Source organism: Hibiscus syriacus, unplaced genomic scaffold (assembly GCF_006381635.1).
Source record: "Hibiscus syriacus cultivar Baekdansim isolate YM2019G1 unplaced genomic scaffold, ASM638163v2 tig00111758_pilon, whole genome shotgun sequence".
Lineage (NCBI taxonomy): Eukaryota > Viridiplantae > Streptophyta > Magnoliopsida > Malvales > Malvaceae > Hibiscus > Hibiscus syriacus.
Window position 1 is genome coordinate 107,152 of NW_024063170.1, and position 127,350 is coordinate 234,501.

General features: G+C 35.0%; 3 protein-coding genes and 3 pseudogenes across 3 annotated transcripts; 5 read left to right on the forward strand and 1 right to left on the reverse strand.

Moving 5' to 3' along the window:
* Positions 1–67,989: 67,989 nt before the first annotated feature.
* LOC120169265 (probable 2-oxoglutarate-dependent dioxygenase AOP1) lies at positions 67,990–70,118 on the forward strand. Its single transcript, XM_039177458.1, has 3 exons — positions 67,990–68,424; positions 68,510–68,834; positions 69,645–70,118. The coding sequence occupies exons 1-3, from the start codon at positions 68,036–68,038 to the stop codon at positions 69,915–69,917; spliced, it is 987 nt and encodes a 328-aa protein (XP_039033389.1). The 5' UTR covers positions 67,990–68,035; the 3' UTR covers positions 69,918–70,118.
* Positions 70,119–71,334: 1,216 nt separating this feature from the next.
* LOC120169269 (probable trehalose-phosphate phosphatase J) lies at positions 71,335–71,788 on the forward strand. The gene is made up of 2 exons (XM_039177461.1): positions 71,335–71,563; positions 71,664–71,788. The coding sequence occupies exons 1-2, from the start codon at positions 71,348–71,350 to the stop codon at positions 71,784–71,786; spliced, it is 339 nt and encodes a 112-aa protein (XP_039033392.1). The 5' UTR covers positions 71,335–71,347; the 3' UTR covers positions 71,787–71,788.
* Positions 71,789–73,319: 1,531 nt separating this feature from the next.
* LOC120169266 (probable 2-oxoglutarate-dependent dioxygenase AOP1) lies at positions 73,320–75,155 on the reverse strand. The gene is made up of 3 exons (XM_039177459.1): positions 74,725–75,155; positions 73,700–74,024; positions 73,320–73,559 (listed from the first exon to the last, which is right to left on the reverse strand). The coding sequence occupies exons 1-3, from the start codon at positions 75,105–75,107 to the stop codon at positions 73,320–73,322; spliced, it is 948 nt and encodes a 315-aa protein (XP_039033390.1). The 5' UTR covers positions 75,108–75,155.
* Positions 75,156–94,280: 19,125 nt separating this feature from the next.
* Positions 94,281–95,499, forward strand: LOC120169317 (annotated as a pseudogene).
* Positions 95,500–103,452: 7,953 nt separating this feature from the next.
* On the forward strand, positions 103,453–104,942 carry LOC120169318 (annotated as a pseudogene).
* Positions 104,943–104,950: 8 nt separating this feature from the next.
* Positions 104,951–110,362, forward strand: LOC120169319 (annotated as a pseudogene).
* Positions 110,363–127,350: the final 16,988 nt, after the last annotated feature.

Sequence of the window (127,350 nt, forward strand, 5' to 3'; positions counted from 1 at the left end):
AGAAAGGAACTACTTTCCGATCAAATTTTCAAATCAAGGCTTTTAAACCAAGAAGAAGGCCATGGTTGACTATGATTTAGCAACAAGAAGTCACATTTTGATTCAAATCTCGAACTACAATTTTAACTTCAAAATAAAGGATATCATATTCAAAGACATCTCAAGATTGAATCAAATTTCTCTGCAGTACGGCCCAGAAACAGGGAGCCGTCCTTTTTTCGAATCTTAACTCCACGGCAGAGGGTAGTCGATAAAGATTCAACGGCAACATTAAGTTGGATTTCAAACTCAGAAGTCAACAACTCTCACAGGAGCATGCTTGTTTCCAAGCCCATATGCACCGAACGAAAATTTGTGTCTTTTTGTCTTTGCCTAATTTATGTTGTTCGATAATGGGAAAAAAGGGGCAGCGTAATTATAAAATAGTTAAATTATTTATGCAGTCCCTATACTTTTAATGTGTAATTCATTTTGGTCACCTATCTCAATTTTGCCTATGAATTTTAAATTAATTCAATTTAATCACTATTTATAATTTATGCTTTTTGCAATTTAACCCCTTTAACTCTTATGTTTTTTTTGCAGCAATATTCAGTATTAAATTGGTCCTTCAACTTTAATTTGTTTCAATTTAAACCTTTAATTTTTTTATCTTTTTTTCTATTTATTTTTTAAAACTTTTTTAAAAAACGTTTTTACCATTTTAATTTTGTGAATTATTTATACATTTTATTTCACAGTCTAATAATTTTTTGGGGTAATTCTAATCGATCAAAGGTAAATAGTTCGAATCGAATTTTTAAATTCCAATTTAACTTTTAATTTTCACAATTAAGACAACCAAGAAATTAAATTAGTACTTAAAGGGAAATACAAGGGTGCTAATCCTTCCTTGACTGTAACCGACTCCCGAACCCGACATATTTCTGATAAAACGCAGATCATGTAAGATGGTTAATTGAGGTGTCTGGTTAACCTAGTTATTTTAAAAATATATATATAAATGATCGGTGGCGACTCTTGCATGTTTTATTTAAGTCGAAGCCAAATTCTGGGCCCACCCGAAGGACGGTTACGACAACTTGGTGACTCCGCTAGGGACATGTAAGTGAGTCAGGCTAAAATTAATTTTCGATTGTCTTCTTAAGCGAAAATTGTAAGTATAAATTCCAATTTATTTATTCGATTCTTATTATTTATCTTAGATTTTTTTAAAGTAAATAGTTGTACTACGTTTTTTTCAATGATTTTAGCCTTTTAAAATTCATCTCAGACTCGATACCTGAGCTCCAAACCCTTTTATAAATGGAGGTGAAAGCGACGCCTTTGTGGGAATTTATTCTCCGTATAGGCCTAGCAAGTAACCTTCGGGATTCATATACCTTATGTTTTCGTGTGAATTTATTCTCTGTATAGACATAAGGGAATGTGTCCTCTCGAGTTTAACTTGGTCCACATAATCTTGTAATGGGCTAATGACTGAGGGTCTGACAAACCAAAAGGGGAACCAACAAGGAGAACTCGAGTATCCTTTTTTATATCCTAAACCAGGAGACTACATGGAATTAGAGCCCACCCTGAAACTCTATTTCAAAACCTAGGATGCTTGAGTTATTTCATGCTTTATTTACTGTTCAAAGCAAGCGAACTAGAATATATGCAGTTAGGACTTGCTCAAAATCAAGCCAACATGCGAGATATAAATCATGTATGAGTAAGAATTAAAGCATGTGGATTAGATATCATGTGGGGTAGGATTTTTTTTTTACTTTCAGTATTATTTTGATTATTATCTTATTGACTTGTTTCCCTTTCATTTTTTGTTTTCTTTTATTTTATCATTTGCATCATAAAAAAGAGGTGTTGATCCGCAAAGAGTGTTTGTTAAACACAAATAATTCACATTAATTGACAAATGTGTTGTAATAAAAGAGGTGAAAAATGAAGATGTCCGACTATAGTCAGAGAAGACTCAGAAGGAAAAGGGAGATAGTTAACCGAGAAATTAAATCAGTATCATTTTGAAAAAAAATAAATAAATGATCGGTGGCGACTCTTGCATGTTTTATTTAATTCGAAGCCCAATTATGGGCCCACCCGAAGGACGGTTATGACACAAACATTGATAATAAGAACATGTCAAGCAAAAATATTCCTTTGGGTTGATTATGTCAATTCTTAATCTTCCTTTGGGTCTATCAATACTAACATATCGTAAGTTACATGCACATAACCCTTATATTAAAAAATATATATTTTCCATTATGGAGACCACATTAACGACTTATTGCTTTAATTAAGCCGTCTCAAAATAAATCTTAGTATTCAAATTTAATATTTCTATAACAATCAAAGGTTAAAAACTAAAACTTCAGATTGCACAACATTATCCAAAATAACTCATATTAAGGTTACATAAATGGTGCTATCAAAAATAAAACACACAAGTCTTTGATTGTTTCTGAAGAATTCCTTAAGCATGCATTTAATATATAACTTCATATCTCACCAAAAAATAAACCGAATTCAAATCAATATTTAACCAAAAGTCAAGATCAAAGTACATACTAGTGAATTAGATCTTTCAAAGATTACGAACAGGTATTGGAATATTTCTTATACGAATATAATAATATTGAGAAGTGCACTGACAGGGCCAATTATAAATTTTTTACATTTCAAGTATTTGCTTATTTAATGGCATTGACTTTGACTGAAGAAAAAATTAGTATGTTTCATAATATAAAATTAGGATAAAGCTGAAATACTATTAGAGACTATATTATGGTATATATCATTTAATAAGAAGAAAAATACGTAATTACATTATCTATACCATTGAATGCTTTCAAGTCACCTTCGTGTATTGAGACAAGCTGATGCAATAATTATTTTAACGTTTCATATTAAACCAAAGTTTCTCAAAATAATTATTTTAATTTCTATTTCTTTTTGGAGCATTTTAGCTTTCCAACATTTTATGTTGAGGAAAAAATACATCTTTATAGATGAAAATCGCTCATTAACACACGGTTAACCTCTAAAATGTGAGTTTTTTACTCTAAAATAAAACATTGAAGGCTAAAATGCTTTAAAAAAAGAATATAAGGGACAGAGTGACTATTATGTCAATTGTTAGAATCATTTTTGTCCTAAATTAAAATGTTCGAAACCAAAATGCTTCAAGAAAAATAAAGTCCAAAATAATAATTTGAATAAAATTTAAGGGTTGATTTCTATATTATACTTTATCTTTGAAATTTTTTTAATATTTTAAAAAATAAATAAACATAACATTTATCATATTCCTTTTTTAATAGTGGGATAATTATAAGGTAGAATTTGTTCATATTTTTTCTTAATCATTGACAATACATACATCCTACATACACAGTTATTCAAACTCAGAACCTCAGGGAAAACAACACTCTTTTTAACTACTGAGATCACTTAATAAATTTAACACTTATCATAATCTTAAGATCACTTATAAAACTATTTTTTCATTAATAATATATTAAATAAATCACATATTTTATAAAAGATTGCATTTACTTTAAGCAATAAATAATAATAAAAAATTAAACATGAATATAATGACATTTAAGGGAGTTGCACTGACCAAATAAAAAATGAAATAAAAATTAAAAGTTAGGTATGATTTTACTTTATCCAATGTTTAGTTTTTTCTCCATTTAGTATGCCATTGTTAAAATTTAACATTAAGTTTTTAACAAGACACTGAAATGCATGTGTCGAAATGATTTTTTCTTAAAAGGTGAGATTTTAAAAACCACATTAATTCTTAATCATCCCTTTCAAATGATTTTTAATTTAAAAAAAAATCCAATTTAAAAAACCTCTTGTTTCGAAAAATTTGGGATGCTTTAAAAATAAAAACATATGGTTCGAGGAGTCGCCACCAATCTTTGATTAGGGTGTGATTGGGCACCAAAAAATGTTTTGTCATTTTAAATAAAAATTAATTTTAATTAAAACAACAAATTGAGGTCTGCGTTACCAAAATCGAGTTCGGGAGTCGGTTACGAGTGGGGAAGAATTAGCACCCCACAACGCCTTAAATCGGTACCTAGTCGATTAATTAACGTCTTTGCAATGAACTTTAAAAATTCGAACTTAATTTTATTTTTGATCCCATAAAACAAAGATGTGAATTTAATAATATTCAAAAAACACCCAAATAAATTAAATTTAAATTAACTAGTATTTTAGAAAGATAAAGAATATTCGATTATTTAAAAATATCGAGACCAGATCTTAAAAGCTATAACAACCTTTTCTCGATAAATTTAAATAGCCAAACGTTTCTTTTTCTTCCATTCCCAAATTTTAAAGTGATGGATCAATTTTTAGGCGTCACTAATGGGATACACTTTTATTTTAAAATCATTAAAAGCGGACATCAAATGCGTTATGACAACTCACTTAAAACAATTTTAAATTAAAAGGATATTACCCTTAATCCAATTATGTCATTATAGGTTGATTTATACACGTGAGGTTGTCATACATATTATACAAAACTGATATCATGTGATCAACAATATTAATATACACATATATATCTACAAGTTATATAATACGCACATGTATATAAGATATAGGAAACAATCATTTGTACAACACGCATATAGGAAAAAGATATATATACTAACTCAATGAATCTAAACAATACTTAGTAAGAAGCAAATGACATGCGCAACATATATGTATATTTGTACCTTATGAATACCAAGTTTATTACATATTAAGGGCACTAAGTTTGAAATTCATCAATCAGGTTTCAAAAAGCTCAGAAGACAACATAATATCCAAAATATCGTTAAGTCGGAAGAATAGATCCAATGAAGAATCGTGACCAAAAGATGCACAGGATATTGAATGTAAAACAGTTGAACAACGGATATGATTTCGATTCTAATTTTTGAGCCATCTTATTACTTTACATTAACTAGAGACTGCCACAAAATCATATTTTCTTATATGGTAGCAAAACTGAAATGATTTCAATTTCAAAAAAGTGCAGATAAAATTCCCAACACTGATCATGGATCAAGTTCCACCTTTTGCAATCATCTTTGCATTAAACTTTAACTATGCTACTCAATAACACGGGTCTTCCAGGCTAGAAACAATAGGCTTTTTAACTAAATCCAAATACCCAAAACCAATCACTTCCAAGGTATTTTTATTGATTATAACAATCATCCCACAAATCAAGATATAAAAAATCCAACTTGTTTTGTATCAAACAGAGTCAGCAACAGGTGAATACTCAAAACTAGAAATTTAAACTTAATGTTTCAATCCAAACGATATCAAACAAGTATAAAACAGAATGAAACAAAACACCCATCAAGCAGTTTACCATCAAGACAAGAACAAAACCATCTCTTTACGAAGGAAATGAAAAGGGTAGAGAAAGAGAGAACCTACATGTAATGAGAAATGGGACTTGACCTTAAGAGTGAGAGACGACGTTGAGAAGAGAAAGATAAAAGAGGGAATCGAGGAGAAGCAACCAAAATTGAAGAGAATGCTATTGCTACTGCTAAGGTCATACTCATTTCCAGATTCCTTTGTTTTCCTTTTTTATCCTCCATACATCGTCGATCCCTCGCCTCTTTACTATTCTTTGTGTTTTGTTGCTTTCCTTCTTTTTTTCAATCAGGGAAAACCCCCTTTACAATATGCTTGTAAATACCAAAACTAGGAATGTGGCTCTCGAAAATCTCTCCTTTTTTCGTTTCTCTGTGTTTGTTGTTTTTGCTTATAATCTATTTGATTGGTTATTGATTGGTCATTTTTGAATTAAAAATGCTTGATGCTTGATTTCTGAAAATAAAGGAAAATGAGGAGAAAAACTTTGTATTGTTATCTGTGTAAAAACGAAAAATAGAAGGCCTTTGCTTTTTTTTTTGTATTTCAAATCTCAGGAAGAATAACACTGTTTTTCATCCCTTTATCACGAATCCCCCTTTCAACGAACAGTTTCCTTCAGTTGTTACTTATGGTTGAATGGTATTCTGTAATCCTCTCCTTGTTTGCTGCAGGTATGCTTCCAACGGTTGTGGAGGGACAGCTGGCTCATGAGACACGGCTGGCTTTGGTTCGGGCTTGTTGGGCTTGTTTCTGGTTACTGGGATTAAACCCAAATTGAGTCTTTATAATGACCTAAAACTAATAATAATAATAATAATATTATTATTATTAAATTAATATCTGATATTTAATAATTATAATAATAAAAATAAAATAAAACAATAAAAATCCCAGACAAAACGCGTGTCTACAGCTGCCCCTCTTTGCCCATTCTTGTGCTAACAAGAATAGGACAAAGATAAAAAAAAAGACAGTGCGTTTTTGTCCAGTTCCATCTTCGGGCTTTGAAACTTGATGAGGGATTTGCTCCCTCTTCTTTGAAAAATCTTCGACTAGCAGGTTTGCTCCCTCTTACTTTAGGAAGTAGAACTCGAACCGTCTTCTGCTGAAGGGTTTGCTCCCTATTGTTTCAGGAAGTAGAACTCGAATAATCTTCTGCCTACGGGTTCACTCCCTCTTGCTTTAGGGGGTAAAACTCGAACAATCTGCTGGTGTGATTCTGCTTCACTACTCTTCTGTGAATGCTTAAGATGGTTTGCTTCACTACTCTTCTATGAAGGTATAAGATGGCCCTTGGGGACTTTTCATCTTGCTCGAAAGTATGACAGATGACCCGAATGATTTAATCATCATGCTCGAAAGGCTTACTGATGACTTGCTTCACTACTCTTCCGTGAAGGCTTAAGTTGGTTTGCTTCACTGCTCTTCCGTGAAGGCTTAAGATGGCCCGAAGGACTTAATCTTATGTTGATTGCATCCTCAATTAACTCCCCAGCTATCATAAGATCCTTGAAGTTATTCGTCGACTTTCCCAGCATTAACTCAAAGAAATGAGTTGGAAGAGAATCGTGAAACATTTATGATATTTCTTCTTCTAACAAAGGAGGTTGAACTTGTGCTGCCACTCCTCTCCATCTTAGGGCATATTCTTTAAAGCTCTCAGTAACTTTCATTCTTATCGTTTGAATGTCATGATGTTTTGGGGCTAAGTCTTTAACATATTGATATTTCCCCAGAAAAGCATCAGCTAGGTTGACCCGCGTCTTGATATGTTCTTTGTTCAAACGGTTATACCATACTACAGTTGGCCCAGCAAGGCTATCATGGGAGTAATGAATCAACATATTTTCATTATTTAGGTACCCTTCCATCTTTCTACTAAACATCTTTAGATGAATTAGGGGATAACTAGTGCCATCATATTTCTCAAAATTAGGCACCCTAAATTCATGTGGGATGACCAAATAGGGTACCAATGTGAGTGCTCTAGCTTCTAACTCCTTGTGAGGGGCATTAACAACCTTCATATCTTTAATGGCTTCATTCAACCACCTGAATTTATCTTCAAGTTGCTTATAATTGACGAGGCTCTTCTCTTGGTTTAAATTAGATGCTCCAGGGTAGGATATGATTCTCGACGTATTAGTCTAATGAGATTGATTTCCTTTATCCTCTATTTTCTCTTTAACAGTAGCCTGTGGTACCAGTACCTAGATCATTTGATTCGATACGCCTTGCAGAGAACCCGATGTTTGATTCCTCATATCTTGTTGTAACCCGACCAATTACTCTTGCAACTGATCTTGTGATTCCTTATGAGATTGCTCCATTGTTTCCAATTGTTTGTTCATGATGATGAGGAAGTAGTTTGAATAAATGATCTTGTTATTACTATCACATAACCTTCCATAAGTTATTTCCGTGTTTTTATAATTAATGCATGTAAAATGCTTAAATAAATACATGCAATGCAAATGAAAATGCCAAATTTAAATACAAAAGGCGTCATTCAGAGTGATCATCTTAAAATAATTTTCATTGAACACAAAGGTTTTGTTACATCAAACAAACTTTACATATAATGAACAGCTTTCAATCCAAATTTTTCTATCTCCTTCAAAAGCCAATTTAATTTTCACTCATGCTCGGGGGTCGAGTTGTCAATCTGCTTCAATTCTCTTACAAAGCCAGCTAAATCAACCCATTTGTGAGCCACATCACTTGCTTGGGTTATAACTTCTTTCATAACTTTGTCCCTTTTCTCTATTTTGAGTTTCGATTCTCGGAGCTATAAACACTACTGTTGAATCTTCCTTGCAAGAAAGTCATTGTGGTTATGAAGTTCTTGCATAAGACCACTACAATCATCCATAATCTTCGTCAACTTCTTGTTCTTGGCTCTAACGGCTTCTAGCTCAGCGTCATTCTCCCACATGTGGCGTTGATATGAAATTTCCATATTGGCAATGGGCCTATTCAACATCTAATTTTTGGCCAGATATCTTCCCAAATTATTAACAACTATATTGTGTCTTTTTTCTGCAACTTGTACATCATGAGAAAACTTCTCGGCTCAACCTTCGTGCATCTTGCAATTATTTCTCAATTGTTCAACATCATTTTTAAGTTTAGTAACCCCTATTATCCACTCATCTAGGACATTTCCTATACCAGCAAATTTAAAAGCTTGACTGATCCTTTGAAAATCATCTTGCATGGTTTCCATCTTTCTGCTCAATTTATCATTTTCACTTCTTAAATGACGAATCTGAGCCTCGTACTTTGGCAAACAATCTTCTTCTTGGATGTCCTCACTGATACCCTTACCTTTGGTTACTTTTGGTTCAAACCAAACAGGATAATACGTTTTCAAACTGGGTTGTCCTTCCAATTCAAACTCCAATACTCCATGATCTAGTAGAAGTTAGACTCGACATTTGAAGGTAGAACAATTCTCAATAGAATGTCCTTGAACTCCAGCATGATATTCATAACGAATGTTGATGACATACCAACTTGGATATAGAGGTTGTAAAGGTTTCACATAATGCGGTGCCACTTCTCGGGATCCTAACAGTTCATCATACAACTCCTTATATGATATTGGGATGAAATAACAACGAGAACCACCTCTCAACATGGGTTGAACTGGAGTTTCAAGTTTTACTTCCCCTGACGTTGGGAGTAGACTTTCAAACACCAACGAGTTCTGACTGCATGGCTTCTTTTCATTCTTCTGAACTTTTACAGTTGCCAGTATTTCCTTGGCATTTCCAAACAACTTGTTGATACGAACAATGATTGTGAGTGATTTCTCATTTTGGCTAGAATCAGCAAGTTCTAAAGTAGTCCCTTGCGTATTTGACACCTTAAGATTGTTTTCATCGAGCTCTTTCTTTTCTTTGGTAGAAGTATCTTTTCCTTTGGACAAAGCATCTATTTTATCCATCATTTTAGACATCTTCTCTTTTATCTCGCTTATCTCCTTGTGCTCTTCGTTAGACATATGATCTTTGTGTGCACAAGTCTCCATTATTCTATAAGCTTTCTTATAATGCAATTTTTTGACTGTGTTATAGTCTGTTTGATCGTAAAACCCCTTGTCTGTCATGAAAACCTTTTACTATGATGACCACTCAAAAATCAACACCTTTTGATTATGTTATGATCATGCAATGCAGACAAAGAAAAAACATAAAAAACAGGTTAGTACAAATAAGATAACAAAAGGACAAAAAGAAACAATAACAAAATAAATAAATTGAAGCTAATAAGAATGCAAATGTAAATGCGAATGTGAATACGAATGCAAATGCACAAGGTGTTAATTCCAAAAGTGACCACCATAGAACAACCTTCATTTAGACAACAAGAATTCAGTACACCATGTAGTCAAAATATAAATGTGATTCTTCATTCCTTCATTTCCTTGAGTCGTACTCTTCATGGAATCTAACATTGAACCCAAAGTTGTCGCCGTATTTTATCACCTTTGATGGTGCCAGATATCCTTAAATTGAATCTTGAGGTCTCTATTTTTACTTTTAATACGAAGTGGTCTTCATGTCTTTGTGAAGAGTATTATCGTCCTTGGTATAACTATATCTATGTTCTAAGAAAATATCTTGGCCTTCACTCCTTTAAAGGAAGTCTTCAATCAGCTTTAGATTTCTTCATTCATTGGATGTCATTCTTCATGGATCATTTGAACATCTTTGAACCTCCTGATGTTGACTACATGGTTATGAATTTCTTGTCTCATTATGACATGCATTCTTATTAGTCAATCACTTGCGAATTAATGCCTTTGGATGACATGAAGATGCAAACACAATAAAATTGAAATAAAATAGACATATAACAAAATGGGTTAGTACACATAATATCAGCAACAAAATAATAAGTATCATAACCATTAAATAAAACCTACCCTCGCATGCTGGCTACCCAATCATGCTTTAGTAGATCCTACCCAACATGATATCTACCCCATGCTTTGTTTGAACATTAAAACCCTAACCGCATAATATCTAATTTGCATGCTTGCTTGACAAATAAACCTAACCGCATGATTTCTAGTTCGCATGTATTTATTCGAAAAGTGAAAATAAATGACTCAAAAAGCTTTTCCTTGTGTACACTTCTCACGAGACTCTTAAGGTTCGGGTTAGGCTCGACCTAAGTTCGGGCTCTATGTTCACTATATACTGGGTTCAGTTCTAAAGTAATAGGTTCTCGAATTATTCTTGCCGGTGCCCCCATGGGCTGCAGAACACTCAATCCTGGCCCATCACAGGCTTTAGGGGATCGAGTCCAATTTCGAGGGAACACACCTCCTTATGTCCATACGGAGGTGATTACCATCAAGAGGACCATAAGGCGTGAGCTCCAGGAGCGATCCACTATCCCATGCGGAGGTGAAACCACACTAGGGCATAGTCTCTCACTCCTACTTAAATAGGACAGAGCGGGGTTTTAGCTCATGTCATAAAAATGCAACTGTGCAATGTGTGAGGAAAAGCGAAAAAACACATAATAAAAGCACTCAAAATCAATTCCCAAAACACATAATTAATCTGAAACCATTAGCAAACATATTAGTACAACTATTTATTGGTTAATCGAACTACAAATCAAAATGCAAACAAAACTTATTTAAAACCAAACAAGGGATCAAAAATCAAATTAAAATGAATTTATATCTTTCAATCGCAAAGATGATTAATTAATCGACTATCGGGCCTGACTCTCTAAAAAAGTCCCCAGCGGAGTCACCAAGCTGTCGAAACATTTTTTTCTTGAAAGGTGAGAAAGTGAGATTTAAAAAACCACATTAATTTTTAATTTATCTCTTTCAATTGATTTTTAATTTTAAAACATATGCGATTTAAAAGACCTCTCGTTTCGAAAAATTTTGGATTTCCTTTACGATAGAAAAAATATGGTTCGAAGAGTCGCCACCCATCCTTGATTATGGTGTGATTGGGCACCCAAAAATATTTTGTCATTTTAAATAAAAAATAATTTTAATTAAAACAACAAATTGAGGGTTGCGTTACCAAAAAATGAGTTCGGGAGTCGGTTACGTGTGGGGAAGGATTAGCACTCCCACAACGCCCTAATCGGTACCTAGTCGATTAATTAACGTCTTTGCAATGCACTTTACAAATTCAAACTTAATTTGATTTTTGATCCCATAAAATAAAGATGTAAATTTAATAATATTCAAAAGTACCCAAATAAATTAAATTAAAATTACCAAGTCGTTTTAGAAAGATAAAGAATGTTCGATTATTTACAAATATCGAGACCAGATCTTAAAAGCTATAACAACCTTTTCTCGATAAATTTAAATAGCCGGACATTTCTTTTTCTTCCATTACCAAATTTTAAAGTGATTAATCAATTTTTAGGCGTCGCTAATGGGATACACTTTTATTTTAAAATCATTGAAAGTGAACCTCAAATGTGTTATGACAGCCCACTTAAAACAATTTTAAATTAAAAGTGTATTACCCTTAATCCAATTTATGTAATATGTCGAGTAATGCACATGAGGATATCATACAAATTGTGCAAAAAAGGATGTCATGCCAAAATTAATTAAACAAAATTAAAAAATATCATACGTGACATACAAAAAAAAACTATATACATATATTTTAATTAAAAATCATAAACCATGCATATTAACATATAAAGTAAAAATGTGACTTAAATACAAAAATGAAAACATGACATGCTAAACTATAAATTTTAAATATATATATATACATGTTAAAATAATGACTAAATTTAAATACACATAAAATTAAACATGCAAATCAAAAATTAAAACAATGACTTAAATAAAAAAACGCATGAATATAAGGTATTTAAACATAAATAACCCAAAAAAATTACAACTAAAACTAAAATTAGGAAAACTACGAAATCAGGACAATTACAAAATGGCAGAATACGAAAGCAGTCTTAAATGTGACTAAAGTGTAAATGTCGCTTAAACATGGGGAATTGGAAACTAATTTACCCTTACGCTTCAATGACGAAACAAACCTCACGTAGAAAGCCCATAATATTTAATATAAATCTTAAATAAATTAAACCTAAACTAAATTAAACATAAACAAATTAAACCTCACACAGAAAGCCCATAATATTTAATATAAATCCTAAACAAATAAAACCTAAAACTAAACCTCATTCACGTCACGTGGAACATGTGCACAGTTCCCTCCCCTTCTCTCCACTCTTCATCTCTCCCTCAGCCACGCACAGCGCCGCTCAACCTTGAACCCTCTCCATCTCTCAGCCAGATTTTCTACACACCAAATGACCACCGTTCAACCCCAAACCAATCTATCTCCTTGGTTTTCTCTCTAGACCACAAACCCAAAACTAAGACTCACCAAATCGACCCTTAATTTATACTCCGATGATCTCGACTCCAACGAGAACCCGACGAAGGTAACCAAAAACCCCCTTATTCCTCTAATTTATTTTCTTGTAGGTTGTTTAATTTAGGATTTATTTGACTTAATAATGCTAACCACAGATCCTTAATCCTAACAATTGAATCTCGGATGCCTAAGATGGAATCACCAAGGCTCTACCGTCATTCACAACCAAGGTACTTTTCTAATTCTTCTTTCTTCTTATTTTCTAGGTTTCGAAAGAAAAATAAAGAACTATACATAGCATTACTGTATATTTCGAAAAATAAAAAGAAAAATAACTTACTTACAAATAGCTTGTATTGCTTTCGAAAAAGATAGGGAAGACCCCGATTACACTGTTTGATCTATGAATCCCTGAACGTTGTTTACACTGCTTCTGTTTTTCTATTTGTTCTGGTGTGCAAATAAAAACAAAAAATTTAGCCTCTGCTCTTTTTCTCTACGCTCTCCAGTTCTCTCTGTTAAACCCCTTTTTTTGTTTTCTGCCTGTGCCCTCCCGTTTCTGGTGGTTAATTGCTAATAAAAACCGACCCTTTACGGTTTTCTTGATTTCTCAAATATATCTCTATATTGCTAACGGTTTTCCCCCACGTTTTGGTGCTGCCTTGGTTATTATATTTGTTTGCAGGGGCTCATTTCATTTTCGGATGGCAAACCGTTCATGCAGAGGCCGGGGACCATTTTTGCTGGAAGCTGAACTCGGTTCTTTGTTGTTGGGCTGCTAGTATGGTTTTGAACTCCCACCAATTGAGCACTTTGAGTTGGGCCTACAAAAATAAAATATTTAGTTAGTATTTCGTAAAGCACAATCAATATATGTATATATTCAACATTAATTTATTTCTATTATATATAATTATAATACATATAACATATAAATACCCTAACAATTTATTTAACTAAACAATATTAATTAATAAATCTAACTTGAAGATACTATTTTTTTATCAATTTTTTTTTATTGTTATTATTGTTATTATTATTTTATTTATTATTATTATTATTATTATTAAAAATACTATTACAAACCGGCCCAATCAAAACTGGACCAGCCCAGTTACAAGAAACCCAACCGGCCCAATAGTAAAACCTTAAATTAAATTAGGGTTTTCATCTTCATCCTAGCCGTCGCTCTCCTTGCTAGCTGTTGGATCTGACTTAGATCCAACGGTCCAGATGGTCCCAGTAGAAACCCTAGGGTTATGATACCATAGGAGCCACGCGGCCGCCGCTCCTTGCTGCCATCATCTCACCGTCGCTCCCTCAGCTCCACGTCTCAGCTTGCTGTCGTTCTACGCCCCGCTGTTTCAACATAGATCAAGGGAGACCATCCATGTTATGGCTTTAGGGTGAGTCGCCACTGTAAGTTTGGTGACTCACCGAACGATCCTCCTTTACCCGATCTGAAGCAAGCACCATGGTGGCCTATAAAGCCACCACCGAATCTACAAATAAAAAAAACCAGCAACCAAGAGCCACAAACAACCAAAAACTAACAAATATTAAACTAAAAGAGAGAGAACTTACCGAAGAGAACTCAAAGGCCACTGGACAAACCACAAATATCCAACCATCGCACAAAGGTTCAAAATACCGAAGGTATTTTTTTAGATTTACGCAAATAGGAGCCTTTTAAGAAAAAACTAGGGTCGGATTTGGGAATAGATCACTCGGATCTATCATTTGGGAGGTTTATGTATTTTCCGGCCACCATTTACGGTGGCCGACAGATGACTGCCGGTCGGTGACCAGCTTCCCTCCGGTAAGAGAAGCTAGAGAGAAGACAGAGAGAATTTTTCTCTCTCTGTTTTTAGAAAGAGATAAGGAGAGAAGAAATGATAAATTGGCCTTAAGGCCGTGTAATTTTTGGGTATAAATACCCCTCCCCGAACGACGTCGTTTTGGGGAGGGGCCTGTGTGTAATTAACTAATGGTTAAACCCCGTCCACAGTCCATTAGTTTTGTAAACTTTATATTTTAGTCACTATAATCAAATTTTAGATTCTTTTAATTCGGTGTTCAAATTTTACATATATTTATTTTAGTCTTTTACATAAAATAATATATATTTTAGGTAAATAACAAATTTAGTCCTCTAATTTTAGAAATTAATATTGTAACCCCGAATATCATGTTTTAATTTGTTTTAATTTAATATTCGAATTTGATATAATTTTATTTTAGTCCCCAAGTAAATAAATATGTAAAATAACATGTTTAATCCCTGTAACTTTAAATGATTAATTACTAATTAGGATATTTAAGTTTTATATGTTATACTTTAATCACTACTTTCATTTAATTACTAGTTTTATTATTTTTCTATGTTAATATTATAATTTCATTTAGTTTTCTTATTGTTTTAATTTTATATGTTTATTTTCAGTATATTTTATTATTATTATTATTATTATTTTTATTATTATATATATATATATATATAAAATATTTATTTATTTTTATTTCTATTCAAATCCTATTTATAAATTTAATATATTACTTTTAAATCATTTTAATCATATTTTAATATATATTTTTCAATATTAAAAAAAGGCAGTCTTAAAGCAACTGAATGCTAATTTTCTGATATTTTTTAAATAAATAAATATTTTAAATTATTATTTTTAGATAAATGTTTTAATATTTATTTATTTTTTAATGTTAAGAAAAGAGCTGTCTTAAAGCACCTAGAAGCCATTTTCTGATATTTCTAAATAAATAAATATCTTATTTATATTTATAAATTAATATATTTCTTAAAATTATAAATTTGAAATAACAAGATTATAAATTAAATATATCTTTGATTTTTTTTAAATTCTAATAATAGAGACAAATTTATAATTAATGAGTACAAATTTTGGGCATTATAGGGGTGCTAATCCTTCCCTAAACGTAACCGACCACGAATCCTTTTTTATAAAAAATTTTTGGTTATACGCAGATCAGTTTATATTTTAAATTATATTTTCTTAAAAACTATTTTAAAAGATTGTTTTTAGGTATTTTACTTACCTAACCCAAAAAGGTCATTGGCAACTCCCAAAATATTTTCTAAATCAAAATTATTTATTTATTCACTTTTATTTTTCCCGCCAAGTAAAATTTCGTGCTCGGGCAAAAACCGGTTACGACAGCTTGGTGACTCCGCTGGGGATCGGTCAAACTTTAAAATCAATTACAAATTGTCTCTATTAATTAGAAATTTAAAATTCATATATTTAATTTATAATTCTTTCCTTTCAATTTTTTTATATATATACATATTATTTTCATAATATTTTATATATTCTTTTTTATTAATATCTTTATTTTATTTTCATGCATTAAATTTCATTATTTATTTTGTTTGTCAAAGGTTTGAATATTTCTCCTCACGCACAACACGTGCATTGCATAACATAAGCTTTATAATCAAGCTTGCCCCTTTTAAGTGGGAGTGAAAGCGACATCTTCGTGAGAATTTATTCTCTGTCTCAGACCTAGCATGTAACTTTCGGGGTTCATATGCTTTATATCTTCATGAGAATTTATTCTCTGTGTCAGGCATAGAGAAATGTGTCCCCTCGAATTGAACTCAATCCGCTTAAGTCTGTAATGGACTAGGATTGAGGGTTTAGCAGCCCAAGGGGGCACTAACAAGGATAATTCGGGTACCTTTACTCTTAGATCTGAAACTCTGCATATAATAAACCCTATAAACTCTTCCGATCTGAAGCCATGCCGAAATTTTGTCCAAAATAGGTGTACACGAAGGAGAAATGAATTCTAACTTTTATCTTTTCATTTATTTATTTCCCTGCTAAATAAATTTCATATTTAGATTATTTGAAGTATGTAGAAAGCATGTTTAAATAGAATTATTTGGGTAGATATTAAATTAATTTTTTCCTTATTATTTGAACTAATTCATTTCTTTTTATGTTTTCTTTTATTTTTGTTTGCATATCATCATGAAAGATTAAAGGTATTGATCTTCGAGTTAATCGTCTCATTGGAAAACCTTCATCTATGGATAAAAAATGTTCAAATCAAATAGTTCCAAACTCAGAAGTAAGACAATGGGATGAGGACTTACAGAGACAAGGGGGAGACAGTCTGTAGGATGATTATGTAAATGAATTGGCAAGTTATGCTCCGGTTTCGCTAAAAAGAAATGATATGCAAGATTTGCGAGGCATTTGGGAGAGTTGGGATTCAAATAGAAAGCTGTAGTTCTACTAGTCTTACGGGGAAATCCCATATTTGCTCTATGTTGAAGCTGATGATGACTTGCTTCGAGCCCTGATTCAATTCTGGAATCCAGGGTATAATTGCTTCACTTTCAATAAAGAGGACTTGGTTCATACTATTGAGGAGTATACAACTTTGCTACATATAGAAGGGACTTTGGAGAATCAAATTTATTCAAGGTCAGTTAAAACTTAACCTTTCTGAGTTAAATTAGCAAAGATTGCAGGAGTACGAGAGGAATGGGTAGTAGCCCGTACGAAATAAAAGGGTGAGGGTGAAGGCATGGCTTGGACCAACATCAAAGAAATTATTCAGAGTCATCCAGATGATAAAGTACGATTTTATCTTTTTGCTCTGGGTATATATGGTATGGTCATCTTCCCGAAAGCACTGGGATACATTGAGGCCGCAGTAGTAGATTTGTTCGAACAGCTACCAAAAAGGGTCAATCCTGCTTCTGCAATTCTAGCAGAGACTTTTCGATCGTTAAGTTCTTGTATAAGGCTAGGAGGTGGACGATTTTCGGGATGTGCACTATTGTTATATGTATGGATCCATAGCCATTTTTGGAGGACAGAAAAGGTTTCATACCGTCATTTTAGTATGGACTATTCACCATTGAAAGAGTTTCTGGAGCAAGAATGGTCGAAAGAAATCACAAAAGATATGTGGATCAATGCCCTTCGAAATCTATAAAGTGACGATATCGTTTGGCGTACCCCATGGAAAATTCAAAGGGAATTCGTTTACAAATGTGGTGATTACAATTGGGTGATGTTGCTAGGTTTATGAGGAGGAATTGGATATGCACCACTTCTGGTTATAAGGCAGTACGAGGGTCATCAATTTGTTCCTGTTACTACTGGATTACATTTGTCTGAGTTCGATTTTCATAGCAAAAATTACAAAAGAAACATCATGGATGTCGTTATAGCTTGGAAAACAACTTTCTGTATTCGAGCCAAAGCAGTAAATGTAATGTTAACTCCTGATTATGCTGAATGGAGGTCTATCAGGAAAAATGAAAATATTCCTCTACCAGATTAAAATGAGGATATCTCTATGGAAGACCGCATCTGGGTAGTCCTGTCAGAGATTGAAATCCTAAGAGCTGAGTTTGAAGCAGAAAGAGAATATTGTTCGAAAGAATTAGAGCAAAGGAGACGAGATAAAGCTATGCTGGGTATCGACGTTGACTTTCATTCAGAACAATGTGCAATGCTGAGGGAAAACAAAGAGAAAGTTGATAGCGAGTTCAGAACGTTAAAGAAAAATTACCATGAGCTACACAAATCCCAGAAAGCATCAGGATCAAACAGAGCCATAGTAAAGATGAGCAAAGAGTTGAATATCGAGAAATGTCGAGTTTGAAGATTTGAAAGGAAAGAATAGTCGTTTACTCAAAAACCTTGAGAAAGAAAAACAGAAAATGGATGATCTTGAGGTTGACAAAAGGGATCGAATAATGAAACACAAAGCCGAAAATCGCGAGATTATGAATGAAACGCAGATGGAAAGAGACCGAGCTAAAGAATTAGAAGAGATAAAGAACAGCATGCTTGAGAGATTTGAAGATGAGAAAAACACCATGTTCAAGGGATTTGAATCTGAAATGAACAATCTAATTACCAAACTTGAAGTCAGGGGCCAAACGATTGAAGAGTTCGATGTTGAAAAGGAAAAATGGGAGTTGGAGAGGAAGAATTTCAACACCAAACTTGAATTTGAGCAAGAAGTGGCCAGCACTTGGATACAGCGATGTAGAAACAAGAATGTGCAAATCCAGAAAACCAGTCAAAGAACACAAGAAGCACGAACAAAACTTGAAGAGGATTTGGATCAATCTAGAAACAAAAACTCAGAGTTTAATGCTTACATTTTGCAACTTGAAGAATCCTTATTCCAAGAGATGGTTTGTCAAGGACCTAGTGATCTTAAAGAGAGTTATAAGGAGAATGCTTCACTATGAAGACGAATCCGAGATCTTGAAAAAACTTTGCACAGTTGTCAAGTTAGAATCACTGAGTTAGAGTAGACTCTTGAGGGAACTAATGAACAATGGAAAAAATCTACTAATTTCTTTGTAGAAAGAAGTGAAGAAAGAGGCAGTATGGTATTCGAGGCCATGGTACAAATGAGTGAAGTTGCCAGATATATTGGGGAGTTAGCTGCTGAAGCAAAGATTATTGAGCATCACGTTGATCCAGTTTCTAATTATGGAAAGAAGATGACTTGGTTGATGAACGAAATCATAGAACTTAATAGGAAAGCTATATCGTATCTGTAGTTATGAACTATTATAAAGAAACTTTTATATGCCGATGGAAGTTGTTCTATGACAGTTAACTTTTTGGAATCAATACATTTTTGCATTTCATTCATTTTGCATACATTCATTATTCATTGCACTATTTTCTTTGTAGTTTTTATGTATTAAGATAAACATTCATTAAATAAAATTTGAAAAGATAATATCAAAAGGATTTTTTATCGCAATTATTCTGGCCAAAGGAGAAATTCAACATCACTATGGTACTAGACAAGCTACTAAGAAAATCATGGAGGATAAAATACAACATCTCGAGGAATAGCATAATAAAGAATAGTCAGAAATGAGAATGAAGTTAGAGAAAATTGAAGCTAGCATTGCAAACTCACAAGACAGTATGATGCAGAAAATTGAAGATATGCTCAGGAAGCAAGCTACTATTGGAAAAATTCATGAAAATCTTGTACCTTTCGACAAGGAACCTATGTATCCTTTAGGTGTCACGCAAGAACCGATTTATCATTCTGGCATCACACCTGTACAAATCCATGCTCGTACATCGGCACTTCAAGAGACCAAACCACATGAAAATCAACAAGTGGATCATGCATCTTCAAGCAAAAATCCACTTATATCAGATGTGAAAATAGGGGAAGCTAATGCTGAGCATCTTATTCCAGATTTGAATGAGCTGAATGAGAAAGAAAAAACCAATGAAGAATTGACCAGATAGATCAAGAGCTTAGAAGAACGAATAAAACCCGTGGAAGTAATTGAATCATTCTATGGGTTTGACGCCAACGAATTGAGTTTGGTTCCGGACCTAATCCTCCCGATCAAGTTCAAAATTATGGAATTTGATAGATATGATGGCACTACATGCCCTTCGTCCCATATTACCATGTTTTTCCGCATAATGGCAGGTGATGTGAAAGACGAAAAATTATTAATTCGTTGCTTTCAAGATAGCTTGACAAGACCAGCCTTAAAATGGTATACTCAATTGACCAAAACCAACATTAGATCATGGAATGATCTGACAAAAGCATTCCTAGAGCAGTACCGCCACATTATAGATATGGTCCCTGATAGATGGACTCTCCAAAATCTGGAGAAATAGAACAATGAAACATTCAGACAGTACGCCCAGAGATGGCGTGACACAGCGGCCTAAGTTCAGCCACTTCTATCAGAAAAAAAGAAGCCACAATGATGTTTGTCCACACTTTAAAGGTTCTCTATTTAAGCCATTTAATGGGGAACGCAACCAGAAATTTTGCAGATCTGGTCATTTCTAGAGAACTTATTGAAAATGTCATAAAAAGTGGTAAAATTGAATCAAGTGAGGGGTCTAGTTCCAAAAGATCCATGTACCAAAAAAAGGAGAATGAAGTTAACAATGCGAACGCCTACAACAAGGATACCTCAAAAAGTGTTACGATAACCCAGCCAAGGGTTAAGAAAGAGGAAACAAACACTAATCGAACGGAATCCAGAGGATCTCGCAGGGAAAATGAAAGGCTTTCCTTTACACCCTTACCAGTACCCTATGCAGAGATTTATGATTCGCTGTTAAAGGCAGATGTTATACGGCCCTATCCGTTGATTCCTATACAACCACCATTCCTTCCATGGTACGATGTGAAAGCACACTGTGTTTATCATGACGGAATTACAGGTCACTTTATTGAAATTTGTTTGGCATTCAAAAGGGTGGTCCAAAATTTGATTAATAAAAAAATATCATTCTCTCATTTCTCACTTCCTCACTTCCAATCGAGTTCTCCCCTTCTCTACATTCTCTCCCTCTTTTCCCAATCGGCCGAATAGTCCCAAGCTATAGTATCCATCCTTCGGGTGGGCCCGGAATTGGGGTTTTACTAAAATAAAACATGTAAGAATCGCCACTGATCATTTATATATTTTTTTAAAATAATTACGTTGACCAGACACCTCACAATTAACCATCTTACATGATCTGCGTTTTATCATAAATATGTCAGGTTCGAGAGTCGGTTACAGTCAAGGAAGGATTAGCATCGTTGTACTGCCCTTTCGGTACTAATTTAATTTCTTGGTTGTCTTAATTGAAAAAATTAAAAGTTAAATTAGAATTTAAAAATTCGAATCGAACTACTTACCTTTGATTGATTAGAATTAACCCTAAAAATCAAAAAATTATTAGATTGTGAAATAAAATGTATAAATAATTCACAAAATTAAAATGGTCAAAAAGTTTTAAAAAATATTTTTTTTAAAAAAGAGAAAAAGTGATAAAAAAATTAAAGGATTAAATTGAAACAAATTAAAGTTGAGGGACCAAATTAATACTAAAGGGGTTAAATTGAAAATTACATAAATTATAAATAGTGATTAAAGCGAATTAATTAAAAATTCAGAGGTAAAATTGAGATGGGTGAACAAAATGAATTACACATAAAAAATATAGGGATTGTGGAAATAATATAACTATTTCATAATTACACAATGGCCCTATAAATACCCCCTCAAAACACAAAAAAATATCATTCTATCATTTCCCACTTCCTTTTTTCCAACCGAGCTCTCCTCTTATCTACATTCTCTCCCCTTTTTCCCCAATCAGCTGAACAGTAGACCCCTCACCAACGTAGCTCTACCACCACTCAATCACTCCGGCCACCACCACTGGTGGTCTGAAAAACCCAAATTACCCTAAAGTATTCTCCACACTAACCCTACGTCGAAATCAAACCCTAAATCCCCTAAAAATCTCCTAAACAGTGTAGATCTATGGTTAAAGGTTCGATTTTTACCTATTGACCTTCCATATTCCAGCATTCTCATTCCTTGCGGTGATGCTTTCCTTCGCACCGCCGAATCTCCTCTTCTTGTATCTTGATTTTGCGATGGATGCTTGTTTGTTTTGTTTGTGTAACTTTGGATGGTTTTGGTTTTTTTATTGCAATACTTTGCTTTTTGTTTTTCTTGTGATTTTGGTTATTGGCTGCATTTCGATTGCTCACTTTGTGTATTACTTGGCCTCACCGGAGGCTTTTTATAGCCCCAATTTTGGTCGTTTTGAGTCCTGAATGGGACAATATTTATGGGTTACTAATTTCAATTTTCTCGTGTATGTCATTTGGTAGGGATTTTAGGGATGGTTCAGTCCATATCTCAGTCAGTTGTAGGCCTCCAATCTCCATGCTTCGAGCGTGTCTTCCACGTGCCATATATGTGGCGCCATTGCTTGACTGGAAAACCCTAATCGAGTTACGGTTGGGTCAAGCCCCTTACCCAATTGGGCTCTGATAGACCCAGTTTTAAACCTTTTTTGGGTCGTTAAAGGGGTTAAATTGCATAAAACATAAATTATAAATAGTGATTTAATCGAATTAATTTAAAAATCAGAGGAAAAATTGAGATAGGTGACCAAAATGAAATACACATAAAAAGTATAAGGACTACAAAAATAATTTAACTATTTTTATAATTACACAATAGCCCCCTATAAATACCTCCCAAAACACAAAAAAATAGCATTCTCTCATTTCTCACATCCTCACTCCCAACCAAGCTCTCCCCTTCTCTATATTCTCTCTCCCTTTCCTCAATCGTTCGAACTATCAGCCCCTCACCGATGTAGCTCCGTCGCTTTGGCCACCACCACCAGTGGCTGGAAAAACCCAACTTACCCCAAAATATTCTCCACGCCACCCCAACACAGAAACTGAACCCAAATCCCCTAAAACTCCCCTAAACGATGTAGATCTAAGGTGAAAGGTTCGATTTTTACCTATTCACCTTTCGTATATCGGCGTTCTCGTTCCATGCAGTGATGTTTTCTTTCACACCGTCGAATCTTAATGTTCTCGTTCTCGATGGCCTTTTACGGATAGCTTTGATTCTTAATGTATTACAGGATGTTTTCGTACCAAGGTTTGATATCTTTTACCTCTTCGATTTGATAACAATGAGTACGGTATTCATACGACTGCATGTCAATTAGCATAATATCAGACTCACTGCCAGCCTTGAAGGCTACTGCCAAGGTAGCTAAGGAGTCACCCATTTAATTTTCTTCTCTAGACACGTAATGGAAAGTGACTTCATCAAACTCTTTAAGTATATCCAATATGAGCTTTTTGTATTCTACCAACTTTATATCGTTTGCCCTCCCACTCTCCTCGGAGCTGATAGATCACTAAGGTCAAATCTCGGTATATTCGTAAAGTCTTTATATTCTGTCCAATAGCAGCTCGAATCCCAAAATCACAAGTTTCATAGTCTGCCATGTTGGTGCAATCAAAATTCAATATGCTAGTGAACGGGTAATGATTTCCTTCAGGGGAGACCAATATTACCCTAATGTTGTCTCCTAATGCATTTCTTGCACCATCAAAATGTATTTTCCAGGAATCATATGTGGAAGTACTTGCTTTTTCTAGAGATATGGCCATCAAGTCTTCTTCTAGGAAGTTAAAGTCCAGTGGCTCGTAATTTTCAACAATTCTGCTTCTTAAGAAATCAGATATGGTACTTCCCTTTATAACTTTTTGGCTCATGTATTCAATATCAAATTAAGATAATAGGATCAACCATTGGGGTAATCTTCCAAAACGAGCAGACATACTCATGTATTTTAACGGATATAACCTAGAAATCAACCAGGTGGTGTGGTACAACATGTATTGTATGAGTCTTCGTGTAGCCCATACTAAAGCCTAACAAACATTTTTAATGGGTGAATATATAATTTTGCAATACGTGAACTTCTTGCTTAGGTAGTAAATGGCTTTCTCTTTCCTTTCGGGCTCATCAGGTTGGCCCAGGACACATCCCATTGAATTCTCAAATATGGACAAATACAGGAATAAAGGTTTGCCCAGGATGGGAGATATTAAGACTAGAGTGCGAGATATATACTTTTTTATTTTTTTCGAATGCAGTCTGGCAATCCTTATCACATGTTCCAGGGTTTCTTTTTTGAAGAAGGCAGAAAATTTGGTCACACTTGTTAGTCAACTGAGATATGAACATCAATATATAATTTAATCTGCCCATAAAACCTCAAATTTCTTTTTGTGTTAATAGGAGAGGTAAATTCTGGATGGCTTTGACTTTATCTGGATCAATCTCAATGCTTTTCATGCTAACCACGAAGCTTAGCAACTTTCCAGATGTTACCCCAAAGGTACACTTGTTGGGATTCAACCTCAACTGAAACTTTCTCAATCTCTGGAAAAGTTTTCTCAAATTCTGGACATGCTCATCTTCGGTTTATGCTTTGACAATCATGTCGTCAACATAATCTTTAATCTCCTTATGCATCATGTCATGAAATAAGGTCACCATAACTATTTGGTATGTTACCCCAACATTCTTTAATCTGAAGGGCATCACCTTGTAGTAGAACGTTCCCCACATTGTGACAAATGTGGTTTTTCCATGTCATCAAGATGCATTTTAATCTGGTTATATCCTGAGAATCCGTCTATGAATGAGAATAAAGTATTTCCTGTTGTATTACCCACCAAAGTGTCTATGTGGCAAGGGGAAGTTATCTTTAGGACTTGCTTTGTTAAGGTCTTGGTAGTCGACACACATGTGCACTTTTTCATCCTTCTTTGGAATTGTCACAATGTTAGCCACCCATTTCGGATACTTGGCTACCTGAAGAAAGCCACCATCGAACTGCTTCTTGACTTCTTGTTTTATTTTAAGGAGAATTTCAGGTCTCATTCTCCTTAGCTTTTTTTGTACAGGTTTGTATTATGGCTTGATAAATAGTTTGTGGACTACCATATATGTATCTAGTCCAAGCATGTCTTGATATGACCATGCAAACACATATTTTTATTCTTGAAGTAAATCTATCAAGTTTTGTCTTGCTTCAGTCGAAAGAGTTATGCCAATTTTAACCTTATTCATTTCCTTTTATGTGCCCAAATTCAAAACTTCAACTTCCTCTTCAAATGGCAATATTAGTTTATCCTCTCTTTCCACCATCCTTAATAATTCGAAAGGTAAGTTGCACTCTTCTTCATTGTCACAATCATAAATTTACCCAAGAAAACTGAGCTATTCAAAATCCACCTCCGGGCTAGGATCATCAATGCCTGCATCATTAATATCTTCAGACCTGAAAGGGAAAGGAGGAAAGAAATATGTATATGCGAGAGGTAAATATTCCACACAGAATGAAATAAAATTAAATTCAAAAGGAAATGAAATGAAGTAGGAAGAAACGTTTGCCGAAAAAGAAATTACATCTTTTATTGAATGATAATAAAACCCATTTATTCACCCTTACAAAAGATCACATATTGCCCCATGTATAGGTGAATAGGGAGAGTTTGAGTATTACTCTAAAAGAAATTTAAAAACCATAGGTAGATCTTCAGTCGTCCAGTTGCTAAGCACTGACCCAGGTGGCAATGGGCGGATTCCAGATCTATCCACATTTTTAGCATTTTTTGTAATTATGGCATTGATACTCAAATCTTTCAAAGCAACCTCCAAATTTGGTAAGGTGGTCTTGAACACATAACCACCAGATCTAAATGTGTCATGAAGAGGTAGGAAAACCATTGGCTCCCACTGAAATTCATTCCCGACCAATCTTACCAACCTTCTTTCTCAGTATTTCTAAATTTTCTTCCTCTTCTATTGGTGATTGGGCTGAAAACCAAGCCCGAATTGGTCTAAATTCGTTATAGGAAAAATGGGGTCAATCCTCCCTTGCAAAAGACTTCAAAATCCTCTTTCTAACTTTGTACATCTTCCCAAAGTCTGCTTGATTTCCATTTTGGTGCATTCAGAGAGCTTGGGTTTGGAAATATTTCCTCCTTCAGCCACAAATGTGGCATTCACGAACTCTAAAGAGTGGAACAAACACTCTACAACTTCCTCATTCACTTCTATGTAATGGGCATCAGTGGTCACACTCGTCACTATATCTTCTTCAGCATTAATGATTACAAGAGCCCCATCAATGAAAAACTTGACTTTCTGATGTAGCGTGGATGGTACTGCTCCAGCTTGATGGATCCAAGGCCTTCATAAAAGGTAGTTATACAAAGGCCTAATGTCCATCACCAAGAACTCTATGTTATAAGTGGCGGGTCCAATGATTAAGGGTAGATCAATCTTGTCGATTACCTCCCTCTTTGTCTCGTCAAATGCTCAGAGCACATTCTGGCATGTACGCATATGGGAGTTATCCATTGGTAACCTTTTTAGAGTGACTACTGGCATCACATTCAGATCAGACCCATTGTCGATTAACACACTTGGCAAGGCGTGTCCCTTGTAGTGAGTTGTAATGTGTAATGCCTTAGCCCGACCTCTTCTCTCTGATGGAATCTCATCATCAGAAAATAAGATAAGATTGTCAGACTGAATGTTGTTAACCAGTCTATCCAACTTGTTAATTGGTATGTCATATGGTACCATGGTCTGATTCAAGACCTTCAGTAGTCATTCATATGTGCCTCTGAATTTAATAGTAGTGTCAGCATCAAATTACGTGCTGGAAAATTGTGTAGTTGCTCCACAATATTATACTCACTATGTTTCAGGAATTTTAGGAATTCCACTACTTCTTCTTCTTTAATAGGCTTATTTATCACTAACTTGTCTCCTTTAAATGGCTCCAATAATCTTTGGGATGGATGAATTTCCTGGGAATACCACTTCCTTCTTCCAACGGGTTGCCCCACTTCCTAAGCACCTTCTTTCATAGTGCTTACTAGGCAATCATATTTCTGAGGTACTTGTCGATCATCTTTATAGGGAAAAGGTCTGGGTACTGTGATCAACACCTTTGCTGGTGTCTTTTCTATCGACTGCACCTTAGGGGTGATTAATAACGGATGACTCATGTCGTATCCTCTATCGGATGAATCTCCAATCGTAAAAACATCAACTTCTGGAGTGTCTTGGACGTCCTCGTAGAATTACAGCTCTTTCCTATCCATTATAAGCTGGATTAGAGCTTTAAACTTCGAGAAATCCTGCACGTCATGTCCCTCTTCATTATGGTAGCTACATCTATTACCATCTTCACATTTGGTGTGTCAGGACGTGGTGCAAGAAATCTTGCTTTCACTATCTGTCTCCATACCCAGGCTAGGGAAGTCGTTATTTCAACAACACTTGTTTTGACTCTCTTGTTCCTTTCCTCAATAATTGTATTAACCTCGCTTTCTTGGTGGTTAGGCAAAGGGTTCTATACAACATACGGTGCCCCTGAGTTATTAAATTGGATCCAATTCTTGTTGTGCATTCTCTGCACGATCCTCTTGAATGCGAGGCAGTTTTCAATAGGTTCCACTGGATATGGTGAAACTATATGAGTGTCAAAGAGTTGCTGGTAAAATTCTTTGTAAGTCATGGGAATAGGATCAAAATGTTTCCTTTCTCATTCTTTCCTGGTTTCCATTGAATATTGTCTAGAAGTACCTGACGTTACAGCTACAGTTGATTTTGGGTTGGAGATTGTAACACCTTTGTTGTTGTAGGTGTTGATGTTGTTGACCTCTCCATCCCTCTTCTTAATAGGAGGTTTCTTATTGTCCTCCGCTCCCTCAATCATTCCTTGCTTTATGGCCATTTCTATTATCTCCGCTGCCATAACCAAGTCAGAAAAATTTCCAGATGTGATTGCAACCAGGTGCCCGAAGTAAGGAGCCTTCAGTGTTTGCACAAAAAGCTTCATGTTTCCTTCTCATCCAAATGTGGATGAACTTGCACAGCTAAATCCCTCTATTTCTATACATATTGTCTGAAACTTTTGTTATGCTTATTCTCTACACTTTACAGTATAAATTGATCTGGTCTCATATCGTTTACTTGTTTGTATTGTTCCAAGAATGACTTGGCTATAACTTTCCAAGTGAATCAGGAGTTGGTCGTTTCCTACGTATCCTGTCATCTTTCAACAGTTCAAGGTGATGTGAGCTGACAGGCAGTTGTTCCCATCAAACTTCTTAAACTCAGGGACTTTGAATTTTGGAGGAAGAACCAAATATGGGACTAAACTTAGTTTAAAGGTATCGACTCCATAGTAATCGTGGTTTCCCTTAAGAATCTTCATTTGTCCCTCCAACTGCTTCTTTTATCTTCTATTTTCTTTTCCTTGTCTTCTTCATCAAAATCTGATATATGGTAATCATCCGGATTATTCTTAGGGTTGGATACAAAAGTCTGTCCTTTTACAGCAGACGAGGCTTTTTCTTTTGCAACATATGAGTTACCTTGATGCCCTGGTAATATTCCAGGTGAGATGACCACCTGCGAGGTATATGGCATAGTTACCCCTTTAGATGTCCTTGTCCTAGGTGCACTTTCTTGATTCAATCCAGATAACTTTGCAACAATTTGATCAACCAAAAACTCTTGGCTTTTGGTGATAGATTTTAGATTGCTTTGATTATTCTGACTTATTTTATCCTCCAGCTCCCTTTACAACCTTAGCATGTTCTCTTCAAGTTAAGTTATTTTTGCTTCCATTTTTTTCTTCTTTAAAAGGGTATTATGAGGATGAGGTTTGTCCAATGCTTGGAGTGGTATGTCCAGTGTTTCTTCCTTTTTTTTGATGAGACATTTTCTATTAGTTAATGTGAAAGTAAAGAAATGAAGAAAAAAAAACAAATGCAAAGTATGTAGAAATATATGATGCATGAAATATTCGAGGCATTGATCTAAAAATGTGTATGTTATTATAAATAATATTTTTTGGGACAAAATTATTATTTTTTGAGAGAAAAAAAATCTTAAAGGTACATTCTGAATAAGTCCTCTAGACCCCAAATAGCTTCTAGTAGGTTGACATGTTTTCTTCTTTCAATTGACACCGGTTGATTACGTTAGTAGACCACTCCAGCTTCTCTCGCTAAACCGTGTAAGTGACGAGCTGCTTTTTGTACATGTTCCAGGAAATCTCGAATGATTGTATCTCTAGCTTTCAGTTATTGTTGAGTCTACTCCCAATGAAAACACCATTCAAACCCTCTATCAAAGGGAACTATCTGAAGCTCACTTTCATGCTTTTTAAAACCATCCACAATGGCCTCTAACTCAGCTATGGTTTTGCAATCTTGTTCATGTTGTCTTTGAAGAGATTTCTCCAAGTCAGCTACCTTGGTCTTTAGATGTTTGTTCTTGTGTTTTTTGTCTAAGAAACATCTTTGGAAGGTCTTTAGCTATTATTTCAATGTCTCTTTTTCATCTTGTCCTTCGAACTTCCTTCTCAAGCTGCTGGCTTCACTTTTCCAGTATTCAGAAGATCTATTTAGGCTGGAATTGTTTTGAACTTGTTCTTGATACCCCTTTCTCAAATCTTCTAGCTCAAAACAGACTTTCTTTTATTCTTTTTCTAATATGTCTGCCTGATATTTCCGAGCATCAGCATCTAACTTCCACTTGAATCTTTCAGCCTCGAGCTCCCTTAGCCTTTGTTTTATCTATTCTTTTTCGGCTTCAAATTTTTTCTTTGCTAACTCTAGTTCAAAGGGGACTGGTTTAAGATGCTCTTCCATGGTCCGAGTATCTTCATGTTATGGCATATGAATGGTGTTATTCTTTCTTACCTTCCGTCATTCCAAATAGTTTAGAGTAACTATGTCTTTAACTGCCACAACATCTATAGGAAACATCTTCTTCGATAATTCAGCTACATCTTTGACCCTCTTCTTATAGTTATTCTCATGGTAAGCAAATTTTGACCCACCTATTCCATGTGTAGTTGGGACAAACTAACATGCCCCATACTGCTGAAAGGCCAAAAGTAGAGAATATCCGACTCCTCCCCATAATCCAAGTAACATTATAGTTTTTTAGTCTCCACACTGATAAAGGATGTCACTCTGGGTTAACCAAGGGGTTCTCCAGGTAATGTCCTCATCCTGAAGATGCATGAAAACTTTCAGCCATTTCTCTTTTGGTATACCTTCTTGCCATTTTAGTGTAAGAAATTCCCCCAAATGAGCGTAGGTGGTGATGAATCAGCGGTAAAAAATGTCATCAGTCTTCCAAAGCTGCATACAGATCTAGACCTGAAGAAGTTGTGTTCATCCTATAAATGTCCTCCGTAAGACTTTCTGCATTGGTTGAGTGAACGGAATGTTTCAGATAATATTGTCGATGCCGAGTTCACTCACTTCGAAAGTTGTTCGAACAGTTCCACCACAGCCGCCTCGATGAATCCCAAAGTTTTTGGGAAAATAACTAAAGCCGTATATACCCAAGGCAAAGTGATCAATCACCTTCCATTCATCAGGATGATTCTTCATTAATTGCCTGATGTGGTTCCAAGAAATATCTTCTCATTTACCTTTGTGTTGAGTCCGGTCGATTACCTACTTTTCATCTACCCCTGGAACCTTTGCCAACCCATTCTTGAAAGGCTGACTTTTGATGAACTTGGTGTATACCTGGTCCATTCTGATTCCTTCACAATGCAGCAAAGAAGAATATTTTTCCATGGTGGGTACCATATCTTATTGGTTAAACGTGAAATAACTGTACCCCAAATTCTATAATTGCACTAAGGCTCGAATTAGGGGATCGTCTATCTTGACATAGAGTAGAAGCGTGATATCATCATATCACTGACAGAATTTCTATTTTTGGCACATTTTCAGCTGTCCAAAATGCTCGTAGTTCTTAAATATTGTTCTTCTTAAGGCTGACAGAAGCATAACCAACCAGTCTAACTTTTTAAGAGGTAATTCTAATCAATAAAAGGTATGTAGTTCGAATCAAAGGTAATTAGTTGGTTGTTTCCTACCTATCCTGTCATCTTTTGACAGAACATGGTGATGAGGGATGACAGGAAGCTGTTCCTATAGAACTTCTCAAACTCAGGGACCTTGAATTTTGGAGAAAGAACCAAATATGGGACTAAACTTAGTTCAAAGGTATCGACTGCATAGTAATCGTGATCTCCCTTAACCATATTCATTTTGTCCTCCAACTGCTTATTTTCTCTTCTATTTTCTTTGCCTTGTCTTCTGCATCAAAATCCTATATATGGTAATCATATGGATTATTTTCAGGGTTGGATACAGAAGTTTATACTTTTATAGCAGACGAGGCTTTTTCTTTTACAGCAGATGAGTCACCTTGAAGACTGGTAAGATTCGAGGTGAGATAAGCACCTACGGGGTATGTGGCATAATTACCCCTACAGAAGTCTATGTCCCAGGTGCACTTGCTTGATTCAAGCCAGATAACTTTACAACAATTTGATCAACCAAAGACTCTTGGCTGTTGGTGATAGATTCAAGAGTGCTTTGATTATTCTGACTTATTTTCTCCTCTAGCTCCCTTTGCAACCTTAGCATGTTCTCTTCGAGTTGATTTATCTTTGTTTCCATTTTCTTTTTTCTTTGAAAGGGTATTATGAGGATGAGGTGTGTCCAATGCTTGGGGTGTTATATCCAATGTTTGTTCCTTTTTTTATTAGACATTTTTGGTTAGTTAATGTAAAAGTAAAGAAATAAAGAAAAAATAACAAAGACAAAGTATATAAAAATGTATGATGCATGAAATATTCGAGGAATTGATCCAAAAACGCATGTATCTCTAGCTTTTTGTACATGTTCCAGGAAATCTCGAATGATTGTATCTCTAGCTTTCAGTTCTTATTGAGCCTACTCCCAACGAAAACACCATTAAAACCCTCTATCAAAAGGAACTATCTGAAGCTCATTTTCATGCTTTTTAAAACCATCCAAAATGGCCTCTAACTCAGCTATGGTTTTGCAATCTTGTTGTTGCTGCTGCCTTTTAAGAGACTTCTCCAGGTCAGTTACCTTGGTCTTTAGACCTTTTTTCTGGTCTTTTTTGTCTAACAAACATCTTTGGGAGGTCTTTAGTTGTTCTCTCAATGTCTCTTTTTCATCTTATCCTTCGAACTTCCTTTTCAAGTTGTTGGCTGCACTTTTCCAGTATTCAGAAGATCTTTTTAGGATGGAATTGTGTTGAAATTATTCTTGATACCTCTTTCTCAAATCTTCTAGCTCAAAACAGACTTTCTTTTGTTCTTTTTCTTTTCTGTCTACTCGATCTTTCTGAGCATCAATATCTAACTTCCACTAGAATCTTTCAGCCTCGAGTTCCTTTAGCCTTTGTTTTATCTATTCTTTTTCGGCTTCAAATTCTTTCTTTACTAACTCTAGTTCGGAGGGGACTAGTTTAAGATGTTCTTCCATAGTCCGAGTATCTTTATGCTCTGGCACAGAAATGGTGTCATTCTTTCTTACCTTTCCCCATTTCAAATTGTCTAGAGTAACCATGTTTGTAACATCCAAAACATCTATACGAAACATCTTCTTCCATGATTCAGTTATATCTTTGACCCTCTTCTTGTAGTTATCCTCATGGTAATCAAATTCCGACCCACCTATTCCGTGTGTAGTTGGGACAAATTGGCGTGCCCCATACTGCCGAAGTGACAAAAGTGAAGATTATCCGACTTCTCCCCATAATCCAACTAATTGTTTGGCTTTTTAGTCTCCAAATCGATAAAAGATGTCACTATAGGTTAACAAAGGGGTTCTCCAGGTAATGTCCTCATCCTGAAGATGCATTAAAACTTTCAGCCATTTCTTTTTTGCGATACCTTCTTGCCATTTTAGTGTAAGAAATTCCCCCAAATGAGATAGGTGGTGCTGAATCGGCGATAAAAAATCCCATCAGTCTTTCAAAAGTGACTACAGATCCAGACCCTAAGAAGTTGTGTGCATCCTATAAATCTTCCTCCGCCAGTCTTTCTGCAATGGTTGAGTGAATGGAAAGTTTCGGCAAATATTGTCGGTACCAAGTTCACTCACTTCAAATGTTGTTCGAACAGTTCCTCCACAACCGCGTCGATGTATCCCAAAGTCTTTGGGAAAATAACTAAGCCGTAGATACCTAAGACGAAGAGATCAATCACCTTCCATTCATCAGGATGATTCTTCATTAATTGCTTGATACGGGTCCAAGAAATATCTTCTACTTTACCTTTGTGTTGAGTCCGGTCAATTACCCAATTTTCATCTACCCCTACAACAGTTTCCAACCTATTCTTGAAAGGTTGACTTTTGATGAACTTGGTGTAGACCGGGTCCAATTTTCGTCTATCTTGACATTGAGTAGAAGCGCGATATCACCGTATCGCTGACAATATTTCTGTTTCTGGTAACCTTTCCAACTATCCCAAATGCTCTGTAGTTCTTGAACATTGTTCTGCTTAAGGCTGACAGAAGCATAACCAACCAGTTCTGAAACATAGGTTCCTTGTAAATTGTCTCCCTTTTCCTTCTGAGTATTCTATGACCATAGTCGGACCTTTACATTTTTCACCTTTTACATTACAACCCCTTTCTCCATTAATACAAATTATTTATGTTTAACAAACACTCTTTGCGGATCAACACCTCTTGTTTATGATGCGAATGATAAAAGAAAAGAAAACTAAAAATGAAAGGGAAACAAGTCAGTAAGATAATAATCAAAATAATACTGAAAGTAAAAATAATAATAATCCTACCCCACATGATATCTAACCAACATGCATTAATTCTTACCCATACATGATTTCTATCCCGCGTGTTGGCTTGATTTTGAGCAAGTCCTAACCGCATATTTTCTAGTTCGCATACTTTGAAAAGTAAATAAAGCAGGAAATAACTCAAGCATCCTAGGTTTTGAAATGGAGTTTCAGGGTGGGCTCTAATTCCCTATAGTCTCCTGGTTTAAGTTCTAAAAATATATATAAAATGATCAGTGGTGACTCTTGCATGTTTTATTTAAGTCGAAGCCCAATTCTGGTCCCACCCAAAGGACGGTTATGACAAGTTGGCGACACCACTGGGGACAAATAACTGAGTTAGGCTAAAATTAATTTTCAGTGTTCTTCTTAAGCAAAAATTGTAAGTATAAATTCTAATTTATTTATTCAATCCTTATTATTTACCTTTGATTGTTTTTTTAAATAAATAGTTATACTGAAGTTCATGATTTCATCTTTTTAAATTCATCTCATACTCTGTACCCGAGCTCCAAACCCTTTTATAAGTGGAGGTGAAAGCGATGCCTTCGTGGGAATTTATTCTCCATATAGGCCTAGCAAGTAACCTTCGGGATTCATATACCTTATATCTTCGTGTGAATTTATTCTCCATATAAACATAAGGGAATGTGTCCTCTCAAGTTTAACTTGGTCCATATAAGCTTGTAATGGGCTTAGGATTGAGGGTCTAGCAAGCCCAAAGGGGCACCAACAATGAGAACTCGGGTACCCTTTTTTAGAACCTAAATCGAGAGACTACATGGAATTAGAGCCCACCCCGAAACTCTATTTCAAAACCTAAGATGTTTGAGTTATTTTCTATTTTATTTACTGTTCAAAGCATGTGAACTAAAAAATAAGCGGTTAAGACTTGCTCAAAATCAAGCTAACATGTGGGATAGAAATCATGTATGGGTAAGAATTAAACATGTGGGTTAGATATGATGTCGGGTAGGATTACTTTTTCTACTTTCAGTATTATTTTGATTATTATCTTAATAACTTGTTTCCCTTTCATTTTTTATTTTCTTTTATTTTATCATTTGCATCATAAAAAAAAAAGATGTTGATCCACAAAGAGTGTTTGTTAAACATAAATAATTCGCATTAATAGACAAAAAGGTTGTATTGCAAGAGGTGAAAATACAGAGGCCTGACTATGGTCAGAGAAGACTCTGAAGAAAAAGGGAGATAGTTTGCAAGGTAGCTATGTGTCAGAACTGGTTGGTTATGCTTCTGTTAGCTTTGAGTAGAACTATGATCAAGAAGTACTGAGCATATGGAACAGTTGTAAAGGTGACCAGAAACAGAAATTCTGTCATAGATATGGTTATATTGTGCTTCTACTCTATGTCAAGATAGACGAGACCATAATTCAAGCCTTAGTGGAATTATGGAATCTGAGGTACAGTTGTTTCATGTTTAACCAAGAAGACATGGTACCCATCATTGAAGAATATACCACTTTGCTGCATTATGAAGGAATCAGAGTGTATCGGGTCTACACCAAGTTCATCAAAAGTCAGTCTCTCAAGAATGGGTTGGTAAATCGACTGGACTCAGCACAAAGGTAAAGAATAATGAATTCCTTTAACCCACATCAAGCGATTAATGAAGAATCATCCTAATGAATGGAATGTGATTGATCTCTTTGCCTTGGGTATCTACGGCTTAGTTATTTTCCCAAAAAGGTTGTGATACATCAAGGCGACTGCGGTGGAACTGTTCGAACAACTTCTGAAGTGAGTGAACTCAGCACAGGTAATATTAGCTGAAACTTTCCGTCCACTCAACCATTGTAGAAATACTGGCGGAGGAAGATTTATAGGATGTACACAGCTTCTTCAGGTATGGATTCGTAGTCACTTTTGGAAGACTTATGGGATTTCTTACCACCAATTCAGTACCACCTACTCTTCTTTGGGGGAATTTCTTACAATAAAATGGAAAGAAGGCATCCCAAAAGAGAAATGGCTGAAAGTTTATTATAAATAGTGATTAAATCGAATAAATTGAAAATTCATAGGCAAAATTGAGTTAGGTGACCAAAATGAATTACATATCAAAAGTATAGGGACTGTGAAAATAATTTAACTATTCATAATTAAATAATGGCCCCCTATAAATACCCCCAAAACATAAAAAATATCATTCTCTCATTTCTCACGTCCTCACTTCCAACCGAGCTCTCCCCTTCTCTACATTCTCTCCCCCTTTCCCCAATTGACCAAACAATCGGCCCCTCATCAAATCAATTAGGACACAACATTGGGGCAATATTGGTCTCCCTTAAAAGAAATCATTACTCGTTCACTAGCATATTGAATTTTGATTGCAATAACAACATTACAGATTATGAAGCTTGTGTTTTGGGGATTTGAGCTGATATTGGACATATTATAAAGACTTTACGAATATATGAAGATTTGACCTTAGTGATCTATCAGCTACAATAAGAGTGGGAGATAAAGGATATAAAGCTGGTAGAATACATAAAGCTTATATTGGATCTACTTGAAGAGTTTGATGAAGTCACTTTCCATTACGTGCCCAAATAAGAAAATCAAATGGTTGACGTCTTAGTTACCTTGGTAGCAGTCTTCAAGGCTGGCAGGGAGTGTGACATAATTCCAATTGACATACAGTCGTATGAATACCCGACTCATTGTTACCAAATTGAAGAGGTAAAAGATACCAAAACTTGGTACTACAACTTCCTGCAATACATTAAGAATCAAAGCTATCCGGAAAAGGCCACCGAGACTGACAAAAGGACAATTAGAAGGATGACAATCAGATATATTATGGATGGAGAAATTTTATACAATAAAAGTCATGATCAAGTCTTGTTAAGATGTGTAGATGCAGAAGAGGTAAAGATGATCTTAGAAGAAATACATGACAGAGTTTGCAGAACTCATGCGAATGACCATATGATGTCAAGACAAATTATAAGATGTGGGTACTTTTGGTCAACATTAGAAAGTGATATCATCAATTACGCTAGAAGATGTCATAAGTTCCAAATATATGGGGATAAAATAAATGTTACACCTCAACCTCTTCATATGATGTCGGCATCATGGCCCTTTTCTATATGGGACATGGATGTCATCGGACAAATCCATCCGAATGCTTAAAATGGCCATCAATTCATTCTTGTAACAATTGATTATTTTACCAAGTGGGTGGAGGTTGTGTTATATGCCAGTGTCACTCAATCCACTATTTGCAAGGTCTTCAAAAAATAGATCATATGTCAGTATGGTTTACCCGAAAGAATCATTACCGATAATGCAATGAACTTAACAATACGATAATGAACGCTGCTTGTGAACATTTTAACATGAAGCATCAAACATCTACTGCTTATAGACCAAAGATGAATGGATCAGTAGAAGCAACAAACAAAAATATCAGTACGAACTTCAAATGGGACAACCCCATTTTCATTAACATATGGGATGGAAGCAGTATTGCCCATTGAGGTAGAGATTCCATCACTTCAGGCTTTATCAGAAGTTAATCTAGATGATGTAGAATGGGTGCAATCTCGATATGATCAATTGAACTTAATAAAAGAAAAGAGGTTGAAAGCCATTCATCGTGGTCATCTCTACCAAAAAGGAATGATCCGAGCACACAATAAGAAAGTGCGCCCAAGAGTATTCTAATAAGGGGATCTTGTACTGAAAAAGGTCTGGCCAATCCAAAAGGACTGTAGAGGAAAATGGATGCCAAATTAGAAATGACCTTATGTCGTAAATAATGCTTTCTCAAGAGGAGTGTTGATCCTAACTGAAATGGATTGGTCGTGAACTACCTAATCTTGTTAATTCTGATGCAGTCAAGAAATATTTTGCTTAGGGTGAAAACAAGAAAGGGCACCCTGAGCTGAAACAAAAAGAAAAGGTAAAAACTTTTAGATTGAAAACCTAGAAGGGCGCTTTAAATAAAAAAAAGGTAGGCCCACGATGAAAACCCGAAAAGGGCATCTTGAAATCAATGATCGATCCAAGTTGAAAACCTAAAAAGGCGGCTTGGATAAGGATCTGAGATTCACGCAGGGGAAAGGTCCCGGATCAAAGCTGTAAATTACCATGACATCCTGATCTTCTGTAAACTTAACAATTCAGAGGAACCTTGCACTCTCCCAAATATTGTCACATCCTCGAAATTCCTTTGGCAAAAGCTACACTCAAAAGTCATCTAATGGTGTGTCAGTTCAAAGGCATCTGCATCATTAAGATCTAGGGATTTATTTGTATTTCTTTTATGTATTGACTTCTCAGAATGTTTGCCATGTTTTTTTCCTTTTCCCTTCATAAATAAATCAATTCCTTTAAGCATCTTCGATTGAACTTGAATAAAACCGATTTATTCACTTTTGAAAAAAATAGTGTATTATTGTACAAAGATTTTTTTTGAAAGGTACAGATGTTCGGAAGCCGATCAAGGCATTAAAAGGCATTGCATAAATCAGGACTAGAAATAACCTTTTGTACATCGGATTTAATCATATTGAAGAATTCAAGATCAAGAATTAGAAATTCAAGATTCCAGAATCAAGAGTCATCAAGACTGACAACCAAAGATTGAGATTTCTCTCTAAATCCTAAAATAACATATTTCGCATATGCATTTTAGGCACACATAAGAGCATCACATCCATACTATCATATATATGCATAGTTATGTAGATTTTTGTCAGAGTCAATTTCAACATCACAATGAAAGGCATTGAACTTGAAACGATACAACTTACACAAGATTGGATTTTAACTTTACAATGAATGATATCCAACTCAAAGTCAATTTAACGAAACGATACAACTTACACAAGATTGGATTTCAACTTCAGAATAAAGGATATCCAACTCAAAGACAATTTAAACTCAACTTCATGACAGATGAGTCACCCACGATTTCAATTTCACGACAAGAGATATTGTGCCTAATAAATTGGCTTAATTGTATGACAAAAAAATTATCCGTAACAATAGAGAGTTATCTCCTAACCTAATTTACAGCATAACTCAAAGCGAAAAGGGATATATGTCAACGGAAACTTTCGAGTTCGATTCCATTCAGCTAGAAGGTGTACCAACCGCATAGTAGCAACAAGGAACTACTTTCCGTCAAATTTTCAAACCGAGGCTTTTAAACCAAGAAGAAGGCCATGGTTGACTATGATTTAGCAACAGGAAGTCACCTTTTGATTCAAATCTCGAACTACGATTTCAACTTCAAAATGAAGGATATCATGTTCAAAGACATCTCAAGATTGACTCAAATTTATCTGCAGTACGTCCCAGTAACAAGGAGCCATCCTTTTTTTAATCTCAACTCCACAGTAGAGGGTAGTTGATAAAGATTCAACGTCAACATTAAGTTGGATTTCAAACTCAAAAGTCAAAAACTCTCACAGGAGCGTGCTTGTTTCCAAGCCCATATGCACTGAATGAAAATTTGTGTCTTTTTGTCTTTGCCTAATTTATGTTGTTCGATAATGGGCAAAGAGGGGTAGTGTAATTATAAAATAGTTAAATTATTTATGCAGTCCCTATGCTTTTAATGTGTAATTCATTTTGGTCACAAATCTCAATTTGCCACTAAATATTAAATTAATTCGATTTAATCACTATTTATAATTTATGTTTTTTGCAATTTAACCCCTTTAACTCTTATGTTTTTTCTTAGCAGCAATCGTTAGTATTAATTTGGTCCTTCAACTTTAATTTGTTTCAATTTAATCCTTTAATTTTTTTATCTTTTAATTTTTTAAAACTTTTTTACTTTTTTTTATTTTGTGAATTATTTATACATTTTATTTCACAGTATAATAATTTTTTGGGGTAATTCTAATTGATCAAAGGTAAGTAGTTCGAATCGAATTTTTAAATTCCAAGTTAACTTTTAATTTTCACAATTAAGACAACCAAGAAATTAAATTAGTACCGAAAGGGCAGTACAAGGGTGTTAATCCTTCCTTGACTGTAACCGACTCTCGAACACGACATATTTCTGATAAACGCAGATCAGGTAAGATGCTCAATTGAGGTGTCTGGTTAAATTAATTATTTTAAAATATATATATATAAATGATCTGTGGCGACTCTTGTATGTTTTATTTAAGTCGAAGCCTGATTCTGGGCCCACCTGAAGGATTGTTACGAAAACTTGGCGACTCCACTGGGGACATGTAAGTGAGTCAAGCTAAAATTAATTTTCGATTGTCTTCTTACGCAAAAATTGTATGTATAAATTCTAATTTATTTATTCTATTCTTATTATTTATCTTTGATTTTTTAAAGTAAATAGTTTTACTGATGTGTTTTTCAATGATTTTAACTTTTAAAAATTCATCTCAAACTCTATACCTGAGCTCCAAACCCTTTTATAAATGGAGTTGAAAGCGACTCCTTCGTGGGAATTTATTCTCCGTATAGGCCTAGCAAGTAACCTTCAGGATTCATATACCTTATGTTTTCGTGTGAATTTATTCTCCGTATAGACATAAGGGAATGTGTCCTCTCGAGTTTAACTAAGTCCACATAATCTTGTAATGGGCTTATGACTGAGGGTCTAGCAAACCCAAAGGGGCACCAGCAAGGAGAACTCGAGTATCCTTTTTTATAACATAAACCAGGAGACTACAGGGAATTAGAGCCCACCCTGAAACTCTATTTCAAAACCTAGGATGCTTGAGTTATTTTATGCTTTATTTATTGTTCAAAGCAAGCGAACTAGAAAATATGCGGTTAGGACTTACTCAAAATCAAGCCAACATGCGGGATATAAATCATGTATGGGTAAGAATTAAAGCATGTGTGTTAGATATCCTATGGGGTAGGATTTTTTTTTACTTTCACTATTATTTTGATTATTATCTTACTAACTTGTTTCCCTTTCATTTTTTGTTTTCTTTTATTTTATCATTTGCATCGTAAAAAAGAGGTTTTGATCCACAAAGAGTGTTTGTTAAACACAAATAATTTGCATTAATGGACAAAGGTGTTATAATACAAGAGGTGAAAAATGAAGAGGTTCGACTATGATCAGAGAAGACTCATAAGGAAAAGGGAGATAGTTAATCGAGAAATTAAATTAGTATTGAAAGGGCAGTACAAGGGCATTAATCCTTCCTTGACTGTAACCGACTCTCGAACCCGACATATTTATGATAAAACACAAATCAGGTAAAATGGTCAATTGAGGTGTACGTTTAACCTAATTATTTTAAAAATATATAAATAAATGATCGGTGGCAACTCTTACATGTTTTATTTAATTCGAAACCCAATTTCGGGCCCACCCGAAAGACGGTTATGACACAAACATTGATAATTAGAACATGTCAAGCAAAAATATTCCTTTGGGCCGATTATGTCAATTATTAATCTTCCTTTGGGTCTATCAATACTAACATATCGTAAGTTACATGCACATAACCCTTATATTTAAAAAATATATATTTTCCATTATGGAGACCACCTTAACGACTTATTGCTTTAATTAAGTCATCTCAAAATAAATCTTAGTATTCAAATTTAATATTTCTATAACAATCAAACGTTAAAAACTAAAACTTCGGATTGCACAACATTATCCAAAATAACTCATAATAAGGTTACATAAATGGTGCTATCAAAAATCGAAAACTCAAGTCTTTGATTGTTTCTGAAGAATTCCTTAATCATGCATTTAATATATAACTTCATAACTCACCAAAAAATAAACCGAATTCAAATCAATATTTAACCAAAAGTCAAGGTCAAAGTACAAACTAGTGAATTAGATCTTTAATCAAAGATTAAAAAATATTTTTATAATCAAACTGAATTGACTATATCAATGTCAAACATATATTCTATAATTTATAACAGTAAAAAATTGAATTTTTTTAATCACGTCATGATTTCCAAAATAATCTATAATAAGGTTGTCTAAACAACGTTATTATAAATCGAAATCTTAAATCTTTAATTGTTCCTCAATAAATTTTAATCGTGAATTCATCAAATTAAACTAAAACACGATATAAATAGCTAAAATAACATAAACCCATATTGATACTAGATGGAGAAGCATACCTTAATTAATTGATGGGTTAAAATACTTGAATCTTTCTTTGGTTGTGGTCTTCCAAGAAGATAGAGTTTCCTTAAATATAAACTCTCTGATGGGGATAAAAGTAAATACGAGAGTATTTATTTCTTTGGGACCATAACCCCTTTATGTAGATGACTTAAGAATCAGTTATTGTCCGTACATATAACTCTGCCGCTCATCAAATTATAAATACAACTTTAATAATATCTGCACTTTTAAACTAATATATATAAATGATCGGTAGTGACTCTTGCATGTTTTATTTAAGAATCAATTTCTCTTGTTTATCTTTTAACTAATATATATAAATGATCAGTAGTGACTCTTGCATGTTTTATTTAAGTCGAAGCCCGATTTCGGGCCCACTCGAAGGACGGTTACGACAACTTGGCGACTCCACTGGGGACATGTAAGTGAGTCAGGCTAAAATTAATTTTCGTTTGTCTTCTTAAGCGAAAATTGTAAGTATAAATTCCAATTTATTTATTCGATTCTTATTATTTATCTTTTAATTTTTAAAGTAAATAGTTGTATTGACGTTTTTCAATGATTTTAACTTTTTAAAATTCATCTCAGACTCTATACCTGAGCTCCAAACCCTTTTATAAATAGAGGTGAAAGCGATGCCTTCGTGGGAATTTATTCTCCGTATAGGCCTAGCAAGTAACCTTCTGGATTCACATACCTTATGTTTTCGTGTGAATTTATTCTCCATATAGACATAAGGGAATGTGTCCTCTCGAGTTTAACTTGGTCCACATAATCTTGTAATGGCCTTATGACTGAGGGTCTGGAAAACCCGAAGGGGAACCAACAAGGAGAACTCAAGTATCCTTTTTTATAACCTAAACCAGGAGACTACAGGGAATTAGAGCCCACCCTGAAAACTCCATTTCAAAACCTAGGATGCTTGAGTTATTTCATGCTTTATTTACTGTTCAAAGCAAGCGAACTAGAAAATATGCAGTTAGGATTTGCTCAAAATCAAGCCAACATGCGGGATATAAATCATGTATGGGTAAGAATTAAAGCATGTGGGTTAGATATCGTGTGGGGTAGGATATTTTTTTACTTTAAGTATTATTTTTATTATTATCTTACTAACTTGTTTCCCTTTCATTTTTTGTTTTATTTTATTTTATCGTTTGCATCATAAAAAAGAGGTGTTGATCCGCAAAGAGTGTTTGTTAAACATAAATAATTCGCATTAATGGATAAAGGTGTTGTAATATAAGAGGTGAAAAATGAAGAGGTCCGACTATGGTCAGAGAAGACTCAGAAGGAATAGGGAGATAGTTAACCAAGAAATAAAATTACTATCGAAAGGGCAGTAAAAGGGTGCTAATCCTTCATTGACTGTAACCGACTCCTGAACCCGACATAATTTTTATAAAACGCAAATCAGGTACAATGGTCAATTGAGGTGTGCGGATAACCTAATTATTTTGAAAAAATATATAAATGATCGGTGGTGACTCTTGCATGTTTTATTTAATTCGAAGCCCAATTCTGGGCAAGCCCAATTCTGGGCCCACTCGAAGGATGTTTATGACACAAACATTTATAATAAGAACATGTCAAGAAAAAATATTCCTTTGGGCCGATTATGTCAATTATTAATCTTCCTTTGGGTCTATCAATACTAACATATCGTAAGTTACATGCACATAACCCTTATATTTAAAAATATATGTTTTCCATTATGGAGACCACCTTAATGACTTATTGCTTTAATTAAGCCGTCTCAAAATAAATCTTAGCATTCAAATTTAACATTTCTATAACAATCAAAGTTTAAAAACTAAAACTTCGGATTACACAACATTATCCAAAATAACTCATAATAAGGTTACATAAATGGTGCTATCAAAAATCGAAAACTCAAGTCTTTGATTGTTGCTGAAGAATTCCTTAAGCATGCATTTAATATATAACTTCATAACTCACCAAAAAATAAACCGAATTCAAATCAATATTTAACCAAAAATCAAGGTCAAAGTACATACTAGTGAATTAGATCTTTAATCAAAGATTAAAAAATATTTTTAATCAAACTGAATCGAATATATCAATGTCAAACATATATTCTATAATTCATAACAATCAAAAAACAAAAAATGATTTTTTAAATAACGTCATGATTTCCAAAATAATCTATGATAAGGTTGTCTAAACGACGTTATTATAAATCGAAATCTTAAATCTTTAATTGTTCCTCAAGAATTTTTTAATCGTGAATTCATCAAATTAAACTAAAACGTGATATAAATAGCTAAAATAACATAAACCCATACTGATACTAGATGGAGAAGCGTACCTTAATTAATTGATGGGTTAAAATACTTGAATATAACTCTTTGATGGGGATAGAAGTAAATACGAGAGTGTCTATTTCTTTGGGACCATAACCCCTTTATGTAGATGACTTAAGAATCAGTTATTGTCCGTACATATAACTTTGCCCCTCATCAAATTATAAATACAACTTTAATAATATCTACACTTTTAAACTTTTAATACTTTATGACTTTATAACATAATTGGTCACTTAATTTATTCATATTTTATGATAACAATACACATTATAAAAATATGCCACTATTAAAGATTTTAACCCAACAAGGTATTTTACCAGTTAATTATTAATAAATTGAATTATTGCTGAGAAAAAAAACAGTTTTTTCAAAGATTACGAACAGGTGTATGAATATTTCTTATACGAATATAATAAATATTGAGAAGTGCACTGGCCAATAAAGAAATTGACAGGGCCAATTATAACTTTTTTACATTTCAAGTATTTGCTTATTTAATGGCATTGACTTTGAATGAAGAAAAAATTAGTATGTTTCATAATATAAAATCAGGATAAAGCTGAAATACTATTAGAGACTATATTATGGTATATATCATTTAATAAGAAGAAGAATACGCAATTACATTATCTATACCATTGAATGCTTTCAAGTCACCTTCGTGTATTGAGACAAGCTGATGCAATTTACTTGCACGTTGTTGGTTTATATTTATGTTCGTTTCATGATTTATATTTGAAAATACGTCGAATAATTTTAAAAGTAATATTGAAATGATTAACGTTTCATATTAACCCAAAGTTTATCAAAATAATTATTTTAATTTCTATTATTTTAGCATTTTAGCTTTTCAACATTTTATGTTGAGGCAAAAAACACATCTTTATAGATGAAAATAGCTCGTTAACACATGATTAACCTCTAAAATGTGAGTTTTTTACTCTAAAATAAAACACTGAAGGCTAAAATGCTTTAGAAAAAAAGAATATACGGGTCATAGTGACTATTCTGTCAATTGTTAGAATCATTTTTGTCCTAAATTAAAATGTTCGAAACTAAAATGCTTCAAAAAAAATAAAGTCCAAAATAATAATTTTAATAAAATTTAAGGGCTGATTTTGATATTATACTTTATCTTTGAAATTTTTAATATTTTAAAAAATAAATAAACATCATAACATTTATCATATTCCTTTTTTAATAGTGGGATAATTATAAGGTATAATTTGTTCATAGTTTTTCTTAATCATTAACAATACATACATCCTACATACATAGTTATTCAAACTCAGAACCTCAGATAATACAACACTCTTTTTAACTACTGAGGTCACTCAGTAAATTTAACACTTATAAAACTAATTTTTTCATTAATAATATATTAAATAACTCACATATTTTATAAAAGATCGCATTTACTTTATGCAATAAATAATAAAAAAATTAAACATGAATATAATGACATTTGAGGGAGGTGCACTGACCAAATAAAAATCGATATAGCCAATTATCTTTTTTTCGCAAGGCATCTGGGTGATGTGCTTAATCTTATTTAATATAATTAAATTTGACTGAGATTTGTGATACGTGTGATTTTTAATATAAAAGTAAGAGTTTGAATAATCTTATTCACGTAGAAGTAATCTTATGATAGATTACTAAATTGAGTCAGTGAAAGTCAAAGGTTGATTTCATTGTATTGAATTTTCTTTTAAATTTTTTTAATTTCTTTTTAATCTTCTTTGAAATCTTTTTTTTTCCTTTCTTCTATTTTATTTCTCATCGTCTATAAATCCCCACCATTACATAAATTTTACTCCATCCACTTACTGGCTCAAATATTAAACAACGCACAAATAAATCAAGAAGTTTCCTTAGTATTTGTGCTATCGACCCTTACTTTTCTTTTACTACGTTAAATTTCTTTTATTTATTAATTGAGAATAAATAATTATTTTGACACGAAAAATGGCGCACGTCTAAGTGCATTTTCTCATTTGTTGAGATTCGTTTTCTGAAGCATGAGCAGAAAGTATATAATAACAAATATTATAGTAGTAAAAATTATTAGCTGAATACAAAACAAAACATAAATAAAATTGAAGCTCGCATCTTAAGTAAACAAATAAATTCAAAATTATGGCTAATTCCCATCTAAAGATACCAAACACTACATCAATATCAAGTCTTTGGACAGTAATATTAACAGTAAATGATACTCTTGTTGTAGCAATCAAACATTGACAATAAGCTATGTCGAACTTAGGACTAATCTTTGGACTAATGTAATGCTCACATAAAATATCTTATAATTATCACATGTTATTAGCACATGTGTCACTTGAAATTCGGCCAAATATTAACTTTGCTTTGGGTTCATTAATAAATGCATGAATAACAAGAAACACATAATCATCTTGATATTCTAAATAAATTAGCCTACACAAAAGAAGTCACTTTGAAGACATTATGTTTCAACTAATTTATCAAATATGAATTAATTTGTTTCAAAAAATATATATATTCTACTAACCAACAATGAAAATTTAAAAATTAAATTGAATATATATATTGCACTAACAATATAAATAAAACCATAGAAATATTGTCAACCAATCAATTTCTCTTGTTTATCTTTTAACTAATATATATAAATGATCGGTAGTGACTCTTGCATGTTTTATTTAAGTCGAAGCCCGATTTCGGGCCCACTCGAAGGACGGTTACGCCAACTTGGCGACTCCACTGGGGACATGTAAGTGAGTCAGGCTAAAATTAATTTTCGTTTGTCTTCTTAAGCGAAAATTGTAAGTATAAATTCCAATTTATTTATTCGATTCTTATTATTTATCTTTTAATTTTTAAAGTAAATAGTTGTATTGACGTTTTTCAATGATTTTAACTTTTTAAAATTCATCTCAGACTCTATACCTGAGCTCCAAACCCTTTTATAAATAGAGGTGAAAGCGATGCATTCGTGACAATTTATTCTCCGTATAGGCCTAGCAAGTAACCTTCGGGATTCACATACCTTATGTTTTCGTGTGAATTTATTCTCCGTATAGACATAAGGGAATGTGTCCTCTCGAGTTTAACTTGGTCCACATAATCTTGTAATGGCCTTATTACTGAGGGTATGGCAAACCCAAAGGGGAACCAACAAGGAGAACTCAAGTATCCTTTTTTATAACCTAAACCAGGAGACTACAGGTAATTAGAGCCCACCCTGAAACTCCATTTCAAAACCTAGGATGCTTGAGTTATTTCATGCTTTATTTATTGTTCAAAGCAAGCGAACTAGAAAATATGCAGTTAGGATTTGCTCAAAATCAAGCCAACATGCGGGATATAAATCATGTATGGGTAAGAATTAAAGCATGTGGGTTAGATATCGTGTGGGGTAGGATATTTTTTTACTTTAAGTATTATTTTTATTATTATCTTACTAACTTGTTTCCCTTTCATTTTTTGTTTTATTTTATTTTATCGTTTGCATCATAAAAAAGATGTGTTGATCCGCAAAGAGTGTTTGTTAAACACAAACAATTCGCATTAATGGATAAAGGTGTTGAAATATAAGAGGTGAAAAATGAAGAGGTCCGACTATGGTCAGAGAATACTCAGAAGGAAAAGGGAGATAGTTAACCAAGAAATTAAATTAGTATCGAAAGGGCAGTAAAAGGGTGCTAATCCTTCATTGACTATTACCGACTCCTGAACCCGACATATTTTTTATAAAACGCAAATCAGGTAAAATGGTCAATTGAGGTGTGCGGTTAACCTAATTATTTTGAAAAAATATATAAATGAACGGTGGTGACTCTTGCATGTTTTATTTAATTCGAAGCCCAATTCTGGGCCCACCCGAAGGACGTTTATGACACAAACATTGATAATAAGAACATGTCAAGAAAAAAAATATTCCTTTGGGCCGATTATGTCAATTATTAATCTTCCTTTGGGTCTATCAATACTAACATATCGTAAGTTACATGCACATAACCCTTATATTTAAAAATATATATTTTCCATTATGGAGACCACCTTAATGACTTATTGCTTTAATTAAGCCATCTCAAAATAAATCTTAGCATTCAAATTTAACATTTCTATAACAATCAAAGGTTAAAAACTAAAACTTCGGATTACACAACATTATCCAAAATAACTCATAATAAGGTTACATAAATGGTGCTATCAAAAATCGAAAACTCAAGTCTTTGATTGTTGCTGAAGAATTCCTTAAGCATGCATTTAATATATAACTTCATAACCCACCAAAAATAAACCGAATTCAAATCAATATTTAACCAAAAATCAAGGTCAAAGTATATACTAGTGAATTAGATCTTTAATCAAAGATTAAAAAATATTTTTAATCAAACTGAATCGAATATATCAATGTCAAACATATATTCTATAATTCATAACAATCAAAAAACAAAAAATGATTTTTTTTAATAATGTCATGATTTCCAAAATAATCTATGATAAGGTTGTCTAAACGACGTTATTATAAATCGAAATCTTAAATCTTTAATTGTTCCTCAAGAATTTTTTAATCGTGAATTCATCAAATTAAACTAAAATGTGATATAAATAGCTAAAATAACATAAACCCATACTGATACTAGATGGAGAAGCGTACCTTAATTAATTGATGGGTTAAAATACTTGAATCTTTCTTTGGTTGTAATCTTCCAAGAAGATAGAGTTTCTTTAAATATAAACTCTTTGATGGGGACAGAAGTAAATACAAGAGTGTCTATTTCTTTGGGACCATAACCCCTTTATGTAGATGACTTAAGAATCAGATATTTTCCGTACATATAAACTTTGCCCCTCATCAAATTATAAATACAACTTTAATAATATCTACACTTTTAAACTTTTGATACTTTATGACTTTATAACATAATTGGTCACTTAATTTATTCTTATTTTATGATAACAATACACATTATAAAAATATGCCACTATTAAAGATTTTAACCCAACAAGGTATTTTACCAGTTAATTATTAATAAATTGAATTATTGCTGAGAGAAAAAAAACAGTTTTTTCAAAGATTACGAACAAGGTATTTTAATGAATAAAAAATTAGTATGTTTCATAATATAAAATTAGGATAAAGCTGAAATACTATTAGAGACTATATTATGGTATATATCATTTAATAAGAAGAAGAATACGTAATTACATTATCTATACCATTGAATGCTTTCAAGTCACCTTCGTGTATTGAGACAAGCTGATGCAATTTACTTGCATGTTGTTGGTTTATATTTATGTTCGTTTCATGATTTATATTTGAAAATACGTCGAATAATTTTAAAAGTAATATTGAGATGATTAACGTTTCATATTAACCCAAAGTTTATCAAAATAATTATTTTAATTTCTATTTTTTTTAGCATTTTAGCTTTCCAACATTTTACGTTGAGGCAAAAAATACATCTTTATAGATGAAAATCGCTCGTTAACACATGATTAACCTCTAAAATGTGAGTTTTTTTACTCTAAAATAAAACATTGAAGGCTAAAATGCTTTAGAAAAAAAGAATATAAGGGCCAAAGTGACTATTCTGTCAATTGTTAGAACCATTTTTGTCCTAAATTAAAATGTTCAAAACTAAAATGCTTCAAAAAAATAAAGTCCAAAATAATAATTTTATTAAAATTTAAGGGCTGCTTTTGATATTATACTTTATAAAAGATTGCATTTACTTTATGCTTCAAACTATTTTTTTTCATTAATAATATATTAAATAACTCACATATTTTATAAAAGATTGCATTTACTTTATGCAATAAATAAATAAATAAAATAAACATGAATATAATGACATTTAAGGGAGGTGCACTGACCAAATAAAAAATCGATATAGCCAATTATCTTTCTTCGCAAGGCATCTGGGTGATGTGCTTAATCTTATTTAATATAATTAAATTTGACTGAAATTTGTGATACGTATGATTTTTAATATAAAAGTAAGAGTTTGAAGATTCAGATTTGATCGAATTAAAAAATAAAAAAAAAAATACCATTTTTTTACAAGTAATGAGTGTACAAATACGTTTTAGGATTTGAATAATCTTCTTCACGTAGAAGTAATCTTATGATAGAGTATTGGATAAATTACGTGTTTAGTATCTAAAATATCAGCTTTAATTCGTTTTAAAATTTAACCTTTTAATTTTTGAAAATCATATACAATGTTTATTTATTTTTTCCATTTAGTACGCCATTGTTAAAATTTAACATTAAGTTTTTAACAGGACACTAAAATGAAATAAAAACTAAACGTTAGGTATGATTTTAAAACAAAATAAAAATTTAGATACTAAAACGGATCAGAACTAATAATGTAATTACGAAACACAATACTCTACCCAAAAATATTTTAATAATGATAACATTGACTTAAATTATATTCAAATGCATGAAGAGTAAGACTAGTGCCCTCCATCGTCACTTGTTTGTTTTCTTTCAACACTTCACTTGACACTAGGATTTATATAATATATGAAATCAAAATATTTCCGATTCTCAATTAATTAACCAATTTAATCTTCCACTATAGATTATTGTTTTATTAAGTCTCTCGATTATTAAAAATTATAAAATGATCTCCGATTATAAGGTGATATTCTATTGAGCCCCAAATAATAAAAATTACAAAATGATCATATTACTATTCATATATTTCAAACACGTCATTTTCCATTAAAACTATAACTAAAATTATAATTAGTCAGTAGGTTAACGTCCAACTCGGACGACCTTCAATTTTTTAACGAAAAATGATGAGTTAGGAACATATGAATACTTGGGTGACCATTTTGTAACTTTTAATAATCGATGGACTCAACAAAGCATTACCCTATTATCAGGGATTGTTTTATAACTTTTAATAGTTGAATGACTCACGAAAACAACAACCTATAGTTGATGGACCATTTGTATAATTAACCCTTTATTTTTCTAGTCACACACCAAAATAGGGCCTAAAATTTTGGTTAAATTGATTTTTAATTGAATTCGGGGACCGAAGTGAAATTTTGATTAAATTTGGATTCAAATTCAGAAAGTAATTAAATATGGAGGACCTATGCCATGATTTTACCATTTTTCTTTTTAAGGGTTTATATAACCCCAAATCTGGGGAAATTTTAATTTATTTATATCTCTCTCCAGCACATTTCCATTTATAGAAGAAAAGTTTTGATCGTCGATTCATCGTCCAGCGTTGCTCCGTTTTCGACACCTCCTGTACCATCATGTTCCTTGCGTCGTCTCGAGTCCACCAGTATCCTTATTATCTCCATTGTCGCCGGCTTGTGGGGGGTATGGTATATCAAGTTTCTGACATTTCGGAATCGAGCTCTCCGCCGTTCACTATTGTGAACCAAGTTTGGTAAGTGTCTCAAAACTCCTTAAAATAGATATATGATTTTTTTCAGAATTTTTCCGACCCTCTATGGCCCTGCACGCGCCCCCACACGCCATCCCTGAGAGTGGGGAAAGTCCACCGCCTAGTGGACTGCTTGGAATGGGCTGACCCGACATGTGTCCAACCCGACCCGCTAATCCAATCAGCATGCCCGACCCAATCTGACCCGGTCCAACGTTGACTGTTGACTTTACCCAAAAAGTCAAAATTTTTGAAAAGTCATATTTTATATTTTTCGACGTCCTGAGTCTGATTCCGAAGTTTTTTTTGCCAAATTATAACCTGAAAGCCTCGAATCGAGCCCGTTAACCCAAACATGCTTAGTAGTTTTAGCATTTTTTTTCGTATTTATTTGAGATTTGCTTATGGAATTGATCCAATAATATATTTTTATGAAGGTACTTGTGTTTCACCTGACCGAGGGTTAGTTAGGTCCAGTATTTCCCGTCCATCAGATCCGTTCAATCCGAGTTCTACGAGAGTTACCCGTAGGTTTCCGTAAATTATTTAAATAAAGGTTAATATTATTCATATTAGAATTACGATATGCATTTTCTGATTCATAGGATCTAGCACTGCCGCTGATCACGATCGACAAACTCATTAGTAGCTTTCCCTATTAGACTACTCAGATCGATACAGGTGTGTTTCCTGGTGGTGTTAAATTACTGTTTTAAACTACCCATTTGAACTGTTTCAGATTTGTGTTAATTCTGAATATTTTTACAACATGATACCTGATTTCTGAATATTGCTTATCCGCCATCTTATTTACCGTATATTATTGATTTTATTTCTGATTACTATATTTCTGTATATGATTTCCAGGCATGAAACTTTTTTTATGGTTTAATGGATTAATTATCGTTTTCACTCAAATACATGCAAATTTATTATTGTCATTTGGGGTATTGTTGGAGGATGTTTATGAAGGCTCCTCTACTATGTACCATATATGAAGGCTCCTCTGTTGTGTGACAGGGTAAGACCTTACCATTTCTGAAGGCTTCTCTGCTATATGCAAGGGTAAGACCTTATCGCTTTCCGCATGCTCCTCGGCTTTGTGCTTAGGGAAAGTCCTTACTAGGTGTACAGGTGGGTGTATGGTTATGGGGAACCTACACATTCTGGTGATCGAATGGGGGTAGTGTTCATGTTTTTAAAACATGTTTGATAAACAGATTTTACTTAAATATTTTATATGTATGTTTTTATACACCGTAAGGAGCACACTGAGCTTTTTAGCTCATTCCGTAAATTTTAACCTTTTCAGATAATAGCAAACTAGACTAGAAGACTTGGCATCAGGAGGACCGACTACTCCTACTTTTGTACTATTGTATATCTCTATATGCCTTTCAGTTATATTTTAGTGACATGTGTTTTGCTACCGTTTTGATATATTTGTATTACCGATATTTTGTTCCGTAAATGTTTTATACAGTTTTCTACGGTATTTTGATACGTATATGTTTTATAAAGTTTTCTGCCATATGTATACATTTATGTTTAAATATGAAAAGAACCTCTGAATGCGATATGCGATCTCCTAGATTGGGTTTAACGTCCAGGTCGGGTCTAGAAGGTTACACTTGGTGGTATCAGAGCTTTTGGTTTTAAACACTTGGACTATGGATGAGTCCAAAAATCTGTATTTTCAAAATATTTTTCAAAAAAATCGTGTCACCTTATTTATGAGTTTTAAATATATTCAAAATCTCTTATGCTATTCTGATTTAGGTTCAAAATCTTTTTATAGAACCTTATAGATTTATCCGATGAGTGCTGCTAGAGGTCGTAGGCTAGGCGTGGCCATGGCCGTGGTCAAGGGCGAGTGACTTGACCTTCTGTTACGATTGACGATCTCATGTCACCTCAAGATCTTTCTATCATGCATATAGATCCATCTATTTCTAGAGATGATCCGGATACTCCTGAGAGAGACCCTTCTGTCACTGAGGACGAGGACACTGATATGGATGAGGATGCCATTAAGAGAGTTATCTTTCGCATGTTCAGGAGAGCTACTAGAGTCCCTAGTAATATGTATGGTGTTGAGATTTCGAAGTCTTTGATAGTTGTTGGGGTAGTTCATTTCGGAGGCATTATTAGTGGACCTCAGACTAATGTTGAGTATTGGTTGGAGGATATAGAGAGAATTATGGATGAGATGGATTTGAGGCCTGAGCAAAAGTTAAAGGGGGCATTAGCTATGCTGAAAAAGGAAAGTTTTTGATCGTGGCAATCAATTTCCAGTAGTATTCCGAGAAATTAAGTGACTTGGAATATATTCAAGGCACGTTTTTGGAGTCGCTACATCGAAGAGAGATATCTGCAGGAGGGACGCCAGAAGTTTTATAATTTGGAACAGGGTTATGGACTATGAGATTAAGTTCATCATATTGAGCCGCTATGCTACTGGACTTGTTGACACTGAATTGAATCGATGCTTAAGGTTCGAGAATAGAGTCAGGTAAGAGATCAGGAGTCGAGTTGCTACCCACCAGGAAAGGAACTTTGATGTCTTGGTTGAGATAGCCAAGACCGCCGAGGAGATCAAACAAGTGGGTATGGAGCGCCAGAGAGATCGAGATCGAGACTAATTTAGGAGGCATTCTTGTTCCGTTGATTCTTCTACACACCCCAGCAAGAAAGGCAGGGGAGACACTTTTCAGAGAGGCGGTGCGAGTGTCAGGCCTGTGGCATCAGGTTCTTTAGCTGTTCCACATTCTAGACATGGTGTTTCTTCTAGGTCGTAGCCATTACAGTCATGTGAGCATTGTGGGAAACATCATGTTGGGGAATGCATGAGAAAATTGGGTACCTATTTTAGATGTGGTTCTGGTGACCATCTCTTGAGGGATTATCTAAAGCCATCTTCTACAGTTCAGACATCAGCTCGTACTCCCGCTCGTACTCAGAGTACAGTTCAGACTCTTATAGAAGGTTGTAGTTAGGAGAAAACATAATGATCAACTAGTAGAGGCTGGTCATTTCAGAGTAGGGAACCAGCCAGATCTGAGGCTAGACACCCTGTGTTGGTTTAGCTACTAGACGTCGACAGGATTCCCATGGGCCTGATGTGATTGCAGGTATTATTACTATTCATTCAGTTCCCTACTTTGCATTATTTGATAATGGTTCTATCCATTTCTATGTATCACATTCCATTTCTGAGAGTATGAATATTCATATTGAGAATACTGATAATTTGGTAACAGTTCAAAGTCCCGTAAGCCATTCCATAGAGTTAGATCATATTTTTAGAGGGTGTCCTATAGAGATCCATGGGGAGATCTTTCTTGCCGACCTGATGGAGTTAACTTTGGAGGAGTTTGATTTGATTCTTGGCTTGGATTGGTTTAACAAGCATCGAGTTAATCTCGATTGTGAGACCAAAAGAGCTGTTCTGAATACCCCAGATAACTGAAAGTTTGTGATGATCGGGGAACGTCGTGGATTCCTGACGAATGTTGTGTCTACTTTGGTAGCTGAGAGGATTATCAGGAAGGGTTCTGAGGCATTTCTTGCTTATATTCTAGAAACTAGGAGTTCCCGATCTGATATTGAAGGCATCTAGATTGTTAAGGAATTTCCTGATGTTTTTCCTGAAAAGTTTTCTGGATTACCGCCGGATAGAGATGTTGAGTTTGAGATTGAAGTCTATTCTGGTTCTACCCCAGTTTCGATGGATCCTTACCTTATGGCCCCAAATGATCTTAAGGAACTGAAAGTCCAACTCCAAGAGTTATTGGATAGAGATTTTATTCGACCCAGTGTAACACTGTGGGGAGCTCCAGTTCTCTTTGTCAAGAGGAAAGATGGGACATTGAGACTTTGTATTGATTATAGGAAACTAAACAAACTTACGGTTAAAAACAAATATCCTCTTCCCAGGATCAATGATTTGTTTGACCAATTTTGAGGGACATCTATCTTTTTGAAGTTAGACTTGAGGTCTGGTTATTACCAACTTAAGGTGAAAGATTATAATGTCCCAAAGACCGCTTTCTATACTCGGTATGGGCATTACGAGTTTTTAGTGATGACATTCGAGTTAACTAATGCCCCAGCTACTTTTATGGATATGATGAATCGGGTGTTTCGACCTTATCTGGACCAGTTTTTAGTTGTGTTTATCGATGACGTACTGGTGTATTATCGAACTAAAGCAGAATGTAATGAACATTTAAGGATTTTTCTACAAACTTTAAGGGAAAATAAGTTATACGCTAAGTTGAAAAACTGTGAGTTCTGGCTAAGAGAAGTGACTTTTCTTGGACATATCATTTCTACTGAGGGTATTCGGGTGGATCCGAGTAAAGTGGAGGCTATTCTGAAATTGAAGCAACCCAGGAATGTCTTAGAGATCCGTAGTTTCTTGGGCTTAGCTGGTTACTACCCTCATTTCGTTGAGGGGTTCTCCATTATTTTAGCTCCTGTAACGAAACTATTAAGGAAAGATGTTCCATTTGTCTGGTCTAAAAACCGACAAGCTAGCTTTAAGAAACTGAAGATTGTTCTGACTCAAGCCCCAGTGCTGATTCAGCTTGAGTCTGGGAAAGATTTTTTTGTCTACAGTGATGCTTCTCACTCTGGATTAGGATGCATTTTGATGCAAGATGTGAAGGTTTTCACTTATGTGTCACGTCAGTTAAAGCCGCATGAGCGCAACTATCCCACTCACGATTTGGAGTTAGCTACCATGGTTTTTGCTTTGAAGATTTGGAGACACTATCTCTATAGAAAAAAGTGTTATATCTATACCGATCATAAGAGTATGAAGTATCTGCTTATTCAGAAAGAGTTGAATTAGAGACATCATCACTGGTTAGAGCTTTTAAAGGACTATGATTGTGAGATAGAGTATCATTCAGGGAAGGCTAATGTGGTGGCCGACGCCTTGAGCCGTAAGACGATATATGATCTGAGAGCCTTGTTCGCCAGCTTGAGTTTATTTGATGACGATAGTCTGTTAGCAGAGTTACAAGTTAAACCCACTTTGACCAATGAGATTAAGGCCAAACAACTCCTTGATAGCTCATTGCTTCCCATTCTTAAACAATTTGAGCAGGGATCAAGTTCAGAGAATACTTTGAATCTGTATAGTATTTTGTACTTTTAGAGTCGTTACTGCGTCCCTAAAGATGATTAGTTAAGACGAGCTATTATTCAGGAGGCTTAAAGTAGTCCTTATGCTATGCATCCTGGCAGGGACAAAATGTACAAGAATCTCATGGAGCGCTACTTTTGGACTGTTATGAAGAATAATATTTCAGATTTTATGGTGAGGGTTCTGACTTGTCAGCAGGTTAAGGCATAGCTTCAGGATCCATCTAGATTGTTACAGTCAATTAAGATTCCTGAGTGGAAATGGGAGTGTATTACCATGGACTTCCTTTCTGGTCTTCCTTTGACTCTTTCCAAAAAGGATTCTGTTTGGGTGATTGTTGATCGACTCACCAAATCAGCTCACTTTATCCCTGTTCGGGTTAATTATTCTTTGGACATGCTGGCTAGATTGTAAACTTCTGAGATTGTTAGACTTCATAGTGTTCCGTTGTCTATCATATCTAACCGATATTCGAGGTTCACTTCCAGATTCTTAAAGGCTTTGCACAATGGTCTGGGTACTCGTTTGAATTTCAGTACAGATTTTCACCCGCAGACTGATGGTCAGTTTGAGCGAGTGATTCAGGTATTGGAGGATACATTACGGGGTTGTGTGATTGACTTCCATGGTAGTTGGGAAGATTTCTTATCCTTAGTCGAGTTTTCTTACAATAACAGTTACCAGTCAAGTATTCGCATGGCACCGTATGAGGCTTTATATGCACCTAGATGTCGCACTCCTATCTGTTGGACAGAGTTTCATGATAAAAAGACTTTGGGTCTATAGTTAGTTTAAGAGACTGAGGATATTGTTCGATTGATCCGTGATCACCTAAGAGAGGCATTTGATATGCACAAATCATATGCATATCATCGATGGAAGGACATCAAGTTTGAGGTTGGGGATCAAGTTTTTCTCGAGGTATCTCCGTGGAAGAAAGTGTTGAGATTTGGACGTAAGCGTAAATTGAGCACGAGATTTATTGGGCCATATCGTATTCTGAAGAAAGTCGGACATGTTACTTATCAGCTTGAGTTTCCTGCCCAGCTCAGTCGCATTCATAATGTTTTTCATGTATCCATGCTGAGATAATACCGTCTAGATCCAGGTCACATTATTCATGTTGAGGAGGTAGAGATAAGACCTGATTTATCCAATGAGGAGGATCCCATTCAAATTTTAGATATTCTGATGGTCAAAGTTCAATGGAGTAACAGTGGCCCCTCAAAAGCTACTTGGGAGATATTGGAGTCCATGGAGTCTCAATTTCTGTATCTCTTTACATCAGGTAAATTTTGAGGACGAAATTTCTTTTAAGGGGAAAGTTGTCACACCCCAAAATAGGGCCTAAAATTTAGGTTAAATTGAATTTTAATTGAATTCGAGGACTAAAGTGAAATTTTAATTAAATTTGGATTCAAATTCAGAAAGTAATTAAAGATGGAGAACCTATGGCATGATTTTGCCATTTTTCTTTTTAATGGTTTATATAACCCCAAATCTAGGGAAAATTAAATTTATTTCTCTCTCTCTACAGAATATTTCCATTTATAGAAGAAAAGCTTTGATCGTCGTTTCTCCGTTTTCAACACCTCTAATACTATCGTGTTCCTTGCGTCATCTCGAGTCCACCGTTATCCTTATTATCTTTGTTATCGTCGGCGTGTGAGGGGGTGAGGTACATCAAGTTTCCAACGTTTTAGAATCGAGTTCTCTGTCGTTCACCATTATGAACCGAGTTTGGTAAGTGTTTCAAAACTCCTTAAAATAGGTATACGAATTTTTTTAGAATTTTTCCGACCCTCTACGGCCCTGCACGCGTTCCCACGCACCAACCCTGAGAGTGGGGAAATTCCACAGCCTGATGGACTGCTTGGAATGGGCTGACCCGACCCGACACGTTTCCAAACCGACCCACTGACTCGATCCGCTAATTCTACCCGTCTTCTCGACCTGATCTGTCCCGACCTAACATTGATCGTTGACCGATTGTTACCGTTGACTTTGACCAAAGAGTCAAAATTTTCAAAAAGCCATATTTTATGTTTTCGACGTCCTGAGTCCGATTCCTAAGTCTGTTTTGCCAAATTCTGACCCGAAAGACTCGGATCGAGCTCGTTAACCCAAAAATGCTTAGTAGTTTTAGCATTTGTTTCTTATTTATCTGAGATTTGGTTATGGAATTGATCCAATAAGATATTTTTATGAAGGTACTCGTGTTTCACCTGACCGAGGGTCAGTTAGGTCCATTGTTTCATGTATGTCAGATCCGTTTAATCCGAGTTCTATGAGAGTTACATGTATATTTCAGTAAATTATTTAAATAAAGGTTAATATTATTCATATTAGGATTCTGATATGCATTTTCCGATTCATAGGATCTAGCTCTGCCACTGATCATGATCGACAAACTCAGTAGTAGGTTTCCTTATTAGACTACTCAAATCGATATAGGTGTGTTTCCTGATGGTGTTAAATTACTGTTTTAAATTACCCATTTGAACTGTTTCAGATTTGTGTGAATTCTGAATATTTTTACGACATCATACCTGATTTCTGAATATTGCTTATTTGCCATCTGATTTACTGTATATTACTGATTTGATTTCTGATTAATGTATGTTTGTATATGATTTCCAAGCATGAAACATTTTATGGTTTAATAGATTAATTATCATTTTTACTCGAATACATATATATTTATTATTGTCATTGGGGGTATTGTTGGAGGAAGTTTCTGAAGGCTCCTCTGCTGTGTTCTAGGGCAAGACCTTACCATATCTGAATGCTCCTCTGTTGTGTTCCAGGGTAAGGCCTTACCATTTCTGAAAGATCCTCTACTATGTTCAAGGGTAAGACCTTACCACTTTTTGCAAGCTTCTCGGCTTTGTGCTTAGGGTAAGTCCTTACTGGTGTATAGGTGGGTGTATGGTTATGGGGAACCTACACATTCTAGTGATCGGACATGGGTAGTGTTCATGTTTTTAAAACATGTTTGATAAATCGATTTTACTGAAATATTTTATTTGTATGCTTTTATACATCGTAAGCGCTCATCTCATTTTCATGCACTTCGCATCCCCTCCTCTTTCTCTCTGATTATGGTACCCTCGTTTAATTTAAGAGAAACCCCAAATCCAAAATAAACATTTTTTCTAGTTTTTGCATGCATTTTTAGTGTTTAAAGAAATTATATGATTGTAGATTATATAATCTTTGTTATATGCGCTTACAACTCTTTGAACCAGTTTTGGTACTAGTGCATGTTTTGTTTTGCTTCAATTCCTTGATGGTCTTTATCTTTTTCCCCCTTCAATTTTTGTTAAAGGTTTATCAATCTCTACTTCAATTGCATCTATGCCTTGTTCATATATGTTTTAGTTTCATATCTACGGTGTATTGATTGTACTTCAGTGAGTTTTTGTTGTGTTTTGGTTTTTAGCTTGAAAAAAAATTAGTTTCGCTTTATTTCCTTTTTCAAATCTGTAGATCTTGGTTTGCTTGTTCCTTTTGTTTGATTATCGTCACTCACGTGTGTCCTTTTGTTCTGTTTGGTTGATTCTCTGTTTCCTTTGCTTTTAACTCTACAATTCCGCAGATCTACTCTTTCCGCCCTCTGATCTCTGTTTCTCAATTTTCTTCATTCTCTTCTTCTTCCACCCATCTCTATCTATATCTCATCACCTACCATTTTTCGGCGAAATCGTCTGTCATTTTTCTATCTAAAATTAGTCGAAGGATTCATTTTAGAGATATTTCTGCTCTAAAGAGGTCTGCTCTTTAATATTTTAAAAGATTATTATTTCGGTGGGGGTTTTATTTTTTTTCCTCCTTTAATGTTTTGGCTGAGTTTCAGATTTGTTACTTTTATTTGGTGGAATGATTTACAGTGTTTCCTTTTTTTCCATGCTCTATATTGGCCTAACGTTAAGTAAGATAGTGTTAATTTGTCTTAAAATCCTATTAAGAAACTATCTAGGCTTCTTAGTACCCCTCAATTCTCAAGCATTTTATTGGTGTATCTTCTATCTTCTTTGGATTCCTTTTTCATAGTCACTCATAGCTTCGTCTATAGACGATTACTTGAGGTCATGTGCTTTTTTTAGATCCCAAAGGGTGTTTAGAGGGAGGGCTCGACAGAGTGGTGTCAAGGAAACTAGACTTAGAATTTGTTCGTTGAATGTAGGCACATTAAATGCTAGGATGCTGGAGCTGACCGAAGTACTTAATAATAGGAAAATAGATTTCGCATGTATTCAGGAGACTATGTGGAAAGGGCCTCGTGCCAGAGAATGTAATGGGTTCAAGTTGTGGTATTCATGAGTAGATAACGCTAGAAATGGGGTAGGTATCTTGGTATCCTCTAGGCTAAAGGAAAATGTAGTTGAAGTTTGTAGATACCGGGATAGGATCATGATGATTAAGGTTATCATAGAAGCGAAAGTGGTGAATGTCCTTTCAGTGTATGCCCCACACGTTGGCCTAGAGGAGGCGGAGAAACGTTGCTTCTGGGATCAGTTAGATGATGTACTTAGGAACATTTCGGAGGACCAAAGAGTTTTCATAGGGGAGACTTCAATGGCTATATAGGTAGTGCAACCAATGAGTATGACGGTGTTCATGGGGGTTTCAGTTTTGGTAGTAGGAACGAGGAGGGGCATACGTTGCTTAAATTTGCTACTGCACACGATATGTTGGTCAATAACTCCTTCTTTAAAAAGAGAGATGTGAACTTGATTACGTTCCATAGCGGGGGACATTGTACCCAAATCGACTACATCCTGGTTCAAAATCGGAATCGATGGGCTTACATTAACTGTAAGGTGTTCCCTGAAGAGGCATGTGCATCACAACACAGATTATTGGTTTTGGTGTTCCACGTACACCACGAGCGGACCACTAATAGGAGGGCTAAACTTGGTAAACCTAGAATCCTTTGAAAGAACTTACATGGAGTGACAGGTGATGACTTTAGGAATAAGGTTTTGTCTAATACAGGTTTTGGAACTAAAACTGCAAATAATACAGATATGTTATGGAAAATATGGAAAATTCCATCAGAGAGGTGGGCAAAAACACCTTTGGGTTGTCGACAGGGAAAGTCAAGGAACATAAAGAATCATGGTGGTGGAACGACGAAGTCCAAACTAAGGTGAAGACAAAGCAAACTTGCTTCAAGGAGTTTCTACAATGCAATGATGACGAAGAAAGATCGAGAGCTAAACAAAGATACAAGGAGGTAAAGCTGGAAGCCAAGAAAACAGTGGCTAAAGCAAAGGATAAGGCATACGAGGAAATGTACAAGAGATTAGACACCAAGAAAGGACAAAAAGACATCTTCAGGCTTGCAAAATCCAGGGGAAATATGAAAAATGATCTAGGTAGCATTAGGTTTATTAAGGAAGACAATGGTGTTCTTTTAGTGAAAGATCATGAAATTAAGAGGGTTTGGGTAGTTATTTCTTTGGCTTATTTAATGACGGTGCCCCTCCCTGTAGATATATGACCATTGATGGGTCATTCGACCATCATACTACGGACAATGACTGCCCTACAAGTAGGATTGGGTTTGAGGAAGTCAAAATGGCTCTTAGAAAGATGGGGAGGGACAAAGCTATCAGTCCAGATAAAATTCCTATCACTGTATGGTTGGCCCTAGGAGAAGAGGGAGTTAAGTGGTTGACCAATATCTTTAATATTATTTTAGAGACTGCCAAGATGCCAAAGGAGTGGAGAGAGTCGACGGTGATACCAATCTTTAAGAATAAAGGAGATCCCCAATGTTGTGGCAACTACAAAGGTATTAAACTACTAAGCCATACCATTAAGCTATGGGAAAGGGTGATAAAGGCTAGGTTGAGACAAGTTACTAGGGTCTCGGAAAACCAATTTGGTTTTATGCCATGTAGGTCTACTATGGAGGTAATTCATCTACTTCGACGTCTTATGGAGAAATATAGGGAAAAAGAGAGATCTTCACATGGCGTTCATTGACCTTGAGAAGGCGTATGATAGCGTTCCACGTGATACGATCTGGAAGACCTTGGAAACGAGACGGATCCTAACTGCTTATATCCAGGCGATTCGTGATATGTATTGTAGATCTACTAATTACGTCAGGACTACAATTGGCGACGCCAAGGCATTACCGGTGGAAATTGGACTCCACCAGGGGTCGGCTCTTAGCCCTTACATCTTCACCTTGATTATGGACGACATATTTTGTGCGACACCAGACGGTGTTCCATGGTGTATGCTTTTCACTGATGACATTGTCCTAGTTGTTGAAGCAAAAACTGAGCTGAATAGGAGACTGGCTACCTGGAAGACTGCTTTGGAAGAAAAAGGTCTAAGGATCAATATTGAAAAGACGGAGTATTTATGTTCAAACTTCAGTGGGAACCAAAACGATGAAGATGTAGAAGTATGCATAGAAGGACACGTTCTCCCCTTAAATGATTGTTTCAAGTACCTAGAGTCTATAATACATAAAGATGGGGGTGTAGATGACGACGTTACACACCGTATAAAGGCGGGATGGATAAAGTGGAGGGCTGCTACTGGAGTTTTGTGTGACAAGAAGGTGCCTCCAAAACTTAAGGGAAAATTTTATAGAATGACAATTAGACCAGCGCTGCTATATGGATCAGAATGTTGGGCAATCAAGAAGGATCACGTAAGGAGGATGGAGGCCGCAGAAATAAGAATGCTACATGGGCATGTGGTAGGACTCTGTGGGACATGACACCAAACTCTGCCATTAGGATGTCATTAGGGGTGCTGCATGTATCCAAAAAATTGAGGGAGGGAAGACTACGGTGTTTTGGACATGTCCTTAGGCGACAACTGTCAGATGCGATCAGGAGGGTAGAGTCAATTACAGTCGACGGTAACAGAAGGAGATGACGACCAAGGCGGAAGTGGGAAGACTGCTTGAGATCCTTTTTGAAGGATTTAGCCCTTACCAAGGACATGACCTCTGATAGGAAAGTATGGAGACTTAAGACCAGGGTAGTCGAGTAGTGCGGGTCTCAGCCATAGGGTGTAACATCTCTGTCTTCTTTTTACTGCCTTTGTAGTAATTTCCATGACTTCTACTTTATATATGTTTATGTCATTGGAATTTATGAAGGCTTTGAACTAGGGTAGCGGAGTAGTATTGCCTTAGTTTAGGTGTTAACCCATTTTACTTTATCCCTTCTCGTAGCTTGCAATCGTTGACTATTGTGTGTCATTCTCTTCAGGTTTCCTCTTTTTAAAGTTAGCCGGGTCTTACGTTTTCTGTATGTATACATAGATTTTTACGTAGGGATTTATTTGCAGGGATTACTTCCCATTATAGACGCGCATATGAAGATTGCATATGAACACTGTTCATCTATGTATTTATTTATTTATTACATGCATTGCATTTTATCTTTATTTTTAACTTTCTAACTATCGGAGGTCTTTCACGGAAGCTTCTCTCAACCTGGCGTTGGGGGCAGCCTACTACCCTACCTCTCCCTTACCCTATTGCATATGGGAATAGGGTTTCATTATTGTTGTTGTTGTTTTTATACATCGTAAGGAGCACACTGACCTTTTTAGCTCATTCCGTATATTTAACCTTTTCAGATAATAGCAGACTAGACTAGCAGACTTGGCATCAGGAGGACCGACTACTCTTACTTTTGTACTACTATATATCTTTATATGCCTTTCATTTATATTTTGGTGACATGTGTTTTACTACCGTTTTGATATATTTGTATTACCGATATTTTATTCCGTAAATGGTTTATACGGTTTTCTGCGGTATTTTGATATGTATATGTTTTATACAGTTTTCTGCCATATGTATACATATATGTTTAAATATGAAAAGAACCTCTGAATGCGATATGTGATCACCTAGATTAGGTTTAACGTCCAGGCGGGGTCTAGGAGGTTACACTTCTAATGTAATGCTTTTTACATGTAAATGGAATAAATAATTCATTTCTTCATCTTTGTAATATCATAAATCATAAAACAAATCAAATGAATCAATATTTGCTGACCATAAAAAAACTTATGGAGTATTAGTAAGAAACATCGTTTTAGCTATAATTTAACCTTAAATCTAGGTTTTCCTCCGAACAGTTTCCCTCCCTCATAAAAAACAAAGAGTAAACTACATAAATGGTTTTTTAATTATAGGGCACTACTTTGTTGAGTTATTCAACCATTATAAGTTACAAAATAGTCATTTGACTATTCATATGTTCCAAGTTCGTCCCTTTCTATTAAAAAGTTGACAACCAAGAATGGACCAAGTGGGGTGGGGGCAATCGCCCCTGAAAATTTAAAATTATCATATTTTTAGATTTTTTTTCTATATATTTTCTATTGAAAACATGTTTTTGCACCTAGAATTTTATAAGTTCATATCTTTCTAAAATTTTAGAAGTTCGCTCCTTTAACATGAAATCTTGTGTTTGTTCCATGTTGACAATCGTCTAAGCTAGACGATAACTTATTGGATGAGATAGGGAAAAATCATATTTTAATGATGTCTATAGGCACCACTGTTTCTCTAAGTACGGGCTCGACGATATAATGTTTCAAGCACTGGCTCGATGACATAATATAAACGGAGATTCGATCCATAAAATATAACTCAAACGGTTTTGAGATCAGATTTTATCATATTCTAGTCAACAAATTAATGTATAGTTAAGTGATCATTTTGTAACCTATAATAGTCGGGAGACTTAACAAAGTAATGTCTTATAGTTGAGGTATTATTTGTCTGCTTTACCCGAAAACAAAAACTTCTATAAAACCATTTAATGCATGAATCAAAATCAAGATGGATCATTTTACTAATTCAACACTGACTTAAAAAAAATGTATTAATTTATTAGTTGAACATAGACTAGAAAAAAAGACAAGTACTAACTGACTAGGTCAGCGCACACTACTTGAACCATAATTTCTATTTTCGCATTGTAGCAATTTGAAAATTGGATTAGTCTATTCATTCGGTTTTATAGTCTCGTATATTTTATAAACTTAGTAAAGGTGATTTGACTTTAGTTTTATGTTAATCTTTTTGGATTTTTTTAGTTGTTTTTATTTAATTTTAAAGTTTTGTCCTAATTAATTTAAATCGATTCACGTTGTATATTTAATTTTAGTGGATAAGTCTCTTAACATGACTTTTTACGTATACAAGAATTGGAACTCAACTTAAACAATATCAAGTTGCTTACCAATTGAATCAATCCCGTTCATGAATTTACTTAGAACTTTAGTCGTGGCATTAATCACATATAGAAATATGTTTTATGCATACACATAGAAACAATTAAATATTAATAATATAATAGAAATATTATTTTGATTTTTATTAGTTTGGAGTGAATATAAATTAGTATATATTCGAAAAAATCTTAATATTTGACATTTGGCAATGAATGACCATATACATTTATAAATGTTATGTTTAAACTCAAGATATCAAAAGATAACAATTATTCTTTAACTAATGAAATCCTTTAATTTATGTAAATTTTAATATTTTAAGTAAATAAATTAAATTAAAAGTGTTATGCCACGATAGACTTATGATTTTGGATACACGCGATTAAAATAAAGGATAAATTATACCGTTGACCAATAAACTATTATTCCTATTTATTATGACTATTATTTTTGAAATGTTGTCAATCAAGTCACTCAACTATTTAAATGAATTCAAACAAGTCTCTTATCGTTAACATTTAACAGAGTTCGTTAGTAAAACTAGCATAATTTTACATTTGGTCCTCACCCCTTACATACTCTACTAATTTAGTTCTAATTTTTTGTTTAATTCAAAAAATTAACCTTTAATCAGGAGATGCCAAATGTCAATAAAATATTCTAACATGCTTCACCACTTGATTGAATTCTTTTAAATTTATTTTAATATTTTAATTAAATAATATATTCACTAATCAGGTGTTGACAAGTGTCAAATTCAATTCCGATGATGAATATTATAACATATTTCACCGCTTTTGCAAAGTTCATCGAATCCACAAAACATATTCATGCTACAAAATCATGAACCAATTCATCTCTCAAAATCCATTTTCACGTATCATATTATTACGTTTTGATTTGTCAAGGAGTTATGTTTTTCGCATCTTATTATGGTGTTTTCAGTCTATTATAAATAAAGACTCTTGTTTTTGTATTATAATATTAATCTATCGTGCTAAATGATTTCAATACAATCTATGGAAATAATCAATAATTGAATTTCCTTTTTTCTTTTGTATTATGAAAATAACTATGATGTTTTAATCGTCCAATGTTTGTAGTAGCTCGGATTTAGATTATACGATTAAAGAAAACACTATGCTAACTCTATAGAAGGTGAAGTAAGTCTAAATGTGAGGAGGACCAAGTCAACTTTCTAAGAAAATTAATTCATTAAAGCATAAATAAATAAATGTATTGCATTTACTAATGGACTTTAGTGGTTGAAGTAATGGTTGTTATTCAGGTATTGAGTTTGAACACATCGTATGCGGGAATGTTTGAGCGTTTAATATCAAATGATTAAAAATCTTTTAAACAAATACAACCTTATAATAACTTCGACTAATAAAAATATACATTAGTTAATCACCATATTGATATGGAAGTATGCGTTGATATCATATTGTAGTGAAAGAAATTAAAATCGAAGTTGTGCCCATCCTCCTATTCCTTCATCATTTTATGCTCGAAAATCATTTCACGGCAGTAATGCATGTTCTCTTATAGTTAGTCGTCTTGTCTAAACCATATTTGATTTTTTTACTATCTCTAGAAACAAATAAATCGATTTATATATCCAATTGCAGAAATGTGTTTACTAAGATGTGAACAAGTCAAATCATGGAGATTAGGTTAAAATGATCGATTGTCTATACGTAATCTCATATCTGAATTTTATATTAAGTGCCGTAACAAATTTTCTTTGACCAGAGCAATTTCTGTCATAAAATAATATGTAATCGTTTACAAAACCTGTGTTGGATTGAATTCCGTCGCTATAAATAGAAGAAAAACCCTACGTAAAGAGAACCAAGCCAATCCACAAGTTTATCAGTTCAAGAAAATATACTTGTTAGGGCATAAAAAAATGAACATGGGTGTTAATGCTGAGTTTCAGGTCCCAGTCATCGATTTCCGAACCGGTTCATCGGATATGGAACGAGGAACCAAAGGGTGGCATCATTTGTGCGAGAGGGTCCGAGAGGCTTGCGAGACCTACGGTTGTTTCCAGGTGGTGTACGAAAGGGTATCACGGAAAGTCCGAGACGATACGTTTGTGCTGTTAAAACAACTGGTCGAGGAAGTCCCACTGGAGAGAAAACAAAAGAATGTTAATCCAAAGCCTAACCATGGCTTCATCGGACCATGCAGTGACACATCTTTGTACGAAGGCTATGGAATCGACGAGGCCTCCAACTATGACTGTGTGGAAAGCTTTGCTCAACTTATGTGGCCCAACGGTCACCCCCATTTTTGGTACTCACCATTCCGATTCATGTGATTTCGAGTTTAGATTTTTACGAAAATTAACAAATTATGATGCATGATCTTTTTGTGGCAGTGAAACAATACACACCATAGTGAAGCAGATGGAGGAGCTGAACAGCATGATCTGGTTGATGATAATAGATAGCTACGGATTAGGGAAGAAATGGGAGTCAGTGATGATTGACTACAAAATGTTGCTGCGTATGATGAAATACAAGTCCCCTCCACCGGGGTGGGAGTCGGGCCAAGGGCTCCATTCTCATTCCGATAAACCAGTCAGCACTATCATTTGTGATGATCTCGTCTCCGGTCTCGAAATCGAGGTCGAAGACGGTCAATGGATCAAGTTGTCTTCATCTCCTTCTTCCTTTTTCTTTGTGGTCGGAGATCCTCTCATGGTACGTATGATACGTGTAACAAATTAGTTTTGAATCAACATACACATTTAACGTGATTTAATTTGTTCAAGATTAAACGTTAAAATGTTATACATCTTCATTTTTAACACAGCTGTTCACAGGGACAGAGCCAGGATTCTAATTCAAGGGGGCTTGTTAGAAAATGAGAGGGACAAAATCAAAATAAGCTGGGGGGGGGGGAAACCAAAATAAATCAAATATTGAAAGGCTAAATACATGTTTTCTCCTATAAAATTTCTAATAATAAAAAATTTGGGAGGCTGTGGCACCCAATCATTCATGTAGCTCCGTCTCTGGTCGTTCATAGGTTTACCTAATAACATATATATGGGCTGAAGTCAGTGATTCTGATTTACAAACGAACGGACATGTTTATTATCCATGTGTTTTTAATTGTGTTTTCTTATCAACTCAATAATTTAACCTTTATAATATTTTTGGATAAACATTCGAGGCTTGCTGAATGGACCTTTGTGTTTTTTTATTGAATGAAACCTCAATATTTTCTTCTTGCCATTGAATGGACCTTTTCTTTAGTCTTTACTTAATCAACAAAAGCCATGGGGAAGTCAATGAAACCTTTTTATTTTGACGGTTTGTTTGATAATTATACAACACCATAATAAAAAAATACTTTTAACGGTTTATATAAATTTATTGTATGCATATATAAACACGGACCAACAACAAATCACATAAGGGTTTATTATGGAGATGTTTTCATGTGTTTTATTGTTTATATATGAATTTATCTTATTAATCGTGTATAAAAACTAACAAAAATTGTAGGCATGGAGCAATGGGAGAATGAAAGCAGTGAACCATAGAGTGACAATGAGCGGAGACAAAGATCGATTTTCTATAGCAACGTTTGCAATGCCAGTTGAGGGTACGATAATAAGTACACCGAAAGAGCTTGTAGATGAGCAACATCCTCAACTTTTCAAGGACTTCAACTTCATGGAATTCTTAATTTTTGCCTTTTCCGAGAAAGCAAGCTTCATCGAGTCCACAAAACAGATCCATGCCTTTGCTGCTCTCTCACCACCAGTTTCAGAATAAAACCATGCCCATATACATAGCTATTATGGATTTGACTTCATGTTACAAAATCATGAACCGAATCATCGTCTCAAAATCCATGGTTTCGTCTCATATTATTATATTTTCAATTTGTGAAGATAAGGAGTTTGACTGTTTTTCGCATCTTATTATGGTGTTTTTAGCCTATTAATATAAATAAAGACTCTTGTTTATGTATAATAATATTAATCTATCGTGCTAAATGATTTTAATGCAATCTTTGTAGATAATCAATAATTGAATTTCCTTTTGTCTTTTGTATTATGAAAATGATTATGATGTTTTAATTATCTAATGTGTGTAGTAGCTCGGATTTAGATTAGACAATCCGAAATTCTTTTGCGTTGCTTTCTTTTCATGTTAATCATATGAATACTATGCGTATTATACATGAATGATGTCAAAATTCTAAACAAAAATATTTTTAAAAGAAAAGAAAATATAATAAAAGATAAAGATAAAATATTTTACTACAATTATATTGAATTAAAGTTTTTCAAATAACAATATGGTATTGTAAGGCTAGTAATTGTAACTAAAAGAGGGATAGCGGATAAAATTGTACTTAGAGGAGAAAAAAAAATCAATATTATTTTAAAAAATATTTTTAAATTTTGATGGGTAAATTACAAATTTTATCACTGAACTTTACTCTCTCTCCTATGTTGCTCATTGAACTTTAAAAATTTTCAATTTCCTCACTAAACTTAATATATTGAATTTTTTTGTCACTGAACTTTACTCTCTTATTTTGGCCACTCCGCTGTTAAATAGTTAACGGCGTTAAAAACAACACTGTTTTATAGAAAATTTCACCAAAACGACGTCGTTTTGCATCTATATAACTATCCATTTTAATGTCGTTAACAACTTAATAGCCGAGTAACAAAAAACACTACGTATTAAGTTCAGTGAGAAAACTGAAAAGATTTAAAGAATAATGAGTGAAATAAAAGAGGGTAAATTTCAGTTACCAATTTTATAATTTACCCAATTTTGAACTTTTCCATGTTACTAAAATTTACATAAAACTTAATAATTAATTATGTAAATAAAAGAAATATATAAACATATTTAGACAGTATTCGAATTATTTTATATGTTTTATATCCTTTTAAAACAAAAAGAAAAATTCCCATTTACCACCGTAGCAAACAAGAAATTTGTCCCTTTAAAATCAAGTAACTTTGGAGCAAATCTTATGTTTGTTTTATATAAAACTAATTTACAAATAATTGATTTATAAGAGGTAAATGAGAGAGTCAAACCCAGGGTCGGCCCAACACATGTGCCACATGGGCGACGGCCCAGGGCAGCATGTAGGGGGCAGTTTTCTAGGGCATAATTTATATGTTACACTATTCTGAATATGGGTTGCAGTGAGTTTCCTTGAAGAAATAGCAAAGAACATGACCGCTTGTCAAAATGTGGTCTCTGATGCAAAATCAGCACAAAAACCGCCTGCACCACCCGGTTTTCTCTCCATTTCACGCAAGAAATTGCTTCAGAACCTTGAAATCAGTGCAGGAGCAAGGGTTAGCGCATGGGTCGATTCCATGAGAGCTTCTTCCCCAACTCATATTAAGTCTACACCTTTCATTGCCGATGATGAAGGTTCCTTGAATGTGAGTTCTTACCAGTTTCAAGCCTTGAACCAAAATGGGTTTTCATTTTTTTCAAAGGCAATAAAGATTCTGACTTTCTGTGATTGATGAAATTGTTTAGCTGCACCATCCATCGGCGCTGGATATGTTCGAGCAGATAATAGATGCTTCGAAAGGGAAACAAATAGTAATGTTTTTAGATTACGATGGCACTCTTTCTCCGATTGTTGCAGATCCAGATTGAGCTTTTATTTCCAAGAAGGTTAGTTATTTGTTCACATGTCACCACGGCTATTCTTTGCATAAAATTTCTGGGTACTTCTCATCTATAAATTTGACATTAATTTCACATGCTTTGTGTACACCAGATGAGAAAGACGGTGAGAATGGTAGCCAAATGTTTCCCTACAGCTATAGTGAGTGGTAGATCCGTAGATGCAGGGACAAGGTACATTTTCAGGCATTAAAATTTGATCCTTTATTTAATGTTCACACAATTGGTAAATCTTTTGTTGTTTTGAAAACTGCAAGGTATATAACTTTGTCAAGTTGGCTGAGCTATATTACGCTGGGAGCCATGGAATGGACATTAAAGGCCCTGAGAAACTTTCCAAATCTAACACGGTGAGTAAACTTATGTTTCTCAGGTCAAAATCTAACACAGAAACATATGATGTGTTTGATATAAAATCAGTACCTTGTTCTCGACTGGCACCTTGACTTGCACTTTGATCTTGAGATTCCAACGACTGATCTTGCTTTAAGAACTTGATTGAACAAAGTAGTTATCTGTTTAAATCATAAATCTAACATTAAACACTACAGAACCATACCATATTTACCTTTGATCTAGGTTTTTTCTACCGAAAACTTGTCGGAAACTTATTACCTGTGCACAATTTCTCTTCAATTCTTTCCATTTACTACTATGTTGTTAGTTGTGAAATTCTTGATGTTTATATTTTGAATTTTATGCCAAATGAATCCGAATGTGGAATCAAATAGGCCCGAGATTCACATTTAGCATCTCTTATTCTTAGATTACTCGGTTAAACTTATCTAATAGGGGAAGGATTTATGCTTGGATTCGAACTTTGAATTTATTAGATGCCAGTTTTTGAAGATGACTGCATGAACCATTTGAGCTTTGAGTTCACTTAGGAATGCTTATTCTTTCTCTATAGTGTGTGAATTTGGTGGTTGGCATGAACTAATCCTATGATAAACCCATCCTCGAAGTGTAGTAACGAATCAGCCCGGGATTTGTATTTAGCATCTGGAATCTATTTTCCTATTCTTCGACTACCTCGTTAAACTTTTCCGGTAGAGAAGGACTTATGTTAAGATTCAAACTTTGAATTTGCCAACTACCACATTTAAAAAGTATCTGCATGAGCGGATTGAGCTAAGTTTTGAGTTTAGGAATGCATCGTTCTTTCTCTTCTAAACCTTTGAGGTGATGTAAATTCGGTTATAACTTGTAGGTGGTTGGCATGAAGAGACCATATCCCTTTTCTCTAGACAATGTTCCAGGTCCCCCTATCATAAAATAATAGAGGTTTTTGCTTCAAAAAATGTACGAAGACATCGTTTTAGGTGATATTTGTAGCCTTGTAGGTTTTGGTTTATACTAGTATTGATATTATTTGACTATAATTTTTATTACATTTTTGTTTTAAAAAAAATTATTTATGTTTTGTCTATTATACGGTACAAGTATAGGGGCATAAAATTATTATCTCGCCCAGGGCATTAAAACTCATTGGACCGGCCCTGGTCAAACCCCGGCATAAATGTCAAGTGCATCGTCACTTAAAGTGGAGACAAAGTAGGAGAAATAGTCGGCAAATTTGAAAGGGCGGTAAAGGAGCGGATGTTCACTGTCGACCAGTTCACGCGCCGCCTCAATCATCACTCCTTCCTTCGGCAATGTAAACAGCCCGAATGAGTACCTCTCTTTGTCCCCCTTCATCACCACCCTATGTTTCACTGCAACCAGTCTTCCGTTGCTCCATGCCTACATAGTATTGTTCGATACATTTTGCCGTGATAATAAATTTAAATCAAATTAATCACTCAAAGTAGTTGAAATCTAAAAGGTAAAAATGTCTAGAAGAAAAGAATAATTTTGAAAACTAATAATTTATATATACATACTTTAAGTGCATCGCCAACGATGACAACTAAAGCATCTTTGGGAACCACCACTTCTTCCCAACGGCCTTCTTTAGTTACAATCTCAAGACCTTGAACTTCATTTTGGCATAGAACAGTGAGGGCGTTCTTGTCTGTGTGAGGCACGAGCCCCAGATTTTGGTCCTCCGTCGCTGGTACTCGGTACTTCATCACCCTCAATATGCTGCTGCTGTCCCTCACTAATGCCTCGTACTGCTTTTCTTCGATGCTGAAACTCTCGAATAACATTCCCAGGATCGTAAAGCTTAGCTCTAGCATCTTCAAACTCATCATATTGAGTATCTCACTGTAGAAAGGCATTGAATTCTTTTTGATCAGTAACGAAAAATGATATCGCAACCATTGATTCTTAGCGACGGGAAAGATAAAACTTTCAGTGATGGTTCAAAGTGACACTAATACACAAATTTGTTTTTCTTTTAAAAAAACTTACCGTTTTTAATATATGGAATGACATATGGATTAATTAGTCTGAAAATGTTATTAATAGTGGGGTTTTATGATTGGTGATTGAGGGCATTATGTTGACCAGTATGTTGACCAGATTACAGCCGAGCATTTGACAAAGACGTAAATGAAACTGTAAGCGAAGACCAGTTACAAAAGGACCGGTGAGTTTATTTCTCTGTGGTGATGATGATTTTGTTTCCAGCAAAGGCATGTGCAGTCCAGTTTATGAAATAACAATGTTATCTATATATATAAAGCTGGCACTGTATTAAATGCAAATCTATTTCAGGGATAAGCCCTATTAAATAAGGAGGCTGGTAGTGAATGCGTTTGGTGGCAGCCATTATCATGTCAAAAACTAAAGCTTTCTACTGTCATTAAAGCTAAAGATAACGACTGTGGGAAAACCTAATCAAACTAGCGGGTTTTGTTTCGAAATCTGGAATTTACAGTGAAGCATCGAGTTATGCAAATGGAGCTGATCGATAAACCCATTATTCAGAAACAAAAACCAGAGGAGAATGAATGCATTTTACCAGAAAGCGGGGTTTCCTTGAGGCCACATGAGGCGAGTGAAGTCTTGAGTAGCTTCGAACCGGGTGGCGTCGTCGATGCCGAAGCTCTCGTGCAAAGGAACAACGGGACACTTGCCCTGGTAACTCCGGTAAGGCTTGGGTTGCTGGTACTTGCTCTTTGTCTCCTCGGGTAGATCGAACAGTGCCTTCATCCCCACCAGAATATCTTCACGGAGGCTTGTTGGGATCTTATCGTACATACTTAGCACAAAACAACCGTGGCTCTCGCATGCCTCCCTCACTTTGCTGCACAACGCTTTCCATCGCTCCGATGATGATGATCGATCGTTTTCTACGTCTTCGCCTGAGAATTCGATAACTGGGATCTTAGGCCCCACATCCATCTCACAATCTTAATATCTTTCCCTCTGGAAGCACTCACTATAAGCAATAAAAAGGTACCCTAGTTTTTATTAGAGAATTACTCTACACTAAAAAGGCACCCTAGTTTTTATAAGAGAGTTAACATAATGTATTAAAGAAATTATTATTATTTCTTGAGATTTTGGATTCGAACATTAAAAATATTAGAGTTATGAACGTTTAGCGTTAAATGGTAAAGAATTATTTATGAGCATATATTGTGTTAAACTTACCTCGTATTAGTAAAAAATAAAAGAGTTACCTCTACACTCAAAATGTACCCTAGTTTTATAAGAGTTACTCTACACATGTCCAAAACTTGATGCTAAACATTATTTATAGGCTTAATATATTTTTAAGTGTCTAAACTATACCTTAAATTAATTTTTGGTATCAATTTTTTTTAAAAAAATAAGTGTTTAATTTTTTTCTTTGTTATAGTTTTAGGCACTTACCGTTAAAAAACCGTTGATTGAAATTACTATATGAAAAATATTTTTGATTTATATAGTTTAAACTCCTAAAAGTATATTAAACCTTATTTATATCCTACACTCTTATAAACCTAATTTTATGGTTGAGATAAGAGACAAAGTCTTAAATTTTATATTAGAGGTCAAAAATTTATTATTCGTATAAATAAAATAAATTCAATTATTTAAATTTATTATCTATAAAAATATATTTTTTAATATAATCATAATTCATTAACTGAAAGCAATGTCAAAAAGAACATCAACAGAAATACATTGTGGAACATCTGCATTAAAACATAAAGACTCCCTGGATAGATCAGCAAAGTTAACAAGATTATGGGCGACTCCATTCACTTCACGACGAACATGTTGGACGGACATATGAGGATGAGCAGCAAGCAGGGACTTGATTTCCTGAAGACGGAAACGCAGAACAGAGCGGTCTGCATCCAAATTCGCTAGTTGACCAACAACATTCCTGGAGTCGCACTCAATGATAGCGGCCGGCAGCTCCCTTTCAAGAACCATACCAAATAGCTAGTACCTCTATATCTCCAGCCTCTCGACATGCGGAAACAGGAAAAGCTCGACCTGCAACCACCCTCCCCGCGCTATCTCAAAGAATCAGCCCAACAGTCGGTGAAGCAAGAGGGCGTGGGCACGAACCATCAACATTCAACTTAAACGTCCCTTCCCGAGGCTTCATCGAACGATGAGGACGCAACCCAGAAGTAGTGGCATCAGCGGAGGACGTTGAAGAAAAAACAGCCGAGAGATACGCCGATTGTAACGCAGAACCAGAAGCAATCAAATTCCAGCCAGGGAGCAGCTGACCTTCATGAAAGTATGTGTTACGGCGAAGCCATATCTTCCAAAGGAGCATTAACAACGCAATAAAACGAGGGAAAGACAAAGATTGCATCATATGCTCCAACCATGAACCAAATGATGGAAACTGATTGGGCTCAGTCGGCTTAGAAAAGCAAGCAGCAACCAAAATAGGACTCACTTCCGGACAGTCACGCAAGGCACGAGACTGTTTTCGACGATGATCCACATGTTGGATCATAATCTTGATCCATTATGAGAGCCTAAACCCACACCCAAACTAATTTGATGGCATTGCTTACAATAATTAAGTTAGGTGAAGATATCATTGCTTACATCAAATTAGTTAGGTGAAAGTTAGGTATGTGTCTCATTTTTTAATGGTTTAAATTAGTTTATTTGTGTGGTGTAAGATTGTTCTTAAGTAGTATAAATACCCCTCCCCATTTTAGTTTAGACATCAAGAAAAAATTAAGAGCTTCTAAGTGAGTGAAGAAGCAAAGTCTTATAAGAGTGAGTTGTAGTATCTTGTTTTTGAGTAAGAGTGCTCTTGTAATATTTGTTTGAGTTTCAATAAAATTTGTTTGTGTGAGTGTTTAATTTCCAACAAAGTGATATCAGAACGAGCTGGAAAGATCAAAGATCTCAACGAGAGGAATCCGCCACCGCCAAAATCTTCCCAATCTGAGTTCTGACGCACCACCACGCACTGTTGGAAGATTGCTGCCAGAAAATCGAGTTGACTCACCGAGTTAAGCCGAGTCAGCCGAGTTGGAGCCCCGTGACCGAGTTGTCCAAGTCCCTCCCAAGGTTTTTCGGCGTTCCAGATTCATCCGTGCAATAAGATTTTGTAAATTATCATTATATTAAGAGATATGGCAAACGATATGGAACCATTCCAAGTTCTGACACTCAACAACAACTACGACAACTGGAGTATCAAAATGAAGGCACTTCTTGGATCACAAGATGTGTGGGATATCATAGAGAAATGCTATAACGAGCCTGCAGATTATGTTGTTTTTGTCACTCTTACATCATATCAAAAGACAACTATGAAGGATTCAAGAAAGAGAGACAAGAAGGCTCTCTACCTCATCTATCAAGCATTAGATGATGACGGTTTTGAAAAGATTTCGAGTGAAAGCTCTAGCAAGGAAGCGTGGGAGAAGCTGCAAACCTCTTACAAAGGATCCGAGCAAGTGAAGAAGGTTTGTCTCCAAACATTAAGAGGTGGATTCGAATCCTTACACATGAAATCATCTGAGTTTATTTTAGATTATTTCTCAAGAGTAGTAGCTGTTTCTAATCAATTAAAAAGAAATGGTGAAAAGTTATAATATGTGTGGATATGTGAGGATAATAGAGAAGATTTTCAGTTCGTTGGATCCTAAATTTGAGTACATCGTCATGAGGATTGAAAAAACTAAAGACTTGGAAGAAATGACGATCGAGCAACTCCAAGGATCATTGCAAGGATACGAATAGAAACATAAGAATAAGCATGGGTTTATTGAGCAACTCCTCAAGTTGCAACTCAAAGATATGCATGAAAGCCAACACAATGATAGAAATCAATGTGGCCTAGACAGAGGTAGAGGCCATGGATGAGGTGGAAGTCGCGGTCGTGGACGAGATTGAAATTACAACAATAACAATTCCAACAACAACTATGAGAAAGGAGAAAACTCAACACAAGGCCGTGGAATAATCAATCCGAACTCAAGATATGACAAATCTCAAGTTCGAACTCAAGATAATTGTCAGAAGTTTGGGAATTATGCTTCAGAATGTAGAGTTCCCAACAACAAAATTGAGGAGAAGGCCAATTACGTGGAGGAAAAACCTATGACAAATAAACTCTTCTTCTAGCACAAAAGGAAACTGATAGTGGCCAAGAAAATTCCTGGTATCTTGACAGTGGTGCAAACAATCACATGTGTGGAATGAAAGACATGTTCCTGGAGCTAGACGAGTCAATAAGTGGAAATGTTTCGTTTAGAGATGATTCTACAATAGCAATGAAAGGGAGAGGTAACATCCTTATCCGTTTGAAAGATGAGAAACATCAATTTATTTCAAATGTCTACTATGTGCCCAATATGAAAAGTAACATCTTAAGTTTAGGGAAACTGGTAGAGAAAGGTTATTATATTCATATGAAAAATTATAATCTTTTTATAAAATAGGATAAGAATAACTTCATTGCTAAAGTGTCGATGTCAAAGAATAGAATGTTCTTGATCAACATACAAAATGATGTTGCAAAGTTCTTGAAAGCTTGCTACAAATATGCATCATGGCTTTGGCATCTTCAATTTGGGCATCTCGATTTTAGAGGTCTAGAGCTACTATCTATGAAGGAGATGGTGAAGGGACTACCTCGCATCAATTATCCTGACCAGCTTTGTGAAAGGTGTCTAGTCGAGAAACAATTCAGGAAAAACTTTCTAAAGGAGTCAGAGACAAGAGCCAAAAAACCACTTGAGCTAATCCATATCGATGTTTGTGGATCGATCAAGCCATGCTCTCTCGATAACAGTAATTATTTTCTTCTCTTCATTGATGATTTTTCAAGAAAAACATGGGTATATTTCTTGAAACAGAAGTCATAAATTTTCGAAGTCTTCAAGAAGTTCAAAGCAACAGTGGAAAGAGAAAGCGGCAGAAAGATCAAAGCCATGAGATCCTATCGAGGTGGAGAATTTACTTCTAGGGAGTTTCAAGAGTTCTGTGTAGAAATGGAATTCGTCGACCAATGACAGTTCCTAGATCCCCCCAACAAAATGGTGTGGCAGAAAGAAAGAATAGAACAATCCTCGACATGGCAAGAAACATGCTCAAAAGCAAGAAACTACCCAAGGAATTTTGGGCAAAAGAAGTAGTGTGTGCAGTCTACTTGTCAAACTGATCTCCAACAAGAAGTGTATGGGAAAGACACCGTAAGAGGCATGGAGTGGAAGAAAGCCTAGCATTTCCCACTTGAGAACCTTTGGAAGTATAGCCCATGTTCACGTACCAGACGAAAGAAGAACGAAGCTTGATGATAAAAGTTGTACACTCCAGACTGTAAGAACATTGTGATTAGTCAAGATGTGGTCTTCAACGAAGAAAAATAATGGGATTTTAACTCTCATGCAGATGACTTAAATTTCTTTCCTCAGTTTGAAGAAAATGAGTAGACAATGAGGGAACAACTAGGTGAACCTAAACAAGAGCTTGCAACTCCACCCATTTCACGAACATCAACCACTCAAGTAGACTCATCACCTTCGTCATCGTCAAGTGGGAGTCAGAGTGAAAGAGTTGTGCAATGTAAAAGAAGTCTTAGAGGTCTCTATGAGGTAACTGAACGATAATATAATCTTACATTATTTTGTCTGTTTGTCTATTGTGAACCAGTGAGCTTTCAAGAAGCAGTACAAGAAAAGAAATGAAGAGATACGATGGACGAAGAAATCAATGCCATCGAGAAGAATGACACATGGGGACTTACCTTACTTCCCAAGGGACATAAGGCGATAGGTGTCAAATGGGTGTACAAAACAAAGAAAAACGCCAAAGGAGATATTGAAAGGCACAAGGCGAGGCTAGTTGCTAAAGGTTATAGTCAAAAGGTTGAAATTGACTATGATGAGGTATTTTCTCCTGTTGCTCGATTGAAGACTATCAGACTAATCATTTCTTTGGCAGCTCAAAACAAGTGGAAGATATAGAAGATGGATGTAAAGTCTGCCTTCCTAAATGGATTTCTTGAAGAGGAAGTTTACATTCAGCAACCATCAGACTAAGAAGTCAAAGGGCACGAAGACAAGGTGTTGAAGTTGAAGAAGGCTCTTTGCGGGCTAAAACAAGCACCAAGGGCATGGAATAGCTGAATCGACAAGTACTTCCAAGAGAATGGATTCAACAAATGTCCCTACGAGCACGCTCTATATATCAAGATCAAAGATGGAGATATTTTGATCGTGTGCCTCTACGTTGAAAATTTGATCTTCACTGGAAGCCACCCAAGCATGTTTAATGAATTCAAGGATGTGATGATGAAAGAATTTGAGATGATAGACATGGGGCTCATGGCATACTACCTTGGCATTGAATTTAAGCAACAAAATGATGGACTTTTCATTTCACATGAAAGTTATGCAAAGAAGATCCTAAAGAAGTTCAATTGTAAGCCAATAAGCACACAGACAGAATACAGGATCAAGATGTCCAAACATGAAGAAGACGAAAGTATAGATCCAACATTCTTCAAAAGTTTGGTAGGAAGTCTACGCTATCTAATTTGCACGAGGCCCGATATTCTTCAATCAGTTGGATTGGTTAGTTGCTATATGGAATCTCTAACAACCACCCATTTTAAATTCGCAAAGAGAATTCTTCGTTATCTGAAAGGTACAGTTGACTTTGGCTTATTCTATTCAGTTTCTAATGATTACAAGCTTGTTGGATATAGCGACAGTGATTGGGGTGGAGACATAGATAATCGAAAGAGTACTACTGGATTCATATTTTTCATGGGAGATATTGCTTTAACATGGATGTCAAAGAAACAACCGATTGTCACGTTATCCACTTATGAACCAGAATATGTTGTTGCTATCTCATGCGTTTGTCATGCAATTTGGCTTAGAAATCTATTGAAGGAGATAGGTTTGATATAGGAAGAGCCTACCAAGGTTTGTGTCGACAACAAGTCAGACATTGCCTTAGCAAAGAATCCAGTATTCCATGATCGAAGCAAGTACATCGATATTCGCAACCACTATATATATAAGGGAGTGTGTTGCAAGAAACGATGTGGAAGTTGAATACATAAAGTCACAAGATCAAGTTGCCGATATTTTTACCAAGCCACTGACAAGAGAAGACTTCACAAGATTAAGGAACTTATTAGGGGTCACAAGATCAAGTTTAATGGGGGTGTTGGATCATAAACTTGATCCATTATGTTAGCCTAAACCCACACCCAAACTAATTTGATGTCATTGCTTGCATCAATTAAGTTAGGTGAAGATGTCATTGCTTACATCAAATTAGTTAGGTGAAAGTTAGGTATTTGTCTCATTTTTTAATGGTTTAAATTAGTTTATTTGTGTGGTGTAGGATTGTTCTTAAGTAGTATAAATACTCCTCCCCATTTTAGTTTAGACATCAAGAAAAAATTAAGAGCTTCTAAGTGAGTGAAGAAGCAAAGTCTTATAAGAGTGAGTTGTAGTATCTTGTTTTTGAGTAAGAGTGTTCTTGTAATATTTGTTTGAGTTTCAATCAAAGTTGTTTGTGTGAGTGTTTAATTTCCAACACCACATAAACAACAATTCAGATAAGCGGCAACCAACCGGGAGCGCCTCATGAGAAGCCTTCCATCCAAACATCCACACCTATGGGAGAGTTGGGAGACAAGAAAGGAAAAAGCCATACACGAGAAACCTGAACAGTCTGAGAAGACGCCGCATATGCCACGAATAACCAGAACGAACTGAGAAAGTCCCTCAAGAATGGCCGCTCTAAATTATCTCTTCCAGACGGATGGGGCAATTTAAAATTGCATCAGCATCCTCTGGATAAGCTCAATATTCAATCTTGGAGCATCCGGAATCATAAAATCGCCACAAGAAATCCGTCTATCAGTCCTCTCAACATATGAGATGGTTAGCCGAACCGGATGGAGTCCACCTCAAATAACACGATGCGTTGGGACGGCACTATTAATCCCAATGCGCCAATGAAAGCCAGACTGCAACTCCTGAATAGCTTTGAATAAGCTCCGCCACACAAACGAAGGTTGATCACTAAGAGAAGCCTGAAGAAGATGTCCATTTGGATAATATTTGGAATTAAGAACACGTGCCACAAGACAAGAAGCATTCTGGAGAAGAGGCCAAATTTGCTTGCCAAACATAGCAATATTAAACTGGCAAAAATCATGAAAGCCTAGTCCACCAAGTCGCTTCGGACGATAAAAAGTCCCACACAACCAAAGGCCAACCGCGAGAGGAAGCATCCCTGTCCACCAGTAGGCACGAAGAGAAGAGGTCATATCCGCTATCACCCCATCATGTAATAAATAACATCCCATAACATAAGTCGGCAGCGCTTGACCCACCGCCTTGATATATATAGCACCGCTAGTGCTACCATAGGAGACTAAATTCTTGGTTCAGCTGCGAACTCACGAAAGCCACCTTATCACGAAAAAACCTGAAGGTTTGATTTTTAGTACAACCAATGATGAGAGGCATACCAAGATACATACAAGGATCAGAGACATAAGAAACTCCCACTAAAGAGCTCAGTCTCGTTTTAGTTGCATCCGGTTTCGAAGGGGAAAAATAGAGACTAGATTTTGCAAAATTAACCTTCTGACCCGAAAGCATCTCATTTAAGGCAAGCGTGTCCCGTATTTGAGCAAATTCAGAATCAGAGATGCGCAGAAAAAAGAGGCAGTCATCAGCATAAAAGAGATAGGTGATTCGAGGACCAGACCGACTAACACGAAGCCCTTGGATGCGACAGTGAAGTTGTTCATGGTGCAGCAAAGAAGACAACCCTTGAGCACAACGCACGAACAGAAATGGTGATAGGGGGTCACCCTGACGGATCCCACGGGAAGGAGTGAATTCTTCAGACAAACACCCCTTAATACGGACTTGGTATGAAACTGTGGAAACACAGGACATTATCAAGGAAACCCGCTGAGCATCAAAACCAAGAAGCAAAAGTATAGCCTCAAGAAAAGGCCATTTAATCCTGTCGTATGCTTTCTCCATATCAAGCTTCAAAGCAGCACCACGATCGAGGAGAAGACAGATTCCCATGTTTCAAATAATTAAACAGTTCATGGACAAAGAGAACATTATTTGTAATCTGTCTACGAGGAACAAAAGCGCCTTGGTTGTCATCAATACAATCAGATAATAACGGGTGCAGTCAATTAAACAATATAATTTAAATAATGAATATCCGAAATTTTAAACTTTCATAAAAGTAATAGACTTTATATATATATATATACTCATGTTAAATAGTGTCACTATTTTATAAGGAAAAATTGATTGACGAAATACAATTTTCTGTCATGTGAACTTCACGTGATTGTAACGTTGATGACTTATATAGTCTTATTTGTTTAAATGTTAATTTTGATGGATTGGACGGGATCTTTAATATACCATATTTGCATTCAAGTTTCTTTGTAAATTAGCTGTCACCCTCAAGTTATAGAGAATCATATATTTTATTTTTTTAATATAATTTATATTTATTTTATTATTTATGTTTTAAAATTGAAATGACCATGATAATATCTATAAAGTATTAGGGTTGAGCAATAAAATTAAAAAAAAATGAAAATTTATTCAGATTGAATTATGCGCAGACATATATATTAGTAAGTGTAGTTTGTGATACATCACATGAACTTAAAATTTAGGGACTTACATTTTCAAAATCTGTTACCCTAAAAAAGATTCTAATGTACGCATGCGTGAAGAAAGTTCAGTAAAACCTTAATTTTTTATGTATGAATATTTTTATTTTACAAAAAAACAATGGTAATATGATAAATTTTGATATTTTATAATTCCGTCTTATTATAAAATATGTTAAGAGACTCATTTTAAAAAGTAACACATGGCATCTACATCTTTTGAGACAGACATGATTATATGATCTGAATCAAAATTTTCATTTTATGATATGATTTCAGTTTGATTCAATTTTAAATTTTCATATGGGACTTATTTGTTTCAAATCAAATTAAAAAGGAAACAAAAGAATAATTTAAATAAAATTATTTTCAAATTCATTACAAGTTAAACTTAAATATATAAAAATCTAAAATTAATTATTTTTTATTTAAACATAGTTAACTTTTAAACTTGAAGTTTAAATTATAATTAAAAATTGAAAAATCAAACCAGATAATTTAAAAATACTTTTACCACATCCAAATTATGATTTTCGATGGTCCATTTCTCTTTTTCATATCCTTCTATTTTAAGAAAATTAAGAATATAATCCTTTCATTTTCATTAGTCAGAATGTGGTCCTTTCTTGTAATGAAAAATGAAAAATTAGTCCAATTGGGTAGTGCTGTTAAACATATTTGGTAAGCAGTTGATCATATGGGATCGATCAAATCAACAATTTAACCATTTATGTAAAAGAAATTAACAAAAGGTAGCAATCCAAGTTCATATGTTTACCAATAACTAGACCAACTGCTCAATTTTCATAAAGAAGACCAAATTGATAAATTAAAATAAAGAAACTATTTTTTTTTTAAATTTTCATAAAATAAGATGGATTGATCTCTACAAGTTAAAGTGAAGGGACTAGTTTCACAATTTCTGTAATATACAGAGGTGAAATTCACAGTTACGCCAAATTTTAATTGTTCTCTTTCGTTAAAATAAGAGAGACTGTATCGATCATAAAGTTCAAGAAAAAAAACAACCACTCCCTCTTGTTTCAATATCAGTTAATTAAGTAAAAATGATTTTCCCATTCTGTCTAGTAAATGCCAATAAAAAACTTTATCTTATCTAAAAGTTGCAAATTAAATACTGAAGATGCGAAAAATTAATATATATATATATATAATTTTTCTTAGTCAATTATCAACGTGCACGCGCACCTATAAAGATAAATGGTCGAACTCGAGTCTTCTAGGAAGAATAATCTTCTCTTTTCATCAATCAACCGCTTAATGAATTCTATTAATTAACAGGTGTTGCGGAATACGGCTATCGGATAGAGCAAAATCGCAACTGATAATTTGAGAAAATAAAAAATAAAGATAAAGAATACACAAATTTTACTTGGAAAACCCCTAAATAATATAAGGTAAAAACCACTGACAAAGGTAGAAGAATTTCACTATGAGAAAATTGGAATTACAACTTCTCTCGATCTAACAAGGAGAAAACAATAACAATTTTCTCTTGATAAAAAGGAGAAAACTCTCTAAATTCTCTAGTATTGGGAGAAAGCTAGAATGATTTGGGATGGTTTTGAAGCAAAATGAGTTAGGGTATTTATAGTTGAAGCTTAAGGACTAATCTTGTAAATACCCTAAAGTACAAGGACTAAATTTATGATTTTACCATGCCAAAAATTCAACAATTTCGGTGCCAATTGCATCGAAAGTTTTGGGAAGTAGCTTGACTTTTCAACAATCTCCCACTTGAAGATTTGATTGGAACAATCATATCTTCACACCATTCTTTCTACCTTGTACCATTCATGTTGCTTATGTCTCTGACAGTCCATAAGAGGATCGACACCAAGTAAATTTATCGGCATTAATCGCCTTCGTCATGAAATATGCTATGTTCTCTTTGGTATGGATGTTCTGCATATCTACTATCCTTTCTTCCACCTTCTCACGAATGAAACGATACTGAACTCGTATGTGTTTTGTTCTTGAATGAAATATTGGATTCCTTGCTAGATGTAAGGCGCTTTGACTGTCATAAAACATAGAGACATACTCTTGATTGTGCCCAAGCTTCTCCAATAGCATCTTCAACCAAATTGCTTCTTTACTGGCTTGTATAGCTACTACATATTATTCCTCAGTTGTGGACATAGCCACAACTGACTGTAATTTTGAAACCCAACTTATAGCTTCACCAGCAATTTTGAACACATATCCTGTAGTAGATTTGCTTTTATCCAAATCCCCCACATAGTTAGAATCAACATACCCATTGATAAGTAAATTTGATCCTCCGTAACATAATGCAATATTTTAGGTCCCTTTGATGTATCTCAGGATCCTCTTTATTGTATTCCAATGCTCTTTTCCTGGATTCGCCATGTACCGACTAACCACTCCCACTGCTTGTGCAATGTCTGGTCTTGTGCATATTATAGCAAACATTAAACTTCCCACTGTTGATGCATACGGTACTCGAGACATCTCCATCCTCTCTTCTTCACTTCCAAGACTCATATTTGAGGAAATTTGAAGTTAATAGGAAGAGGGGTAGAAATTGGCTTACAATCTTGCATGTTGAATCGTGACAATATCTTCTTCAAGTAATTCTTTTGTGAAAGCCAAATCTTCATATTAATTCTGTCTGAGTGAATTTGCATCCCTAGAATCTTGTTTACTGATCCCAAATCCTTCATTTCAAATTCCCTAGCCAGTTGTGCCTTCAATTCTTCAATATGATCTTTGTTGGGTCCTGCAACCAACATGTCATCCACATACAACAGCAATATAACAAAATCGTTATTACTAAACCTCTTCAAATAAGCACAGGGGTCTACATTAAGTCTATTGTATCCAAGGTACATAATTAAGGAATCAAATCTCTTATACCAACACCTCAGCGCCTGCTTTAGACCATACAAAGATTTGTTCAACCTGCACACCTAGTTCTTCTTTTCGTCTTCTTCAAAACCTTCAAGAAGAAGCATATAAATCTCTTATTCAAGATTTCCATGAAGAAAAGATGTTTTAACATCTAGTTGCTCTTGATGTAAGTTCAATGTAGCACACATTGCCAAAACTACTCGAACTGTTTTTAGTCGAACCACATGAGAAAATTTCAATAAAATCAATACCTTATTTTTGAGCATATCCTTTGACCACTAGTCTTGCACGATACCTCTCAACTTGATCCTCACCATTTAGCTTGATTTTGAAGACCCATTTGTTACCAATTGGCTTTCTTCCTTGTGGTAGTGGCACAATGTCCTATGTATTATTTTTATGAAGGGATTCAATTTCTTCTTGCATCGTCATCTTCCACAGTGAAGCATTTGAGTTATTTATTACCTCCTAGTATGTTGATAGCTTGTCGTCCTTTGTTAAAAGGCAATATGCAATATTTCCTTCTATAACATAATCTGAGTGCCAATTGGGATGCCTTCTCACACGATCTGATTGACGAGTTATTGGAGCTTCAGAACTCTCTGGTTCTTGTTCATCATGTGTTGGTTCTACTTCAGAAGAATCTCATTGTTCAAACTCATTTTCCACATGTATCTGTGTAGTCTCTGACTTTTCAGCGATATCATCGTCTTCTATTCTTTGTAGTTTATCTTCTACAAAGATAACATCCCTGCTGATGATCACTTTACGGGAAGTGGGATCCCACAAACGATACCCCTTTACACTATAAGCATACCTCAAGAATTTGCATTTCCTGGATTTTGGATCCAATTTTGAAATTTATTGGGAGTTGTACATCATGTACACAATACTTCCAAATACATGGAGGTTTGAATAATCAACTGGTTTACCAGTCCACATCTCCATTAGTGTCTTCAGCTCTATTGCAGTTGATGGAGCTCGATTCACCAAATAACAGGTTGTATTGACTGCTTTTGCCCAAAATAATTTTTCTAGGTCTGTAACCCTCAACATTGCTCTTGTTCTTTTTTTTTGTTCATCCGCTCTGCCACTCCATTTTGTTGAGGAGTGTTTGCCACTGTGAACTGTATTTTGATGTCTTCTTTCCTGTAAAAGTCATCAAATTCTCACTTGTGTGTTCTCCTCCATTATCTGTTCGGAAACACTTGTTCTTATTTCCAAAATCAAGTTCCACCCACGCTTTGAAGTTTTGAAAGTTGAAAACACGTCTGACTTTTTTTAATAGGGTACACCCAATATCTCATGGAGTAGTCATAAATAAATGAGACAAATTATTTTGCTCTGCCTAGGGATGTAACTGGTGGTTGCCATACATCAGAATGAACCAATTCTAGAACACTTTTGCCTCTAGAATTTGATGTATTGAATTTTAATCGGTGTTGCTTACTTGTTATACAATGCTTACACAAAGTAAGTGATACATTTGTTAAGCCTATAAGTAGCTTTTGCTCCACAATGACTTTCATTCCTTGTTTTGACATGTGTCCAAGTTTCTGATGCCATAACATTGCAAAATTTGAACTACATGAGGTAACAGAGGCTTTTGCTTCTAGCAAAGTCTCTCCCTTCAGTATATACAAGTTTGTTGATATCTTTTCGCCTTTCATTACCACAAGCGCTCCACGAAACAACTTCATGATTCATTTCCATATTTCAATCTTGCTTGCATTATTATCCAACAATTCGTAGGATAATAAATTTTTCTGCAGGCCTTTCACGTGTCGCACATCTCGAACAACTTTAATTATTCCATCATATATCTTCAATTTGATGGTTCCAACGCCAATGATCTCTAAGGCATGATCATTGCAACTATACACAGATCATCCTGAGACAGGTTCATAATGATATAACCATTCTGTTCTTGAGGTCATGTGATATGTTGCTCCTGAATCAATGAGCCATATATCTGCAAATCTCTTTCTACATTCCACGGTGGTTGACGCTTCACAACATAGAGCATCTCCATCATCTGAAGTGTTTGTGGTATTGCCTTGTGGATTGGAGTTTTTATCTAGACTCCAACAATCCTTCTTCAAGTGACTCTTCTTTCCACAGTTGTAGCACTTTAAATTCTTCTTGCTTCTTGACTTTGATCTACCATATTTGTGACTGCTGCTTTGGCCATATTATGTTGATCTCCCTCTCATCGTTGTCAACGCTTCTGCTTGTTGTAGATTTACTTGTCTGTCTTCCTTGTTCTTGCGGTGGTTTTCTTCTTGTAGAATAGCATCTGCAACGTCATCGAAGACTAGACTGGTGACATTACTGTTTTCAAGTTGATGATGAGTTGATCATAAGAATCATGAAGTTCTTATTCTCCTATTGTACATCTTAAAGATGTAAGTTGAGAAAATAAAGTGTTCAGTGTGTTTAAGTGTTCTGTCACTGAAGTAGATTCTGACATACGGAGAGTGTACAATTTCCTTTTAAGGAAAATTTTATTGTGCAACGATGTGGCCTCGTACAGTTTGGTGAGATGATCCCATATCTCCTTAGCTGTCTTCTTCTCCTCGATGTTTGACAATACTTCATCTACTAATGCTAGATGAAAGTTTTCCATAGAATTCCTATATATTTCAATCCATTTGTTGTCATCTATGAAATCTACCGGCCTTTCACTGATAGCTGTTAGACATCCGTCTTTCCTCAAGATGGCCTTCATCTTCAATTTCCATAATGAGAAATTTCTCCCACTGAACTTTTCAATATCAAATTTTCTTGCCATAACTTCTATTATAGATAGCTCCCATTATTTCACTATCATGAATAGTTCTCTGGAACCTTCAAAGAATGGGTAATACCTTCTTAATTTCTTATGTTGGAGGATCCACCTTTTGGAGGCAACCACAAAGACAATAAGTAGATATTACACACTCAAATCTGGCTCTTGATACCAATTGTTGCGAAATACGACTATCAAATAGAGCAAAAATCGCAACTGATAATTTGAGTAAATAAAAATGAAGATAAAGAAGACATAAATTTTACGTGGAAAACCCCTAAAGAATATAGGGTAAAAACCACGGTCAAAGGTAGAAGAATTTCACTTTGAGAAAATAGGAATTACAACTTCTCTAGATCTAACAAGGAGAAAACAATAATAATTCTCTCTTGATAAAAATGAGAAAATAACTCTCAAGAAAACTCTCTAAATTCTCTAGTATTTGGAGAAAGCTAGAATGATTTGGGATGGTTTTGAAGCTAAATGGGTTAAGGTATTTATAGTTGAAGTTTAAGGACTAATCTTATAAATACCCTAAAGTTTAGGGATTAAATTTGTGATTTTACCATGCCAAAAATTCAACAATTTCGATGCCAATTGCACCGAAAGTTTTGGCCAACGAAAGTTTTGGCAAATGGCTTAACTTTTCAACAACAGGGGCCTCAACCGTTGTTAAAAGTTTTATATATTTGATATTTGGTCTAATAATATATTTTGGTTCATTTAAAATTAATATTCAAATTAAAAAATACAAGAATTTATTAAAGGGTTCAATATTTTGACATATGTCAATATTTAATCCTAATTCCGTCCCTGATAATTGTCCATGTTGAATCGTAAATATTTTACTCTAAACTAGACTTCAACTCTCTCACACACAAAATTTATCATAAACTCAAAATTCGAAACAAATCAATCATATAAAATCAAATCGGAAGCCGTTAAATTTAAACATTTTATCCATACCTACAAATAGCCCATTTAGTCACTGTATAGACATGTGAAAAATGCCTCGACTTCCTAAGAAACGGATCAACAAAGCGGCAGAGGGCAGTGATTCTAAAGAAAAGAGGGATAGAGAAAGCCATATGATTGTTTGGATGGCCATAAACAATGGATCTGCTGTTGTTTGGCCGCAAACAAAGGATCATGTTTGGTGCAGTTCAGTTCTCCCTACATGGCCGTCACTTTTAGGGCTCATCTTTTGAGTTCAAACTACAAATCAAACCCCACCCACCCTTGTGGACCTCCCTAAACATGGATTCAAATCCCAATATTCTTTTATTAAGGATCTTATTCATACTAACGGGTTGATTCAAGTGGTAAGCAACTTAACATTGTTTAAGTAAGTTCTCAGATTCGAGTCCTGGTGTATGCAGAAAATATCTGCTAAGAGACTCACCCACCAAAACCAGGCGTGTGACGCGAGTCGGTATGCATTAGTCAAGACGAAACCCTGAAACTAAAAGGGCAAAAAGAAATGCTTATTGATAACCCTTACGACCCTTGCGTATCATTGAGTGATTAAATGTAATTTTTTAGATGATATGTATACAAATTCAGAGATGAATTTACAAAATTTTAAAAGACGAAAAGAAATTATCAATAAAAAATATAAAAAAAATATGAAAATTCAAAATTTTCAAGAGAACATTTGGCCTTGATCCATCCTGCATGTATCTTGATAAAAGTGAGAATAAATTAAGAGAAAGGTATAAAATCCGAGGGGTATTGATTATTGAACCAAGTGAGGAAGGGAATCTGCAAATTATGGTGGGAAATTGTTAGCTTTTAATCAATTTGGGAAATGGTTAAAAGAATTTTGTTGTGATTGAAATGGCAAGTCGGCACCAAGCTCACATGATACAATGTGTGTGCTCTATGAAATTGCACTCTTATTCACTCATTGCTTTCCCACAGGTCGGTCCAACTACTATGATTTTGATATATTCTGTGCTTTGCTTGAGAAACTTTAAATTTATCCAATTATACTAGCATTTTATGTATGTATGTGTACATATATATATATTATATAAGTTTTCTTTCGTCTACACCATCCATTTATTCCTGCATTTGCTAAAGAAATTTGTTTCATCCACTTTGATTGATGCTGCACTCAAAGAGAAATGAACAAGGAGATAACCTGAAGAAGAAGCAAAAGATTTTGTGCTGATATTTTATTCCCAATTGAAAATATATATATGTAGAAACTTGGGTTGAATTGCTAGTGAGAATTCATATGGAATTAAATTTCTCATCAAATAATTAAATTAATAGACATATTATGTTTAAAAGTTACTCTTATTAATTAAAGTTTGGGTAAATTACGTATTTAGTACCTAAACTATCAATTTTGATCCATTTTAATACATAAACTTTAAATTTGTTCAAAACCATACCTAAAATTTAGTTTTTTGTTTCATTTTAAAACTCTGTTCAAAATTTAACTTTAAGTTTTGATTTTTTTTGAAAGTTTAGGTACTAAAACGGATTAAAATTAATAGTTTAGGTACTAAAAACATTAAGTTTTCAATGGTGGGGGTACTAAAATGAAACAAAAACTAAACACTATATATGATTTTAAAAAAATTAAAAGTTTAGGTAGTAAATAGACTAAAACTGATAATTTAGGTACTATATATGTAGTTTACCCTTAAAGTTTACATGTCGCTGCAAACTTCTAGTAACTTCAATATTATAGTGATTTTTTCTTTCATCTGTTCGTGATTGTTCCTTCTAAATTTGTTAAGTAAATATGTGCTTTTAACCAAATCTTTCTTATTGTTTTGTGATCATTGTTCATCAATTTTTTTGGGTAAAGTATACACATGGTCCCTGATTATGTGATATTATTTTATTGAGTCTATTCACTATTAAAAGTTACAAAATATTCCCTCGATTATAGGAAGTTGATTTGTTGAGTTACTCTACTATTGAAAGTTACAAAATGGTCATCCTACTATTCATTATGTTTCAAACTCGACATTTTTCATTAAAAAAAATTAATGATCGTCTGAACTGAACGTTAACATGCTGACTGAGATATGATAGTTATTTGAGATTATGAGATCAAATTTTATCACATCTCAGTCAGTAGCTTAGTGTACAACTCAAACTACCATCAAAATTTTAATAAAAATGATGAGTTTGAAACATAATGAATAGTTGGGTGACCATTTTGTAACTTTCAATAGTTCAAACTCAATAGAGTAATATCATATAGTCGGGGACCATTTGTGGGTTTTACCCATTTTTCTTTATAGATTTTTAATTTTTAATTCCATTAACCATATATATACATAGCCATAGGTGGTCCATATATATTTATATATATGTATTATAGTGCAAAATGATCCTAAATCCAAAAAGCTTTATTCACTAAACATCATGGAAGCTGTGATGAGAAATGTACACAAAAGGAATCCACTCACACACAGTGAATGTGTACAGATCAACATCATCACTAATTGGCAATTTCCTTTCATTTTTGCTTTATTATATCATACAGTGGGTTCATAAGTCACTACAAAAAGTCAATGTTGGGGAAGGAAAAAAGGTGGGGGTATTTCAATTTTTAGGCTTCCATCTACTTTGTCACATGGTGGTGGAACCATTGACATTAAAATATGTGAGCCCATGGACCTATCTCGCCAGCTAGGTAGGTAGTCCCCAGATAACAATCATACGAGCGCGATGAGAGATTGCCTTTTTTATCTGTATTATTTTTAAATATAATATTGATAAAAATTGTTACTAAAAATTATGTTATATATTAAAATTAAATATATTTTGAATTAATTTTTAATTTAAATTATAATGTTATTATTTGTGAGCTGGAATATGATTAAACTTGTTATTAAATTTGATTAATTAAAGCTTTTGGAGGGTTTAGAGTATATTTTCAAAACAATTCCTTGTATGGGCACAAGAATTTGGGCCGAAACTGCATCCAATGGGCCCATTGAATGCCCAAAATGCTCGAAATGTAAGCCTGTTAACATCATACTACCGTCTAAGGACGGATTGTTAACATTTAACAGATCGTTATTTAAGAAAAATAACTCGCTTTGAGTTCCGCGTCAAGCTACTCCCGACTCAGAGTCCGAGTCATCGATTCCTTTCCTCATCGTTTGCTGATCCTGAACAATGCAAGAGGGCGGCAACGAGCAGGAATTGAACAGTACAAGAGCTTCTATTGCGATATTGAACTCAAATTTAGATCAACAGGTTAACCTTTTATCGAATGTTTTGAACTTTTGTTCCTTCTTATTTTTATATATCAACTGGTTATTTTCCCAATTTTAATGACCTATTTGATGATCTAGAATCGAAGGAAGGATAGTGTAGACACTCATTTTTGTCCGAATTTAAAAAATATTATTATTATTATTATTTTTGTAGTCTCATGTTCAACCCCACATATCTCCACCATTCCACAAAATCCCTAAAAAGAGGAAACAAAATTTGTCTACCACTATCATCATCTCACCACTACCCCACCACTAAAAACCTACCCTGCCACTAATCCTACTCCACCACTACCACATGCATACAATTATAAATAAATCAAGGAGAAGATTCGGGGGGAGAGGGGGGGAATGAACTGGCCTGGATAGTTGTTTGCTTGATGTGGACCAAAGTTGCTTCGCTTTTTACTCCACCACTTGACCATTGTCGTTAACTCTAACCAAGCTTGCAACGCTCTTCCTTTCTCCACTCCCAGCAATTAAGCAGGTGGAAACTGAATTTAGGTATGTTCTTCTCGATTGAAAAATGTTTGTGTTGTTCGAGACTCCGGCGGGCTTTGCACTTTTCGAAGTCTTAGATGAAGGAAAGCTAAATAAAGTTGAGGACTTGTCTAAGGAATTCTTGGCTCCTAACTCTACAAGAAAGGTTGTGTCGTTGAAAGTTTGAGAACGCCGTAGAAGCTTTGGAAGATGCAACCAAACTTCTTAAAAGTATACCCATCAAAGGTCTACGCAAATTCTTGCGTACGCATTGTGATGGTGAAACATTAGGAGTGGCTGATTCAAAGCTTGAAAATGCAATTAAGGAAAAACTAAAAATTGATCATGTTCACAATACTGCTGTTTTGGAGTTGCTGAGAGGTGTGAGAACTCAATTGACTGAACTCGTATCTAGTTTAGATGCTCAAGATTTAGCTCCAATGAGTCTGGGTTTGTCCCATAGCCTTTCTCGATACAAGCTGAAATTTAGTGATGATAAGGTTGATACAATGATTGTTCAAGCCATTGGTTTGCTTGATGATCTTGATAATTAATGACCTTGATCTTATGAACATAAAAGATCTATGTGACCAGGTTCTCAACCTTGCTGAATACTGAGCTCAGCTGAGTGATTATTTAAAGATCAGGATGAACACTGTTGCACCAAACTTGATTGCTCTTGTTGGTGCTCATCTCATCGCTCATGGTGGCAGCTTGTTGAATCTTTCCAAACAGCCTGGTAGTACTGTTCAGATTCTTGGAGAAGAGAAGGCTCTCTTCAAAGCTCTCAAGACAAAGCATTCCACTCAGAAGTATGGGCTTATTTACCATGCATCATTGGTTGGTCAGGCAACACTGAAACGCAAGGGGAAGATTTCCAGGTCACTTGCTGCAAAGGCTATATTGGCTATTTGTTGTGATACTCTTGGAGATGGCCAAGATAACTCTATGGGGCTCGAGTACCGAGCCAAGCTTGAAGGATTAAGGGCTCTTGAAGGTAAAGAATTGGGACGATCTGCCAGCTCAACTAAAGGCAAGCCTAAGATAGAAGTCTATGACAAGGATCAGAAAAAGGGAGTTGGGTTGATAACCCCTGCCAAGGCATACAATCCTGCAGCCGATTATCTTTTTGGGCAAACAACAGAATCCACTGCTCTTGAGGAACAAGAGACAGTCACAAAGAAGAAGAAGAAGGTGGAGGCACGAACCCAAGAGCAGCATATCTGAAAACCATGAAAGACACAATGACATATTTGAGTAGATTGGAGATGAAGAAACCGAACAGATAATTAAAATGAAATAGAAATGAGAGAATGAAAAGAAATGTGAGCTCACCCCTTCAGTTTTGGGGCATTTCCTGACGACCGGAGCATCGACTTGAATATTAGAATAGCCAACATGCGTAGGGCGACGTGGGTAGCAACATACTTCACTGTGGCTCGATCCAACGATTCAATCTTATATGATCAAGAGTAAAAGAGTCAGTATTTTCATTTTTGTTTCCTGTGTTTCAGTTGGAAAGAATGGCTGCTATGAATGTAAAGGTGAATATTAGGGTAAATAAAAATCTAAAATATGTTATATACATGGGACCCATGTTTTAATAGCCTGGTTCATTTTGTTTAGGGTAGCCCACGTGACATAGGACTTTGGGTAAACTCTCTTTATGGTCCTTCAACTATTATGGGTAAATTCCTCTATAGCCCTTCAAATATTGTGGTTAAATTCTTCTTCTGATCCCCCTATCTTTGATGTACCATGTAACATAGTTCATTTCTTTGTAATTTAATTTTAGATGTTTAATTTTGATTATTGTCAATCTAACCCCTAATTTATTTTCATTTATGATTTGATTTAATATTTTTATTTAATTATTATTCTATTTTCATTAACATTTTTTTGTCTTTTCGCCGGTTTCTTCTTTTTTTATTTTTTTTATTTTATTACTTTTAAAATTTTATTTATTTATTTATTTTATTTTCCCCCTTTGATTTATTTAATATTTATTTGTTATTTCTTATCTAATATTTTTGATTTTTTAGGGGGATTTTTTAATCGATCAAAGGTAAGTAATTTGAATCGAGTTTTTAATTTTTAATTTAACTTACAATTTTCTTAATTAAGACAACTAGAAATTAATTAGTACCGAAAGGGTAGTTCAAGAGTGCTAACCCTTCCTTGACTGTAACCGACTCCCGAATCCGACATATCACTGGTAAGATGCAGATTAGGTAAGAAATCAAGGTATCCGATCAATCCATTTGTCCTTAAAATAAATGATCGGTGGCAACTCTAACCATTTCATTCCAGTCGAAGTCCATTTCCAGGCCCACCTGAAAGACGGCTGAGACAGCTAGGCGACTCCGCTAGGGACCGGTAAGTGAGTCAGGCTAAGGTTAATTTTCAGTTGTCTTTTTAATGAAAATGGTAAGTTTAAATTTTAAGGGAACTTTTTCAATCCTTATTACTTACTTTTGATTATATTTTCAAATAAATAGTTGTACTGACGATTTGTTTTAATGGTTTCAGCTTATCAAACTTTTTTCATCTAAGGCTCTATACTTGAGCGCCAAACCCTATTTTTAAGTGGGGATGAAAGTGATGCCTTCGTGAGAATTTATTCTCCGCACAAGCCTAGCAAGTAACATTCGGGATTCATATAGCATATGTCTTCGTGTGAATTTGTTCACCGCACAGACATAAGGGAATGTATCCTCTCGAGTTTAACTTAGTCCACACAAGCTTGTAATGGGCTTAGGACTAAGAGTCTGGCAAGCCCAAGGGGGCACCAGCAAGGAGAACTCTGGTACCTTTTCTTTAGAACCTAAATCGGGAGACTACAGGAAATTAGAGCCCACCCCGAAACTCCATTTCAAAACCTAGGATGCTTGAATTATCTCTTATTTTACTTTATGTTCAAAGTATACAAACTAGATAAATATGCGGTTAGGATTTACTTAAAATGAGCAGGCGGGGTAGAAAGCATGTATGGGTAAGAATTAAAACATGTTGGGTATATATCATATGGGGTAGGACTTTTTATTTTCATTATTGTTTTAATTATTATCCTTACCTCACTAATTCTTTACTTTCATTTTTGTTCTCTTTCATTTTATTCTTATCATTTACATCATTCAAAAGAGGTGTTGATCCATAAAAAATGTGTTCGTTAAATGTAAATAATTAGCATTAATGGACAAAGGGGTTATAATACAAGAGATGAAAAACGCAGAGGTTCGGCTATGGTCAAAAGAGACTCATAAGGAAAAATAAGATAATCTGCAAGGAAACTATGTGTCACATTCAATCAAGAAGACGTGGTACCCACAATCGAAGAGTATACCACGCTGCTGTATTTGAAGGACTCAGAATGAACCAGGATTTACACAAAGTACATCAAAAGAAAACTTTTCAAAAATGGGTTGACAAAGGTTGCAAGGAAATATGAGAAAAAGGTTATTGACCTGGATAGTCCATTCGAAGACAACAATAACAAGATGACAAAACGATAGCTGAAATTAGAGGTCGTTGTTGATGAAATCAAGAAACAAGCAAATGGACTTCAAATAGTTCCTATTGATGGAGGGATCCAATGGAATTTTCGTTAGGGAACAGGCTCAGAAGAGAGTGAAAGCTAGAGATACAATCATTCAAGACTTCTTGGAACAAGTATAGAAAGCGACACAACACTTGCACGGTTTAGCCAGAGAAACCGGAGCGATTCAACAGGGTATTCAACTGGTGACTGACAAAGGCAGAAAACTAGTCCACCTGTCAGAAGCTATTTAGGGTTTAGAAGACTTAGTCAGAATGTACCTTTAGAGGGTTTTTGTCTATTAAGAAATAACATTTTTCCCAATAAAGATTATTTATAATAACAGACGTATTTTTAGATCAATGCCTCGAACATTTCATGCATCATTGCATTTTGCATAGCATTCATTTAAACATTTTTACATGCATTAATCATACCTTATGGGGAACTTTGAAAAAGTGCTTCTAACGATAACTGCATTCATACAGTACTGAGAATGGAAGCGAATTTTGATAAATTAAAGAAATAGCTGGAAGAGAGTTTGCAAAAGATGCAAGAAGAGTGGGAAGCTAAAATGGAGCAGGTAAAAAATACTACCGTGGATCGTATCTTGCAAAACCAAAAAGAAATAGTTGACCAAGTGGTACAAAAATTGGCTAGGCTCAACCAAGAAAGAGGCAAAAAGAAGATTTCCTCGATTAGAGGAACCTCTGAATATGTGAGTGCACATGTAAATCCACCAATACACATTTCACCCCATAAGCTTCTAAGTTACCAGTAGGCTTCTTTGCCACTGATCATAACATATCCAGTCCGAAGGCAATGAGAAGAGCCAAGAATGAGATTCCTGATAACTTGAAACAGTGGTGCAGAGAGATATTCAAAGGAATGAGATGACATAACTCTCACAATGAAATGGATGCAACTGAACTAGTTTTAGTTATCGACCTGATGCTTCCACCCAAATTCAAGATGCCCGACTTTGGAAAATATGATGGAACCATGTTGTCCCAATGCCCATCTCACGATGTTTATTTGAATGATGACTAGATACACCAAAAATGATCAGATGTTGATCCACTGCTTCTAAGACAGTCTGATTGGACATGCTTCAAGATGGTATAATCAACTGAATCATATTCAAGTTCACTCCGGTAAGGATTTGGCTAGTGCTTTTCTAGGCCAATACAAACACATGATTGATATGGCCCCTGATCGAACAACGCTATAGAATATGGAGATGAAGAGTGGTGAGAGCTTCCAACAATATGCTTAACGATGGAGGGATTCTGTATCTCAAGTGCATCCACTAATGAATGTATAAGAGTTCATCACTCTATTCAACGATACATTAAAGTCTCCATATATCAACTACATGATATGAAATGCCACCAAGAGTTTCTCTAACATCGTCATGTATGGAGAAATGATCGAAAGAGCTATCAAGAATGGCAAGATAGGTGACATTGAAGAAAGAGCTAAGATTAACATTGTGGGATCTTACCTAGCTAATCTGGGACTAGACCTCATAATGTCTTCCATGAGAAGACTCGCATTAATCCAATTCCAATGACGTATGAGGAATTACTCCCAATGCTAGTTGAGAGAAATCTTGTGATTACAGTTCAATCCAAACCAAGAGAAGCCCCATATCCTGAAGGCCTTGATATTAACGCCATATGTAGATATCATATTAGGGGCTCAGGGCATACCACTGAGAATTGTGGGGCATTGAAGTGCAAAGTCCAAGATCTGATCTATTCAAGGGCATGATTGATTCCAAGGACAAGACCAATAGAAAAAGAATGAGATTCTATCTGAGGAATAAAACAATAACTAATTCATTGTGCATATATCTTAGAAATACTTAAGAGCATCGCATTTATCATTTTTTCGCATACATAATTTTTGGCAGCTTTAGAGTCAAATTTCAACTTCAAGGCAAAAGATACTTGATTCAAAAGAGTTTTTGGTGGTTTCTTAACTCAGCGGCGAGGAGTTACACCTCAACCAACTTGACCTATGGAAAGTTCCAGAGTTAATTCAGAGCATATCCAGTTTAGCTTGACTCAACGTTGAATGGCTAGTTTCCAATTAAAGTTTCCAAGCCAGATTTCAACATCACTTGAAGAACATCTCACATGACTTTCCCGTTAAGGGGAGTCATCCAAAGATCATCTCACTTGGTTCAAACCCACTAAGGGGAACCACCTGAAGAATTATGATTGGCTTAGACCCGCGAAGGGGAGTCAACCTTCACTTAAAGGAATTCTTCACAACATAGCTCAAGGCGAGAAGGGTTATCTGTCAACGAAAACTTTTCGAGTTAGATTACATTCAGCTCGATGACATATCAACCGCATGGTAACAATAATAGGTTATTTTTCGGTTACAGTTTAAACTGAGGTCTTTAAGTCAAGAAGAATACCTGGATTGGCTGTGATTTAGCAATAAGGAACTATATCCCAGTCAAATTTACAGCATAGCTCAAGGCGAGAAGGGCTATCTGTCAACAAAAACCTTTCAGTTCGATTCCATTAGCTCGAGGGCGTATCAAACACATGGTAACCACACTTTTGTTTTCACGTCTACAACATTTTAAATAAAATGCTTCCTTCTGAGGAAATGAGCAATGAGGAAATTTTAATCATGAATTCCTTGAATATCACCTTAATTAAAAGATTTTTAATAATTGAGGTTATAAATCTTTGACAAATGACAAGATTTTACCCCTGAAAAACAAGGACCCCTTGACCCTAATCTAAAAGTTACACCTAAATATATACCCTTCTCTTGTAGGGACCTAGCTAGTTTTCGCTTCTCATGAAGAGTACATCAAGGATTTGGCATTCAGGTATGTGTTAGGAGCGAATAAAATGGGGCAACTAGCACATGAGATTGCAAAACTAATTAGTTTCTACTTCTGTTAATGATGTTTAATAATGATCATGATGTTCTCAAATGGAATGGTCAAGTAGGTAAATCTAGTTTAGGTCAGTTGCTTGGGAATTGAACTCTAATGATGAGATTTTCTGACCTTCAACAAACACCGGGACTATAACAGGTTCTCCTCGACAAGCTTAAGAAATATATTCTGTATACCCAGACAAATATATATATATATATGTATACAATAAAGCTAAGTTATTCTACTAAAGCAATTTGTTATAGAGGAAACTTGAAAGCCCCGACTTTATGAATAGATTATATTCAAAACTATGACATTGATTGGGTACTCGACAATTCAGTGTATATTCCATTGTGATTGTCAAGTCAAAGACTTTGTGATGACATGAATTCTTCAGCTAGCCGAACAAAGGCAATTATAAGACATGTGCAATAAAGTTGAATTCAACTAGCCAAACAATGGCAAATTTACTAAATAAGGAGTTTCAGTGAAGATGGACTAAGGGAATTGAGGAACACATATTATAGTCGAATTCACACGAGCGCTCAGAAATCTCATTTTTAGACTGATATTTCTGCAATACCTTGACTAGGTGAGTCTACGAAGCTTAAACAAATGGAAGATTTCAGAGAACTAAAACAAAAGTGTTCTAAAGAGTCCAGTAATTGACTATGCTAGTTGCGACATTTTGTTCGCATCCAATCAAAATGACAAACCAAGAAAGAGGGGCATGCCATGATCTTCAAGGTGACTGGATTGATGAAACAAACCTTAGAATTTAGGTAGCCAACCTCTAAACCAACATTTTTTATCTTGATATTTGTCAAAGATTCGCAGCTATCAAAGATTAAAAGAGCAGATGATTATTTTGATATTCAATGAACTCCTGTTTTATGATTTGCTTCAATGGTGAAACGTATAATGAGGTAACATTTTCAAAATTCCTTTTGATATGTTTCAAAATTTTGAAAATTCAAAGGAAGAAAAGCATTTTCAAATAAGATAAGTTCTCTAGAAGTATCTTGAAATTTAGAATATATTATTTCGAAGCTCAAGATTGAAACTGGGGCAAAGGAAACCAAATTTTTTGGGAAAATTTTGATGGGGAAAGGAAAAGAAATTATCTTAAATCAAGGCGTATGCACCTTACTTGAGAAATTTGAAGGGCATATCCCAAATCAAGACTAAAAAATGGCATTTTGTACATCAGATTTAAGCCAATATCAAGAATAAAAAAATCAAGATTCAAATAAAAAGTCATCAAGACTGACAACTAGAGATTGAGACTGCTCTCCAAATCCTAAAATAACATATTTCACATATACATTTTAGGCATACATAAGAGCATTACATCCATAGCATTGCTTATGTACATAATTTTGCAGATTCATGCTAGAGCCAATTTGAACTTCGCAGCGAAGGATATTGGACTCGAAACGACGCAACTTACACAAGATTGGATTTCAACTTCACAACGAAGGATATCCAACTCAAATTCAATTTGGTGAAGCAATACAACTCGAGATTGAATTTTAACTTCACAATGAAGGATATCCAATTCAAAGCTCAACTTCACAGCAAAGGAGCCATCCATGATTTCAACTTCACAATGAAGGATATCGTGCCCAAGTGGATTGACTTAGTTTCAGAGCAAATGAGTCATCTATAACAATAGGGGTTTATTCCCAGCCAATTACAGCATAACTCAAAGGAGAGAAGAGTTATCTATCAAAAAAACTTTTGAGATCGATTCCGTTCAGCTCGAGAGCACATTTACCGTAGGTAGCAGCTAGGAACTACTTTTCGGTCAAATTTTCACACTCATGTCTTTAAATCGAGAAAAAGATCAAGGTCGACCAAGATTTGCAACAAATATCTACTTTCTAACTCACCTACGATTTTGACTTCACAACGAAGGATATCGTACCCAAAAAGATTGACCCAACTTCACGACGAATGAGTCATATGTGACACAACAATGAAAAACCTGTTTTATTCAGGTAAAATTTCAGCTTCACAAAAAAGTATATTGGGCTAGAAGATAATCCATGAGCTATTTCCCAATGCTTTGAGCTTGGTTTCAACGCCACAACGAGGGTTATCGCACTCAAGACGTCGACGATTTTAACTTCACGATGACGGATATCGTGCTCAGGATTTTATAGTTCAACTCAACTTCACAACGAAGAAGTCACCCACGATTTCAACTTCATGAAGAAGGATATCGTGCCCAATGGATCGACTTAGTGTAACAGGAGCCGCGTTATCACCCTTAGACGACCAGACCTCTTAATCATCTATGAGCAATGTCGTCCCCCAAATCAAATCATAAAAAAGAGAACCGGACAAAAAATGATTGTCTTTTGTCATCTTTGCCCTATCCTTGTTAACACAAGAATGTACAAAGAGAGGCAGCTATAGACACCCGTTTTTCTCTGGGTTTAAAAAATATTATTTATTATTATTATTATTATTATTATTTTAATTAATATTTTTGCATGCCCCATGTTCACCCCCACATATCACCACTACCCCACCTCTAAAAACCTACCCTACCACTAATCCTACTCCACCACTACCACATGCATACAACCATAAATAAATCAATGAGAAGATTCGGGGGGAATGAACTGGCCTGGATAGTTATTTGCTTGTTGTGGACCAAAGTTGCTTTGCTTTTTACTCCACCACTTGACCATTGTCATTAACTCTCACCAAGCTTGCAACTCTCTTCCATTCTCCACTCCCAGCAATTAAGCAGGTGGAAACTGAACTTAGGTCTGTTCTTCTCGATTGAAAAATGCTTGTGTTGTTCGAGACTCCGGTGGGCTTTGCCCTTTTTAAAGTCTTAGATGAAGGGAAGCTAGATAAAGTTGAGGACTTGTCTAAGAAATTCTTGGCTCTTGAATCTGCAAGAAAGGTTGTGTCGTTGAAAGCCTTTTCCAAGTTTGAGAATGCCGTAGAAGCTTTGGAAACCGTAACCAAACTTCTTGAAAATGCACCCAACAAAGGTCTAAGAAAATTCTTGTGTGCGCATTGTGATGGTGAAACATTAGGAGTGGCTGATTCAAAGCTTGGATATTAAATTAAGGAAAAACTAAAAATTGATTGTGTTCACAATACTGCTGTTTTGGAGTTGCTGAGAGGTGTGAGAACTCAGTTGACTAAACTCGTATTTAGACTAGATGCTCAAGATTTAACTCAAATGAGTATGGGTTTATGGGTTTTTCCCATAGCCTTTCTCGATACAAGCTGAAATTTAGTGATGATAAGGTTGATACAATGATTGATCAAGCCATTGGTTTGCTTGATGATCTTGATAAAGTGCTTAACACATAAGCAATGAGGATTCAAGAATGGTATGGTTGGCATTTTCTAGAGCTTACTAGGATCATACAGGATAATATCATATATGCTAAGGCAGTGAAACTAATGGGCGACCATTCTAATGCAGCTAAGCTTGACTTCTCAGAGATACTACCCGAAGAGGTTGAGATAGAACTTAAGGAGGCAACAACCATATCCATGGGAACTGAAATTAATGACCTTGATCTTATGAACATAAAAGATATGTGTGATCAGGTTCTCAACCTTGCTGAATACCAGGATCAACTATGTGATTATTTAAATAGTAGGATGAACACTGTTGCACCAAACTTGACTGCTCTTGTTGGTGCTCGTCTCATCGCTCATGGTGGCAGCTTGTTGAATCTTTCCAAACAGCCTAGTAGTACTGTTCAGATTCTTGGAGCAGAGAAGGCTCTCTTCAGAGCTCTCAAGATAAAGCATTCCTCTCCGAAGTATGGGATTATTTACCATGCATCATTGGTTGGTCAGGCAGCACCGAAACGCAAAGGGAAGATTTCCAGGTCACTTGCTGCAAAGGCTGCATTGGTTATTCGTTGTGATGCTCATGGAGATGACCAAGATAATTTTATGGGGCTCGAGATCCGGGCCAAGCTTGAAGAATGATTAAGGGCTCTTGAAGGCAAAGAATTGAGACGATCTGTCAGCTCAACTAAAGGCAAGCCTAAGATAGAAGTCTATGACAAGGATCGGAAGAAAGAAGATGGGTTGATAACCCCTACCAAGGCATACAATCCTGCAGCCGATTATATTCTTGGGCAAACAATAGATGTCATTGCTCTTGAGGAGCAAGAGATAGTCCCAAAGAAGGAGAAGAATGTAGAGGCGCGAACCCAAGAGCAGCATATCCGAAAATCATGAAAGACCCAATGACGTATTTGAGCAGATTGGAGACGAAGAAACCGAATAGAGAATTAAAAATGAAATAGAAATGAGAGAATGGAAAGAAATGGGAGATCACCCCTTCGGTTTTGGGGCATTTCCTGACGACCGGAGCATCGACTTGAAGATTTGAACGGCCAACGTGAGTAAGGCAACGTGGGTAGCAACATACTTCGACTTTGGCTTGGTCCAACGGTTCAATCTCATGTGATCAAAGGTAAAAGGGTCAGTATTTTCATTTTTGTTTCCTGTGTTTCAGTTGGAAAGAACGACTACTATGAACGTAAAGGTGAATATTAGGGTAAATAAAAATCTAAAATATGTTATATACATGAGACCCACGTTTTAATAGCCTGATTCATTTTGTTTTGGGTAGCCCACGTGATATAGGACTTTGGGTAAACTCTCTCTATGGTTCTTCAACTATTATGGGTAAATTCCTCAATAACCCTTTAAATATTGTGGTTAAATTCTTCTTCTCGTCCCCATATCTTTGATGCACCATGTAATATGGTTCATTTCTTTTTAATTTAATTTTGGACATTTAACTTTGATTATTGTCAATCTAACCCCTAATTTTTTCATTTATGATTTGATTTAATATTTTTATTTAATTATTATTTTATTTTCACTAACATTTTTTGTCTTTTTGCATGTTTCTTCTTTTTTTTTATTTCTTTTATTTTATTATTTTTAAAATTTTAAAATTTTAAAATTTTAATTTTATTTTATTTTTTCCCTTTGATTTATTTAATATTTATTTGTTATTTCTTATCTAATATTTTTTACTTTTTAGGGAAATTTTTTTAATCGATCAAAGGTAAGCAATTTGAATCGAGTTTTTAATTTTTAATTTAACTTATAATTTTTTTAATTAAGACAACTAGAAATTAATTAGTACCGAAAGGGCAGTTCAAGGGTGTTAATCCTTCCTTGACTGTAACCGACTCCCGAATCCGACATATCACTGGTAAGATGTAAATCAGGTAAGAAATCAAGGTGTCCGATCAACCCATTTGTCCTTAAAATAAATTATCAGTGGCGACTCTAACCATTTTATTCAAGTCGAAGTCCAATTCTTGATCCTCCCGAAAGACGGCTGCGACATATAGCATTCTCAATGAATTACAAAATTTACAAGAGAAAATCAGAAAGGATGGTGCTGAATCCGAAATACAGAAATTGGTTTCCCTTTTGGAGAATCTAAAGGTCTGAACTTTTATCAGAAAATATATAGATCTAATTAATTTTCGATGCTCCATTTATTTCTGCATTTGTTTTTATCGTTTGGAAATTTGATACTATTATAAATTTTAAACGTTTTCCCAGTTACTAGAAAGACAAGAGTCTGAAATTCGGTCTGATTCTGATGCAAAACGTTTTTCAATGGAAGTTGAAGTTAGTGATTTGGAGGGAAAGTTAGCAACTGGATCTGACAGCAATATGCCCCCTAACAGTTTAGATGATTCCTTAAACCGATCATTGGAAGAGCTTAATTTAGCAAAGAGGGTAAAGTAACTAACTTTTCATAGGTTTAATTGCTTTTGAGTATATTAATAGTTACTGAATAATATGGTATATTTGGGTCATAGGAACTTACAGCTAGACTGAGGGCAATAGTATCCATAAAGCGTCAGCTGGATAATGCACCTTCCCAGTCAGAACTCATCCAGTATGTTCACCTTCCTTTTGCACTTCTGAAAAGTTGTAGGCCTTAGAGTTTTGATGTTACACATGTTGTTCAAATATGACCGAGTTTGAGGATCATTCTTGAGTTGTTGGACTAAATCTTATGTAATCTTATGTTTTATAACTTGTAACTGTTAAGAGCATTTAGTGAATAGGTCAGAAGACTTTTCTTTACTTCCGACAACAAATTTTATCTGTACGAAACCTTTCATTTCATTTCATTTCATTTCAAACATACATATATATATACATATATATATATATATATATATATATATATATATATATATATCACTTGGCATTTCATTTCAAGTATACATGCATACAAACATATATACTTATATCACTTGGCATGTCATTTCAAATATATATATATATCTCACTTGGCACTGCCAATTACTATGCATATATATGATTAATCTAGGTTTAGTTCTGGATAATATAGATGACCCACTATCAATGTCTTATTCCTCTAGGATAATCGACAAAAAAGAAAAAAAATAATTTTAGAATTTATGTTTCTTTCCTCCAAGTAAAGTTTAGTACCAATGTTGATTTACCATCACTTGCAGGTATGAGCACCGGTTTTCAGAATTGAGTGCTCATATTCAGGTGTGGTTTTGATCTCTCTTCGTCTTTTTTTTTTCCATTTTTGTGTTCCGTTCTTATTAGCCTATTAGTGCTAATATGCAATACTTTGTCTTGTAAAGGAAAGCTTCAGCAAACTCGGAAACTCTATGCAACCTATAATGCCCTTTTGGAGATTAAAGACTTGATTCTAAAGGAAACTTCCTTGTTGAATTCCATAAATTCACAGGTATAACTCAAATGAGTTAATAATTCTTGCATTTGTTTATCGTCTGTCAAGATTTTGTCTCAGAACTTTAACACCTCAAAGTTTCAACCTTTTCTTCTTCCGAGTGATAAAATAAGTGTATGTTAATGTTGATTAATGTGTGCTGTAGCTATTTTGTAATTAGATAAAGAGTTAGTATCTTAATGCTTTCATTTTCCTTATCGTGAAACGAGATGCAATTTTTAAAATTCAACAATATAAACAACATGAGCGGCATCACCTTGTAAAGATAAAAGCTCAACATTAATGACATAAAAGAAAACTAATATCGGGGGTTATCAAATGGGAATAGGTTCTTTTCCGTACTCCTAAAATGGTGATTGTTTTCTTAATCATGTTCAGTGTAATCCTAAAAATTCCAATACTCCTTAGTTTTAATTCTATTAGTAAAATTGAGCTGTTCCCTTACGATGAAGGAAAACCTTTAATCTAGTATCGTTTAAGTCATTACTAACTTACTAAGCATTGGCAGTATATCCATGGACAATCTGATTGGCTTTACATCGTACTCCAACTTCTGTCACTATATATTTTCTGACCTTTGCTGACATGTTTTTATATTTATGTCCATACAGTTTCAGGATGCCATTGCTGGCCCTATTGGTCGCATGAAATTACTTGAGTCCATGGAGGGAATTGTAAAGGGCCGCCAACAGGTAATGTTACCTTTTATCTAATAGAAAATAACAGGGATATATTCTTATTCTAATTTCAGTTGGCTCATCTTGGGTTGTTTGAACTACTTATTTGAACTACCTATAGTTTGAGCCTGTAATTGCTTGTACGGTCTGGAAATTTCAGTATGCTGTAGCTTTTTGGCCTCTTATGTAGACCTTAACCTGTCCATTATACTGTTCTAAATGGTGAGAAAAGGCTAAATGGACTTGAATTGTCAGCGATACAATTATGCCACTGTGTAATCTAAAAAAACTGCTTTGTGTGATGCACGTCTTTTTTAACATAACTAGACTTAAGTGTATTCCTTGCAAGAAAAATGTAATGAAAAAGCATGCCTTTGTTTTTTGTTCTTCTTTTATTAATTCCCTTTTAATATATTGAGCTGTCAAAACAGACTTATACAATAAGACTAGGGTATTTTGTGAACTTTCAGGAAACATAGAGCTGTAATTTAATGATGACTGCTAATTGCCGGTGGTAAAGATTTATTGTTACAATATGCTATGCTATACAAAGTTGTCAAGTTTTGGAAGTTTATTGTCAAAACTGTATATCCTGAAGTATTTTTTTCAATATTTGTTTGTACTATTTTAATATGTCCTTTTAGATATTTGAACCAAACAGGGTAATTATTCGATTGCTAGTAATTTGCTTAGCAAATCATATAAACATGGAACTTTGCCTGATTAACTGAATTGAAAGTACTGGAGTTACAGTTCCATTTCCCATAGAAACAAATAATGGTTCTAACGGTACTCTGTTAAGGATGTTTGAGTGCATTTTGGGTGTAATGGGGCATTTCTTTTGCAGAAGCTGGACAAGGCGCAAATTGGTCTTCAAGAAGAGCTGAAAATTTGAGATGATCTCAACGAGAGGTACACTGCTGCAGTTGCGGAGCAAAGACGCTGCTATTCTCTCTTAAAGGCATTCCAGGTAGGCAACATTTCACATGATGGTTATGAAGAAAAAATTGTCATTTTGGAGAAGAAATGCGTTTAAATTGTTTCGGGAAGAGTTACATTTCCCCTTGTAGTAGACCCAATTTATCATTTTTACCGTATCGTATTTTCGCATCAATTTAGCCCCAATGATGTTTAATTGCATCATTCTATACCCTACCCTTAACTTAAAACCCTAAATTATAAACCCCAAATCATAACCCTATAATCTCTAAACCATAAATTCTAAACCCTAATTTAATATTTATAATTTAGAATTTAAGTTAGGGATAGGATATAGAATGATGCAATTAAACAACGTTGAGGGCTAAATTGATACAAAAATACAGGGGCAGAAATAATAAATTGGGTCTACTACAAGGGCAAAGGTGACCTTTAAGCCAATTGTTTCGGGAGTGGTTTTGGACAGAAAAGGTGCAAAAAAAACAAAAACCATTTTTAGAAAATTTAAAAATAAGCTGTGTGCTAGACTGCTAATTTCCGTGATCTAGCGGAACAATTGGATTTGGAGTTTTAAAGCTATGAGCTCTGATGTTCTCTGATCTGCTGTTGAACAAGAATGTCTACCTAGGCTGTTTGCTGAAGACCTAATTGTTACTACCGGTTGCCATCCTCAGCTACATTGTGCTTGAGTTAGGAATGTGGAGAGAACTTGTTCATATTGAATTCTATGACCAAGTCATTAGAATTTGATTGCTCTGGCACCAACACCCACTTTGTGTCTTGTACTCCATTGGTAAAATAATAGAATTGCCTAGCGTGGAAAACAATGGACAGCGCCTTTATGTTTCCATTTTTCTCATTTTTGCATGTGCAAAACTTGTAAATGAGATCTAAGCAGAAGATTTCACTTCACCAAACAGAGTGATACCTGGCCCCAAATTTAGATTATTCAGTGTAGTGGTTTAGGTGATATTGCATTTCCATAGTGGGATGATGGGTGAATGATATCTAATTTTCATCGGTACTCCAGAAGAGGTAGTTGTCTAGCGATGAGCTGAAGGGCAATATGATCTTCAGGTGTTTTCATGGTCTTCTTTTGCTGCTTAACTAGGAATTTTTAACAGGAGCTTATAATTTTTCAGGAGGAATGTGCAAAGAATGAGAGACTTCGGAGCCAGACTTCTTCATAACTTCAAGTTGACATGTTGAAAGCATCATTTGCGCAGTCAAAGCTGCAGATTATGCGCCTGCTGTGTGTCTAAACGGGACCGATCAAGTGATTCATCTTGGAAATAGTCTGGGGGAGATCGAATCGTCTTGATCAAAAGCAAATCTTTTGCCCTACACAGGTTATTTAGTGTTCTCTTGCTTTTTACATGCAAGTGATGATCCACACCCGTGGTGCATCCATTCTACACAAACTTTATTCATATGAATCGACATAATTACTGGATATACTGATTCCTTATTGTAAAATAGCTGCCTATGTTAGTGTTATACATGCCAGAAAAAATTTATGTGAGAACTGTTGCTATTTATTTTCTTGTACAACCATAATAACAATATCCCTTGTGTTTCTGTCTTAATCCGACAGGTTTCGTTTCAACTTTTGATCAATTCATTGTCGTCGTCATTCTAATATTAAGTTAAGCAGTGAGTTACAGTTGATTTATGACTATGGAATGAGCAGTAGAATCATTGTCAACGCAAAGAAACGAAAATGTAATAAGGCAGGATGCGAGGAAATCAATTTAAACCTACGCCAAGCTCTCAAGTATATTCACTATTTACTTTTTAGGGTAAATTACTCGTTTAATATCTAAACTATTAGTTTTGATTCATTTTAGTATCCTGCCGTTAAAAACTCTAGTTTTTGTTTCATTTTAATACCCTGTCGTTAAAAACTTTAGTTTTGAAGAAAGTGAAAACTTAGGTGCTAAAATGGACCAAAAACTGATAGTTTAGGTATTAAACGTGTTGAGTTTTTAACGAGAGTTTTTAACGACAGGTGTCAAAATGAAATGACAACTAAACATAGGTATAATTTTGAAAATTGGAAAATTTATGTGCTAAAATGGATCAAAATTGATGATTTATGTATTAAATACGTAGTTTGCCCTACATTTTATTACTTCAAAATATCATAATTTTATAGCAATTGGTACGAACTTGTACGTCTTGTTGAAGCGTAATGAAATTACGATAAAAATGAGACTTGATTCTTTTTATGCCAATCTTGAACCAAAACAACCCAGTTTAGGATAAAGAATGCAAATTGTTCCACAATTATATGGTATTATTTTATTAATTTCGACTATTAAAAGTTATAAAATGGTCATTTGACAATAGATTATTGCTTTATTAAAATTTTCAACTATTAAAAGTTATAAAATGATTATTGTCGTAACCGTCTTTCGGTTGGGTCCCGGAATTGGGCTTCGACTTGAAAAATGTGGATTGGAGTCGTCACCGACCATTTTAAAACGAATTTAGGTGGGTCGGACACCATCTTACCTGATCTGCGTTTTTACCAGAAATGTGTCGGGTTCGGGAGTCGGTTACAGTCAAGGAAGGATTAGCACCCTTGAACCGCCCTTTCGGTACCAATTAATTTGCCAGTTGTCTTAGTTGCGAAAATTCAAAATTTAAATTAAAATTTAACAGATCCGATTCAAATTACTTACAATTGATTGATTTGAATACCCTTAAAAGATAAAAACGTTAGATTCGTAGCATAGTATAAAATCGAATTAGGATAGCAAGTGTGCAAACGTGAGAATAATAAATAAAACAAGAAAAAATGAAAAATAACAAAACACGTAAAAAATAATAATAAAAATAATAAAAATAAACAAAATGAATAAAATATTAAAAAACAAAGATACAGATAAAGGAAAAAAAAGTAATGGAGTAAAAAAAATAAAAAAAAAGGTAAAAGAAATTAAAAAGGAATAAAAATAATATGTACATATAAAGTAGTATTTACTAAAACAAGTAAAAATAATAAATATATAATACTAAGTAAAACAAATAAAAAATAAAGATATACATGATATTAATAAAAAAATAATAGAAAAAATAAAATAAAGTAAAAATATAATATATATATAAATAAATAAATAAACAAAAATAGAATATTAAGAAAATATATATAAAACGTATAAAATATAATATTAAGAAAAATATATACATAGTAAATGGAGAAAAATTAATACATCTATACATATATATATATATATATATATATATAATGATATAAGATATATATAATAAAAATAATATAATATAAATAAAAAAAGAGGAATATAGTAAATAAATAAAAAAATATAATTAAAAAAATATATATAAGGGACGAAATTAATATAAAAGTAAAATTAAAGGGTAAATTTCAAGGTAAATTAAACATTAAGATTGACTTAGGGGGAATATTAAATACTTTAAAAAATGAACATGCCTCGGGAGTAGATCTAGATTCGAAACTTCGAAACCCCACCCCTTTTTGGTCATCGGCACAACCCACGCTTTGGGTTATTCAAACCAAATCTCAAGAAAAATAACATGCAAATGCGAGAAATGAACGAATCAATGTAAAAAAGATGTTACCTTTTATTTCCTTTTCTAATCGTTTACAATAGCTTTGCCTTTGTATTTTTTCGTGCTTGCCTTTGTATCTTGTATGTAAATCGTGTCTTATAAATGGGAAGGATTACATGTATTTATAGTGAAAAAAACTAACTAACAATAGAATCCTAATGCAACTAGACTCCTTGCTCGGTTGTTGCACATTTGTTGGTGTGGTTGTTGCTTTAAAAGATATGGTAATGGAAGAGTCCTCTTAGGAGATGAACTCTTGCTAGTTCTATCTTTTAAGAAAATTGGTGTCTACAGCTGCCCCTCTTTGTCTTTTTTCGTGGAACAAAAAATAGGACAAAGATAAAAAGACACAAATTTTCGTTCAGTGGAGTTGAAGAATAACTCCCTGTTGAATTGAGTTGCGGATGGCTCCTCCGTCGCGAAGTCGAGTCCATCTTGAAATGATTTGAATCAGAATGTGGCTTCTCGTTGTAGTCTACTTTGGTCTTCTTCTCAGTTTAAAGACCTTGGCTAAAAATTCAACTGGAAATTAATCCCTTGACTCCACAATGTGGTTGATATGCTCTCGAACTGAATGAAACTGAACTCGAAAAGTCTTCATTGACAGATAGCTTTTCTCGACTTAAGCTATGCTGACGGAAAAAATACTTCTTGCTACTAAGGCACGGCTAACCCAGATCTTCTTCTCGTCTTGAAAACCTTGATTGTAGCCGGATAATAGTGTGATTCAGGTGTCATCAAGCTGAATGGAATCGAACTCAACAGTTTTCGCTGACAGATAGCCCTTCTTGCCTTGAGCTATGTTGTAAATTTGATTTACCTCTGAGCTGAATGTAATCGAACTCGAAGGTCTTTGATGATAGATAACCCTTCTTTGAGTTGGATATCCTTCGTCGTGAAGTTGAAATCCAATCTAGAGATGGATGCTGCTTGTGTGCACGATTCCCATTCGGCGTGAAGTTGAAACCGCGGGTGGCCCCTTCGTTGTGAAGTTGAGCCTGGTAATTGGATATCCTTCATCGTGAAGTTGAAATCGAAGTGGGTAGTATTGTTCTGAGTCTAATATCCTCCGTCGTGAAGTTGAAATTGGCTCCGGAACTGGGAAATTGTTTGTTGACAGCCAGCCGCCCCTTCGCTGTGAAGTTGAGCTTGTGTTGTCTCGAGATCAATATCCTTCACTGTGAAGTTGAAATTGGCTCTGAAATTGGGAAATTGTTTGTTGACAACCAGTCGTCCCTTCATTGTGAATTTGAACTTGTGTCGTCTTGAGTCCAATATCCTTTGCTGTGAAGTTGAAATTGGCTTTGAAATTGAAAAGTGGTTTGTTGACAACCAGTCGTCCCTTCATTGTGAAGTTGAACTTGTGTTGTCTTGAGTCCAATATCCTTCGCTGTGAAGTTGAAATTGGCTCTGAAACTGGGAAATTATTTTGTTGACAACCAGTCGTCACTTCGTTGTGAAGTTGAACTTGTGTTGTCTTGAGTTCAATATCCTTCGCTGTGAAGTTGAAATTGACTCTGAATGAAACTGAAAAGTGGTTTATTGACAACCAGACGTCCCTTCGTTGTGAAGTTGAACTTGTGTTGTCTCGAGTCCAATATCCTTCGCTGTGAAGTTGAAATTGGCTCTGAAATTGGGTAATGGTTTGTTGACAACCAGCCGTCCCTTCGTTGTGAAGTTGAACTTGTGTTGTCTCGAGTCCAATATCCTTCGCTGTGAAGTTGAAATTGACTCTGAATGAAACTGAAAAGTGGTTTGTTGACAACCAACCGTCCCTTCGTTGTGAAGTTAAACTTGTGTAGTCTCGAGTGGCGCGATATCCTCCGTCGTGGAGTTTAAATCGCTGATGACCTCTTTATTGTGAAATTCGGCTTCGAGCTAGATATCCTTCATCGCGAAGTTAAAATCTACTCTCGAGTTGATTGTGTAGCTTTGAGCTCAATATCATTCGTTGCGAAGTTGAAATTGACTTTAGCTAAAACCTGAAAAAGTTATACATATATGTGATGAGATGGATGCAATGCTCTTAGGTATGCCTAAAATGCATATGCAACATATGTTATTTTTGGGCTCATGAGAGAAATCTCGATCTTCGGTTGCTTTTTTGGAGTTCTGGAATCTTCAAGTTATGATCTCTGATCTCGAATTCTTCAAATGTTCAAATCTGATATGCACATTCTATTTTTTTGATTTGAGAAATGCTTTCGACCATCCCAAGTATGTGCCTGAGCTGAGTGTAACGGTTCAGATGATGCTTCAAGAGAAATTGTCTTGAAAGAGACAGAATTCGTTTCAAGGGAAACGATCTCAAAGATATCTGTTGTTTCATGAGAAACGGTCTTAAGGGAGACAAAATTTGTTTTAAGAAAAACTGTCTCAAGAGAGACAAAACTTAGTTCCAAAAGAAATTGTCTCACGAGGAGATGAAATTAGTTCCAAGGAAAACATATTCAAGGATTTTGTTTCAAGAGAAACTGTCTCAAGAGAGACAAAATTCATCTCAAAGGAAATGTTTTCAATGTTTATGTTTCAAGAGAAACTTTTTCAAAGAGAAACGATTTCAAAGGTTTTTTCTAAGGGAAACTGTCTCAAGGGAGACAAAGTTTGTTTCAAGGGAAATTGTCTCAAGAGAGACAATGGTGGGCACGATTCCCTTCGTCGTGAAGTTGAAATCGTGGGTGTCCCCTTCGCCGTGAAGTTGAGCCAGGAATTGGATGTCCTTCGTCGTGAAGTTGAAATCCAACTTGAAAATGCGAACAGGATCGGTTCTGAATTAGCTCTCGAACTCGTCTGAAGTTGATTCTAAGATCTGTCGATCTTTCAATATGTCAAATTGGTTGAAACGTAGCTTCTTGCTGCTGAGTTAAGCAACCAACATCAATCTTTAAAGGTGCTTTTGAATCGAGTATCCATCGTCTTGAAGTCGAAACTTGACTCTAAAAGCTGCAAAAATTATGTATGTGGGAAAAAAATGACAAATATGATGTTCTAAAATGTATGCATAAGATGCATGTAACATGAATTGGTTATGTTTTATCTCCTGAAAAAGGTCTGATAACTCGCATTAGGATGTTGAATCCCCAAAGATGCCCCAATATCCAAAAATGCCCCAATATTTGATGTTGAATCTTCAAAGATGCCCCAAATGTTCCTCATTTCTTGCTTCAACATTGATTCTGAGCATGAGTTTTGTGTCTAAGAGTCACATGTCATTTACCAAGATCCACTCTAGAGAGATTGTCTTGTCTGGAAAAAAAATGTTTCTTTTTCTTTTATTTTCAAAGTTCTGAAAATATCAAAAAAAGAGTTTTGAAAGATGTTTAATCAAGAGTTTTGAAAGATGTTTAATTAAAAGTTTTGAAAATATTATCCCTTTCACGATTTTACAATTGAGACGAATCATAAAACTAGAGTTCATAGGATATCAAAGAATTAATTACAATATTAATCCTTCAATAAATTATAGCTATTTGACAAGTGTCAAGATCAAAGCTATCTTTGGGAAATGGTTAAGTAAGGAAATGATAAAAAGGTCTCAGGTTGTTGTGTTTGGTCAAAGGTTTGGCATTTGATGCTCAAAGGTTTGATGGGGTAGCTTGCATGCTCCTCTACTGGAAGTGTTCTCTGACTCCCAACCTTCGTGGTCACACTCGGATTGTGCGATGTCGTATCAAGGAACTCGTGTGATCACCTCAGTTGCACAATTTTTATATTCGAGCCGCCTTTTCAGGTTTTCAACTCGAACCCTCCTTTGGTTTCAAGACGTTATTCAAAATTTACGTCTTGAACCCCCCTTTGTTATTTTTCTCTACCATGCATTAATTACATTGTTTTTTGCAAATAAAGATTAATTCTAATGGGCGGGATGAAATCTGAAGATAGTCTCTTCTGTTTAGAAATCCATGTATGATTAGAAGGGACTTTTAAGGCACGTAATGTAGGCCAGGGTTCATAGTTATGAAAGAAAATGATAAATAGGCCCAAACAAGTGTTTCAAGGTGTTGAACCAATGATCAATTCATTCTGATGCCTTCAATCTTGCTCAAAATGTTTCTCTCTCTTGATGCTTTATGATCTTTGAGTGAAGTGATTCAGTGATTCGGGAATGATTGTGCTTTATCAATCTCATAGTTTGAAGCTTGATGTGCCATTTGTCTTTAAGGAATCTTTGCATGTGCTTTTTGTCCCTTTTTATTTTTGATTTTTGTTCTTTCTTTTTTCTTTTGTTTTCTTTTTTTTTTTTTGCTTCTTTTTTTTGCCCTTTTTGTTCTGATTAAATCTTCGCACTTGGCATTTAGTTCACCTTTTGGTATCTCATCTGAATCAATGTCTTCGCTCATGTGAGCATATTTCTTCCACCTTGCCCCCCAGTGTGGAAGGTGATCCTTGGTTAGGGTTGAATCAGAAGAAAAATAATACAGGCTCAAAAGAGGACACAAGGGATATATTTTTTCTCCTATTGTGAAGGGATAAAGAAAGAAAGTCGTTCATCATTTCATACATGTAAATCTTCACAGAAGAGGTATCCCCAGGGGATAGATTTTCAAGATTAATTCTATTCACATGAAAATAGTGTAATTAATGCATGATAGAATTATTTCGAATGAATTCTTCTTCTCCTTTTCCCCAGATGTCTCAATGTTCAGGATCCCCGCGAGATGCCCCAAGTTGGTTCTTTAGAAGAATGCTCATGTTAAAATGAACAATTTAATGCCTTGGGTTTTAATGGTAAAAAAGGTTATTTTTGAGTCTAAAAAAGACAGTGGTGTGATCTTATTGACTCAAAGAAAGGTATGAGTGTATCAAAAAGATAAAGGCAATGTTCAAGAATTTAAAAATGAGGTAATGTCAAAATTTTGTCTTTTGGTAATGACCACGAGTTGTTTTGGGCAAAGAATCAAGGTATTTTATTCTGGGGTTTGAGACAGGGTAAGAAAGGTCTAATCTTTCCATATGTAAAAAATCTATAATTCTTGAAGAATTAAAAGAATCATTAATTCATTTAATATTAGAAGAACTCAAGATTAAAATTTGTTCAATTGCTCCACCTTAGAAAGCAGCATAAATTCAATCATTTAAAAGATTAAGCAAACATGAAAGATCAAAGACGTATTCAAACAAAACAATCCTCTAAGTGCAAATGGTATATGCCATGCCCCCTTCTTCGGCAAGCGCCTTACAGTTTTCAGAGGAATGTTTGGGGCTTCTTATGTGGTAATAGCTAACAGCTTCAACATCGTAGCCCTTAGGATATGAGGATTCTTTTCTTAGATCACCCTGGCAGGCTTTGTCCTACAATCAGCTGATCAGGCTCCCATTGTATTGTTTTCAGTTTTTTTCTTTTGATGTTACAATCTTGCTTCCATGTGGTGTCATGTGGTTAAAACCACCTCATCGAATCCTCCATGAAGAAATTTCATTTTTATGAAAATGCTTAAAAATGAAATGTAAATGCACAACGCAAAATGAAAAAAAATGCATGAAATGTTCGAGGCATTGATCCAGAAAAGTGTCCATTATTATAAATAATCCTTATTTCGACAAAAATGTTTTATCTTGTAAGAGACATAAAAACAATCAAAGGTACATTCGGACTAAATCCTCTAGACCCCGAACAGCTTCCAGCAGGTTGACAAGTCTTCTGTTTTCATCTGTCACTGGTTGTATGCCTTGTTGGACCACTCCAGCTTCCCTTGCCAGGCCGTGTAGATGGCGAGATACCTTCTGTACTTGATCCAGGAAGTCTCGGATGACTGCGTCTCTGGCCTTCACCCTTTGTTGTGCTTGCTCCCAACGATCGAAGGGAACTATCTGAAGCTTGCTTGCTTGCTTCTTGAACCCATCTACAATAGCTTCTAACTCAGCTATTGTTTTGCCATCTCTCTCATGTTGTTTCTCTAGATCAGCCATCCGGATTCTCAAGCATTGGTTTTGATGCTGACTGCCTGCTAAGCGCCTCTGGGCAGTCTTCATCTGTTCCTTCCAAGCTCTCTCATTCCAGTAATTAGAAGCCACTTTAAACTTGGAGTTATCCTTGACTTTATCTTGATACCCCTTTCTCAAGTCTTCGAGCTCTAAACAGACTCTTTTTTGTTCTCTTTCTAGTTTGTCTGCTCAATCTTTCTGAGAGTCGGCATCTAGATTCCACTGATAGCGCTCAGCCTCAAGTTCCTTTATCCTCTTCTCCAGCTCATTGTTCACAGCTTCAAACTTTGTTTTGGCTATCTCAAGTCCAGAAGGGAAGAGCCTGAGATGTTCCTCTATGGTCCGGGTGTCCTCACAGTCTGGCACCGGAATATTGTCATTTTTCCTCAATCTTCGCCATTCCACATAGTCCAGACCAAGCATGTTTTTGGCAGCTACCACATATATCCGGAATACTTTCTTCCATGAATCGACTGCTTCCTTGATCATCTTCTTATAGTTGTCACCGTGATACTCAAACTCTGATTTAGCTAGTCCGTATGTTGCTGGGACAAACTGATGTGCCCCATAATGTCTAAGTGCTAACAATGGAGCATACCCAACTGCATCCCAAAGTTCAGGTAAGGTCATAGTGTCAGAGTCCCCACATTGGAAAAGAACGTCACTAAGGAACAAACAGGGGGCTCTCTAAGTAATATCTCGGTCTTGATAGATGAGTGAAGACTTTCATCCACTTCTCTTTTGAAGTTCCTTCATGCCATTTCATGGTGATGAACTCTCTCAAAGGTGAATACGTAGTGCTAAATCGGCGGTAGGCAACCCAATTAGTCTTCCAGAAGTGGCTGTGAATCCAGACTTGAAGGAGATGAACACATCCAATGAATCTACCTCCGCCAGCTCTTCGATAATGATTGAGAGATTGAAAGGTCTCGGCTAAGATGGTTGGTGCTGGGTTGACTCGTTTCGGAAGTTGCTCAAACAGTTCCACCACGGCTGCGTCAATGCATCCCAAAATCTTCGGAAAGATGATCAAGCCATACAAACCTAGTACAAAAAAGGTATATAGTCTTCCATTCATCGGGGTGGTCATTCATTAGTTTCCTTATGTGGATCCACTCAATTCCTTGCCCGTTACCTTGGTTTCGGAGTCGGTCAGTCACCCATTTTTCATCAACTCCTGCAATCTTAGCTAGTCTATTCGTGCAAGGCTGACTCTTGATGTGTTTGATGTAGGCTCGCTCCAGTTTAATGCTTTCACAGTGCAATAGTGTAGTATACTCCTCGATGGTAGGTACCATGTCCTCTTGGTTAAAAGTGAAGCAACTGTATCCCGGGTTCCAGAATTGAACCAAGGCTCTGATTAAGGGCTCACCGGTCTTAACATGAAGCAAAAGTGCAATGTCACCATACCGCTGACTGAACTTCTGTTTTCGATCATTCTTCCAACTGTCCTAGATGTCTCGAAGTTCTTACACATTGTTCTGTTTTAGGCTGATATAGGCATAGCTAACAAGCTCTAACACATAACTTCCTTGAAGACTATCTCCCTTTTCTTTCTGAGTCTTCTCGGACCATAGTCGTACCTCGGGGTTTTTAATCTCCTGTATTACAACACCTTTGTCCATTAATGCAGATTATTTATGGTTAACGAACACATTTTTTGGTGGATCAACACCTCTTTTGAATAATGCAGATGATGGAAATAAAATAAAAGAGAGGAAAAAAATGAAAAGGGTTAGTAAGGTAAAGATAATAATCAAAGCAATCATGAAAATAAAAGTCCTACCCCACATGATATCTACCCCACATGCTTATTATTCCTACTCGGACATGATCTCTATCCCGCAAGTTGATTTTAAACAAGTCCTAACCGCATAAATTTCTAGTTCACATGTTTTGAACAGAAAGTAAAGCAGAAAATAATTTCGGCATCCTAGGGTTTAAAATGAGGTTTTGGGGTGGGCCCTAACTCCTTATAGTCTTCGAGTTTAGGTTCTAAAAAAGGTACTCGAGTTCTCCTTACCGGTGCCCCCTTGGGATTACCAGACCCTTAGTCCTAAACCCATCACAGGCTTGTGTGGACTAAGTTAAACTCGAGAGGAAACATTCTCTTATGCCCATAAGGAGAATAAATTCACACGAAGGCATAAGGTATATGAATCCCGAAGGTTACTTGCTAGGCCCATACGATGAATAAATTTACACGAATGCGTCGCTTTCACCCCCACTTAAAACGGGTTCGGAGCTCGGGTATAGAGCCTTTGGATGAAAAATCTTTAAGGGCTGAAATCATTAAAAAATGGTCAGTACAACTATTTACTCGAAAATATAATCAAAAGTAAGTAATAAGGATCAAAATGTTACCTTAAAATTTAAACTTACCTTTTTCATTAAAAAGACAACTGGAAATTACCTTAGCCTGACTCACTTACCTGTGTCCCCAGTAGAGTCGCCAAGCTGTTGTAACCGTCTTTCGGTTGGGCCCCGAAATTGGGCTTTGACTTGAAAAATGTGGATTGGAGTCGCCACCGACCATTTTAAAATGAATTTAGGTGGGTCGGACACCATCTTACCTGATCTGCGTTTTTACCAGAAATGTGTCGGGTTCGGGAGTCGGTTACGGTCAAGGAAGGATTAGCACCCTTGAACCGCCCTTTCGGTACCAATTAATTTGTCGGTTGTCTTAGTTGCGAAAATTCAAAATTTAAATTAAAATTTAACAGATCCGATTCAAATTACTTATAATTGATTGATTTGAATACCCTTAAAAGATAAAAGCGTTAGATTCGTAGCAGAGTATAAAATCGAATTAGGATAGCAAGTGTGCAAACGTGAGAATAATAAATAAAACAAGAAAAAATGGAAAATAACAAAACACGTAAAAAATAATAATAAAAATAAACAAAATGAATAAAATGTTAAAAAACAAAGACACAGATAAAGGAAAAAATTAATGGAGTAAAAAAATTAAAAAAAAGGTAAAAGAAATTAAAAATGAATAAAAATAATGTGTACATATAAAGTAGTATTTACTAACACAAGTAAAAATAATAAATATATAATACCAAGTAAAAAAAATTAAAAATAAAGATATACATGATATTAAGAAAAAAATAATAGAAAAAATAAAATAAAGTAAAAATATAATATATATATAAATAAATAAAAACAAAAATAGAATATTAAGAAAATATATATAAAAACATATAAAATTTAATATTAAGAAAAAATATATACATAGTAAATGAAGAAAAATTAATACATATATATATATATATATATATATAATGATATAAGATATATATAATAAAAATAATATAATATAAATAAAAAAGAGGAATATAGTAAATAAATAAAAAATATAATTAAAAATATATATATATATAGGGGACGAAATTAATATAAAAGTAAGTAAATTTCAGGGTAAATTAAAGATTAAGATTGACTTAGGGGGAATATTAAATACTTTAAAAATGAACATGCCTCGGGAGTAGATCTAGATTCGAAACTTCGAAACCCCACCCCTTTTTGGTCATCGACGCAACCCACGCTTTGGGTTATTCAAACCAAATCTCAAGAAAATAACATGCACATGCGAGAAATGAACGAATCAATGTAAAAAAGATGTTACCTTTTATTTCCTTTTCGAATCGTTTACAATAGCTTTGCCTTTGTATTTTTTCGTGCTTTCCTCTGTATCTTGTATGTAAATCGTGTCTTACAAATGGGAAGAATTATATGTATTTATAGTGAAAAAAACTAACTAACAATAGAATCCTAATGCAACTAGACTCCTTGCTCGGTTGTTGCACCTTTGTTGGTGTGGTTGTTGCTTTAAAAGATATGGTGGTGGAAGAGTCCTCTTAGGAGATGAACTCTTGCTAGATCTATCTTTTAAGAAAATTGGTGTCTACAATTATCCGATTATTCATTATCTCAACTATTAAAAGTTATAAAATGATCACCCGATTATTCATTGTTGAATGTTGTTGTTGCTGTGAATGTTGCACGTGCCAAGATTGGTTACTAAACTGTTGCAGTCTATTGCAGCAACAACTAAGTTGTTAGGGTGGTTAGTTTGTTGAGTTGCTACTTGAGCAAGCAATGTACATAAGCTAAGCGTGAATCACAATGTTGTATATATAGAGTGTTAATGTTCCCTTTTAAAAACACTTTTCATTCAATGAAATAGTATCATTTTTTTTTACAGTTTCTTTGCTTAAGTGTTTTCTCAATATGTTATCATTCGTTGAAGATTCTGGTTTTTAAGCTCCGACTGTTGTGATGCTCTTGATAGTCCAAATATCTCCTCAACCTCTAGAGGAGTTTTGATGGTGCGTTCTGTTATGTTCACTAACAAGAAGGTGAAAGTTATTTTGGATGAGATGAACTTCTTACTTTGGAAGCAACAAGTGTTGCTCACAGTTTGAAGTCATCGTTTGGAGAGGTTGTTAACTGGTTCGATGCCAGTGCCACCAGAAACCATTGTTGATCAGAATGGTGAGGTCGTGTTGAATGAGGCATTTGAAGATTTCATGGCACATGATAATACGCTTGTGTCATGGTTGCTATCCACCATCAGTCCACAACTATTACCTCAGTTTGTTGGTGCTTAGACGGCGGCTGTAGTGTGGAGTAAAGTAATCAAATTCTTTGCTAATCGCTCCACCACAACAGTAATGAATCTGTTATATAAACTTCAATCAATTAAAAAATGAGATGATAACATGTGAGTCTATCTGACTCGTGTTAAGGAGGTGTGTGATGCGCTTGAGTCGTGTGGAAGTCATGTTGCTCCAGTTGAACAAATTGTGAGCGTGTTAAAAGGATTACCTCATGAATTTCAGCCGTTTATGGCAGTTATAACCACCATGTGTGAAACGCTTACTCTGGATGTTATCAGTAATATGTTGGTTGATGCTGAAACTTAGCTTGCTGGCTTTGAGTTTTCAGCAGACAGTATTTCAATTAGTGTTCATGTGGCACAGGCTACGAGTCATCATATCTTTGATTCCATAACTACTCAGGAGTTTAATCACAAGCCACATTTTGGTGGTCGTTCTGGTGGTCATGGTCGAGGTCATCCACGAGTGCAGTGTCAGCTATGTGGTAAGGTTGGTCATATGGTTCAACAGTGTTGGTATCAATTTGATCATGATTTCCTTGGTGATGGTAGTGATATTCATCGTTATAAAGCTAGTTCTGGCAATGTTAATCTTACTGATAGCACACAATATGATTGTTATAGCACCTCTGGTGAAGGAAGAGTTATTGAGTCTCCTCAAGCTAATACAGTATCTTCCTCTCGTGAGTATTGGGTGGTTGATTCTAGTGCCACTCATCATGTGACACCTGATGTTACCAAGATTCCTCATCCCTCTTACTATAGGGGACCAAGTAATCTTTTAGATGGTAATGGCGTTCCCCTTCATGTAGAAACTGTTGGTAATGCATTGATATCTTCTCAGTCACAAGCATTAATGTTGAATAATATTTTACATGTGCCTAAGATTACTAAAAATCTACTTTCGGTGTCCAAGCTTGCTAGGGACAATCGTGTATTCTTTGATTTTCATGCCAATGATTGTTGTGTTCGTGATGAAGTCACTGGTAGTGTTCTTATTCGAGGGAAATAGAAAGGGGGTCTTTATTCATTTGAGCTGGCTGGTGATTCGTATCTTGATGATCAGGCTAATACTAGTTTAGCTGCTGCTTTAGAGGTGTTTGATTTGTGGCACAGATACTTCAGGCATCCATCGTTTCACACTTTGAAAGATGTTTGTAATAGATTGCATGTAAACATCTCAAATGATGATAATAAAATTTGTCCTGCTTGTTGTGTTGGGAAAAACCATAAGTTGGCTTTTAAATATTCTCAGATTGTGTATTATGAACCATTTCAGCTTGTGTTTTCTGATTTATGGGGTCATGCACATGCTCCTTTAAATGGGTTTAGATACTATGTTACTTTTGTTAATGCTTGTACTCGTCACTCTTGGTTATAATTGTTGAAGGACAAAGCTCAACTTCTGATTGCTTTTCAATTGTTTAGGAGCACGGTTGCTACACAGTTTGACTTATCTATTAAAGCTATTCAAAGTGACTTGGGTGGTGAGTATATACCACTGACTGATCTTATGGCTAAAGAAGGAATTGCTCATTGAGTAACTTGTCCATATACCTTTGAACAAAATGGGGTTGTGAGCGAAAACACCGTCACTTGATTGAGTTAGATCTTAGTTTATTGGCTCAGGCTTTCTTACCTTTGAAATTATGGTCATATCCAGTGATTACAACTGTATACCTTATTAATAGACTCCCTACACGAGTGCTCAAAGGTGTTTCACCTTTTAAAAAATTATTTCACAAGCAACCTGATTATAAATTCATGAAGGTATTTGGATGTAGGTGTTTCCCGCACTTGCAAATGTTTCAAAGGAATAAGCTCATGTTTCAATCCCAATAGTGTACCTTCTTAGGATATATCCCTCAGCATAAGGGATATCAATGTCTGACATCTGATGGACGAGTCTATATATCTCGCCATGTGAAGTTTGATGAACTGGTTTTTTCTTTTGCAGCCACAACCTCGTAGTACTCTCATGATACATCTAGGCAGTAGTCACCTGCGTTGGATATAGTCGTGCAGTCATAAAGTCTGCGTGTGCCTAGGGTTTCTTCACGTGTGCATGCTTCTCCTATGGTTACACCTACCTCTAGTGATCCTCATATTCCTTCTATGCCTGTTGATTCAAGTTTACCACCTGATGGTGACTTGTCTGTTGTTCCATCTCAAGTATCTTTGTCCACTCCTACTACCTCTACATTTAATGAAGAAGCATGTCATGAGTCTCAAGTGCTTGAACCTCCAGTGGTAATCTTGAAGAAGTGGCCACTTCGACAAATTGATGTCAATAATGCTTTTCTCAACGGTGGGTTGACTGAAGATGTGTTTATGCAACAGCCACCTGGGTTTGAAGTATGTGCTTATAATGGTACACCACTTGTTTGTAAGCTTAAAAAGGCTCTTTATGGTTTAAGACAAGCACCACGTAATTGGCACAATAAGCTTCGAGATAGTTTGCTTTCATTGGGATTTTGAGAGTCCAAAGCCGATTGTTCCTTGTTTGTTACTAATCATGTTGGCAGTCGTATGTTCATTATCATCTATGTTGATGATATCATCTTGACAGGAGAGTCACTCAACCATATTGAGTATGTTATTCGTGAACTCAACAAGCAATTTTCACTTAAGGATCTTGGTGACTTGCCTATATTTTGGGCATTAAAGTTAAGCGATGTGATGATTCTATTTTGTTGAGTCAAAGGAAGTTTGTATTGGATTTGTTGGCAAAGATAAAGTTGACTCGAGTCAATCCAACTACCTCACCTATGGTTGTAGCTAATAAGTTGTCTAAGGATGAAGGAAACTCTTTAGTTGATGCTTATGAATTTCATAGCATTGTTGGATCTCTATTGTATGTATGTCATACTCGACCTGATATAGCTTTCAGTATAAGCAAGGTTGCTCAGTACATGCAAGCTCATTGAGAATTTCATCTTGTGGTAGTTAAGAGTATTCTTCGATATTTGGCAGGCACAGTGGATTACGATTTGACATTCTCTTCTGCTGGTCCTAATCTTGTTGTTACTACTTTTTCAGATGCAGACTGGGGTGGTGATGTAGATGACAGATAGTCAATGTCTGATTATTGTGTCTTTGTTGGCAATTGTTTGGTGTCTTGGTTGTCAAGAAAACAAAAGATTGTTTCTCGATCAACTATGGAAGCTGAGTACAAAAGTATTGCTGATGTTGTTGCAGAAGTCACTTGGATCAATGATGTGCTTATTGATTTGGGTGAATCTCCGATTACGCCACCTACTATTTGGTGTGATAATTCGAGTGTCATTGCAATGAGTGTCAACCAAGTTTATCATGCACAATCCAAGCATTTTGACCTCGATGTGCATTTTATTCGAGAGAAAGTTGATGCTAAACAACTATAGGTTCAATATGTACCAGCATCACATCAGATTGCAGATGGATTTACCAAATCGTTAGCTAGAGGTGCTTTTGAAAATTTTAACGAACAAGTGAATGTTCAGTTGGCTAAAAACAAGGAAAAAACAGAGGGAATGTTGAATATAGTTGTTACTGTGAATGTTGCACGTGCCAAGATTGGTTACCAAACTGTTGCAGCAACGGTTAAGCTATTAGGGTGGTTAGTTTGTTGAGTTGCTGCTTGAGCAAGCAATGTACATAAGTTGAGCCTGAGTGAAAATGTTGTACATATAGAGTGTTAATTTTTCCTTGTAAAAACACTTTTCATTCAATGAAATAATATCATTTTTTTACGGTTTCTTTGCTCAAGTGTTTTCTCAATATTCATTATGTTCAAAACTTTTTTTTTCAGTTAAAAATAAATGATATTCTGAGCTGAACATTAATTTGTTGATAGTGACATGATAAAATTTAATGCTAAAAATCTCAAACGACTATCATATCTCAATCATTATGTTAACATCTAGCTTAAACAACCGTTAATTTTTGTCAAATTTTAATAAAAAAGACAAGTCTGAAACATAGTGAATAATAAGGTGATCATTTCTTAACGTTTAATAATCGAGTGATTTAATAAAATAATACCCTATAATCGGACCATTTACGTTCTTTACCCTTCAATTCAATCCAATCAGTTGGGACCAATACAACCACGAAGAGGAGGGAGCCTCGTGTTTTGTG

Coding starts and splice junctions, on each gene's coding strand:
- LOC120169265 (XM_039177458.1), top strand. CDS start 68,036: ATGAACATGGGTGTTAATGCTGAGTTTCAGGTCCCAGTCATCGATTTC. Junction 68,425..68,509: donor AACGGTCACCCCCATTTTTG/GTACTCACCATT, acceptor TTTTTGTGGCAG/TGAAACAATACACACCATAG. Junction 68,835..69,644: donor TGGTCGGAGATCCTCTCATG/GTACGTATGATA, acceptor CAAAAATTGTAG/GCATGGAGCAATGGGAGAAT.
- LOC120169269 (XM_039177461.1), top strand. CDS start 71,348: ATGACCGCTTGTCAAAATGTGGTCTCTGATGCAAAATCAGCACAAAAA. Junction 71,564..71,663: donor ATGATGAAGGTTCCTTGAAT/GTGAGTTCTTAC, acceptor GAAATTGTTTAG/CTGCACCATCCATCGGCGCT.
- LOC120169266 (XM_039177459.1), bottom strand. CDS start 75,107: ATGGATGTGGGGCCTAAGATCCCAGTTATCGAATTCTCAGGCGAAGAC. Junction 74,025..74,724: donor CAAGGAAACCCCGCTTTCTG/GTAAAATGCATT, acceptor GCCTTTCTACAG/TGAGATACTCAATATGATGA. Junction 73,560..73,699: donor TCGTTGGCGATGCACTTAAA/GTATGTATATAT, acceptor AATACTATGTAG/GCATGGAGCAACGGAAGACT.